The sequence below is a fragment of the Balaenoptera acutorostrata genome, chromosome 3 (genome assembly GCF_949987535.1).
Source record: "Balaenoptera acutorostrata chromosome 3, mBalAcu1.1, whole genome shotgun sequence".
In the NCBI taxonomy this organism is placed as follows: Eukaryota; Metazoa; Chordata; class Mammalia; order Artiodactyla; family Balaenopteridae; genus Balaenoptera; species Balaenoptera acutorostrata.
In genome coordinates this window covers 148,428,086-148,564,108 of record NC_080066.1, presented here as the reverse complement: position 1 = coordinate 148,564,108, position 136,023 = coordinate 148,428,086, and the positions used below count along the sequence as shown (strand labels likewise).

Genomic DNA, 136,023 nt, shown 5'->3' with positions numbered 1-136,023 from the left:
AGGACTCTACCTTCATCAAGGAAGGTGGGAAGTAAAACATTTCTTTTTACATTAAGTCAGGATCAAGAAATAACAGTTACCAAAAAAGAAAGAAAAGAAGAATCAGGGTAGAGAACTACTCTACTAGACATATTTCATGTATATTCTGTTGGGCAGAATTGTCCCTAAAGTGTCTGGTGTTACACACACACACACACACACACTCACACACACACATTCTGTTAGCCCCTCCCCCCCCCCCCCCCTGCAATCAAATGCCAGCAGGTACAGGAGTATTGTGTAGAAGGAAGCAGTGCTTAGGTGTTACACTTCAGATGATGTGAAACCAGAAAAGGAGCTGTGGCAATGCTTACTTCTTGAATGGGTGAATTTTTCCTTAAATTTTCATGTCGGTAACCAGGTTGTCAGTGAGCTATAATAATCAGCCTTGTCTGTGAGTCAGGGGCATTTAACTAAAAATGTTAATGTGATACTGGTTCTTACCTTGTGGTTCCTGATTTGATAGAGGGGCCTTTGAGACCTTAATAGAAAGTTCCACCTAAAACTACTTCCTTCCAAAGTATATGCATTCATTTGAGAAGGACACAATCTGCTTTTTTGGATAAGGCGCTGAAAGGTACGTAGGTGATCTTCCTCGGCCCTTTAGTCAGTTTGTTTTCTGACTTCTGAGTGACTTTGGGTAGATCACCTCTGTGTGCCTCAGTTTCCCCACCTGTAGAATGGGGATCATGATTTCTGCCCTCCTCACACAAACACTGTGAGGATGAATCAGAATCAAAGTGGTGCTCTCAGTTCTAAGACTTTGGAACGGCAGGTGCAATCACTGTAAACAGGAAGGATCATGTGACTGCACTATGCCTAGAGTGTAATGTACCATCGTGACCTAGTACAGAAAGGAATCTTCTGGAAAAGCACATTGTGGATCATAATGCCACATGTGATGCAAAGGCCCAGGTCTGAATGTCACCAAATTAGACGTTTGCACTTAGAGAAAAGCACAGTGTAAAGGAAAAAAACTTTGGATCCTTTAAATATATGTGTATAGCTAAGTAGAATTCAAGCAAAAACAGAAGCCAAACTTGGTAATAGTAAAGAAAGGTTCTTCCAAGTGTCAGACCATCTTCTAGAATGTAGAGCATCTCTGTATTCTAGGATAAGTGGTCATGTTGCTCTTTGAGGAGGAGCAATTTCCAGGATCCTTTTTTGTGCCCTTTATTTATAGTCTTCTCTTTTTTTTTTTTTTTTTTGGCTGTGTTGGGTCTTCGGTTCGTGCGAGGGCTTTCTCCAGTTGCGGCAAGCGGGGGCCACTCTTCATCGCGGTGCGCGGGCCTTTCTCTATCGCGGCCCCTCCCGTCGCGGGGCACAGGCTCCAGACGCGCAGGCTCAGCAATTGTGGCTCACGGGCCCAGCTGCTCCGTGGCATGTGGGATCTTCCCAGACCAGGGCTCGAACCCGTGTCCCCTGCATTAGCAGGCAGATTCTCAACCACTGCGCCACCAGGGAAGCCCTATAGTCTTCTCTTTGAAGTGATGCCAGAGAGAAGGAGTGTTTCTTATTCCGAAATGCAGCGAGAGAAAATCAGAGGGGTGGGGGCGGTGGGGATGATGGACAGAGAAAGTCTTACTTCTCCTGATGTGAACATTCTCACAAGTGCCCAGAATTTGTCTCCGCACACCACGCTGGAACTTCTTACCATCCAGGAAAGTGCAGCCTTGACATAACCCCAGGCCTTCACATTTACCCCTTGGAACATCCCCTTGCTCAGAACAGACGGAACGTGAAGTGGGATGAAGAGGAATGGAAAGGGTTGGAAAAAGCTTTAGTTTGGTTCATTACCAAGGAAACAAGCAGGACAAAACCATTTCAGATGGAATCATCGGTGAAGCTAGCCCAGTGTCCTGCTCGGGCAATGACCAGTGCCTACACCACATCTGGACAGGAAGATGGAAGTTTCCTTTCAGAAGCACACAGACTGCGTCTTCAGTGGAAGCAGTAAGCAGGATTTTCCTAAGGCAAAGAGTCTGTAGGGGAGAGAAGGCACGTGAGAATGCTGTTTGTGTTCAGGCCATTCTGTAAAGCCTACCACTTATCATCCCCCTTCCTTTAAAAAGTCCACTGAAACAGAGGAGTGATCAACTCTACATAAAGGCCTGTATCTTATTTACCATTGACTCCCCTGCAGCCCGTGGTTTAGCACCTCGTATGCGGTAAGCACATACATACTGGATGGAGAGAGGGATAGACGATGGATGGATGATGGACAAAGAATGGTAACCAGAGGACATCTCTATAGAATGGATTGAATGGAGGCCTCGATTCATTTGTCAAATTAGTATTGAGCTGTACGCCAGGCATTGCTCTTGGTGCTGGGGAGACAGAGTCTCTCTGACCCTTGACCCTGGAGAACATCCGCGCTGCAATGTCATGAGATGAGCAGATACCTCTGTTTCCCCATTGGGCTTAACTACCTTCCCATCCTTGTATCCAACCACAGGCAAACCTGATGGTCCTTCAAGCACTGATTTCAAGGCTTTTCAGTTTCCCGGGGACACGCAATCCGCCAACCAACCATCATCTAGTCACTGCTGTTCTCTTTCCCTCAGATGAGCCTTGATTAATCAGGTCAAATTCATAAGGTCATGTACTTAATCAGCTTTAAATTACAGTAAAAAGAGAGAGAGATTAATTACCTTCAAGGGCATTATCAGTGTTGCCTTTAACAGAGGCAGCGTAAATAATGATCGTCAACATAGAGAACCAAGCCTCAGGCCGTGCAGAGTCCCAGATCACCAAAACAGGGTACCACCTCCATCATTAGACTGTTCTTGCTGAGACAAGCACTTCCACACTTCAGAAGCATTTCCAGCTTTAAAGTCCCAACAGAAAGAGACTTCTGATTAGTACCAAATTGATAAGAACGTTTAGTGAACCAGAATATCCCATTTCTTAAAGCTTCCAGGTGATTGAGCTTACCCCCAGGTTGCTCCGTAGACTTGCCTTTTTCCACTGTTTGACTGCATCTCTACCCTGCATGTCCCAGGAAAACCTTAGGCAGAGGAGCATAAGGAAATCTGGCATTTCTCAACACAGCCTGGAAAGGGGCTGTCAGAGATCCAGCAGACAAGTCTCTGTTCTAGAAATGTTACTTAGGCCTTAGATGTGACACACTGGCTTTGGGTATCTGATGCAGCACCCGCAGCATTACGCCTGATCACATGCTTTGGTTACGTGACTCTACGCAAGAGCACTTCGTCTGCTCACGTACGTGCTCTGTTCCACGGAGCTCTGGTGCTCTGGACACGCACCTCCTCCCAGCCCCTCATACTCTCCCTGGTGCTGCTTTGGCTTCACATAGGTCGGGGCTGGGACAGAGGGTGCGGTTAGTAGCAGGTGTTAGGATATAGAAGTGGAGGTGGTTTCTTTCTGAGGAACACTGGTAATCACTGTTCGCAGTATTGTTACTTCCTGATTCATCAAATGCCGTCACGTCGGTATTTGAGCACAAAAACCTAGTCTGCAGTGATTTTTAAATTAGCTGCCACTTTGAAGTGTTCATGCCTTTCTTCCTCTCCACTAGTACAGTATTGATGGCATGTTTTTTGTGTCAGACACTTGAACAATTCACAGGACTGTCAGAAAGATGATCCATCTCTACTCCTGTGTTGGAGTGTACACGCGCATGCACACACACGCTCCTACCCACCCCAGCATCAGCGTTCTTGCAGAGGGAGGGGACGTGTAGCCATCTCATTCTTTCAGAGAAGGGTAAGCTCTGGGAACAATGAGCTGCCCCCTGGTGGGGGTCCAATGATTCCACCTATACCTCCAGTTCCAAGGCTGCTTCAATCTCTGGCTTGTGAGCATGGTATCCATATTTCCCAATTCCACCACTGAGCCACATGGGTGACAAAGGATTTTCATGTTGCCACTACACCTCTTCCCCCTACTTAGTGTGAGACTGACTGGGAAATGGAATTTAGATGCCAAAATGTTGACATTTGGAACATCTCAGTGTGACAGAATGATTGATATCTACAGAATTCTGAACGTCCGATCCGTGTGGCTACCATACCTTCAAGGCAAAGTTTTTGGCAAAGGAACAAGCTTTGTTGACTTATTCAAACTATTACCTACTATTCCACAGGCCCCTCCTGTCATCTGTAAAATGAGGACAATAAATCCTACTTGGTAGAGAGTTCCTAAATAGAGTTAATGCTTGGAAAGCAGCACAGTCCTTGGCAAATAGCACTCAATTTGTGGATACCATTATTCTGAACTTGGGAAGGTGGCAAAGGAAGGAATGGGGTAGGTTGAACTTTAGCCAGGTGGTACTGGTGGACCCCAGGCTCAGATAACAGCCCTTTGCAGTTGTATGTATCCCTTGCTGTGTGGCAATCCCTCAACCATTCCAAAGGAAGGGGCTCTGGAATAATGGGTCCCCAGTAATGTGTCATAGTCTGGGGCTGGGGGGGCAGGATTACCATGTTTACCAAATATTTGGCAATAAAATTGACGTATGATGATAATTTTTGAAATTTTATTTTAAGACTTGACTAAAATGGCAAAATGTTTTTAAATTTACATCTCTTTCTTGGGGAAAAGAGGGTGTGCTGCTGTCCTGGTTAGACTCAAATGCTTTGGTAGCATCTTTAGCAGAACCAAGTAGAAGAGGGTGTGGGAGAACCACTGTTCTGGGGTGCGCTGGTAATGCAGGATGTGGTACCCGGCAGGAATTCTGAGATGTGCAGCCATCTCTGCTATGGCCCCATGGGCATGAGGAAGAGGGTCTGGGACAAGCCCAACCCGGGAGAGCGCTGATGGGCTCACTGTGGGAACCGATGTTGGACCAGGAAGGAGAGAGGTGGGTGTGCCTTAGCATTGCTTCATCCTCAACAAATGACATTCTCTGATGAGGCACAGAAGATGCCCCCATCTCCTTCCCTGCCCCCCAACCCTGCACACAGTTGCGTGGAGGTTAGCTGCAGGACTGGATCTGCAGAAGTCCATTCCCCACACTGGATGTACATCAATGCACAGAGATGCTGAACAGGCCTCCTGGCCCGTGCTGGCCCGCACTGTGCATTGGGAAGTGAGGACCACAGGTGAGGTGAGCTGCTAGGAGCTCTCCTGCATTGTCACCTTTCTTCTGCCCTTGGATGCCCTAGAGGGAGGCCCCAGTGGACCTTAGAGGTCTCCTGAGCCCTCATCAAAATCATAGAGTAGGCAGAGCATGCCTCCCAAAAACATCTGCTTGTTTGAAGAGAACCCACAGGGTGAGCAAAACACATAGCCAAAGGAAAAATTTTGCTAATGTTGTGATTGCAGGGGTAATGATAGCTAACGCATGCTAAGCACTTATACTGGGCAGCCGACTGTTTTTTGGTTTTGGTTTTGGGGTTTTTTTAAGCACTTAATCCTCACAAGGGCTTTAGGAGGAAAGTACATTATTATTCCCATTTTACAAATGAGAAAATTGAGGCACCGAGTTTAAGTGACTTGCCCAAGGTCACACAGCTAGTGTTGGGCAGAACTGGGCTTGGGGAATTGAGTTTAAGTGGGCTTAACTTCAGCTGATACACATGTCACTTACTAGACCAGCCCTTCCTGCCTCTTGAGATTCACAGCAAAAGGATATTAGGAGTGGAGCAGTTTAATTGTTTGATCCAGGCTCAGCTGAAAGCTCTGGCCTTACGTTTCATAGTCTGCCTCGGTTGCCATATGTGGGTCAAGAATTCTGCCTGGGCTCCTACTTCCTGCAGCCACGAAAATAAGTGGAAACAAATGACAGGGAGGGAGGAAAGTGAGCTTCTTTGGGAAAGGAAAGGGCTGATTTATGAAGGGTCATTAAAATAAGTAAGAGCATCATTATGTCCAAGAAAGGAGAAAATGCAGTGAGAGTGGAGGAAAAAAGGAAGGGAATCAAAAAAGAGAGAGGCTGGGGCATACTAGGAGGAAGCCAGAGACAGAAAAATTCAGGTGGGATCTATATCTTGTGAGTCTGAACACAGCTAAATAAGTCAGTGCCTCAACAGAGGAGCAACAGGCCCACGACTGGAGCCGCCTTAAGGCAGCTGAAGCAAGACTCAGGGAGGAGAAAGGAGAGAGCAGGTGCCTTAGACACTGATAGTTGCTATAGGTCCCAGTTCAAAATTGTTCATAGTCTAGATGTGTCAGATCTACAAAGATAAGGCTAAGCAAGCCATCTCTAAAGGGCTTTCCAAAAGTCGCCAAACTTCTAGCAAAAGGAAAGTACAATTAACGAAAACATACATAATTTCTTGTGCTGGTGATTAAGCCAGTTAAGAAATCCTTGGAATCCATTCGAAGGTACTTTTGAGATACCCCTTCTCTATGTGGGCCCAGAACAGATATAGTTTCTACCTCAAGTAGCAGAAAAAGTAAACAAAGCTCAAGGCAAAGACAGTATGCTTTGTAACGTTGAGGACATGATGGGTAGCAGTATTTGGAAGGTGAAGAATTGAAATGTACACAGAGCACTAGAACGTAGAATGATTTAGAAGGCAATAGATCATATTTATTAGGCAAGAGAAAATCTATTATTGATTTTCTTTAATGTTCTTATCATCTAATCCCAATGAAAGATGCCAGATTGCCCTGAAGCTTTCAGTTTGGCTGAACAGTATGAAACCATTGATATTCAACTGTTTTTTGCCCTACGAAGCAACAAACAGAGGGATGACTTGTGCCCTAAATGGGCTGTCTGAAGCGCCTACCGGAACTGGAGGTGGGGGCTGTGGGTGTGGGTAGAGGCCCAGATGGCTGGGGCACCCAGGTCTCATGCAGAGAGAGATGTCCCTTAAGGAGCTGGCATAGGCAGGTCAAGGGCAGCCTGCTGGCCTGCATAGGCGAAGGGCAGCTTTTCTGCCTGCAGGAAGTGTAAATTTACATCAGCACGTCTAAATGGGAATCCATTTGGTCTCCCCGCACAGATTGGGCTGCACAGCCCTTCATTTTCTTAAAATCTGCAAACTTTTCTGCAGAGGCTGTGGCCTCCTGGCCGACTGCACGCTCCCAGGAGTCCTGCAGGGAGCAAGTTGATCAGCACACTGCTGCCTGCTCAGAATACCAAACAGCAAACAGCAGTGCAGGGCTCCCAGTCCTCTGCTGCAGCCGGCTACCCCGGCACAAGCTCCACCCTCCAGGAGCCCTTTCTCTCCCTCCATTGTCGCTTTTCTACAAGCCCACTTGTTTCCAGGTGGCAGAAATACGTCTGCAATCCAGCAATATATTTCTAAAACCTTCTCCATGACAACGCAGGGCCGTGAGCAGACTGCCAGATCCGAGCAGCCAGAGAACTGCCCTGGGAGCAACGGCATAAAGACAGCACACGGCAGCTGGGGATGCTAAAAGTCTGCCTTAGCAGTGTTGCAGTTTGGGGTTAACACTCCCCATCTTCTGGGGAAGCAGTGAGCCCGTGTCTCCAGATGCCCAACAATGATAATTCATAAACCCTGATGTTAGCACAGAAGCCAAATAGCCCAGGGAAGCTTGGACGTCTTTTCTTCTTGAAAGATCTTTTGCAGCAGAACAAGAAGAGAGAAATGCAGCAAAGAAGGACCTGGGTTTTTTAATGGGTTGCCAGTGTTTTATGATTGTACAAATTCTTTATACATCTCAAGTGCCATCCAGATGGTACGTCTCACAGATGTCACCTCCCCACACCCACCCAAATCACCCCTAGCCCCAGACAATCTCACAGTGGCCAGAGCCTAAGAACCAAAATCTCTACTTTCCCTCCCCACTATTGAATGACATTAACCTTGGGGCAGAATGCCAGGCACAGCAGAGATGGCTCCTCGAGACCCAGCATCCACAAAGAAGCTTCCTAGGAGCTTGTTGTCAGGAGTATGGAGGTCATCAAACAAGGGAGAAAGCCAGAGGAGCAAGGCAGGGACATATGTGTGAGTTGGAAACAGGGGTGAAGACAGAAGCCAAACCAGATGGCACCGATTCTCCTTCCCAACTCTGCCCTTCAATCTAGCTTCTTTATGGCTAAACCAGAGGCAGGACCTCCAGATCTCAGGGCATCCTTTAGTGAGGAGCCAGGTGCTTTCCCTGCCACGCTCACACTGCACCCTTCCCCAGCCTGCACCCCACCTGTTTAAGCAAAGCCCTCTCCAATGGTGTGGTGGTTTAATAGTTTGGCTTCAAAACAAGGGGTACCAAACCTCTGAACTCCGATCTGGGTTCAGAAGGACATACTCATGTCAGAGGCATTGAAATCAGACCATTTGCCACCAGTCAGGGCATCAAGCAAACCCAAACTCAGAGAACCTTGAGCCACCTACCCCCATTCTCCTGGGGTTTTCAAATAGGGTCAGGGCTCCCTCCACCTCCGTTCTTCTGATGGGGTCAGTGCTGAGCTCCTGCTCTGCGGTCAACACCAGCCCTCGCTGCAGGGCGGGGGAGTGGACGTCTCCTCTGGGTTGTTTCCTGTGGTCACTTACTCTCCACACAGAGAGTGAGTTGACAAGGGGGTGCCACAGGCACGTTAGCTTTGGCTCTGGGGTAGTTCACAGCTACGGCTACTCTGTGTCATTAAGTACGTTATTTTTATCTCCTAAGTTACAGGACTGGCAACAAAACTGGCAGTGCCCAGTGCAAACTGAAAATGCATGGTCTTTCATTCAAATATTATTAACAATTTCCAGACGGCTACAGCAGAACGTTCAACACAGCACAGGACCCTTCTACAAGGCCCCGTGAGCTGCACAAGATCTACCCCCATGAAGCCAGGTCTGCCAAATCCTTATCCTTGGTAGAAGAAGCTGCAGCCACACACCAGGAGATAACATTTCTGGAGTTTTATTTTATTTTATTTTATTTTTATTTTTGGCTGCGTTGGGTCTTTGCTGCTGCACGTGGGCTTTCTCTAGTTGCGGCGAGCGGGGGCTACCCTTCATTGCGGTACGCGGGCTTCTCATTGTGGTGGCTTCTCTTGTTGCGGTACGCGGGCCCTAGAGAGCGCGGGCTTCAGTAGTTGTGGCTCTAGGGCTCAGTAGTTGTGGCTTGCAGGCTCTAGGGCGCACAGGCTTCAGTAGTTGTGGTGCACGGGCTTAGTTGCTCCACAGCATGTGGGATCTTCCCGGACCAGGGGTCGAACCTGTGTCCCCTGCATTGGCAGATGGATTCATAGCCACTGTGCCACCAGGGAAGTCCATTTCAGGAGTTTTAAACTTTAAGAATGATAAGGACTTTGACAGTTGCAAAACTAGACTCAGAGAAAAGAAATTCAGACATCCTATTTTGTTGTTTTCCTTTATCTAATTCCTATTCAGATCTTTCCCTACACATGAGTACAAGGGTTAGGGAGTGTTTTTCTGGGCCCATCAGATGTGGGTGGTAGGACACAGCCTTTGCCAAGGTGGAAGAACCTGGTTTCTGCCCATTTCATTAACAATCAGCCTTTTTTACAAAATTATGCAGTGGTTAAAACTGTAGTCAGACAACATGGCCTTCAGATCACCTTGAGCAAATTATATAATTTCCCTGAGCCTCAGTTTCCTCATCTGTAAAGTAGAGACAGTAATGGTACCTACCTCACAGGTGGTTGTAAGAACTAAATGAGATAAAAAGTGAAGAGAGAAGAGCACAGTGCCTGGCACGTAATATGAGTGCAATAAATAGCTTTTATGATTAATCTCATCATTATTTTTTTTATTATTATTATTTTTTAAGATTTAATTTTATTTATTTTTGGCTGCGTTGGGTCTTTGTTGCTGCACACGGGCTTTCTCTAGTTGAGCGGTGGCTTCTCTTGTTGCGGAGGACGGGCTCCAGGCGTGCAAGCTCAGTAGTTGTGGCACACAGGCTCCAGAGCGCAGGCTCAGTAGTTGTGGCGCACGGGCTTAGTTGCTCCGCAGCATGTGGGATCTTCCCGGACCAGGGATCGAACCCATGTCCCCTGCATTGGCAGGCAGATTCTTATCCACTGTGCCACCAGGGAAGCCTCCTCATTATTTTTTTAAGTAGGTGCTTCTAAAAGATGAGCTCTGTTGAAACAGAGGTAGCCATGAGCTGAAGTATTTCTCTTAACCTCACTCTCAGGGAGAAAGTGCTAGAAGGGATACAGAGAGACTGGCTGGAGGTATCCATGTTCTACCCTAACAGCCCATTAGGGTGGGATCATGGACCCTCAACTAACTTCCTGAGGTTTCTCCCCCAAAGCTCAGTTAAGGCAGTTCTCTTGCCAATTCACAGACAAAATTAAGTCAAAGCATAAAACTGCTTTAATTTTAGATTCCCACCCCCACCGTGAGGTTTTTCTTAAGACTTTGGTGTGTGCTTCTGGATATCTAAACTAGAATGTAGACTAAAATGGCAACCGTTTAAAACCAACGTATAGTGAGTATTTTTAAATTTAAGACCACAAAGATTCATGACTTCCACATGATTTGTCACCTGAACATATTTAAGTAAGGTGAACATGAACTTTGGAACAGTGACCTTGCATCAACATTAGCTTATGTGAACTAATCCCAGGCCCTAGGGGATTCCCCTGCTTGATGACTTATTTGAGGGTGGCCCCCACTCCGACCCCTCCTCACCCTGTGCTCCACTAGGGAGGTAATCTGAGCATGGCCCATCAGGGGCTGAGCCCTAGGAAGCTCAGCCCTTCGTATCCCTCCACAAACATGTGCGATTCTGGCTCAAACACCAGGAACAATTAAACAACCATCATCTCCTTGTCATGGTCAAGGACAAGTCTGAGACAAATGTGGGGTCTGAATGCCCCGCTCTGAGGCAGTACTCCCCTTCTTCTCAAAAGCTCTTTTTTAGGCTAAAAAGAGTTTGCTCTGGGGCAAACTCAACCCCTTAAAGACTTGCTTACACCCCAGGCTGGGGCTCACTAGACCCACGGAGCCGTCAGGAAAGCTGACATTATTTCTGAGCCTCCTGGGCTGCGGGATCACAGTAGTGCATGTGTGGAAGTTTGGGAACGTGGACGATGCTGTGTGTTTGGTCCCCAAAGCCAAGGCTGATGGACAGTGAGGCAGGCCAACTGCGCTCTTCCAAACCCTCAGGTCGCAATGAAAGCCGCGGTCCACGCAAAGCACCCCAGAGAAAGTCTGGCAAAAGAGAAGGAAGCACTAATAAAAAGCAGCAGCGTCTAACTGCTGCCAAGGCCAGTGCTCTTGGGAACTGTCTTCAAGGAAATGCTGGCGGGAGGCCAGAGCCCCAGCTTTCAGAGTCAGCTTCCAAGGCCTTGGTCCACTGGATGGTTCCTAGTTCCCTCCATACAGTGACCAGAGAAATCCACCAGGGCTGCCCTGCCCCAGATTTGTAAACAGACCTCCATAGCTGTCTATAAATTGAAAACAAATTACAAAAGAGTTTGCATACCTTTTCCAATTAAATTTGATGTATGGATTTTTCCCCTTTTTACCAAGAGACTATTTTTGCCCAGGTTTTCAAGGCAAAAATAATCTTGTGAGACCTAATCAAAATACTCCCAGGTCTCATATTAGGGTGGAGCTTTCCTGATAACAGGGGTCTTATGGTAATGTACCCCATGGACTGGGGTCCAGCACTGAGCTGCACTTAGGCCATAGTTAACAAGCTCCCTGGGGAGCACTTCTTTCCGGAGCCTAGACTGGCTGACTGGAGGTGGAAGAAAGCCCTGGGTGTGTTTGGAGGAAGGGAGAGAAGAGTGGAGATTGTTTTTCAGGTTTTGCTTGCGATTAAGCAGTGGAAGTGTTTGAGATCCCTTTAGGCAAGAACCAAGGCAGTTTGCAAGTGAGTGGCACTACCATTGATCTAATCAACAGTCACTTAATTCTGACTGTATTCCAGATCCTGAGAACAGAGGGCAGGTGAGATCGTGGTCCCTGCCTTAAATCTCTGCCAGTCAGGTAAGGTTGCAAACAAGCCAATAAGTTTTTATAAGACCCTGTGATGTGTGTGCTCCAGTGAGGACACGGGTGAGAACTCACAGGAAGTCCTGGTCCTGGGAGCAGCAGAGATGGCTTCCTAGAGAAGTGACGTCTAAGCTGAGACTGGAGGGATGAGTAGAAGGCTGAGAAGAGGCTTGTTTTTCTCTTGCGTGATATTCCATAGGCAGGCAGATGGTCCAGACTGGGTAGACAGCCCACAGCACGAGGTCGTCCAGGGCCTGGCTTCCTTCTATATTACTTTGCCATCTTCTGTGGCATTTTCCTCGCTTGCAGAATCAAAACTAACTCACCAACACTGCTTCCATATTCCAGGGAAAGAGAAAACGTGGAAGACAAACAATTTCCTCTTGTGGGAGTTGCGTGCATCACTTTTGCTTCCATCTCACTGGCCAGAACTTAGTCATATGGTCACTTTTTGGCTACAAAAGAGGCTGGAGAATATAATCTCTGGCTAAGTTGCCATGTCTCAAGCTAAAACTAAGAGGGAAAAAGGGGGGAATGGACACTAGTGGACAATTAGAAGTCTTTGTCACAGTGGGAGAGAGAATGGTCTATGCATGTATGCCCTTGTCAAGGGCAAGAGGTAAAAGAGAGCACAGTGGACTTGGGGAGGAATGTGCCAGACACTATACTAAGTACATTATCTACATGATTTCACTTAAACCTCATAATCCTACAAATAAAAAGTATTACCATTTTAATTTTAAAGAAGAGGAAAGTGAAGGTCAGAGAGGTTGGGTGATTTTCGTAAGGTCACACAGTTGTAAAGGTGAAGCCAAGATTTTGATCTAGGTCCACCCGGCTCCAGACCTGCTGGTCTCTCCATGAGGCTACAGTGCCTCTCTGTGAAGCCACCTAGAAGGTAGAGGAGGCTCTGGGAGACTCCAGGAGTCACTGGGGGCCAATGGTGGGGCACTGCAAGGAATGAGTGAAGACTAGGAGGCAGGGAGGAGACTGGCAACAGTTGGCAAGTGAATCCAGGAAGGCACATCTGATAAAACCAACCATGTCTGAGTCTAAGAGAATCAGTGTCCAGATTCTGCTTTGAGATCAAATTATCCCTAGTAGTTGAATTCTAGAATCTCAAGGCACTCAGATATAAGGATCTTGTTCCTCAAACTGATCAACAGGATAGTTTTGAATGATCATCCACAGACATCTAGTCCTACCCCACTCAAAGCAAGAGCCCCTCCTGCAGCATGCCTGCTGGTTGCTCATCATTGGCAACTCAAAGACTTTCAGGGCAGGGGAGCTCACCACCTCCAGCCAGTGTCTCTGTCAGAAGACTCTGGGTACCCTGAGCCCCTTCTGAATGGTCCAGCTGAGGGGGAGATGGATTCTACACAGCTGTAGAGGTTGAGTGAGGCCCAGCTATCTGCTGGTGCATTTAATCCATCAGTCCACTGATTGAAGAGTTCAGGGAGTCCAAGGCCAAGGTTATGTGAATCTCTACACAGGACATTTCTCTTCACTATGCTTGTCCTAGGGCCTTATGAGACAGAGATCCTGGACTATCTGATTTCTGATGGCTTTTCTGACCTCCATGAATGTTAGACATGTTCATTAATCCTTTTACCCGTAGCCTCACAATCACAACCTTGAAGAAAAATCACTTTGAAATTTGCAACAGATTTGGCCTATGAATAATTCAGCATGGCTCTCGACTCAGGGGAAGTATTCAGTTTCTGAAGCTTCTTAACCTACAGGAGACAGTAGATAAGATGCTGCAGGGATGCGTCTGCTTAGATTGGAGTGAATGGATGGGAGGAAGGATGGAGGGAAGGAAGGACAAAAGGAAGGAGGACAGGGAGGGTGGGAGGGAGTGAAGGGGGAAGGGAAGTTAGATATAAAACAAATTTCCTTCTTCAAGCAGTCTTAGAAGCTCCCAAGGACTTCAGCTCATGTTGGGGAACAGGCACTGGGGGAAGAATTGTGGTCAGGCTGTGGTGCCAGGCCGACCTGCCTCGAGAGCAGCTACAGGAGAGTAACCATTGAGTGTGGAGCTTGTCCACCATGGAACCAAACTTGAACCCAGGTAGGAACCCGGCACCAGCGTGCAGAGCTCCTCCCTGGAATGCCCAAGCCTGTGGGACCATCCCCCATCCTCCTATTTTGTCTTGGCTTTGTCTCCAGACTAGAAGAGATAGAAGGAAAGAGATGGGGACTTGACTGAGTTTCAGCCCCGGTTCTACTTTTCATGGCAGTGGGACCTCAGGCGGGTCACTAATGTGTGGTGTCATCAGGGTAACTTTATCCGGCTAAGGATGACCAGGATGACCGTTATCTGGCCAGAGACCCTCCCACTTCCATCACAGGTGGGGTCTCAGCTTACTGTCTTGGAATTCTTTTGCTTTTTAAATAAATGCATTTTTTACTATTCACCTCCCACTCCAAGGAGGTGAAGTGGATAGAATTTTTTTTTTTTTTTAAATCCTATCCTATCACAGGTCAAACAAATGCAAACTCTTTACTACTGAAGCTCATTTGCCCTGGTGGACCAGGTTGCCCCATGTAAGGGACTCCCTAGTGCAGGCTGAGGGCTCACTTAAGAAGCCTATTTTTTTCTCCTGTATCCCCAAACTACTTAACGCTCCCATAGAAAGGAAAGGTGAGTCCCAGGAAAAGCATGCCAAGGAAAAGTGAGCAAGAATTTCTGTCCAAGATCCAGACAGAGCAGGTCCAATCCACACACCTCAGGCTCACTCAGGGAGGGAAGTCCCCAGGCGTGGAGAAGAGCCCAAAGAGGCACCCTTCCCCATCTTGTGGGCCTAGAGTGATGCCTCCTTCCCCAGGCCCTGGATCACCCCTGATATCATCCTGTTCCTTGGGGATGGGAGGAGAGGGTGGGCAAGGCTAGGAAGAGTGAGATTGCAAGCTTCTCTTGAAGCCAGCAGTCTCTGATCTCTGTTTCTTCATCTTTAAAATGGAAACTGTAAAAGCACCAGCCCTGTTTCTTCATGGGCTGAGGCAATGGGGGTGAAGGTATCAACAGCGAGGAGGCTCACAATACTGGCTATCATGGTGGGGCTGCCAGTTTCCATTTCAGGAAGCCCTCGCTGGACTGGAGATAGACCACGAGCATACTCTGGCTGCAGCAGGTTCCTTGGAGGGACGCACACTGTGTATGAAATATAGTCCCTGCCTGCAAGTTGCCTAAATGCTTGTCGGGAGCAGAACATACTCCTGCAATACCCTGAGGAACCGCCCTGCAATGGTAGACAACCTGGTGCAGGGTCTTTGCTGCAGATTGATGGTTGTATGCAGTTAGCATGCTTGTTCTAGCATCTGAGTCCCATGGCCTCCCTCCAATCGGGCTCCTGGCATCCTCCACACCTTGGTGGAGTCACCAGGACTCCCAGCCTGGTCCTTTACTCAGTAGTTCCAAAACCCTTTCAGAACCTAATCCACCCTGGGAAAGAGGTTCACGTCAGCCTGGTCCAGATGTCAGTGCATTGTTTACAATGGAGAAGCAGCCCCTCATTTGCACAGAGCCCACATCCTTCCAAGAAGGCATAAATCCACGTAAGGGACCCAGTGAGAGACCGGAAGTTTTCCTCATAAAAAGAGTGAAACCAGAGGGTACTGGGCAGCCTCACGAGGCATCATCTATTACTCCATCACAGTTGCATGGTGACTGCATCCTACGCCCTTCTCATCCACAGTCTCTTTCTCGCTGGGTATCTTGGGAACCCTCACTCTCCTGACAGTCCGTTGCCTCTTTTTTTTTCTGTCCTCCATGAACCGTTCTGCCAAGAAAATAAGTTAAATCACAGTTTATCTGGTGCTGTTCACACATTGGACATGGACCTCCTTAGTAAGACTCATGGTGAGCCAAACCCCCAAGAACTGCCCCACCCTCGCAGGCTGCCAGCCCCAGGGAGCAGCAGTTCCTTCCGTGATTGGCTGCACTGCGGTCACTGTCCCAAGGACCAGCTCGATTTTTCAGGAGCGACTTCATCCCCACAGCCGAGGAACTTACTAGCAAACAATCTCTTAGGCCCTGATTCTCGACATTTTTAAACTCATAATCCACAAAGCTTCAAGCAAGCTTTACTACTTTCCGTGGTTTGAAGGACAAAATGCTGGACGATGACAATGACGATGACGATGTTTAAATTCTATTAGAACATTGGGTGTATTTTCAAACTCTGCCGCCCCCAGTCCATGTGCTGACACCCTACCGCCTCCCAGAAGGAGGCTCCCTTCTACTCCTCACATTGTTGTAAATTACTGTTTGGGGGTCACCTCTTCAAATGGACCTTCTCACTTGTGCTGCAGGAATCAATTCTACAAGCGTTGGGAGCGCCAGGCTCTATGCTGGTATCGCCAGCCTGTTTGTGGGTGGACGGGGGGCGGGGGGGGAGAGGCAGAGTTTCAGATGGAATAGCACAAAATTCAATAGTGAAAGAGTGTTGTTGTTTTTTTTTTTCTGTGTTGGAGTTCTGAGAGTGGATCTGGAGGTGAGGGGTGGCATCTCACGGAATGTAGGAAGATCTTTTCAGCTGTAGAAGGAAAGATAAGGACCCTCTGCAGGGAGCCGAGGGAATACTGGAGAAGGCTGTCTGGTGCACTTGGCTGGGGTTGGGTGGGGTGACCCAAGATAAATAAAAACCCCTCTCCTCGGTTCCTTTCACACCTTTGAAAAGGTGACTCAACCTGGCCACTCCTGGGCTCCGCCTCTACAGTCTATGCAAAGAGCGGCTTTTTCCCAGTTTCCTGCGGAGGATCTAATGGTTTCTTTCCTGCGGTGCTGGGAGGGCAGGTGGAGCATCTCCGGGAGTTTTCTCATTATTAATTATCCCATGAAGCTTCCGAGGCTTTGTCTCTGCTGCGAGTGAGAAAAATGAGCCGCGAGCATCTCCAGCGCTGTGTGAGTCCTGGGGAAGAGTGAGGCTATTTTCCCGTGGGCGGTTTTCCTGGGTGGAGCCGCACTCCCGTACCCGTGTGCGCTGGGGGGAGCTGGGAAGGCTGACTGCCGCTCATCTGGCCCGGGTAGGTGAGAAGATAAGGTCCTCAGGTGCCACGGCAGTAGCCACGGGGAGGAGAGAAACCAGGGAGTGGGGATGGGTGAGGCTGCAGAAGGGGCTCACAGGGAGGGGCAGCGGCAGCAACGCCCCTCATGGAGTGGATCAAAATGGGGCACGGTGGTAGGGGACCCCCACAGGTGTTCCTTCTTCTCCTGGAGGCTGGAAATCAGCAGATGATCAAAGTAAAAACTTTCAACCCTCATCTCAGATTTTTATGCTTTTTTTTTTTTAAGGTCGGAGATTTGCAAGCTTTCAAAAAACTCTAGGCCATGGCATAATAATCTTAGAGGATAGGCTGGGGTGCAACCTTGTAAGGAGGTTAACACTGGTGAGATTGGAAACCTGTCCCTGGGAACCTACAGGAAGTGGTCTCTAGTTCTCTGTCTCCCCTTTGTCCTCTCCTGGAATGCTGGTTCTGAGCATATCAGCCTTGTTCTCAGTCTTTCTGGCAGGTTCCTCCTCTTGTTGGGGTGCCCCAGGGTCAAACCTTTGTCCTGACCTTCACTCACTCCCTTGATGGTCTCACCTAGTTTCACGGTTTTAAATACCATCAGGATGGGATGACTCCCAAATTTATGTCTCCATCCCAGCCTCTCTCCCAACACCAGGCTTAAATATCCAATTACCTTCCTGATACATCCACTTGGATATCTAGCAGACATCTCACATTCAATATATCTAACATGGGAACACCTGATCCTTTCCCCTAAACCTCCTCTACCTGCAGCCTTCCACATCTTAACTAATGGTGACTCCATCTTCCCACTGCCCAAGCCAAAATCTTGGCGTCATCTTGACTCCTTTTCCTCTCCCACTCCATATCCAATTTGTTAGGAAATCCTGTGGATTTCCCCTTCCAAATAGATACAGAATCTGACCGCTTCTCACTGCCTCCATTCTCATCATCCTGGTCCAAGCCACTGTCATTCCTTATCTGGATTTCTGTAAGCGCGTCCTAACAAGTCTTCCTGTTTCTACGTGGTCTAGTCTCAATACAGTACCAGGTGGTCATTTAAAACGTAAGTCTGATCATGCCGCCCCTCAGCTCAGCCTCCTGAGATGGCTCCCATCTCTCTCCCAGGAAAAGCCAAAGTTCTCACACGGCCCACAAGGCCCTGCATGATCTGGTCCTGTCACTCCTCTAACTTCACCTCCTACTGCTACTGTCCCCTTGCTCACCCCACTCCGGCCACACTGGCCTCCTCGCGATTCCTCTAACACCTGGGCACATTCCCACCCCAGGCTCTTTGCAGTAGCCATTCTGTTGCCTGGAACGCTTCCCCCAAGATATTCCAATTCCTTCACCACCTTCAATCCCATCTTCAAATTTCGCCTTCTCAGTAAGGCTTGTTTTGGACTGAACTGTGTCCCCCGCCCTGCCCCTGAGTTCATAGGTTGAAGCCTTAACCCCCAATGTGATGGTATTTAGAGATAAGGCCTAAAAAAGAGGTAATAAAGATTAAGTGACATGACGAGGGTGGGGCCTTAATCCAATAAGGCTGGTGTCCTTTTAAAAAGAGGCAGAGACACCAGAGCTCTCTTTCCTTGCACACACAAAGAGGTCATGTAAGCACGCAGAGAGATGGCGGCCACCTACAAGGAGAAAGAAGAGGCCTCAGAATGAAACCTAATTTGCCTGCACTTTGATCATGGACTTCCCAGGGTCCGGAGCTGTGAGAAATAAATTTCTGTGGTTTAAGCCACCTGATCTGTGGCATTTTGTTATGGCAGCCCTAGCAGACTGATCCTGTTTCTCTATTACTATTGCAATCTGCCCACCCTTCCTTCCTGGGGCTCCCAAACTCCCTTACCTTGTTCTACTTGTCCTATTTACCATAGCCCTTAGTGCCTTTTAATAAATTATATAATTTATTTTTTTCTTATATTTACTGTTTACTGTCTGTCTCCCCTGCTAGAGCATAAGCTCCATGAGGGCAGGAATTTTTGTCTGTTTTGTTTACCAGTGTATCCAAGTGTCTGGAATAGTGCCTAGTGAAACCGAAACTGTGCAACTCAGATTGGGACTTGAACCCATGGTAGGGACTCGGACCCAGCCAAAACCCAGATTGGGACTTGAACCCATGGTCTTCTAAGGAATTTTTTTTTATATATATATAAATTTATTTATTTATTTTTGGCTGTGTTAGGTCTTCGTTGCTGTGTGCGGGCTTTCTCTAGTTGCGGCGAGTGGGGGTTACTCTTGTTGTGGTGCGCGGGCTTCTCATTGCAGTGGCTTCTCTTGTTACAGAGCACAGGCTCTAGGTGCTCAGGCTTCAGCAGTTGTGGCACGCGGGCTTCAGTAGTTGTGGCTCGTGAGCTCTAGAGTGCAGGATCAGTAGTTGTGGCGCACGGGCTTAGTTGCTCCACGGCATGTGGGATCTTCCAGGACCAGGGCTCAAACCTGTGTCCCCTGCATTGGCAGGAGGATTCTTAACCATTGCGCCACTAGGGAAGCCCAACCCATGGTCTTTTAATTGAGATTATACACCTGGTCTCAGGACTTAATGAAGCTCAGGTTCTTTTTTTTTTTTTTTAATAATATTTATTTATTTATTTATTTATTTATGGCTGTGTTGGGTCTTCGTTTCTGTGCGAGGGCTTTCTCTAGTTGCGGCAAGCGGGGGCCACTCTTCTTCGCGGTGCGCGGGCCTCTCACTATCGCGGCCTCTCTTGTTGCGGAGCACAGGCTCCAGACGCGCAGGCTCAGTAATTGTGGCTCACGGGCTTAGTTGCTCCGCGGCATGTGGGATCTTCCCAGACCAGGGCTCGAAGCTGTGTCCCCTGCATTGGCAGGCAGATTCTCAACCACTGCGCCACCAGGGAAGCCCGAAGCTCAGGTTCTTGATGTCTCATCACAGAAAGAATTCAGTGGGAGACAAAGTGATAGGTAAGAAGTGGATTTATTTAGAGAGAAACACACTCCACAGACAGAGTGTGGGCCATCTCGGAAGGCGAGAGCAGGACCTGGGTGTGGGGTTGTCATTTTTTACAGGGGCGGGTAATTTCATAGGCTGAGTGGGAGGAATATCCCAGCTATTTTGGGGAAGGGGTGGGGATTTCCAAGAATTGGGCCATCGCCCACTTTTTGACCTTTAGTAGTCAGCCTTGGAACTGTCATGGCACCTGTGGGTGTGTCATTTAGCTTGCTCAAGGTCTAGTGGAAGTCGATCATCCACCATCTTGGGCCTAGTTGGTTCTAACCAGTTTATGTCATGTCCTCAGGCTAAGTCATTCTTTTAAAGGTTGTGCCCTGCCCCCTTCCCTCCTGTTTCACTAGTACATAAGGGATATTCACCAAGTCTTGGTCAAATGAAGGGATGTCACCTTTTTTGAAGGCGCAAAAGAAACCAAGGAACCAAGGAGAGGGTTTTTTATTTATCTTGGGTTTGCTTGTCTCTAAAGGGAAAGCAGCCCAACCTGGCCGGGGCGGGGCGTGGGGCGGGGGTGGGGGCAGCTTGCACAGATGTGCTGGGCAGGTGTGGCCGTGGCCTCCGGCACCCAGAGGGACAAATAAGGATCAAAAGGCTCAAGCACGGCCACTTGGCTGGTGCTCTCCTAGACTGAGAGTCATGCAGATGGGAGGCGCCGTCACCCACTTTGTTTAAAGAAGGAGCCAACATTCTCCAGTGGAAGCAGGAAGACAGTCCAAGCACACAGCATGTGCAAAGGCACCGGGGCATGAAGCCATCTGGGAATACAGATTTGCAAGGAGTGTGAGTGGAGGAGAGTGAAAGCAAAGCAGAGAGTCCAGAGAAGACGCGGTCATGAGGACAAGGAATGTCAGGTTCAGGCACTTGAGCTTTATGCTGTCAGGAATCAGGGACCGCTATAGGACTTAAGGCAGAGAAGCAGCCTGATGGGATTTACTGGCTAGAAAGATCACTTGGGCAGTAGCTGGACTGCCCTGCACTCCCTGAGTGCAGAACACGAGTCTTTGTTAACCGATAACAGGCAGAGCTACCGCCAAGCCTCCCTTGCAACCTCAGGGAGGGAAACCTAAACCCCACTCCAACCCCCTCTACTCAGAGTGAGACAACCCAAATAGCTGGGCTCTGTCTTTCTTTGGCTCTTAGCAAGAGAGGGACTTATCTATAGGCAAATACCACTCAAAACACTCCAGCCTCAGTCTTTTCCTTAAAACACTCCCATCAGGCTGTTGCCATGGCAACCATCGCTGACCCAGCCTTCAGGAAGCTATTGGAGTCCCGAGAGGATGTGGTCCTGCTGCTGTCGCTGCTCATCAACCCCTCAACAATGCTCGCCCGGTGATGTAATGGTCCCGCTGGCTACAGTTCACACACACCCCCACAACCCCCTCCCCCCTCCCACTCCTCTGCATCTGTCCTGTGCACACATTCTTCCCACTCACCTCTGTACTGGTGGATTTCCTGACCAATCACAGATCCAATTCTCCCCACCTACAACAATGATTCAGCCAAGAGGTGGGCATGTGACCTGAGCTGCAGGACCAATTCATTCCTTGGGATGAGTACAGGGGACCTCAAAAAAGGAGCTCCCCTTCCTCTAGGGTGCCAAGCTGGGGCTGGTAGCGGCCATACCCTCTCCCAGATGTTTGCAGTGGGAAAGCGAGGTCAACACACAAATAGAAGCAAAGATAAGCAGAAAAGAGAACCAACATCCCAGTGGCAGAGTCTCCAGTTCTAGGCCCTAAGCCCTGGTTCCTGTCACTCATGCTTTGATTGAGTCCTTCCCAGCCTCCAAAGCCAATATGTTCTGTCATGGGAACCAGAATTGTCCCAAATGGGCCCTCCCCCTTTCCAAGTGAATTCTTCTCAGTCACCGCCCATCCACCTCTTTGCCCCATCTGAAGAAATCCCCTCCCTCTCTGTGCCTTAATTTGCATAGCTCTACAATGGAGACAATTCATCTTGTTTCCAACCTCCCTTCATTCTAAGAACTGTTAGAGGAACAAGAGGAGACAGAAAAGGCTTGGAAGGCTCGGAAACTCAGGAATATGTCACAGGATTCAGGAAATGACAGAAATGGTTCATGCTGAAGAGAGGTGGAGGGACAGAAAGGGCCCAACCCTGCCAAGCTGGCCTGAGCGGGGTGACAAAACTGTGGGCCCGGCACTGGGCGTGTGGGCTGCTCCTGGCATCCCAGCCACTGCCAGGCTGCTGCCAGCGAAGAAGGCATCCGGTTGCCACACAGGATGAGAGGACAGCACGGCCCGCAGCTTTCCTCACCTTCCCAAGGATGTCCCGCTCACATTAGGCTTCAGTTCCTCAGCCCTGACCCAGAGGCTTTACCCTGAATACCAAAGGGAACAAGTTCCTCTGCGTGTGTGAGTGTGTATGAAGGACAGGGAGAGACTTTCAAACAAGCAGCGTAGAAATGCTGAATCCGAGGCAGAGAGCATGCGCAAGACCATCACGATTCACTCAAGGAGCGTTCACGCGGTCCCTCCTAAGTGCGGAGGTGGCCCTCTCACCTCAACACAACACCTGTTTGCAAAGGTTTACACTTCCCAAAGGTCTCCCTTACTTCAGCTCTCTGGATCCTCTGAACAACCTCTGAGGTAGTAAGCGCAGACATTACAGCTACAGTTACTAGTGAGAAATGTACACTGACAACTGAGGAATCCAGCGCCTAGAAACGTTAAGTAATTTGCCCAAGTCACACAACTTATAATTGGTGAAACCTCAGCTCTGGCACGGGACTCCATTGCTCTGTTCTACATCCTGGAGGCTGGAGCCCTGTGTCCCGAGACACTAGCATATACGTCACTGAGCAAGCGAAACTTTCCCCTCCAGCCCTCTGGGCAGGCAGAGTGGTGGTATGGGCAGTGCTAAGTGACGGGGCTTCACAGACACTCCAGAAAAACATCTGCCCCAAAATAGCTCAAGTAGAGATCCATGGTTTAGGATAAGCACCACAGCCTCCATTAACCCCATCAGCTTATAGCTGGTTACCCATGGGGCTAATATTCTGAGTCATGAACACCTTCCTATTTGATAATGGGTCTGATATTCAGGACCAGCATCCCCAGACAGAATGTGGTAGGATAAGCAGGTTGGTGTTTTGTTTTGTCTCCTTTTGGGAGGCTCTGAGCTGCTGGGACTCTCCCCGACCTCCACAGTGTCGCTCACAGTGAGGGGTACCGACCACTGGCTGCTCATCAGCGTCCACATTCACCTTTTCCCCGGTGCTCAGCCAGGCTACGTTTCCCAGACTCCCCTGCAGGGGAATGTAGCCGTGTGATAGTTTCAGCCAATTAAATGAGGACAGAGGTGCTCTGAGCCACTTCCAGGTCCAATGAAAAGGCGTTAGGGATGGCTGGAGACTATGACACCAGGGCAACTTTGGAAGCCTCGGGTTGATAGCGAAAAATTGGCCGCTATGCAGTTTCCTGAATGACATATACAGGACTCTCCACAGTCAACCTGCACAAACAACCAGGCTTTGTCTCTTGTTCCCTGTCACCTCCCCAGCACCAGAGCAGGGCTTGGCACATAGTACAGATCATCCAACATAAGACATCATTAAATATAGGGCACACCATTATTTTATGTACCACTAAGAAATAAAGGGTGGGGACTTCCCTGGTGGTGCAGTGGGTAAGAATCCACCTGCTAATGCAGGGGACACGAATTTGATCCCTGGTCCGGGAAGATCCCACGTGCTGCGGAGCAACTAAGCCCGTGCGCCACAACTACTGAGCCCACGTGCCTAGAGCCCGTGCTCCACAATGAGAGAAGCCACCACAATGAGAAGCCCGCACACCGCAACAAAGAGTAGCCCCTGCTCGTTGCTGCAACTAGAGAACGCCCGCACGCAGCAACGAAGACCCAACGCAGCCAAAAATAAATAAATAAATAAATAAAAGGTGTTGTCAAACTATGACACTATACTTGCACTTGGAATTTTTTAAATTAAATTTATTTATTTGGTTGCACGTGGTCTTAGTTGTGGCATGCAAACTCTTATTTGCGTCATGCATGTGGGATCTAGTTCCCTGACGTGGGATCTAGTTCCCTGACCAGGGATCGAACCTGGGCCCCCTGCATCAGGAGTGTGGAGTCTTAACACTGTGCCACCAGGGAAGTCCCCCCACAATTTTTATTTTACACTTATTGAAAGAGCTTTTTTAGATTTGGTTAGTCATAGGTTTTCATCACATATCACTCTTGTGCATAATAAAATGGGAAATAGAAGTGAAATAAGTGAGCTAAGGCATTTCTAGAACTTCTCATCCCGAATCTGACTCCTCTCCCTTTGACTAATAGTGACGATGACCACATTTTTCTCACACAATGCCATTTTCTGAGGCATCAAGAGTGTCAGTGATGCAGCATTTCTCAAAAGAATCTGTAAAAGAACTAAGTGTCATAGGTGCTGGGCTCTTAAGCCGGTTTTACAGTTGTGTGGATGAGCTCTATCTCAAGCACTGCCAAACAAGTCTGATTCACCACCTCTCCGGCAACCATCTGATTCTTATCTGTTAAGTGCACCTCCATGAGTATCTCGGGATTTTTTTTTTACCAAACTGTTGATGCGCATTCAGCACATTTTGATGCTGGGACTTCTGATGCCCGCAAAGGCAATGACAACCTCATCAAGACTGCTGTACGGCCAGCAGCAATCAAAAGCTGCCATCGATTTAAGATACATCCCAATTTCAGAGATTTTGAGTTGGGGTGCGTGTGTCATAGAATTTTAAAGAATATGATTGTAGACTCCAATAAATACTTGTTGAATGAATGAGTAGATGAATTCTAGTTCCCAGTCTGACTGAAAAATGTCTTGACTTTCTTAGGAAAAGGGCTTCAGACTTTGGGATCACACAGCAAGTCTGATAAAGCTAAGGTGATTATGCTCTTTTCTTGCAAATAACAGAAAACCCAAGCAAAATGACCTAAACGATAAGGAAAGATACATCAGCTCACATAACGAGGAGTCCTGAAATAGGCAGATCTAGTGTCAGTTAACTCAGTGACAACTCAGTAGGGACCAAGACTCCTTGCCATCTTTCTGCTCAGTTACCCTAGGCACGGGTAACTGGCTTGGGCCTCAGGTCAGCTACCCCCATGGTCACAAGTTGGCTGCCTTAGTTCTAGGTGTCATATCCAGACATGAAATGTCCAGTGGAGGAAAAGGGACTGTATCTTCACTATGACTCTCTTTGAAAGTGAGAAAACCTGTCCCCCAGCAGAATTCTCATCTCATTGGCCAGCCTGGCCCACACCTAAAGCAGTCTCCAGCAGAGAAGTGTGGTCACCAGAATTCAAGAAGGGTGTTTTTAAAAAATTTTTATTTTATAATGGAGTATAGTTGATTAACAATGTCGTGTTAGCAAAGTGATTCAGTTATACATATACAAGTATCTATTCCTTTTTCAAATTCTTTTCCCATTTAGGTTATTACAGAATATTGAGCAGAGTTCCCTGTGCTACGCAGTAGGTCCTTGTTGGCTACCTATTTTTTTTTTTAATAAATTTATTTATTTATTTTTGGCTGCTTTGGGTCTTTGTTGCTGCACGCCGGCTTTCTCTAGCTGCGGTGAGCAGGGGCTACTCTTCATTGTGGTGCGCGGGCTTCTCATTGCGGTGGCTTCTCTTGTTGTGGAGCACGGACTTTAGGCACGTGGGCTTCAGTAGTTGTGGCTCGCAGGCTTAGTTGCTCCACGGCATATGGGATCTTCCTGGACCAGGGCTTGAACCCGTGTCCCCTGCATTGGCAGGCGGATTCTTAACCACCGCACCACCAGGGAAGTCCCGGATATCTATTTTGAATATAGCAATGTGTACATGTCAATCCCAAACTCTAAATCTATCCCTCTCCCACAAGAAGGATTTTGAGAACATCTAATTTCACATCCTCATTTAATCAAGGGGAGGTCAGATGGCTTGCCCCTCTCTCAGGATTAATCATTGGCTTTACAGGAACACACGGGCCTCTAGATTCCCAGCCCAGGGCCTTCCCATTGGCTGCTTACTCCCACCCTGAGAGGATTCTTCTGTTCCGGAGGACACTGGGCTGGGGAGGGGGAAGGGCAAAGGAAGGTGAAGGTCAGGAGACTGCCAGCCTGGAAGTGGTTGGAGACAGCAAGAAAAGGCCTCGCAGGCTTCCCTGGTGGCGCAGTGGTTAAGAATCCGCCTGCCAATGCAGGGGACACACGGCTTCGAGCCCTGGTCTGGGAAGATCCCACATGCCACGGAGCAACTGGGCCCGTGAGCCACAACTACTGAGCCTGCGCGTCTGGAGCCTGCGCGTCTGGAGCCTGTGCTCCGCAACGGGAGAGGCCGCAACAGTGAGAGGCCCACGCACCACGATGAAGAGTGGCCCCCGCTCTCCGCAAGCGGAAAAAGCCCTCGCACAGAAACGAAGACCCAACACAGCCGTAAATAAATAAATTAATTAATTAAAAAAAAAAAAAAGAAAAGGCCTCGCTGCTTTGCAAAGCACTTAGGATGAGAAGCTCTGACCCTCAGGACCTCCTATACTGGACTAGCCAGGCTTTCAGAAAGGAAGATTTCTAGGGAGACTGTCAGTTACTAAGCCCCTGAATCAATCCCTTAAGAACCCTTGATAGAAAATATCTGTGTGGAGACTCGGGGCCTAGAGCATAGAGGAGCTCAGTATATTTGTTGAAGGAAGGAAGGGAGGGAGGAAGCTCACTGAAAATAATTTACATGTAACAATTTACATCTTTACACATAATATTTTACATACTAATATTCCACATTAATATTTACATATGCTAGAAAGAACACTGGCCATGAACTCAAATACCTGAAACTCCACTTAGAAGCTGTGTGACCTTGGGGTTCATTTTTCTGTAAATCAAGGAGAGGGATGTTGTGAGGACAAAAAAGAGAAATCAGTGTGAAAGTGTATCGTTCACAATAGACTGAGTACATGTTGGCTGTAGCAGAGACTTTTGTTTCATATCTTAAAGGGGAGAACAGCTGGGAGACTCACACCAATAATGCGGAACCTCGGCCTTCTCACAAAGCCCTCCCTTTTCTTTGAGAGCCTCAGTTCACTTTCCCACTGGAATTTGCTGGCCCAGCTCAGAGCATGCTGCCATCTGCTGGAGAGAAGGAGGAGGTGAACACCAAAGCATCCCTTAACACAAAGCCACCGCAAGGAGCAACCTGGAAAAAGGGAAGCATAGGGACCCAACTTCCGCTCAGCTGTGACTCTCTTACCCTTTAAGAAGGGCAGGGCCCTCACCCCTAGACAGCAGTTTATAAGAAAAATAAGATGTCTACCTATTTTTCTTTTTAAAAGTAAGTGATAGGATATTATTCAGCCTTAAAAGGGAAGAAAATTCCTACACATGCTACAACATGGATGAACCTTGAGGACATTATGCTAAGTGAAATAAGCCATCACAAAAAAAGACAAATATTGTACGATTTGACTTACACAAGGTAACTAAAGTCATCACATTCATAGAGACAGGAAGTAGAATGGTGGTTGCCAGAGGCTGGGGGGGAGGGGAAATGGAGAGTTGTTTAGCGGGTGTAGAGGACTTCCCTGGCAGTCCGGTGATTAAGACTCCAGGCTTCCACTGCGGGGGGCACAGGTTCGATCCCTGGTCAGGGAACTAAGATCCCACATACTGCATGGCACAGCCAAAAAAAAAGGGGTGTAGAGCTTCAGTTTTGCAAGATGGAGAGTTCTGGAGATTCGTTGTACAACAATGTGAATATACTTAACACTATTGAACTATACACTTAAAATGGTTAGAATGGTAACTTTTATATATATATACATGTTTTTTAATTAACTTATTTATTTTTGGCTGCATGTGTCTTCGTTGCTGCGTGCAGGCTTCTCATCGCAGTGGCTTCTCTTGTTGTGGAGCACAGGCTCCAGAGCACAGGTTCAGTAGTTGTGATGCACGGGCTTAGTTGCTCCGCGGCATATGGGATCTTCCCAGACCAGGGATCGAACCCGTGTTCCCTGCACTGGGAGGTGGATTCTTAACCACTGCCCCACTAGGGAAGTCCCCCAAATGGAAACTTTTATGTTATGTATATTTTACCACAATAAAAAAAAAAAAACAACAGTAAGTGATAGGGATAAAAAGCACATAGTAGGTGCTTGACTTCATGCAATAGAATCATAATAAATATTTGTTGAAGGAAGATGGGAAGAAGTGATGCTGACAGGTGATCTAGACACCAGGGTGAACATGAGAACGGACATCTTCCCTTTCCCAGGACAGCCTTCCAAGTGACCTTCTCCTTGGGGTGATAAATCAGTTATCCTTCCTGTTCTCATCTCAACCCTAAACTTTCCTCTTCTCATCCCTTCTGATAACAGCATGGCTCCAAGTTCAACCTAAGTTGGAACGTCACCCCTGAGAACTGTATCTTCCTGGTCAGTGCTGTCGGTGGCAGCCATGTCTTTGTTGATTCCATGGCTGCAAGTTCTCAGATCATAGAACTTCAAAACTGCAAGGGCTCTGAGCAGCCTCGTGAGATTTAAGAGATTTATGTCCTATCTAATAAAAATATATAAGTATAAAAAACATTTAAAACAGTGGCTTATCAAAAGCTCCAGAACAGGAAGCAGTGAGACAGCACTAACGACCCCCACCCCCTGGGTAGCAGCAGGCAGAATGTGGGACAAGTTCCTCCCCTCAGCGCCCTGTGATGGGGCCACTGCCCTGCACGAGAAAAGGCTCTCCTGTGGTCAGTGTCACTCCAAGGCCCATCGGTCCTAGTTTTTGCCAGGATAACAGGGCAGGTTGAGTCTGTTCATAGCAGGACTCTTGGACCAGAGGTAGGTGTCAGATCCTCCAGGGCAAGCAAGGCAGAGAACCTGAGCCCCAAACTCACTGAGCTGGCTCTGCAACTGCCCGGACAGCTCCTGGAGCCCCTGTGGCCGATCACTGGCCTTTTAGCAGCCCTGACTCACAACAACTTCGCTGCCTGATTGCCAAGGGTCACACAGAGGGAAAGCCAAAGGACACACAGAATGCTGGACTGCATTGAAACATTTGGTGGCAGTTGCAGGTAGAATTCATCACAAGGGGATGGAGTTTATTAAGACCCTCCCGCCCCCAGGATTTCTGGGCTTGGAGTGCTTCCTGAACTTCCCCTGAACAACTTTAACCCAGCAGGATGGAGAGGGAAGCTCATTTCTGGGCCACAGGAGCTGGTAGCAATGAGTGGAAGCCCAAGGGAAGAGAAGGGGAGATGGGATGTGCAAAGAGTCAGGAGGACCAAACCTGGGGCGCTGCACCGCACCCGTCCACACCCACATGGATGTTTGAACAACCAGTTTCTCCCAGTTGCTTTGGATGTCTGAGACCACTCTGGACCTCTATTTCTAAGCGGCAAGAACAAAAGGATACCACTGTACCCTCTCCCAAAGCCTTGCAAAGGACACCCCTTCACCTCTGCTCCCAGGTGTGGGATGAGATAAGAGAAGTCAGCATCTTTCCCCCCAAGAGTCAAAGCCATAGGGTTTCTGATCTTGGAGAGCCCTTGCTGCATCCTGGGGGTCTGAGTGGCTTCATCCTGGCTTAACGCAGAAGCACAAGGGTCCCCAGGGACTGCTGGCCTTTATCCGAGGGCTCCTTTGTTTGGTGGGTTTAATAACTACCTTCCAATTAGACCAAATCTGACCCACCCTGGGCTCGAGCAAGTTTCAGTTTCACCTTCATCATTCACTGTGGGCTCCAAATCTCACGTGGATGGTACCCAAGCACCCACAGGCTGCCCAGGTCATGCTGGGCTGGGTGAGATAGGATAGATGGGGGCAAGAATTACATCCCTCCAGGGACAAATACAGGCAGTGGATCCTTCCCAGGGGCTGGGAGCTGGGGAGTAGATCAGAACACAAGTGTTTTACACTTTACAGATCTCTTGCCTCACCCATTAACATTTCACTGGGGAAAAGCACTAAAGCTAAGATGACCATGGAAATACCATCCAAACTGGGACCCCTGTGATAGCAAAAGGGGGAGTCATTAATAATTATGCTGGGAAACAACATATAAAGGGTTACGATATAGATCATCCATTCCCCAGTGAAGGAACAGATCCAATAGGAGGAGAACCCAGTCATCCCCATTTCTCTCCCTCCCTTACATGATTACAAAACAAAAGCAAAAACCTCTCCTCCTCAGAGCAGGTAAAACTGTCAGTTTCCAATAGGGACACCAAAACTAGCAAGCCATCAAACTAGGTACCCTTTGCCTGCCTGAGGCTATTTCCATGGGCGCAGTCAGCTCTGTCCCTTTGGTCCGCGCTCAGATCAGAAGAAAATCTGGCTGGTAGTCCTTGTTACAAGGGGACAGCCAGGACCTCAGGGCGGGAACACAGATTTTTCAATTATTGAGAAGCCACTCCCTGGAGGTGCAGCAATGGGGAGTACTTCCTCATAGGGAGGGAAACGTGTGTGCAAATGAGCATAAGTAGGCAATTCCATAATTCCACATTCAGCCTGCAGGGGGCAACATCTCTCTAGCAATGACCACAGTGCAAGCGACACTGCAGGAAACACTTTTAATCGGCCAAGGAATAGGGTTTTGTTTTTGTAAAAAATCAGATCCATATATTTCCAGTAAGTAATTTTCACCCCTACATATTTTCATATAGAGATGTTACTCTTTTTCTATTTACAGTGCTAGGTACAGAGTAAGTTTTTAACAAATAAATACTTATGGATTGATCAGTTGGTTGAAGATAACACAGACTTGCCTGAGGCGTGGAAAGTACAGGGTGAACTAGGAGGAAAGAAATTAGAGATTGGTGAATGTGCATGAGAAAGCACTTTCCTCTCTGGTTAATAGCTTGCCCAGGCGGGGAAGTGCGCTTGAAAATTTCAGAAAGATCTCTCTCCAAGAACAAACCATTATTAATTTAATTCTTTAAAAACAGAAAATAAAATAGTAATCTTGGTTTCTAAAGCTTCCTCATTTTAAAGTCCATCCTACATACATGTTAGATCAATGAGTTCCAGGTTTATGCAGGTTTCTACACGTTTAAAGCTCTTACATTTAGACTCATGCCTTTCAGATGCATTGATTCTGAAGCACCTCCACCCCTATTCCCACCTAGGCTCGTAAGAGACTGGCTGAGGCCATCCAAGTCCGCCCACCGCTGAGAAGGGACTGATGAGGCTCATTTCACCAGGCAGTCCTGACCGCAGAGCAGGGCAGCCTGCCTGGCCTTGGCTGGCCCAGCCGTAGACACGCCCATGTTTTGAGTCAGTAACATTCCTTTTCCCACAGAACAGGCTGCAGGCCCCTGCCCTGCAGCCATCTGTCCAGCTCTCAGACTGGGCTCCATTGTCCAAGCAGCAGAGGATCAGCACCTTTAATACTACCCGTGCGCCTGAGCACCCTGACCCCAGGGAGACCCCTTTTCTGGAGAGACCAACAGACTCAGGCAGTTTCGGAGGGAAGGCCTGGAGGGAGAGGAGCCAGCCAGACAGTCTGTCCATGGGTGAGGGACACGCAGTCCTTAGCACCCTGGAGGGCAGTGTCTCCCACAAAAGCTGCGGACAGATGTTTCAGCTTCGCCTCTGATGACCCTGGGCCAACCAGTGGCCCCCCATCTTCCAGGGCTCGTGGTCACATTGTTTCACTGGGTAAAGCCTCTGCAGGAGAGGAGGCAGCAAGGTGACCGAAGGAGGGGCAGCTGGGAGGGAGACCTCTGGGGTCCCGCAGCCCAGCAGGGCCAGGCAGCCAGAGGGAGGCGCCTCCCTGCCCGGCCAGGAGTCGATAATGCAGCAGCCCGGCTGCCTTCTTCCACGCCCTGACTTGCTGCCTGTCTTCTGGCAGAGACCTCAGTTTCGCTGCTGGCCACAGCTCCCTCCCGCCCAGGGCCCTCGGTACACGCACAGGAGGAGGAATGTCGGGGTCCCCGGAGGGCGCGGAGGCTGCCAGTGGGGGAGTCCCCCTGAGGAGGGCAGTGAGCGGGTGGTCCCACAGCCAGGGCCCGGCCCCAGGAACGGTGTGTCTGGCCAGGGTGGTAGGCCACGGGCCCAGAAGCGGCTGTGCCAGGTCCCTTTCTTCCCTGCCCCGCGGTGTGGTCAAAGAGCGGCCTTGATCAAGGGACGCCTGTGGATCTCAGAAGCAAAGAGGGTTGGGAAGCCCTGGGAAGCAAGTGTCAAGGAGGGGAGGGCGGCAGAGTCACAGAGAAGTACAGCGGGCACGACAGAAGGTGGTGGGCCCCGCCCACCCCACTCCCCGGCCAGAAAAGTCTCTCTGTACCGCCAGGCCCCATCTTTGCTTTACCATGACAACCAGGAGGCACCCAGCTTGGGCCTGACCTGACCCAAGGGTAGGGTCTGGGGTGAGGGTGAGGGAGGTGGCGCCTTTGAGGGTGAGGCTGGCCCCCACGTGGAGCGCTGGCAGAGAGGAGCCGCATAGAGTCAGGCGTCCCCCTCCCACTCCCTCCTGCCCCCAGTGAGGAAGGACCTGGGGGGCGGGGAGGAGCGCCCATCACTTTCCCCCCGGGGGAAGCGCAGAGGGGGCTCCAGGCTGGGTCGCCATGATGTGGTAGATGGATTCGCGGAAGCGCTGGTCCCGGCTGAGCCGCTGGGCCACCTCCTTCAGCTCCTCCATGCTGTTGGCTTCCAGCTGGGAGGTCATGAAGGACTGGGACGGCTTCACTGGGGATACGGTGGCCCCACGGGCCGGCCGTGAACAGCCCTCCCTCCACTGGGGCACAACCCTGTCCCCCACCCCAGCCCCCCTCCCTCGCACCCCATCCTCCAGCCCCTCCCGGTCCATGGGCTCCCATGACCCTGGGAGAAGCCCAAGGCTGGGGGAGCCGGGCTCGGGCCACACTCAGGGCTGGGCCAGCCCCTCTCCCTCCCCGCCCTGCCCTCTTCCTGCCTTGTCACCGACAGCCCGTGAGTGACCGTCCCACCCCCCCAGGGCCTGGGGACAGCCACACCCACCGTCATTCCAGGAGGTGCTGGACCGGCGCCGGTGGAAGCGGCAGCTCTTGATGCGGCGAGTGGCCGCCTTGTGGATGTACACGGAGTTCTTCATGATGACCGGCATCTTGGCCTCCAGCTCCGCATTCCGGATGCACTCTTCAAAGAACCCTGCGGCCGCAGTTCCACTGCACCCTCCCCTCCTGCCCGCCCCTCCCCTCCCCAGGATCCTGGTGGGGTTGAGAGGGAAATACGCTGACCCCCATCCCTTTGGAGACCTGAGTCACCTGCCAAAGGGGGCAGAACTTCAGGCTTTCCCCCCAACCCCGGATCCAAGAGCCAAAGGCAGCCGCGCCCAGGATATGCCCATCAACACCTATGGGTCACGCCCCAAGTGGCGCTCCGACCCCAGGCCGGGCTCTGCAGGGCCTGGGCGCCTGGGCAGAGCTCGAGGGCTGGGCCGGCAGCGGGGGCAGGGCTTACTCTTCAGGTGGCTCACGTCAGCCCGCATCCTCTCCTCCTTCTCCTTGTTCCGCACCTTGGAGTTGAGCCCTTGTTCCAGGCTCCGCAAGGCCCCCTCTGCCTCCCGCAGACGCCTCTCCAGGTCCACGCGGACCTTCACCTCAGCCTGAGGGGAGAGGCGAGGAGAGGGAAATGGGTTCTGGCGGGGCAGCTACCATCCCTTGGAAGCCTCCCCTGATCACCCCTGGCTCAGTGGGCTTTCTCGCCTCCAGACTTGGGTGGAAGTTACCGCATCCTGCTTCTTGTCTTATGCCCTCCACCCGACGGCCGGGACTCAGCCCCTGCACGGGACAGGTGTCTCCAATGATGCCCCGCCGCAGGTCAGGCTCAGGGCTTCCCCTCGTGGTGGTTGCACTGCCTGCACCTGGCTGGTCAGGTTGGCAGGGCTCATTCAGGAAGTTGCCCGGTGAGGGCAGGGATGCGAGGGAAGTGTCTCCAGGTGAGGGAAGTAAGCCTGCAGGTGAGGGGAGGGCCCTGAGCACCACACGCTCCCAGTGGCCCAGCACCTTGAGCTCGCGCTCGGCCTGCTGCTTCTCCGCTGTCAGCTCCTGCAGCGAGTTCTGCAGCGCCTGGGACTGGCTGGAATAGAACTCCCGCTCCTCCTCCAGGGCCCGCGAGCGCTCCTCGTTCTCCTTCATCCTGCCCCGGGGAGAGGTGCTCACTCAGGGCCCACTCACCAGCGGGGCTTCCAGTGGGAAGGCGGCCCCTCGTAGGGACCTGAGACCCTGCTTCATGAGCCCCAGAACTGGCTGGGTCCTGTCTCCCAGGTGGTGATGGGGGTAATGTGGTCAGGTAGGGGAGTCCTGGGTCCACATCTCGCTAGTTCTGTGAGCTCGGGGAGGTCCTCCAACCCCTCCAAGGCTCAGTTTCCTCAACTGTAAAAATGGGCTGAGAGGACCTGCCCAGCCTGTCACAAAGCTCTGTTAGACAGGCCTAATGACTGTGTGTATGGGTCACACCATTGCAAGAGACAATTAACAAGTCAGCTTAGGATAGTGAAGGATTGCTTCCCATTTGCCTGGTGGGGAAACTGAGTCCTAGCCAAAAGGAAGTGAGTGACCCATTTGATCGAGGCCAACTAGAACCCAAGAGCCCAGGTGTCCAGTTCATGGAGAGTTACCCCTATGGACTCAGAAGCTCCCTCACCGCTTCTCCGCCAGGAGCTTCTCCTCTAAGAGCTGCTGCATCTTCTCCTCTATCTGCCTCAGGTTGCTATGGAGACCCCCACTGGGAGGGGGCTGCTCGCTCTGATTGGCCAGTGTCTGCAGCTGGTTCTCATTCTCCTCCAGCATTTCCAGGGTTTTCTTCTTCTCTATGGAGAGTTCCTGGCATGGAGGGAGGGAAAGAAGAGAAAGAGCCTAAGTCAGGTTCTCCGCCATGGCTGCCCTCACCTGGATTTCAATTCCGGGAGGTGAGGCCCTCCTCACTCAGTCCTCTGAGGGACACCTGAAATGTCTTCATTCTTCCCTGAGGTAAAAGGCCAGCGAGGATCTCCTTCCTCCCACTGAGGCAAGGCTACTCCTCCACTGAGGAAGTCAGGGAGGAGCCCAGCTCGTGGCAGTGGACGTGGACAGGGCACCTACTACAATGGGGACCCAAGGCTCAAGGGCATCATGAGCTTCTGGGGTCCTTGTTCCTCCAGGAACAAGTGAGGGAGTGTGCTGGGCTTCTGTGAAAAACACCCGACAGAAACCAGCCCAAGAGCAGACATAGACATTCTCCCCACTTATCAGACTGGGATCCTGCACTACTCAGAAATTCTGGAGTTGAAACTACCCATGAGAATGACCTCCTGTGGTAAGACACGGAAAGATAAACAAATAAAGGCACCACAAAGCCGCAATCAGTCAAGGGCAGAATAGAAACCTTGCAATCTGCAAGGCAGTTCATGAATCCGGTAACCATCACGGATCTCCCTCGACATGCCAGGCTCACTTGAGGTGCTGGGCTTGGAGAGAACTTAAGATGCAATCTAGCGAAGCTCACTGTTTGGAAAACACAACCTCATGTGTCAAGTGCATTAACAGATGTACAAAGTGCCGTGGGGACCCAGAGCTCAGAGCAAATCCCTCCTTAGAGGAGTCGGGGAAGCTTGACTACGGTGATGTTTGAGCTGAGCCTTAGAAGGATGAAAGTGTTCTCTAGGCAGAGAAGAGGTGAGAGCACATTCTGGGTAGAAGGAGCAGTTCAGGCAAAGGTGTGGAGGATGGAGGTCACGGCTTCCTCGGGGCACATGTGCTCAGTGGTTTGAAGCAGATGTGGGGATGTCATTGTGCTGGGTGTGGAGGGGCAGCAGAGGGAGAGGGGACAGGAGGGTAGCAGAGGCTGGGGCCAGAGTGTGCACCTGGACGCCATGCTAAAGAGTTGGCACTTTGTCCTTGACACATGCCACCTCCTCCTCCTCCCTCGCTGTTTCTGTGGTATCAAATGGAGGTGATCTGGCAGTGGATTTTCCCTCACGCTCAGTTTCACCGGGGAACAGCTAAGTGAATGAGCCACAAGAAGGAAGTGGTGGGTGGCCGTGCAGCCCACCCTAATCGATCCTCCATCGAGTATAAAAATATAAGCACTGAAGAAGGTGGATTTCCTAAGGCCACGGTCAGAGCCAGGGCAAACTTGAATTTGCCCTTCTGGGTCCTGCTTTGAGCCTCAAGTGTCAGCTGGAGTTCCCAATGGTCCACAGAGAAGAAACCCTTTAGATCAGCTCCCCTTCGTGCCCCGTTTCCCTTGCAGATAACTATCTGGGGCAACACTGTTGGAAAAAACTGTATCACGTGGCCCAACCAACCATGGCTCCCTCCAGACAGCCAGCCCACCAGTGGCCCCTCACCTCCAGCGTCTGCTGTAAGGACTCTGTGAAGTGCCTCAGCTCCTTTTTCTCTTGCTCCACACCCTTGAGGCATCTTGCAGTCAGTTCTAGCTCCCTGCAGGGACAGAGGGCTGGGTATGGCAGTGCCCACCCCTCCCAGGCCCCTTTGTGGCTTCTGCTTCACCTCCCTATACGGCTCAGAGGGTTCTTTTGAAGGCCAGCCCCTCACATGGCTGGGTGCTGCCAGCAGCTGTAGGAGCCCAGGGCTGAACGGAGGAGATCCCGGCCAAGTGGGGTTGAAGTCACTTGCTCCAGGTGTACATGAATCTGTCAAAATAAATCCAGGGCCACCCCAAGGGCAAAGAGGAGTACTGGAGAAACAAAGGCCTCACCCTGTCTTCCCTGGACAGCCCTTGCTACAATCTACTCACTCTGACATGGGACATGGCTGAGGCCCTTCTCTGGGGTGCAACTCCTTGCTGCTGTCTTAACAAGCCTGGGTCCCCTTGGGCCTTTACACTCGGCTTCCCTTCCTCCTGCTTGTGATGCCTTTTCCTTCTCCCACCCATTTTCCAGCTCCTACCACCCTTCAAGGCCCAGCTCAATCTAACCTCTGTTGAAGCCCACAAGGATCACACATATATCTTAATTCCTATAAAACAGGGGGTCCGTGCTATGCCCTTGAGCACTGTTTGTACATTATTGTAAACATTGTTGATGTTTCCTGGGTGTGAGTCTGGTTTTCCCAACCAGATCCTCAAGGGAGAGGGCTTATCTTCCATTCCAGGGTCTGGCACAATTCTGGAAGTGAGCAGGTGCTTGGCTATTAGTTGATGAGAGTCTCTGAGCTTCTCCCTCCCCAAAACACATGTCTAATGACTTTCTTTTATAAGGTTGTTTCAAGAACACTCTTTCTGGGCTATCACTGATAATCAGTAGGATGACGGTGCTGGTGATGATAATGATGGCGCTGATGATGGCGATGGTGACAACCAGCACCATCAACAGTAACCAGAGCAGTTGTCTCCAGATTCATGGATAGGCTACACAGAATGACCTGGAGGGACTTCCCTCGTGGCGCAGTGGTGAAGAACCCGCCTGTCAATGCAGGGGACACGGGTTTGATCCCCAGTCTGGGAAGACCCCACATGCCGTGGAGCACCTAAGCCCCTGTTCCTCAACAAGATAAGCCACCGCAATGAGAAGCCCGTGCACCGCAATGAAGAGAAGCCTCCGCTTGCCACAACTAGAGAAAGCCCACGAGCAGCAACGAATAACCAACGCAGGAAAAAAAAAAAAGGAAAAGAAAAAATGATGACCTGGAGAACTTTTTAAAGTACAGTAAGTCCCCTACACACAAACCTGCAAGTTGCAAACTTTCAAAGATGTGAACATGCATTCGCGTGTCCAATCACGTAAGTTAGTTTATGTGTCTGGTGTACATTGTCACGTGCGTGCATCCTCTGCAAATGGTTGTGCTTTTGTGTACTTTACTGTACAGTACTGTATAGAGTGCAGAGTACAGTATCTTTATCTCAAGCCCAGGAAAGAGCTACTACCCACACATCACTGGATCGTTTTTTCAAGAGGGTAGATAGAATTGAATCCAGCAAGGAACCAGAACCTGTGCCATCAACGTCAGGCATGAGTGAAACTGCAGCTTGTCCTCCGTCTCCTATTGCTGACGGTCCTTCAGCTCTACCATCTCCCACCTCCTCTCCCTCCTCCAGTCAGTAACTCTTCTTGCCTGTTCACTCGATGCCAGCCCCTGTATGCCAGCTGTTGTACTGTACTACTGTACTTTTCAAGGTACTATGCTGTAAGATAAAAAAAGTTTTCTTTATTTTTTGTTTGTTTTTTATGTATTATTTGTGTGAAAAGTATTATAAACCTATTACAGTACAGTACTATACAGCCGATTGGGTCAGTTGGGTACCTAGGCTAAATTTGTTGGACTTACAAACAAATTGGACTTAGGAACACGCTCTTGGAATGGAACTCGTTCATGTGTAGGGGACTTACTGTATAGATTTCTGGGTCCTACCTTCAGCAGATTCTAATCCTCTTAGATGATTATAATATGCAACTGGGTTTGCAAACCATACACAGACTAAAGATCCCAAGGGACAGACATCATTAGCCAGAATATGAAGAGACTGTGCAGGAAAGACAGGGAATGTTGGGGATTTTGGCCAATGGCACCTCCAGACCAGCCTGACCTGTCTGCCCCAGGTAAGGGAGGTTTGACCGAGGCAGGAGGGGGTCGTTGCTCGTGGGGATTCCTGATTGCACCTGCCCATGCCTCATGCTCCAGGGTGCAGAAGGGGCCCATTGGTGTGGGGTCTACAGCTTTTTCTGGGCACACCCCAAGGCCCGGAGCATTGGGAGGACAGATCCAAACCAAGTCATCAAGCAGTGACGATCTCCCGGGGGGAGGCCTCTCCAGCCTAACAGGAAACATGGGTCCTACGTGATCTAGCCTGGGTGCACCTTCCCCCCGCCCCCCCGCCCCCAGGCACCACCACCACCTCTTGATCTGCTCCTGCTCCATCTTCAGCTCCTGTACAACCTCCTCAAACTGCTGTTTCTCGGCCTCCAGCACCTGGTTCAGGCGCTCAAGCTCCTAAAGAGAATCAGAGAGGAAGAAAAGAGTCACAGGCAGCAAAGGGCTCCTGAGGTCAGGAAGCCCCACTCTAACCCAGGGGACCCTCTGGGGTTCAGCACAGTCTGCACCAGACTTGGAATTAAGCCCTGAGGAGCCCTGGTCCCATTCAGTGACACACAGTCTCAGCGAAACCGAGATCTGTGATGAACTGGGCTCACTTAAAACACACTTAGAATATATATACATACGTGTGTGTGTGTGTGTGTGTATAGAAATGAATCACTTTGCTGTACACCTGAAACTAACATAACATTGTAAATCAACCATACTACAATAAAAATTTCAAAAATAAATAAATAATAAAACAAAACAAAACAAGAACACACTTAGCATGCTGAGCTAGGGTTTAGAAATGATTCCAACATTATTTCCTGCGACAGGATGTGATGATAATTCTAGATGTCTGCTGCACTGGGCAACTCCAGTCACTCACACCCTAAGGCATGTTGGCTGGCCCCCAAGCCCTGGAGGGAAACGTGTGTGTGTATATTTCCATTAAAGATCCCTGGAGTGGCATCTGTTAGAAGTGGCAAAGGAAAGCTATTCCCAATCCCAGAGTCAGAGAGTAAAGCCTTTTTCCTCAAGGCATCTGGGAAACAATGAGCACAGGTGGCTGCAGCCTCCCCTGACTCACCCCCAAGGGAACAGGATAGCCAGAAAGCCCAGGGCAAGCTGGCCCAGGGAACCAGACCAGTCCCTTCAGGATTGCCGGCGAGCTCAAGTGTTTTCCCAGCAAGCAGGTGCCCCCTAGGAGTTCTGTTTTCCTGGGATTCGGTGGCAGGTTGGTATTGAGGGGTGCACTTCAAGCGAAGGGTGGTTAGAAGCATTTTGTGACAACTGTTTTGTTCTTCCACATTTTACGCTGTGGGAGGATATTATTTCTAGATCCACTTTCTCTCTCATCTTCTAGCTCCAAATTACGCCCTCATTCTTCACCCAGGGGCTTTGTTCTCAAGGATAATGGAAACCCCACCAGGGAGTGGGGCTGCCTGTAGGGCGAAGTTGCCCTTGGCTTTGAGGAGAATCAGAGAAGGAATAAAACCCGAAGGAAAGGGAAGAGTCCGATTAGTGACCCTGGGGTCACTAAAACTAATGTTTTCAAAGAATGTTCAATGACATGGAAAACTGCTGAAGGTACAGTGTTAATGAAGGTAAAATGAAAGGTATCATGAAAAAGGCCATAAAACTGAATATCTGATATGATCCTATTATGCTTAAGATATATATAAGAATATTATATACGAAAAAAGACCAAGGAAAAACACGAAAAGGTTGACAGTAGGGGCTTCCCTGGTGGCGCAGTGGTTAGGAATCCACCTGTCAATGCAGGGGACACGGGTTCGAGCCCTGGTCCAGGAAGCTTCCACGTGCTGCGGAGCAACTAAGCCCGTGCGCCACGACTACTGAGCCTGCACTCTAGAGCCCGCGAGCCACAACTACTGAGCCTGCGCTCTAGAGCCTGCGAGCCACAACTACAGAAGCCCGCGGGCCTAGAGCCCGTACTCCGCAACAAGGGAAGCCACCACAGTGAGAAGCCCGCGCACCGCAATGAAGAGCAGCCCCCGCTCGACGCAACTAGAGAAAGCCCGTGTGCAGCAACGAAGACCCAACACAGCCAAAACTAAATAAATAAAATAAATTTAAAAAAAAATGTTGACAGTAATTACCGATCAGTTGTGGGGTTAAGGATAAAATATGTTTTCTTCTTCATGTTTTCCAAGTTTTCTACAAAGAGCGTGATTTCTACCATTAGGGGTTAAAGTTCTATATTAAAGAGGAAAAAGAAAGAAAATCTCCTTCCTGGTTGCTCCCTTCCTTTCCACCTTCCATTTCATCTGGATGATTCTTAAATGAAGCTGATGTCCAGGTGGAGCCTAAGAATGCTGATTGGAGTGGAACACACAACCTGTAAAGCTGAAGCAGCCAGAACTTCCTGTTCATGCAGCCCAAGACGGCATGAGTGTTTGAGGCACCGCTGCCATGACTGAGGTCAGCTAAGACCCCCTGCAGCTGAAGACTTTCTCCACCACATCATGCTTGTGCTTCTGGCTCTTGCACCTGACTTAAGTTGCCAAAGTATGAGGTTGGAAAGAAGGCACTAGATGGCAAATTCCAGCTCCATGGAAGGAAGAGCTTCCAAATAGTGGAGCAATAATGCAAAGGATACCTCCGGAGGTAGTGAGCTGCCCATGCCAGAATCAGGATCAGCATCCATCAGGGAGGTCGGCAGAGAGCCTCACCTTGAAAGGGGCAGTCCTTTCCAGCTCCAAGAGTCTGAGTTCTGACTGGGAGCACCCCGCATGGCAGGGACCCTACCTGACTGGCCCTGGGCATTTCTGATTTCCCGTGTGCCTGCCCACATGCAAGGCTGAGCTCTCACAGTTCAACCAGAAAAGGGAAGGTAGGCAGGCTGCCCTCCTCCAGGGGATAAGAGTGACGATAAGGGAGCCAGGGACACCTGAGGGACCTGCACCCAAGGAACGGCATTGTCTTCTGACCCCAGGGCAGAAGAGCCCAGGATGGCTCCCTTTGAACTCTCAGCTCGTACCCCAAGAGTTCCCCGCCCTTTCTGCCAAGTGGGGGATGTCAGAGCTGCACCATCACACAGTACGTATCTGCACAGGCCTTACCGGTCCACAAAGCACTCCCTGCCTTCTATTTCACTGAGCCCCTCAGCAACCTGGGAGCTAGCCAGGCACAGCCATCGCTCTTACTGGAGCATCACAGAGCCGAATTTGTCCAAGGTCACACGGTCAGTGATAGACTGGTACCAGACCCTGAGTCTCCTTTTAAACCAGACTGCCTCTTAGAGACCAGAGAATCTTCAACTTCTCACTGGGCCATTGTACCAAATGCCTTTCTAAGTGGCCCAAGCAAGGTACTCCCAGACCATCTCTGTGACCTGGAGTGGAGATGGGAAAGGTGAAGGGGGCAGGTGGATCCATAATGTAGATGAACAAGTTAAGGAAGGAAAACCCTTGACAGAATGACTCAGTGAGCTCTATTCCCAATCTAGAGCACACAGCTGACACTGGAATGAGAACCTGAGCACATCCTCTCCCTCCTGCCAGCCCAGAGCAGCCTTCACCAAGGTGGACCCAAGCTGGACCCAAGTGAGTCTTGCTCACATTTTGTACCCAAAACCCAGGAAGTTCACAGCTGGCAGGTCTCCTTCCTTCAGCGTGCTATGGCTTTAAGCAATGTCTGTGAGCAGTGGGTCTCTGCTGGCCTCATTTCCTGGCTAAAGACCTAGATAGAGTGTCTAAATTTTCCTCGGGCTGACTGCTGTCCCAGATTTAGTCTCTCTGATGGATAAGTCTGTCTCTCTCTGCCAGCGGCTGTGTCTGTCACTCCATCCCATCCCCTGGCTTCCTAAATTACCTGCTTTTAAGTTGCTGACAATCCACCAGAAGTCTCACTTTTCAAAATGTACAGAACTGTAGGAAGAAAATGCCAAAATTCTAATGTGGGAAGAACCCAGATGACAGCCCGGACCCAGAGGCCCACACACTGCTGGGGGGGAGAAGGCTCAATGCCGTCATGATGCCAATTCTCAGATCCATGCAATCCTAATACAAATCCTCAATAGATTTTCTTTTTTGTTTGTTTGGGTTTGGGTTTTTTGTTTGTTTGTTTTGTAATTGACAAAATGATACTGCAGTCCAGCTGGAAGAAAAATTGGGCAAGAATATCTGATAAATTTTTGGAAGAAGAAAAATGAGGGTGGATTGTCCTACTGGCCTAAAATCAAGATGTGATGTAAAATTATAAGGATCAAAAATATTCATTCATCGAGTCGTTCCACAACATTTATCGTGCACCCATCCTGGGCCAGAGGTGCTCTGCCAGGCCCCGGGAGTGTTTGGGGTGCTACAGGGCCATGATGCTTCTTGACTGTCAGGCCCGTTTCCGAGCCCAGTGATGGGTGGTTGGAAAGGGTGAGGAATTTGCAAGAGTCAAGTCAGAGAGGCAGGCACTGAGCCCAGGCTGATGGGCCCAGCCCTGGACTTGCCTGGGAGAGACAAGGAACAGGCACCAGGCAAAGAGAAGGGGACCAAACCAGGCCCTCCCTCTGCAGGCACCTCAGGGTATGCCACTCTGGGGCTTGGGGCTCAGGCAGTTCAAGTGCAGGATGGGCTAATTAATGATAGTAACACTAACAAACGTAGATGTTCATTAAGCACGTACTATGTGCTAAGCACTTTCTATGTAACACCTCACTGAATCCTCAAAACATCCCTGATAAGATGGGTTCTATTATTATCCCCATTTTTCACATGAGACTATTAATGTTCAGAGAGGTTAGGTAACTTGCCCAAGGTCACACAGCCAGAAGCAGTGAAGGTCCATTCCAGACACAGGCAGCCTGACTCCAAGTCAGCACCGCTAACCACTACCCTACCCTGCCCTTCAGGGGTGGTCGTGATTTCTCAGAACAGGCAAGGCCCAATGCTGCATGGAGATCCCAAACGGCATGGACTTCAGCAGCCCCCGTCTTCAAATGAGGCAAGGGTCTCCTTCACGCCACAGCCTGCCCCCAGCCAATGTTTGGCCTCCTTAGAACTTGTATGTTGACATTTAGAGGATGAAGGAACCTCTGATATCATCCAACCCAATCACCTTTATGGTGCCAGAAGCCCCGCTATGGATGAGAAAGGCCACCGCGGCCTCCTGTGAATATCACCAGTGACCAGCAGCTCATTACCTCCTGACACAGCTTATAAAATTTTTGAATGGCTCTTTCTCTAGAAAGTGATCACCCACCCTTTTTATTTTCCTCCCCTGGGACTGGCAAGGAGAAATACACTTCTTGCCAAGAAGCAACAGCAAGTCCCGAGCACTGTCATCTCATTGGCCTCCCTGCCCCGCCTGTCTGACTTCCCAGCAAGTTGTCTGGGTGCCCATCTCCCCTACACCACTCCCTAATGCCAGGAACACAAGCCAGTACACTGTGGCTGTGAAAGGGCCCACAGAGCGGGAGGCGGCGGGGAACAGCCTCGACGTGCCCCTACCTCTCTCTGCTCCCTCTGAAGGCAGAGTTCTTCAGTCTCTTCCATCAGTTTGTCTGCCAAAGCAAGCACACACACTCACGAAAAGCTCACTCCAGATCCAGTCCTGAGGGGTCAGTACCTGCGATCACCTCCATCACCCCCAGCTCCCCACAAGGAAGAGGTCGGCACTGCTGTGCCCAGGCCAGACAGAGGGGGTGGGGCAGCTCCCGGGGATGGAAGCCCCGTGCTGGCCTGAGCTGCTACACTCCTGTCCCAGCACTGTCTCTGCTTTGTGCATTCATAAGACAATGGCAGCTCAGCTTTGGAAGCTCAAGTGGGTCTCTGCACTCCCGGGGTGCTGTTAACCTCTGTGCTGGTGTCTGGCTAGTGAGGCGGGGCAGGTCCTGGGGGCAGAGGGTGTCTGGAGCAGGCAGAGGGGGACCAGTGCTGGGGCCCCACTTGTCTAAGCAGGGGAGAGGGTCCCAGGTAAAGGAACGACCTCCCAGGCTCACCTTCTTCTTTCTCAAACAGAGCATGCCTACCAGCCAGTCAGGAACACAGGGGCCTAGAACCTTAAAGTGGGCTGGGGGTCAGAACTGGGACCAAGTCCAGACCTTTGGGGCCCTGGGCAGGATAACATCAATTCCACTTGTGGGACCCTTACTGCATGCCTGACACAAGTGCTTCCAGGCATTTTTTTATTTAACCTGACTCTCATACCACCTCTAAAAGCTAGGAACAAAAATGTCTCCATTTTAAGGATGAGGAAACTGAAACTTAGGCTGAGCTGCCTAAAGATACACACAGCTGATGGCTAAATGACAAAGCTGGGTCCAGAGGCCAGGCTCCTAACCACCACGCTCTCCTGCCTCCTGTCCTGCTGGCCCAGAGGACATGTATCACGCCATAGAGCGCTCCAGGCTCCGAGCCAGTCTCTGGCTCCTCATAGCCTGCTAAGCCCCACCCAAGACACGCTCTCTCAGTCCTGCATCAAGCCCTGGGCTGCAGCCCCCGGCCCTGAAATGCTACCGTCAGGGAGCCTCAGTTTCCAGCCCATCCCTCAGCCAACCTAAATACTCCTGCTTCTCCTTGGCCAGCTGCAGCCCCTGGGCCTCTAGGCTTTTGATCATGGCTTCTCCCAGCTGGGCATTCTTCCAAGTCCTGGGGCGGGAGGGCAGATGGGACAGGAGAGAAGAGGAAGAAACACAGAATCGTTAAAACAGAAGGGTGGAGGAGAAAGAGAATGTGCATGGCGTGTACGCGCCATTCTTTCTCCTCCAGAATCCCAGCTCGCATTCACCGCGGCACCTGCGGCTCTGGGCACGCCACCAGCATCGATCAGCTACAGTCCCCGGAGGCCGGCCCAGGCTGCAAAGTGGGCCACCGTGCGCTGGGCCAACAGAACTTTGGGAGCAGGGAAGAGATTGCTTCCTGGGCTGCTTTCTACACCATTGAATGCCCGCCACCTGGCACAAGGCCTGGCACGGGGCAGGCACTCAGCATTATTTGTGGAACTAAAAGCACAACCCAGCATGAATAGGCAGGTGCTGGGACAGGGGTTCGTGCGCAAATGGATAGTGCTGGGCTGGAGGTTTCTGTCATCTGGACTCTGATGTACAAAGCACCAGCTCTGGTCTGAGCTAGGGTTAATTATGGGCCTGGGGAGATGAGACGGGTGTCAGGAGGCAGCCAAATCCTCCTAGCGATACTGGATTTGCTCCTGAGAGTTGGAGACAAACGGTGTCCACGTCTGCCACCTGTGACGCTAGACAAGCAAACTCACTTTGCTCAAAGCTCACTTAGGAGACCCCCCGAAGACGCTCGAAACCTGGTCTGTCTCCTCTCCCCACAATAACCAGCTCCCACAGCCCTTGTCCTCCCCACCCTGCCCTCTCCTAGGGAGCTCAGTGCCCACCTGGATCCCAGCAGAGAGGCAGGGAGATCAGGGTCGGCACAGCCCACACCCTTTCCCCTTCTGGACCCTCAGGCTGACCCCTCCTGCCCGTGCGCACTTACACCTTCCCAGACTCCTGCAGCATCTCCAGCCACTGGGTCTGCTCAAACTCCGACTCGGCAGCCAGCAAGATGTTCCCCTGCCAGGAAGAGGAGCCATGGCTGTGCCTGAGAGGAGGCCGCCTTGAGGACCACGGAGGCCACGGCCAGGCCTCTGCAGGCCCTGTTCTGCTCTCCCACCCGACACCCCCAAGTCACTGACACTCTTCCCAGGCCAGCCCACTGGAAGGGTTGCCCCTAGGGAGCCTGGGGTCCCAGAGAAGCTGCTCTGCCCCTGCTGAGCCCAGGCCAAGGGGAGAGCCTTACTCACGTGGAAATCCTGATGGGAGATTTTCATGGCGTAGGGCATGCTGGGCTCTTCCTTAGCCTCCACCAGGCAGCCCCCCAGAGGGATGACACCCTGAGAAAGAATCAGAAGAGATGCCCACCCACCCCGCCCAGCCCAGGTCACTCAAGGCCTCTGGGAGCCCTCAGCCATAGCCAGGTGTTGCCCAGGGCCCGAGAGGAAGCCAGACCAGAACTTTCCCAGAGGGGGCACTGGAGGGCGGGGACCCAGGCCAGGAGGGGGCCAGGGTGGCTTGTGCCCCCAAAAGGACTTGTTTTCCAGACTCCCTGTTAGACCAGAGCAGGACAACAGATGGTACCCTACGCTCAGAGGATACCAGCCCCCGTTGTCCCCCCTGGGCCCTCCCCCACTGTGGCCCCGGGGAGAGGCCCCCTCACCTTAGGATGTATATTGAAGTATTTATTGGTTTCAAAGCTCTTTTTTTCACTCTCAGAGTAGTAAAGAAGAAAGCTCTCTTTGATGATGAAAAACCTATAGCAGGTGGTGGGGAAGGAGGGGCAACCAGGAGAGAAAGGGTGAGGTTTCTCGGGACGACAAGAGTGACCTTGAGGGGCCCACACTCACATGGGGAGCCCTTGGGGACACCAGCTCAGACTCATCCTCACCAACTCATGTGCCACATCCGGGCAAAGGCCTCAGCTGGTCAGTCACCCACCACCAGGCAGCCCAACCCTTGCACCAGTGGAAGTGGGCACAAGTGGCCTTCAGTGGCTTCCACAACTGGCTCCTCCAGCCCCCTGAGCCGCCACACAGGGGGTATCTGTGGTCCTTCCCCTCAGGTACCTTCAGCCCCGTGAGCCATCACCTTGGTCCCTTAGGGTCTACTCCAGGAGAGGCAGAAGGAGGGCAAGAAGACACAGGATCCCAAGGTGGGTCTTTTGACAAGTGGTCCTGAAGACTGGCAATCAGACGGGATGTGGGTACCAGGCTGGTGAGGCCAGGCCTGCCGCCTACATGTGACACCTGCGTTGCCTTTGGGCTCAGCTGCCCCACAGCCCCCTTCTGGGATTTGGGTCTAACTTAGGATCTCTGGGCCCTTGGTGCTTTCTGACTTTGATGCCCACAGGTGGAGCACTGGACCCACCCTGGGGACTCTCACAGGACTAGTGCTTGGAGCTGACTAGGATAAGACACCAGGTGCCCTCCAGGGGAAGATCCAGTTGGAACTGAGAGCCCCGAGGCTCCGGGACACTCAGAGTGGCTGTCTCCTTCCTCCCAGGGCCCCTGCTAATGTCACTGTTGGAGCCATGGGACTTGTGGGGGAGCCAGAAACAGCGCTCAGATGGGCTCATGACAGCCAACAGCGCGACTCTCCCCGGCTCTGTGTTCAGTGACACCGTATTGGTAGCTGATATCAGTCATACTGTGAGTATTTACACCATGAAAATCACCAAATGCTACAAAGCAGTGTTCCACCCCACCCCACTCCCAAGGGAGCCAGTTGTTAAATATTTATCAGCACATCACTGGTTGGACACACCCTCTTGGGAAGGGCTTGAAAAGTTGCTGGCGAATCTCTGAACGTGCCACCAGCCATGGGATCCTTCCTGAGGTCACAGCTACAGCGGGAGGGTCGCTGGGATGGCTGACAGCTGCCGCCTCACCTCCCCTAGGAAAGGAGCTCAGCTCTGTCCTCTGCTGTGCGCCTCACCCCAGCCATGTTCTTTATTTGCACCGACCCTCTCTGCCCAGCCAGATACTGAGGGGAGCTGTGGACCTCAGAGGTGACATCCTGCTAATGCCAACTCTTCCCCCAGTGGAGGAAGAACACACGAATACCACCCTCTGCAGAACTGCAGGCACCTCCTGGGCCCCCCAGCACCTGACCCCTGCCCACCTTCCTGGCTTTCCCACCACTTCTGCCCTTCAGCCTCTCTGCTCCAGGTGAGCACTGAGCTCACTGCCTTACTATGTTTTGCATGATCCTGCGAAGGAGATTGTGCAGCTCTCCCGGGAGTGCCCACCCTCTCTATCCATCTGGCTGAACTTGCCTCACCCGTGGTGACCAGCCCAGCCCACACTGCCGTTGGAGCTCCCCCTGCACTTGCTGACTGGCCATGCACTTGGCACTTGGCACTCCATAGCCACACTCCGTGTGCTCATCTTGTCTGGAGGGGACACTGGGCTCCTAGAGGGCGGGCCATGGTCCCTCAGTCCTGTGGGACGAGAGAGATGTCCCCAGACAGTTGCAAGGGAAATTCACAGAGTAGTTAAGAACACAGACCTGCCACTTCTCAGCTGCGGGGCCTTGGGCGAGTAAGCTCACCTCTCTGAGCGTCAGTGTATTCACCTGCAGGATGAGGGTGATAACGCCGACCTCGTCTGGTTATCGTGAGGATCAAGTGAGATTGTGCTCATCACTCCGCCAATTCACAGAAGACCCGGGACAGGGCTGAGTGACGCATTCCCACGGTCCCATTACCCACAGGAAAATGGGAGGCAGCCGCCTCCTGGGGACCCTTCTCCCTTTTCAATGGCTTCTGAAATACTGCTATGGACTGAACTGTGTTCCCCCAGATTCATATGTTGAAGCCCTAACCCACAATGTGACTGTATCTGGAGACAGGGTCTTTGGGCGGTAATTAAGGTTAAATGAGGTCGAGAAGTAGGGCCATAATCCAACGTGACTGTGGCCTTCCAGGAGGAAGCATTTGCTCTCCCACTCTGCCACTTGAGAACAAAGTGAGAAGGCAGCCGTCTGCAAGCCAGGAAGAGGGTCCTTACCAGAACCTGCCTATGTCAGCACCTGATCTCAGACTTCCAGCCTCCAAGAACAGCGAGAAAATAAATTTCTGTTGTTTAGCAGAAGGGTTTAACAGTTTGACTGTTCACTCGGTCTGTGGTATTTGCCTGAGCTGAGTAAGATAAATAGCTTCGTGCCTCCCCGATACTTCTGGAGCACCCTCTTCACTCAGAGCAAAGCACTGTGTCAGGGATGGGTGCGGGTGGCAGGCTGAAGGTCACTAGACACACGGGCAGGGAGAGAACGGGGCTCTGGGGGCAACCAATCTCCATCCCTCAAGCCACAGCCTCAAGCAAGCTCCCAGCCTCACTGAGTCTGTCCTTCAAAGCTCCTCTATAAAATGAGGGTGCAAATATCTGTCTCTTGGGGCTGCTATGAAGCTACATTCATTGATTCAGCAAAGAATCGCTGCACTCCCACCTATGCCAGGCAATGTTCTGGGTGTTGGGGATAGAGTTGTGGACAAGAGACATGCAAATATCTGTCCCCATAGAGATTATACTTGAGTGAGTGTGTGTAGTGGGAAGGCAGATGGTAAATAAGTAAGAAAGAAATGCCATGTACTAGACGTCGATAAATGCTATGGAGGAAAATAAAGCAGGGTAAGTCACGGGGTGAGGGGTGAGTCGAGGAGGTTTTGATATTAAACAGAATGGTCAGGAAGAGCCTGAAGGTAATATTTGCAGAGAGGTTAGTGTTCCAGGCAGAGGAACTGCAGGTGCAAAGGCCCTGGGGTTGGAAGTGTGCCTGGCTCTGGAAGGAACTGAGGCTGCAGCATGGCTGCAGCAGAGGGAGCTAGGTAGAAAGCAGACTGTGTAAGAGCCTGTTGGCTACTGTAATAACATTAATGATAAAGCTAATGTTTACTTAGCACTTATCCCAAGCCATGCCTTATTCCAAGCAGTTACCGCTGTTAATTCATTTAATACTATTATCCTATGAGGCAGGTGTCTCCATTTCTATGGGCAGAAATGAAGCAGAAAGGTGACACAACCTGCTGAAAGTCAGACTGCTAGTTGTTAGAGGCTGGTTTTTCCTCTAAGAGGGACAGCCACTGAGGGTTTTGAGAGGGGTGACATGATCTGACTCACACTGTAAAAGGTTCAGCCTGGCTATTAGGCTGAGAACAGATTGTTGGTGGGGAGTTTCGGGGAGGGGGGGAGGCACGGGGATCCATTAGTGGCCACAAGAGGGGCAAGAAAGGATCCGGTGGATAAAAGCACATAAAGTCCTCTGCACTTGTCTGCCACACAGGATGTGTCCCCAGATGTCACGGCCCTCCTCCCCTTGCCCTCTGAAGGAGGGCACAGAGAGGCAGGGGAAGACAGATGTCCAGGGTAGCCTTTGTTCCACGCCAGCCAGACTTCAGCAGGCCTCAGGGTCCCCAAGGCTGCAGGGGTTGTGAAGGGCCCTGCGCCATGCATGCCAAGACTGGCCCTGTTGCAGCTGCCTTTCGGTTTGGTTTGAGTAGGGGTGAGGGTCACAGGGAGGGGAGCCGGCACAGACCTGGAAGAGGAGAGCGACTCCCTGGCTGGCAAGGAAGAGGATGGCCCAAGAAAGGGCATATTTGGCAAGCACACTTCGAGGACCCAAAGGGCTGGCTTTGCTTATAACCCCGCCTCAGTGCCTGCCCGCTACTCCAGCTGATGACTCTCAGCTTCACCTCAGCAGGTGGGGGCCCAGGGCCTGAGTGCCCCTGCACAGAAGGACACTTCCTCTTCCTGCCCCTTTCTCCGAAGTCCCCTGACTTCCAGGCCTCTCATTCTGACTGCAAGCCAGGGACCGCCTCCTTCTGGGCCCTGCAGAGTTGGGCTGGCTGAGTAAGGGCCGGAGATAGTCACTGATTACTTAGCTGTTCTCATGTACTGGCTTCCATGCAGAACGTACATATCAGTATTTGATCCATGGAACAATCCTGGAAGGTAGGGCTTTTTGTTCCCATTTTACAGATGAGGAAACTGAGGCTTAGAGGTGAAGTAACACATGCAAGGTCACACAGCCAGGGCAGAGGTGGAGCTGGGACTAGAACCCAAAGACAACAGCCCCTGCTTCTACACCCACACCACACTGTCTTGGGAACTGCTCTGGTCTTCATGCCAGCACCTGGGCAGGAAACAGATGGGCCAAAGGCAGTAGGTGTTAAGGCTGGGGTAGCCAAGGGTCAGAGCTCTGTCACTTACCAGCAGTGTGACCAGGGCAAGTCCCCTGATCTCTCTAGGTCTCAGGTCCCCCAGAGTAACTTGAGGATAATAATAGTACGTACATCTCTTAGGGTTGTCAGGATAATGAAATGAGTTTGTTCACGTAAAGACTTTAAACATTGTGAGACACATGGTAAATATTCCTTAAGTGTTTACTTTTATTACTACTATTTTATTTATTATTATTAGGTTCAATGTCTGCCGCAGCCTCCCCTGACCTCCTTTCCCATTTGTGCTCACAAAAGCTCCTACTGGCGGGAGCTCTTGGCTCCAGCCCAGCTGGCCAGCTCGCTGTCCTCCAAACACACAGCACTTTCCAGCATTTGCCCCTCCCTCCTGTCCAAGGCCCACCCCTCTATCCAGGCCAACTTCAGTCCTGGGCGAAGCTCCGTCTCCAGCCCTAGCCTCCCTGTCCAGCCCACTGTGCTGTGAAGCCCAGAGAGTGTGCGTGAGTCTGTGTCTGGGGGGTCAGTGTCTACCCTGGAGGCCTCTTCTCTCTGGTTTTAAAGAATTTAAGTATTTTCACCTCTAGATTAAGGAGCATTTATGAGGTACCAAGACACTCATTTTTCTAAGTGTTTTATTGACATTATCTCATTTAAATCTCTCATAACAATTCTAAGAGATGGGGGTGTTTGTTTTTCCATTTCACAGGTCAGGAAACTGAGGCACAGAAAGATTCAGCAACTAGCAAAGGGCAAACTGGGAACTCAGCTCTGTCTGCCTGTTACATAACCAGGTTCGTTTGCCTGACGCGCAGAGGCCGAGGTTTGCAGCAGAGAAAGGGGCATATGTGTAGTGGCCGGTAGCTCCTGTTATGTATATATTAACACCACATTGGAAGTTAAAACCTACTGAGAGAAAATTAGACAACTTGGCTCCAACAAGGGTCATCACGAGAACCTGGATTCGATCTCTTGGGAAATATCTTCTTATGGATCCCATCAGGAATAAGGTCTATATTTGAGGGATTACTTAAACCGTCCTTTTCTGTGTGCTTGCCAGGACTTATACTCCTTCTTGCTAAAACTCTGTACTTGCTCTTTGCCACGCATCCTTAAGCCCCAAGTTCTAATCCATAGGATGATCATTCAACATAAAGACCCAGACCACCACCCCACCCCACCCCCGCCAAAAAAAAAAAAAAAGACAAGACCCAGACCCAAAGTCTTGGTCCCATATTTGCAATCAAATGCAAAACAATTCCATTCCTCAAATCCTCTGTAGGCCTTCGCCCCTTAACAGCAGAAAGTAGGCCTCTTCCCTCAAGATTGAGGAATTGGATCAAAAGATAGGGGAGGACTGAAACTGTGCCCCATAGGGTTAAAAACCCATAACAGAAACTGGTGACTAACAAACTCTTGAGCCTGTCTTACAGAACAGCAGATAAGGGAACGGCTTCTTTAAAACCCCTCTGCTTGTAACACAACGAAACCTGCTGAAACCGGAGGGACCCAACCCAGCGGATCCCAGTCTGCACAGAATAGACTTGTTTGTCCCATAGGTGACCTTTTGACGTCACAGCCCCAAATTCCCCCACAGTTCATACCAAACTCACCTGGAATTTGCACATGCGTCCCATGAAGAAGTCTGTAACTCAGATACGCCTGCGCAGAACACCAATTCCCTCACCTCCTTCCCTCCAATCACCTCTCCCCATGCCTCACACCACCCTGCTTGTTTATACCATAAATACCCCAAGCTCCTCGCCTTCGGGGAGATGAATCTGAGATTTATTCTCCCGTCTCCTCACTTGGCTGCCTTGTGAATAAAACTTTTCTCTGCTGTAAACCTGGGTGCCTCAGTGCTTGGCTTGCTGTGCGTCGGGCAAACAAACCTGGTTGGGTAACATGCTGACAGAGCTCAGGTTCTCAACTGCTGTGCTCTCTGATGCCTGGCCCCCTCATCACTGCACTTGTCTCTCCTCATCGCTTCAGACCTGGCATTGTTGTTTGTCTTCTTAGAGTTTCTCTCTGCAAAGTGACTGTAAGCTCCTGGCCAGCTCAGGTCAGCGTGAATGAATCACCTGGTACAGCCTGGGCCCTGGGGCTTGATGATTTCCTGCCCTCAGGGAGCAAATGCAGGAGCAAGAGTTGTATAAATCAATAATTTGAGAACTACTCAATGCTTATCAAGCTCCTCGTTTGTGCCAGGCACTGTTTTGGTAACATCAGAATGTTTGTTAACTACTCACTCTTCACGTGAGCTAGATGAGGTAAGTGGAGAAGAGAGAGGTTAAGTAACATGCCCCAGGTTACACAGCTGGTAAGTGGGGAGCTGGGATCATTACAAAGCACCAGGGTACCCTATGACATTGTAAGTTTGTATGAGACACCGGAAGAGTACAGACCAGTGAGGAACAAATGGTTTGGGTGTCCAGCCAAGGGAGTGGCAAGTGAGAGGAGGTGACAACTGAGCAGGGTTTGGAAGAATGAATAGGAGTATCTAGGAAACTGAGAGGAAGAGGAAAGGGGAGATGCATTCCGGACAGAAGGAACAGCAGATGCAACGAACAGTGTGTTCGAGGTTATCGGAATATGTCTGGCATTACTGGCAGGTAAGTGCCAAAGGGGTGGGCAGTGGTGTGGGGGGAGGGAGAGTACGGGGTGAGTCGAGGTCAAAGAGAGAAGTGGGGACCAGACCAGGGTGGGGTGTGTGGTCCTTGTGAGAAGGTGGAGCTGCTTCTTGCAGATGAGGGGAGCTGCCAGTGGGTTTCAAACAGGGCACTTGTGAGGTCAAATTGCAGTTGTAGACATGGAGACAGTGGCTTTGAGGGCTCCACACCCGGGCAAAGGCACAGATTAGAGTTATTCGTTATAACAGAGTTATTGGTTATTGCTGTTAAGAATCAGCAGGGCTTGCTGAATAGACAAGAGTGGGGAGAGCAGAGTCTGGGATGACATGAGAGCCAGGACACTAGCTTAGGTGACAGGGTGGACACAGGTGCAATCCAAGCTGAACTAGCGAACCTTCCTAAGCTATGCCTCCACCTTTACTCCCCTCCTCAGTGCTCTGAAGGTGACAAGGGCTCAAGCAGAGCTTGATAGCTAACATAGGCTTCACAGTCGATCCAGCTGGAAGTGAGGGAAAAAATGTTACTTAGACCCACAGGTACCTTCTAGGCTGGGTGGGCCCTGGCAAAGAAAGGCCCATCTACTCTGCCAAGCTCCTTAATGTTTGGAGATGCAAAAGCCAAGTGTGGGCGTACGGGCTTGCATCACAGAGTGAGAGAAACTTGGAGTTGGGGGAAATCCTGGAGGGCGGTGGGGAGGAGGGGTGATGGGAGAATGCAGAGGAGAGAGGATGCAGGGAAGATGCAAGAGCCTGGGTCCTACAGGGTCAAGAGATAGCAGTGAACAATCCCAGCTCTGATGGTAGTGAGATGCGGTGCCTGGAAAGCTCGAGAAACTAGGGAGCTGACACTCAACTAGGTGCTTGCACCTCTGGGATTTAAATGCCTCCTCCACCCTGCTCTTTGCCAAACCTGCCCCTCAGCACAGTCTGCTAGACCCCCAAAGACCTTGTGTGGAGGCTGGTGCAACTGTGTGGCAGGGGGGATGGGCACGAAGACGGAGGAATGAGCCGGGGTCCATATCTGCTAGTGCAAGAAGCATCTACACTGGGCAGCCAATTCATCCACAAACAAGGAAACAGGAGTTTAGAGCCCCTCAGGGATTAGCAGAAACCCTGTGCAGGCTTTACACTTCCTCAAGTCTTCCTGTGGGATGAGATCTTGCGCCAAACATCTCCCTCTCAAGAGGGCAGCCAGAGCCCAGCGGACATGCGAGCTGCCCATGGGTTACATTTCACGGGAAGGTGGGATACCCAGCCTGGCTGTCCCTTCTTCCCTGGGCACAAACGTCCAGAACAGAACCAGCACACAGGCTCCCCCATCCCTGAGCCCCTCAGGCACTGAGAACGGGGGTGTGGGGTTTGAAGCCAGGTAAACCCTAGAGCCAGGGAAGGACAGCTTATCAGAAGTGTCCCTTTCAGAAGTGGCAGAAGGAAGGTAGAAATGACACAGCCCTCAGTGCGTGTCCCTTTTCATTCTGTCCGGGTGGCCTTGTATGCTCAGGGGATGCTCCTCCTGGCCTCTGCCACTTGCCTGGCTCTAGGTCTGAGATGACAGGACAGGAGGAATCCTGCCTGTGAAGCACTGATACATGGGTGATGACAAGTTAGGGTTTATGCAGAGATCATCAAGTCCAAGGGGCTCCAAAAAATGTGAGCAGGATTCTTCAAACAACATAGCAAAGACAAGCTTACTAGGTCAAGCAGATAACAGTGCAGAGGCACTGGGTGAAGTGGGAGGGGGCCTTGGAGGCCCGCCTTCTCTCCCCACCCCCCTGTGGTGGAGTCGAGGCACTTGTAGAATCACCATGGAACAGAGGTTAAAAGCCACAATTTGATCCATTTCCATTCTGTGGATGAGACACTGCCAGCCAGTGAGATGTGACACAGCCATGCCTCGGCCTGAGTCATGCGGCTGGTCACCGGCAGAGCTGGGACTGGAAGTCAGAGGTCCTGCCTCTAAGCATGGGTTCACCTGCCACCACGGCCACAGCTGCTCTCAAAAGAAACAGCTTTATATTTCCAAGTCTTGGACATAAGGAAGTTGAATTGCCTGAAAGGGTTCTTGCTTGAGTTCTGGCCCCCATTTTCAAACAGGCCATCAACAGCCTCTAATGCCAGCTCCTTGGGAGCACGGGGAGAGGAAGAAGTGTGCCTTGTTTGCACAACCAACTCATTTAACTTTGGTGCAGGCAAATCATCACAGGACCGCAGTGAAGCCTGAAATAATGGGTGTTAATTTCATCTTACAGCTGTGCTGCTATCCGGAGAGTGTACCCATCTCCTTAAGCTAAGGACTCAGTGTAACCTCGATGCCACCACCTCAGAAGGGGCAGGGTGCGATGGACAGAGGGATCTGGGGAGATCCCTCAGCTGCCATCTAGCCACTGCCTACCACCAAATGCCGTCCTTCTAAAAGAATTTTGGAGAACACAAGTTGATTATAAAAAGAGGGGCCTGCAGGCACCCCCCAGCTGGGATAGAACAAGCAGAAATGCTGCAGCTGTGCTGCGGGGACACCTCCCAGTCAGCTGTGAGAAACGCTACGTGAGCCAGAAAGTGAGACCAAATCCCAGTGTCACTAGCGTGAGGCAGAACCTAGTGCGTGGAGATGATATGCTAGCTCTTCCCCTCAGCCCTTTGGGACAGCTCAGTATCGCAGTGTCACCTTTAGGAAGCGGTGCTCAGAGCCAAAGATGAAACTCCCGGACCCAAATGTCTGTGTGAAGAAAGTCTCCCCAACTCTTTTTGGTATGATGACCACCAACTGCACAGATCATCTTTCCACACCTGCGCAGGTTGTGGCCCGAGATTTGGGAAATTAGGCCACTGTCTCCATGGTTTCCCTGGCACTTAGTGGACACCACGAGTCTCAGCTCCCTGAGGCAGGACCCGCCAATGTTCCACAAGAGTGAGCTGCTGCTGGGCTGAGCTCAGGGCCCATTGGTCACCTTACACCTGGGGGGCCGGTGGAGGAGGGACGGGAGTGTAGACGCTCCTGCTGCAGGAAGGAATGGGCTGGGCCCCGCCTCATCAGGGGCTCCAGCCTTGGGAGGTGTTGGGGGGGATTTGGGAGAGGGACTGGAATGCCAGGGAAGGTATGAAGCCCTGAGAGAGAGCTGGCCTGTCTGCTGGACCAGCCCTACCACGGGGCTGACACCAGCCAAGGCAGAGATGCTCTACTCCCTTCCTCCTTGTCTCTCAGCACCCGCATCTCCACTGCTCACAGGCTACGGGAAGGACAGAATCATCCACCTTGCCCTCTAGACACCTCTTCCAGATCCTCTTATCTCTGCTAAGGAATGTTTTTGATCCCTTTCTCTTTTTGTTGTTCATGGGAAAAAAGCTGACCCTTCAGCTCAAAGGCACCTTGCCACCCCGGGAAGGGCAGGACTGCTGGGGCACCAGGAGCTGGAGGCACAGCCCTGAAACAGACCCTGAGCGGAAGAGGTTTTACAGAACCCAGCTGGCTACAGCCGCTTCCATCCTGCCCGTTCGTTATTTATGTGGCTCGGGAGCCTTTCCAGGGCCTCTCCTCTTAGCTGTCCCCCTCCCAGGGCATCGATCACCCTAATGGCAAGGCTCTGCAGTGGCGGGCCTGAGCTGCCCCTTCCCAGGCCTTCCTGCGGCTGCTAATTAGCTGGAGGCCAGAGACTCCACTTCACAAATGGGGAACTGGGACCCAGGGGCCCCTGCTGGGCATTGAAAGGGAGCTAAGCTTAGCATCATGCCTCCCCCATCCCAGACCCTCTCTGGCTGGCTGTTGCTGATCCAAGGCGAAATCGTGTGTGTGTGTGTGTGTGTGTGTGTGTGTGTGTGTGTGTGTGTGTGTGTGTGTGTGTGTGTATTTGGTGTGTTCCCAGAACTGTGAACATGGACAGAGGCCTAGGGTGGGCAGGGGGAATGTTAGTTCTTTCCTGAGTCCCAGGGGAAGGGGAGTCTTTTCACAGTGGCAACTCCAGAATCCCCACAAAGGAAGGGAACAGAAGTGACAGTCTCCTTGGAAGGGGGCTGGAGGGCCTGACTTTGCAGGGCATGTATGCTGTTCTGACTTGGATTGGATGGTTTCTGAGTGGCTGTAGGGGTTACTGGTGGAGATTCTTGGGGTGGGGGCACTACAGCTCTCCAAGGCCCCCTTGGCTCCATCACTGTGCTTTTAGCTGGGAGCTTTTGTCCCCAACACCTCCCAGCCCTGGAATCAACTGTAGCCGTAGGGGCCAGGTCCCCACACCTGTGGGTGAGGGGGGCTAGGGGACAGAACCTGAGGGTTGCAGACCCCTAGCATTTACTAGGGATGCAATCAGGTGAAAATGCCTGGAAAGAGACATCTTGGATGTCCGGAGGTAATACCAAGGACAGCAGCCAGACCCAGTGGAGGAGTGTGGGCTGCCTGGAGCAGCTGAGGTAGAAGTGGTGATGGGGCACTCTGCTAATGGTTCTTAAATTTATAAGCAGCCTTCCCACCACCACTCGGGTGCCCTGGTAGAGACAAGCTTGCTCCTGGCGCTCGGGAACTGCAGCTCAGACAGCACAGCCTTGGAAACCCCTCACAAGATGCTCTCCATGCTGCCCCAGGCCTCCATTCAGGGGATCAGAGATAAGTTGAACTTTGGAGGAACTCAAGGAGCCTACATCCCATTAAACCCTAGAGTGAAATCCAGCAGAACTAACAAAAGTATGCGAAACCAGGTATGTAAAATGTGAAACACCATCTACAGCTCCGTTTGTTCTGTGGTCTTGCAGACATATTAAATTATTCATCAGAACCAACCACTACCATGTCTCCGTGAACTGTGTTCCTGGGAACATATGAAGTCCCCCCCCACCCTGCTCAGGGGCAGACTCATAGTGTGGGTTGGGAAGGGGCATCTAGACACAATCCTAATTTCCTGGGCAGGATCATGCCTCCAGGGAGGGGCCGATCAGGGTCTGAGTTCACTAGGCCATTCCATAGCAAACCTCAGAACTGAGATGGCCTTGAAGGTGAAAGCTGTCCAGAAGGTGTCCCATTGCTCCTGAAACCAGCATTGGGAGCTTCCTGCAAATTCAGGGCTGTGAACTCTCCCTTCTTCCAATACCTTCCAGGTTCATTTATGAGTGGAAAGTAGCTACTGATGTCTGGGGAGTGTGGCCTCTGAGTTGGGACCAGGAAGCTGATGCTGAAAGACCCAGGCTGCTCTGACCTTGCCAACCACCCCTTCCAAGGGATCCATCCTTCTAACAGGACCAGTCCATCCTTTCCCCCACTTTCCTCAGTCTCTGCACCATCTCCCTTGAAATATATGCATTTCAAGGGACAGTTGGAGGGGTTCCCAGCATCACTCCTCCAGGGGTGGGCACAGAACCTTCTAGGCCCTTCTTCCTTCTCCTGGCCGGTGCCTTTCAGAAGCTCTCTCAGTGTATGTACCAGTTGGGGGCAGGCGGAAGTGGGGGGTGGGATGTAGGACACCTATGTCCCAGCTTAAGTGCACTTCTAGAAGCCTGGAGCAGGGGCGTTGTGAAGATGATGGAACCGCAGCGGGGCTCCCAGGAGGCTATCTTTGGCTGGAGACAGGGCTTCTTCCTCCGCAGCAGAGTATGGCCCGATCTGACCCATCTGGGCTCCTACCACGGCCACGATCTCTTCAGCCCACACCCACTCTCCCCAACCCGACTTAAATCCATTCCGCAGAGAACTCAGTGGTCCCACCCCAGCTCGACCGGCCTCGGGCAGAGATGACCCAGCCCAGGCTGGAATCCACATCTTCCAGGAGGAGCCAGCGTAGAGTGAAATGGGGCGAGGCCAAGGTCACAAAGGAAGGCAGAGGTAGGACGGTAATGAAGGGTTTGGTAGGGGGTCCTTCGGCCCTGGCTCCCTCCCCCGGCGGCCCTCACCGGGCGCGGCAGGGGCACTCACCGTCGGGACCACTTGGCCGACGGCCTCCCGAAGGGCCGCTTCCACAGCACACCATAGAGCTGCACTTTGGTGCTGATGTCCAGCGCGTCCGAGTCAGCCTGCTCCAGAGACGGCGAGGGCGACACCGAGTTGGACTTGGACGTGAACATCCTGCTTCAGCGGGGCCGCCCCAGCCGGGCCCACCCGCTCCCCGGGGCCGGCACGGGCGCGGGGCTCCGGGAGAGGGCGGGCGCGGCGGGAGGCTGCGGGGCGGCGGCGTCGGCGGGCGCCTCCGGGCGTCGTCGGGGCGCGTCGCAGCCGGCGGAGACGCGGGGCGGCCCCGACAGAGGACTGCTGCGTTAAAGCGCGCCGGGCCCGGAGCGCCGCGGCAACTGGCGAGGGGCGCGCAGCCTGCGGCTCGGGCTGCGGGCTGCGCCGTGCCAGGCGGGAACTCGGCGGGGAGGGAGGCTCAGCCTCCAGCCAGCAGCATCGCCCACCCCCCTCCCTGAGACAGCCCCAATTCTGGTGGCCCCGATTGGCTGGGAGGGGCAGGTGAGCTGGCTGGAGGCCGGCCGCGAGCGCCAATCAGTGCGGGCGCCGGCGGGAGGGCCGGGCTCCGTGCGCCCGGAAGGTCCCGGCGGGTCGCCCGGCCCCGAGACGAGGCCCCAGCACTTCCCCACCCCCACCCCGCGTGCCCTTTTCTCCCCCGGGTTCCCGCTCGGTTGCAGCGCCCACATCAAAACCGGGAACACGTCTGCTTTGTAACGGGCTTGGAGTCACTCCTGCAGATCCCTGCTCGCTCTGGGTTGGGGAGAGCAGATGATCGGGCTTGGAATCCCGCCTCAGTCCTTACATGACTCCGTGAAGCTGCGGTGAGCCTCAGTTTTCTCTCCTGTAGAGCGGAGACGCCTGTCCCTTCTCGGGCAGGGCGGGGGCCAGGTAAGACTTCAGCCAGTGCCCGAGCGCCCGCCCCGAGAGGAGGCTCCATCGGGGCTGTCAGCCCCTCCCCGCCTGCTCTGCTGGGTCTCGCTTGGTACCACCGCTGCCGCGCCCGGATCGGATTTCTTTTCCCAGAACTTGGCTGCCTGCGTCGGCATTTGGCACTCAGTGCCAATCCCGAACGGTCAGTGCAGCTAGTGTCCGTGATTTATCTGCACGCCTGGCCCGTGCTCCCTGGGGCCTGGCGCTCCATCCACTTCCGCTCCTCTCGGCGCCTCTAGGTGACCGTCTCACTTTCCGGCGGGTGCAGACGTCTGTCCTGCCCCTGGGGACCAGCCGCGGAGAGGCTCTGTTAGCATCGCTGCGTGCAGGCACCGCTCCAAAGGCAGGGAAGTGAGTCTGCTCGGAGAGGCAGCCGGCTGGACCACGCTGCAGTCATCCTACTCTTCGCCGCGGAGTTGCAGGCTATCTCTGAACAGTCAGGATTCTTCCGCGCACTTGGGAAAACCACTTACCCCCTCAGGGGCTCTGATACCTCAGCTGTAAGGTAAAGAAGTCAGATTGGAGCAGAAGTTTGCAAATAGGTAGCCTGAGTGCCAAATCACTTTATAGGCAGACGTTATTAATTTGCCCAAGTAAAAGTAAAAAATTGAGGTGTAATTAAAATATGACAAAACGCACAGATCTCAGGTATTTATTTGATGAAGTTAATTTGGTGAATGTATACACCAAGTCACCACCACCCAAAGCAAGATGCAGAACATTTCCATCGCCCCAGAAAGTTCCCTCATGCTCCTGCTAGTCAACTTCCCATCCTCACTCCGACCCAGACAAACCACCTTCAGACTCTTATCAACATTGGCACGCCTTTTTAAAAGTTAAAAATTTTAATGTCTAAAATGGCATTCTCTACAGAGCAACCATCCCCTGTAGTCCTTTGCTAAGCCTGCTTCACTCATTATTACCTGCCTGGCTTCTTCTTTCAGGCATTTGAATTTGTGATCCTCACTAGATGCTCCTCCAAGGCCTTCCCAGGCCTAACACGTTATGAGTCTAGTTAAGAAGGGGCTTAATAAAGGGCTTGCACACCCTGGCACCCTTCCCATAACCAAGTCTTGGGTTCCCAAGCCCAGGCAACATCCTCTTGTTTCTCACTGTCCAAAGGTGCCCATCTGAATTCCCTTGTGCCCCTCATGGCTCATGTTTCCCTGCAGAACATCTCAGGCACAGCTTTAACACAGGGGCCAGGGCCTGGGTCCACCAGGTGGGAAGAGACAGGACTAGGAAGATGATGAGAGCCCGTGGAGAGCCTACAAAGTGGACATTTCACACTTTGGGGGGTTATTTTTGACACATGTTTTCATGCTTGGAAAACATCCCACTTTAGGAGTTTTGTTTTTTTCCAGATGGAAGCTAGAAAACTTGGGTCACAAGCTTGTGGTGTGGAGTTCACGGGTTGGGGCACCAGGACTGGACTAAGTTGCAGGTGACAGACTTGAGGAAAGAGAATGCACAGCCACCAGTTTCTCAAGGGTAAGTACCGGAGGCATCTGACTTGCTTTGGGGGTCAGCTGTGGCGGTAAGGTTGTGTGCCCAACGCAGCGAGCAGCATTTGGCCTCACGGACAGTCACAGGCAGCTGGGCTCCTGGCAGCACACACATGGCAGCACCAACAGCCTCCCCGTCAGGCTGCTTCTGCCGCATGGTTCTGGATAGCATTCCCGGAAGCGTCACCCCAGGTCAGCCCTGGTTCTTTAGCCCTGCCAATGTCCTTTTAATAAATTAATTCCTCTTCTGCTTAATCAGGTCAGTACCAGTTTTAGCTGCTTGTGATGAAGGACTGGGGATGAGCCATAGGTGGTAGAAAGGCAGGATGCCTGTAATCATTTTTAAGGAAGTCCTTCCCAAGGAGAAGGGCTGGGTGAGCCCAGATGGTTCCTGAGAAAGAACCATCTTCATTCTGTTTCTTCCGTGGAAGAAATAGAGCACACGTTCCTTCAGCAGCAAAGAGAAAGCAATCTTTGCCCATTCCCTCTGCAGACAGGACATCTGAACAGACCTTAGCTACTGGTAGTTAAGGAGAGGTGGAAAGACTGCCCTGAGACAAACAGCATGAGTTTGATGGTCCACTAGGTACTTAAGTGGCTTCTGCTTCACTCAACTAACCAGTCCAGATCATGCTAAGTCAGCCTTGGGAGGCACCGTTTCTGCTTCCATTCTCCGCTCCAGCTGGTGGGAGTGCTGAATGCCTGGCAGATAGTTCTGCAGAAGACAAAACAAGCTGGGTGCCAATCCACTGCCCCAGCCCAAGTGTGGACCAGGGCTGCCCAGTCTTATCGGGAAGTAAGTCGGGGTGGAAACTCAGGGACCTAGTGCTCTACAGGCTCAAATACAGAGATGGTGTTCTGAATATATGATTTACATCTTATCTATTTCATTTCATTTTTGAAACAGCCCCGATGAGGTGTGTGTTACTTTTAGTTTTCCAGATGAAAAAAATGAAGTTCAAAAAAATTGTCTACCTAAGGTCACCCAGCTAGTCATTTCCTGCAACATGATAGACCCTCAGATACATGTTGAATGAGGGAAAGGCAGGATGGAGATACTTGATTTGGTCTGAATCCTAAGCCCACACCTGTCACACCACAGCACACTGCCGAGTGAGGTGCAGTCTGGGAAAGTGCTGGACCTTTTTTTCAGTCTCTCCCCTTTTTTCTAGTAATTTCTCTCAATTGCCAACTCACCTAAGGCTCCAAGTTCCCGCAGAATTGAAGAGAAAACTCCTCTTACACTGTAAAATTCCAGCCTCTCATCTGTGTTCAGGGATAGACTCCTAATAATGAACACACATTTTCTGATAGTTTCTATTTTTTCGCCAGCTTTCCTGAGATATGATTGACAAATAAAAATTGTATATATTTAGTATACAATATGATTTTTTAAAGATGTACAATATGATGGTTTAATATACACATGCATTGGGAAATGCTTACCACAATCAAGTTAGTTAATACATCCATCAGCTCACAGAATTACTGTTTTTGTGTGTGTGTGGTGAGAACACTTAAGATCTACTCTGTTGGAAACAGACTCACAGACACAGAGAACAGACTTATGGTTGCCAAGGCGGGGGGGATGAGAGAGGGGTGGATTGAGAGTTTGGGATTAGCAGATGCAAACTATTATATGTAGGATGTGTAAACAACAAGGTCCTACTGTATAGCGCAGGGAACTATATTCAATATCTTGTGATAAACCATAATGGAGAAGAATATGAAAAAGAATGTACATATATGTATAACTGAATCACTTTGCTGTACAGCAGAAATTAACACAACATTGTAAATCAACTATACGTCAATAAAATAAATATATATATATTTTTTTTATAAAGCTGTTTTGGGTTTTTTTTTTTTTTTAATTTTATAGCTACTTTATTTATTTATTTATTTTTATTTTTGGCTGTGTTGGGTCTTCGGTTCGTGCGAGGGCTTTCTCTGGTTACGGCAAGTGGGGGCCACTCTTCATCGCGGTGCGCGGGCCTTTCACTATCGCGGCCCCTCCCGTTGCAGGGCACAGGCTCCAGACGCGCAGGCTCAGTAGCTGTGGCTCACGGGCCCAGCTGCTCCGTGGCATGTGGGATCTTCCCAGACCAGGGCTCGAACCCGTGTCCCCTGCATTAGCAGGCAGATTCTCAACCACTGCGCCACCAGGGAAGCCCCTAAAATAAATATTTTTAAAAAGATCTACTCTGTTGGCAAATTTCAAGTATACAATACAGTATTATTAAGTGTACAGTAGATCTCCAGGACTTATTCATCTTATAACTGAAAGTTTCTACCCTTTGACCAACATCTCCCCATTTCTCCCACCTTCCAGCCCTTGGCAACCACTGTTCTACTGTCTGGTTCTATGAATTTGACTTTTTTAGATTCCACAGATAAGTGAAATCATACAGTATTTGTCTTTCTGTGTCTGACTTATTTCACTTAGCATAATGTCCTCCAGGTTCATCCACGTTGCTGCAAATGGCAGAATTTCCTTCTTTTTTATGGTAAAATAATATTCCAGTGTGTGTGTGTGTGTGTATGTGTGTATGAAATGTTCTTTTTCCATTCAGCCATCAACAGACACTTTCAGTTGTTTCCATATCTTGGCTATTGTAAATAATGCTGCAATGAACATGGGAATGCAGATAGCTCTTTAATACACTGATTTCATTTCCTTTGGATATATATTCCAGAAGTGGAATTGCTGGATCATATGGTAGTTCTATTTTTAATTTTTTGAGGAACCTTCCATAGTGACTGTACCAATTTACATTCCCACCAACAGTGTACAAGGGTTCCCTTTTCTCTACATCCTCACAAATACTCATCTCTTGTCTTAATGAGAATAGCCATCCTAACAGGTGTGAAGTGCTATCTCATTGTGGTTTTTTTGTTTGTTTGTTTGTTTGTTTATTTATTTATTTATTTATTTATTATTTATGGCTGTGTTGGGTCTTCGTTTCTGTGCAAGGGCTTTCTCTAGTTGTGGCAAGCGGGGGCCACTCTTCATCGCGGTGCGCGGGCCTCTCACTATCGTGGCCTCTCTTGTTGCGGAGCACAGGATCCAGACGCGCAGGCTCAGTAATCGTGGCCCACGGGCCCAGTCGCTCCGCGGCACATGGGATCTTCCCAGACCAGGGCTCGAACCCGTGTCCCCTGCATTGGCAGGCAGATTCTCAACCACCGCGCCACCAGGGAAGCCCTCTCATTGTGGTTTTGATTTGCATTTCCCTGATGATTAGTGATGCTGAACACCTTTTCATGTACCTGTTGGCCATCTGTATTTCTTCTTTAGAAATATGTCTATTCAGGTCCCTTGCCCATTTTTTAGTCAGGTTGCTTTTTTGCTATTGAGTTGTATGAGTTCCTTACATATTTTGGATGTTAACCCTTTATCAGATAAATGGTTTGTAAATCATTTCTCCCATTCCATAGTTTTTTTTTATTTTTCCATTTTGTTGATTGTTTCCTTTACTGTGAAAAAGAAGATACATTTTCATGATGTTGCTTTTATCCATAATCTTCAGGCTCATGTGATGGTCACCACTGTTCCATGAAACAGGTATTAGCATGGCTGTTGTATTGACCAGCCCCTGGTAGTTAAATGTGTGAGTACCGACAGGAATCCAGCTCTCTGATCTTACACTTCAGCCAGAGCGAGCCAGACACAGAGTCTTACTTAACCCACTCCAGCCAGGGATGGGCAGGAAGACATCCTCAGACAGGAAACAGTGACAAGGGTCTCCCTGGAGTCACATACTGATTGGGCCTCAAAAGCTCCCAGCAACCTGGACAAAAGTAGCTCTTCCCATAGTGCCATCTCCTCAGCCCCCAGCTCTCTCTGTCCCTGACCCCACCCTCAGGCAAGCAGGCCAGGCTGATGCCAAGTGAAGGACCCAGGAACACTTCTACTCCAGGTCCCCTGAGCTGTCCCGGTGCCCGTGTCAGTCTGATGGTTGGGCCCAGCACAAGTATGCCTATAGGGCCAAGAAGCAGAAGAAACAGAAAAGATCTGGGCTCCAGGCCAGGCCTTGCTATAGTATCAGATCTCTTCCATAGAAGCTCTTTTCCTCCTCCAACCCTAATTCCATCATTCAGGCTCCTGCCCTGGATTCCACAGGGTATGGAACCAATTCAGCTGAAACTACACTCTCCTCTTGGTTCCTGTGGACCTTTGCCCATCCTTCCATCCTAGCACGTGTCTGTCTGCCTTGTTTGGAGTTTTCTCTCTGTGTATGTCCCTTCCAGACTGTGAGCTCCTTGAAGAGAGGGTCCAGGGCGTGTAGTGGGCGCTCAGTAAATGCTTACTGAACTGATTTGTCTTCACTTGGCCCCTGTTCAGATGCCGCAGTTTCTTGTTTCAATTTGCCAACTGAGTGGAGACTGACTTCTCAGGCCCTCAGCTGACCCTCATCTACAAAACAGAATCTGCGGAGTGGCTGAGAATGGCCATGAAACAATCTTTAGATGGCAGGCTTGTCGCCCGCTTTTAGCGTTAAAGTGGGTTTCATTCCAGGTCCTGCCATTAGCTGCGTGAACTGAGGACAATCAGTGGACTTCTCTGGGCTTCCCAGCTTGCTTCATGTAGTCAGTCCTCTTCCACTTGTACCACTGAAAAGCCTTTTCAAATGACTCCCCACCTGCAGCAGGATCCCCGAAGGAATCTCAGCTTGTCACCCTCACTCACATGATCTTCTCAAGACTCAAAGGTGACCATGTGAGCCTCTTGTTTAAAACCCTTGAATGGGTCTCCATTCCTTCAACTTCAGCTGCCAGCTCCTGACCTTTGACTAATACCCTCCACAATCTGGTCCCAACTTATTGTCAGGGTCACCCCCTGTCACCTTATCCCACATTCTCCGCTCCAGCCACACCAGTTCTAATATTCTGAGGAGCTACCATGCTCTTTCACATCTTCTTTTCACTTGTTCTCTCAGTCTAGAATGTTTTTCTTAACTTCCCCAAATCCTACTTCAAGATTCAGCTCAAATGACTCTTCTTTTGTGAAGCCCTCTCTGATGCCATCCCTTCTGAGGACTGAAACACTTACCTCTTTTTATCGAATTGTATTCCACTTGGACTGCATTTCCGATGACCAGGGGTAGGTCTCAGACGCCTATACTAAGGGGCAGGGCTTGGCTGCCTGCAGGGGAACCCGAGAGGGAAGGGGGGGGGGGGTAAATGGCACCACGGGTAAGGTCAAAGCCAGCAGCCGAAGGACGAAGGGGATGGGGGAGCCAAAGGAGAGCATGTGTGGGCGCAGACCGACTGCCCTGTCCCCGGGCAAATCCCCATTCTAAACGTCTTGAGACCGAGAGGCCATTGCACTAAACTAGACAGTTCTGTTCTCGTCAGCAGGGTCAGCCTCTTGCTAGGCTTCTACCCTCTCTGCCAAACAACTGCTCACACTCAAGGTTGCCAATGTGATGTATTTCTGGGGGTGGCCAAGGATCTCCTGCCCTGCCAGCCTTTTCACTGCGCTGACGCGGGCTCTTGGTACCCAACGGCATTGCTGAGGACAGCACGCTGCTCAGAAACACCGAAGGTACAAAGGGCTCCCCCTCGTGGGTGATGTGTGGATTCAAATGTAAACATTAATTGGCTTCTAAGAACAAGTATTGAATATAATATTTTATTAGGGGGCGGGGGGCGGTGTTCAATCTGACCAAAAAGCCCATAGCCATTTGTTGTCACAATCTCACACACTCCCAGAACGTCTGAGGGAGAGCCAGGATGCTGGTTCCTCCTCTAGAACAGAGCCAGCAGTTCATGGGACCAGGTGCCAGAGGCTTGGGTACCAGTGGTAGCTCCATCTTGACTCAATGAAGACCTTGGGCAAGTTACTTTGAAACGTTTGTGACTTCATATATATCATATATGATTATTTGATACATGAAGGGCCCCTTCATATATCAAAAGGGGCCCTTCCAACTCTCAGCATCACGTTATCCTTGGACTCTTTCTTCTAGGTCCAGTAGCATGTTCTTTTCTGATTTCTCAAAGTACTGAGCAGGGGAAAGGCAGAGACAGAAGAGGAGAAGGTAACACAGTTCTACTCACATTCCCAGTCCCACCCCACCGTCAGCGCAGGGGAAGACCCATTTCACACGTGCTGGAGGGGTGGAGGAAACAAGAGGTGGAGGGTGGAGGCTCTGCTGAGACAGTGGTAACAAAGGAAGATGGTAGGCAGGACACTTCCTGATCCAGGGCAAGTCCCCTTAAGTAAACCAGAGAGTTGGGGAGGGAGAAGCGAAGAGAGAAGAAGATGGGGCACCCCTCCCAGGCCGGGTCAGGTCCTCTGAATACAACCAACACCGATGTTCAGAAGTGGAAGGAGGGAGTCCTTGGGCCCCAGGCAGGAAGTGGGGAAGACAAGCAGGGATGAGGGAGGGAAAGTCACCAAGCCCCACCTTGAGGTGCCAGCAGAGCCACCAGAGTGCAGACTTCTACCTCCACAAGGCATCGTGTTGTGACAGGAGCTGAGGCCAGCCGGACTGCACCCGGGAGTGGCAGTTGAGGCAGGAAGTACAAAGACCCTGGTTGGGCCCAATTACCTGTAGAATTTCAAATCTGGAAGCTTCGAAGTCATCTAGGGAGCCAGCATGTCTTGCACACCAGCTCTCACCTCCCCTGTCCTCCAGCCGTGGCCCCTCCTAGGCAGAGTCCAGCTTCTTGTGCCACCAGGTCTCTGCCCTCGTGGGTCCTCTCTTCCCCACCTTCACTAGCTCATTCTGCTCCGCCTTTGAGTTCAGCACAGGTGCTGTCTCCCTCTGATGTTCTCCCTGAAGCCCACCCTGGGCTCCTTGCCCCCAGGTGTTCTCTGAGGGCCCAGCATTGCCTTGGCAACTGTTTCCTTGTTTGAATGCCTCACTGAAGCACGAGGTCTTTAAGGACTGGAACTGACCCTTATTGCCTTCTGTACACTCAGCTCTGAGGAGTGCCTGGTCCATAGGCAGGGCTGTTAACCCTGCTGAAGGAAGAGGTGGGTTAGTGGAGAAGAGGTGGGGGGCTCAGTCTACTTCCTGTTCCACCCACTGGAGAATATGGTATCTATACCATCCTGCACCTGACAGCCCTTGAAGTATCTGGTGATGGTTATCAAATTCTGTCCCCAAGAGCATTCCAGACATAAGTAAACAATCCAGTCCCTTCTACACCGCCTCCAAGGCCCTGGCTTCCCATCCCCTCTCCACTGGGCTCCCTCCTCTGATGGCTCTAGAATTTGTCAGGATCCCTTTATGAATGAGGCAACCAGACTGGGACACATGCTTTCACTCACGTCCTTATCCAAAATTTACAGAAATGGGCAATGGCTATCATTGCAAAAGAAATCAGTAGCTAAGCCAGAAAGGAGATCCAGGTTTTCTGATCCCTAAATCAGTCACATAGTACCTTACTAACATTAGTTAGTACTGGATTAGTAACCCGAACCCAGTTAATTGCCCACTTATATGCTCAGTCTCCTGCCCTGACTCCCCGCCCCTTTGCTAACTCCCAAGCAGCCCTGGCTTCAGTGTGAGACAAAGGCGGAGCTACACATAAGGCCAGCAGCTGATTCTGCCACAAATCAGGGCAGAAGCTGGTGGGGGAAAAGGAGGGGAGAGAACAGATCAGAAAAAAAGTGCCCCCTCAGAGCAGACCAATTCATTTAACAACATATTTTTTGAGAACCTAGCTCCCTGGAGCTTATATTTCAGCAGGGAAGAGGGACAAAGCAAAGACATATATTATAAAGCAGATTAAAAGGTGATCAGTGCTACAGAAAAAGAAATAGCAGGGTAAAGAACACTGGGGCGGGGGCGAGCAGATTACAGTTTTAAATACAGTGGTCACAGGAGGCCTAATTGAAGGAGACTCTGGACCAAGACCTGGAGGAGGTGAGGGAGCTGGAGGAGGGGGCATTCTCAACATGGGGCAACCAGAGTGGGACACAAAGCAGGCTCATTTCCTACATCACAAAAACTACACTGCAGGATGCAGCTCTAGCTTGTAAGAATTAGAAATTAAACAGAATAAGGATTGTTGGCTATTTTGGCTAAAACTGTATATAGACATATGTATAAATATGTGTATATATATATATATATATATACACATATATCTATATACATTTTGATCTCAGGGCAGTAGGATGAAAGGGCTGTTACTTAACAATGCTGGCTTCCTAAGATTTCACAACCAGTGCTTAAGGCAAAAGAGGGATGAGGCACTTCACCTGAAAGCTTCCATAAGAGATAGCAGGAATCATAAATACCATGTCCTTTTGGCCTATTTTCTTATTTATGAGGAAAGGTTTTCAGGCAACATGTAACACTCTGGGCACAATCTTTGTAACTAGCTGTAGCACACATGATACGTATAGAAAGTCAACACAAAGTAGACCAGTAATAATGAAATCTAATGAACAAACATAAGCTATACAGTTAAATGATACATTGCTATATAGAGCGTTTATCAGTATATCAGTTAAAAAATGAGATCTAGTACTAAAGTCTACAGAGGGAGAAAACACCTATAAAATTCACAAATTGCACTTCTATTGAAATCTCTATTTCCAGAGTCAGTTGTTCATAGCGTCTACACACTCATATTAGTAACTGTGCCCTTTGAAATGCACCCACTGTGACGGATCTATTGACCTGCTTCTCTTTTCTGGGATTAGATGGCTACCTTCATAAATAATATTTGCTAACAACAATGGCCATGGAAAAAAACTGTCAATAAATTGCTATCTTTTGGGGCAGATGGTGTATTGAGTGCTTAATCTCCCCTCCTCCTTTCCTTCCCTCCTTCCCTAAAGGATGTACATATAGACACATCTTTCCACTGCCCCTCAAAACTTTTCATTACCTTTTCTGATGTTCGAATGTGGGTCCAGTCTGGTCATCAAACAGAAAAAGAAAACTGCCGAGAGAATAAGTAATGAACCACTCACATAAGGTATGCACTAATAAAAATTTAATATCATAAAATAAATCAGAAAACAGCAAAAACATTTTTTTAAACCATTCACAATTAAAGTGGAAAGAGACAAAATTATAAGGCAGCCATCCATGGAATGATTTCATGTTTACAACGGATCCAGAAAAGGGGACATTTAAAATCACTGTTCAGGCTACTGAACCAGGGGAACTGCAATGTTGTCCCACGAGACTTCCAACTTGGTAGCAGATGCTATGAGAAAACAGATCAAAGCCAATCTCCTTGTGTTAGGCTGGGCATATCTAGAAAATTCCTAATGGTTGTCTAGCCCTTTCATGCAAGTCATACATTTCCCTCAGGTCTCCTCAGGTGAATCTAGATGTCTCAGGTACAAAGGAGCTACATCACTGCTTTTAATCTCATAGCATCTCCAACAGTGCTCTTTGGGTTATGTGGACCATTCTGTATTGAGCAGAAGTTTTGTAATGTAAGGAAGGTACCCCTGTGGAACACCTATAGGGAGTTCTTGCCTTGCCCTACAGCAGTTTTGGATGAATCCGGTCATTATTCTCAGTCTCCCAAGGAGCTCGGGGGCCCCATAGACAGGAACGTTCTTTAGGGGCTTGTGCTGTTGACATACATACAGTTCCCATGTTCAGTACCTAGCTACCGTGTGTCTGAGAGGCTGGCATGTCCTCCGAGTTCTAATCCTTGAAAAAGAGAAAAACCAGGCAGTAACACTTAGAAATAGGCCGGTAAAAAACACAATTACATTTTCTCCTTTCTACACAGAACTGACAACTCAAAACAGCCGCCTCTCTCATTTTTCTAATGATTCAAAATACAGGAACAGACTTGGCTGTTTTGAATAGGGAAATAAAAAGGTGACGAGGGGAAGAGAGAACACATAGCCTCTGTAGGTGGTACTGTTTCCAACTCTCTACACTCCAGTGCAGAACCTTTGCCTAAAAAATGAAATCTGGCAATAGCATGCACAGGAAAGCCATCAGACCTGGAACCTTGTTACTTTGGGGATATGGGAACTGACAAGCAATTTGCTGGCGAACAAGTGATGGGAATGCATCAGTAGTGTTTTTCAACTTAATTTGCCATTTAAGAGAGCACTTGAGATCTGAAGAAAGTCTATCCCTACCGAGGAAAGGGAGTCAAATTGCAATTCAGATTAACTTTGGTTATGAGGAAGGAAGGACCATGCTTTTCATCATCAATTGCATCTCTTTGGTAGCCAATAATTCCATCTGTAATCACGGCAGCAACTTAAGTATTGCCAAGGTTTCCAAATGTGTGAGAGCATTAAGGCATCCACATCGAAGGAGGCAGTTTTAAACAAGAGGAAAATGGAACTGAAATGTGCCAATAGTGACCATCAGTGTGACCTCTCCTGGGACACTGCCCACCATGAGCAAGTTCTTCCCCCGTGAAGGAGGCTTCTGCCACGCTGCTCGGTTCCTTGCTGCCTGGAGATGCATTTGAGCCCTGTAAGATTAGTATGGCTATTTCTGCCTGCTGACCAGGAGGGAATTAAGTGGTTCCGAGGCAGCAGCTTTAAAATCTGGGAAAGCCCATAGCTCTTGAGAGCTGATAGGCTGTGAAAGGTTTGCTTGTTAATGTGAGGTCCAGAGGGGAAGGCAAATTTGGAAGTTAGATGGTCTGATCCTTGCCAGAGTTCAAGGCCCTACCCAGCAAGATATTCTAGCCAAACTTTTCAGTGTGATGGCAAGGCACTGCTGAAAGAGGCTTTGGCCAGCAGAACAAATTTCTGATCATTGCACACAACAATATGATAGAAAGTGCCGCTATCCAAAACGAACCAGACACTAAAATGAGCTATTTACTTAACAAAGTAAATTTCCAGGGAGAATCAAGGCAACCATGTCATTTTGAAGGACCAGATGAAACCGTATGGCTCTCCTAAGTCAGAGTTGTTATCAGGAAAGTCACTTAGACTTTCATACTGTACCTTCTGTTGGTTTTAATGTTGTACACAATGGCTGCCAGCCACTATCCAGAACCAGATCCTGTTTATGCTACTTTGGTCTACAGCCAGCAGAGGGCTCTCAAGTTCTTTTCCCCCAGCTGCTGACCCAGTAACAAATCTAGGAAGGAAATAAAGATATCCTGGGCATGCTGGCTTACGTGTCATATAAAATGTTTTACAAACTCCTAAATCCAATGCCCTGACGAAAATAGTCTTGGTTCCCCCTTTCTGTAACGTGTTTTGAAATGGTACAGAAAATCAAAATAAATTAACAATATATTATATACTTATTTGATAACACAAGGTTTACAGGGATTTTGGCAAATACGGAAAAATTATCCTAGTTTGCTTAACACTTTTACTATCTCAATTGTTTAAATTACCAGAATATTAGTGATTGTGTCATCTCACATATGAGGAAGTGATATTTTAAGGGCTTAATAAAGCTGCATTTGACACAAAGGTAACTTCACTGAAAGGAATAAAGAACAGAAACGATACTGTCTTCATCATCACAGTTCAAGAAGTGGTTGTCCTGATGAGAGAACTCAACTCACAAATATTAACATCACCACCAGCAGTAAGCAGCAAATTGTAGGGAGGAAGGGCTGGAGGGAAAAGTTAGGAGAAAAGCATGGAAAAGATGAAGAGACAAAAGACATGATTTTAATAAGCTTTAAATCAACAGGCAAACACTTCCCATTTATGATACATCTTGACTTTCTTCACTGCTACAGGTGCTTATGTGGACACTGACCTAGCAGTCCCCAAGGGGCACCAAGTATTTTGCCAGAGGGACTGCTGGTCTGCTAAGATAAATACTTAAAGAGACAAAATAAGGACAACATAGGTTTTGGTAATCTTACTTTTAAAAAGGTTACTACAAAGATGTCAGTAACTATCCGAATTCACTTAAAATTTAACACCCCTTAATTTCCAAAGATACTTTGGGATCTGACTGTTCCTGAAGGAAAGCCTATGCCTAAGGAAAGCCTACCTACTAGAACCTGGCTCCTCTATAAAGAATGTGCTGTACAGGCAGCTACTCTACACAAAGGGGAACTTGAAAAGAAATGTTTTATAAAACACTAGTTGCCTCTTTAAAAGCTAGTCCACCTCTGTTCCTCCATTTGATGGAATGGCAGGCTCTCTTTAAAGAGACAAGTGCAGAAGGAGGTGTTTAAAAGACTCTCCAGACATACCCTCTTCAGTGGATCTCTCTCTCAAGTATAAAGTCAGCTTTCCATGTGTCTTGCCGTCCTTTTCCTGACTCTAGCCCCAAATGAACTACTTATCTTTAGCATCTAAGACAGTGGGCATTATGACCTTCATTCAAGGCATAGATGTGGCATAGATGCTAAAGCACCAGTCGTACACGGTGAGAACCAAGTTAAAAATCAATGGATTAAAGTGGCAGAGCCTCTAAACTAGGAAAGAGATTTAGCTTAATTACAGAACACTGTACTTTCAAAATTATTTCATTATGAGTATGAAGTTCTCCACTTTTCCTTAAAACTAAATTCCATCTTCCCTGAGAATAGGGTTAAGGGAAACAACAAAACGCAAAATGCCAAGGGCCCTTGAAAAGACAACACAACGGAATGTCTGTATCCTTCGCAGTGTGTTGTTTCTACTCGAAAAGCTTTCCATTACTCCAGGTTTTCATCTCACCTCCCTCCAGAGTCTTTAGGGTTACGGGTGGAGATGGGCAAGGCGAGACAAGAGACTGAGGAAGTGAGCAGCTGTCACGTGCCGGCTGTTCTCACTGGATGGAAAACGGCCATGGCCTGAGGCTGGACCCTCAACAGTTAATGCTGGTGTCCTACTGACAGAACGAGCGGGATGAGGCAACCCAGAACCAGGGCTGCCACCTCCAGGCGGCTGAGGCCTCTCCCTCCAGCGGGGTCGGGTTTGTGGCTGTGCCCCGTTCCGCCCACCTCAGGGAGGACATGCACTGTGGCAACGTAAAGAAATGTCCCAGCAGAGAAAAGCATGGCCACTCCAGTGGCATTGACCTCTGAAAGGGCTTCTTTACTGCTCTGTGAAGTAAGATAAAGAGAGAAGAAAAATTAAGTCAAGTCAAATTCAGAGGCAGGAAGAAGTCCCAATAAAAAAATACCCAATATTCATAACTCGTGTTATCTGGGGCACTGGGGACGTCCTGAGATCAGAACGATCTTGTTATTTATGGGAAGCTTCCAAATAAGGGTTTAAGACTATTGGTGATGTATACAATTACTTTTTCAAACAAACTTCAAGTCTGGTTGAACAGGTTTGGCCTATATTATTAAGATGGAATCAACAGCATTAATGCAGATATCAAAGTTCATACACTCATTCATTTATTCTACTAATATTAACAAATATGCCATACGCACCAGGCTCTAGGCCAGTGCCTGAGATACAGTGGTAATCGAGACACAGTACCTGCCTTCACAGAGCCTAGAAATATCTCATAAGCTAATCTTTATATAATTCATTTCAATTTTTTTAATGAAAAACGTGGACCTACTAAGACAATTAATTGAAAATTTAAGAACATGCCCTAAATGTAATATGTAACTCCATGCCTCCAAAATTATCATACCTTCCTCTCAAAAGTTCTAAAAACTTATATTGATCAATGCAGTAATAAATAGGGTAATATTTATTTGTTTAGGCTGCACTGGGTCTTAGTTGCAGCATGCGGGATCTTTTAGTTGCGGCATGCATGCAGGATCTAGTCCCCCGACCAGGGATCGACCCCGGGCCCCCTGCATTGCCAGCGTGGAGTCTTACTCACTGGACCACCAGGGAAGTCCCAATAGGGTAATATTTAAAAGGGAACTATGTATTGCTCATTGACTAAAAGAAGATAAAGCTCACAATCAGGTGTTAGCAATCCAGATCAACTAACCCTTGATTAACAGGAACTTAACCATTCTTTAACCATCTCATTTCTCATATGTTCCTTTCAATACAAATTTTACTATATCAAATACGAATTGAATGATGCTCAGAAGAATCAGTGACCTTCAGAGACAGTGGGGGGAAGTGGTTTCCAGGAAGTAGCCCTGAGTTGGTTTGGTTCTAAGATTTTCCTCCTGTTGCCTGCCAATTGATATTCAAGTAAAATGGGTAAGGCTGCTGCTAAGAACTGCAGCCCTAGTGGACAAAATTATAAAGCATGGAAAGGTCCAACTGGAGCAACAGAGCAGAATGCCCGGGCTCTGAGGTGACAAGCGACACATGCCACTTCGGGTCTGGAGCTACGTTCAGTGCAATGACGAAGACCTGGGTACGTAACATGCAGTGATATGAGAGCTGGCAGTAGAAGAATCTGAGTCTTAGCTGAATACAGAGATCTCTGCTCCTCCCTTACTGCTCTCAAAGCTGCTGCAAGCTTGTCCCTCATACTTCCTGTGCCTACTGAAACAGTAAATACATTCTGTTGTGACTTATTATGTATCTGTCAAATAAAATTAGCATGTCTGATAAGGTTTAAGTTGTATTATTTTAAAGATCATATATTTGTGCAAGTATTTTTGGAACTGATGGGGAAGAAGTTTTCGAATTAAATGAATAAGGAAATGCTCTAAATTTATGAAGAGGATTGACTTGGAATTAAGATGTACACTTTGTACAGGTTTTTAATTCGAATTTTATCTTTAGTTTGAGGGGGTAATTTAACTGAAAAATTCAATATAAGACACTATACCTTCTAGTAGATCGCAAAGAATTAGATACTTGGCGAGATAGGCTAGGAATGAGTCAGACTTACCTTACTTAGTCCTAAGTATGTCACCATGGCCATAACTGGTGCTGCCAGTGCAAAGACCAGTAAGTGCTTTCTGATTCGATTCCGCTCGAGGCCTGCATGCATTAAGAAGGAAACCAGCCCAAAAGCAGCTGGTGCCTGGAAAAGAAAAACTATCCCTTATTACTCTGGAAGTTTGAATTGCTTCTACATTAGGAAGTACATATAATTTGACTGAATTCTCATACAAGAAAACTAGGCATAATAGTAAGTCTGGGCTTTGCCTTTTAGGAATTAATGTTCTAAGCTAGAAAATATCCCATTTCTGTGTGTGTGTGTGTGTGTGTGTGTGTCTGTGTAATAGTTAAGAAAAGAGTATAAAGAAAGGAAGAATATTTATGAACAAAAATTACTATGAAATGTAGAAATCTGTAGAGGACTTAACAGTTTGTGTATATGACCATAAAAAAATAAAACCCCTTCAAGTATAAGGTTAAGAAAATGGTAGCAAAAGACCCAGCTATGAACAGATTTATTCAATTCTCTAAAATGAACAGCAATTACGAAAATAACTAAAAATACTTTCCATTCCAGAAAAACAGAATGACCAAAGAGAAATTTTAATTATAAATGTAGTCAATACCAAATCTTACACCAAAATTTTGCTTACCTTATGTAGCATTATTGCCACAAACACAATTAACTGGACACTAGTTTGTGAAGTAGAAGCTGCTGCTCCCAAAGCAACACCGTCAGCTGAATTTGGAAAAAGTGAAACATAAAACACTATAACTATAAATAACAACTATAATAGTGTGGTGAGTGGCTGTGTGGGCTTTAGAGTCAGAGCTGGACTGGACTCTGGGACGGTTACTTAACCTTTCTGAACCTTAGCCTTCTCATTTCTACAATGGGTTGAATAAAGTATGTATTCCTAGGGTTTTCATGAGGTTAACATATGTGAAGAGCTTAGCATAGGTGCTATTCAATATTCAATTTGTCAGTTATTGTTGCTGTTGTTGGAAAAGTATGATGCTCAAAAATCTACTGATTAATCAATCAAACTGTAATAACAGAAATATCAAAGAATTTCAAAGGAAGCGTCTCTGCATCTTGCAGATGAAGAAACAAAATAAAGACACCGCGACTTGGCATAGATGATTTATACGTAATGAGTAAATAGTGGTTGAAATGGATGAATTTTTTGTTAGAAAAGTATGTTTTACTAGAAAGTCCAGATAAGAGTGTGTCACCTTTCACATGCTTTTGTCATTTACAGAGCCCTACCACTGGGACTAGTTTTGGTTATGATTCGAAGGCATGCCCTGTCAGCAATGCTGAGACTTCAACACTCTACAGCCTACCTCTGCCTCACCTGGCACTTGGGTAGATACCCAGCACCAGGGCTACTGAGTACAGAAGTGAGTAGGCTCCTATGCAGATGAGATCCTACGGCAGAGGTCAGCAAATTTTTTGTTAAAGGGATAGATAGGAAGTATTTTAGCCTTCGTGAGCCATTTGGTCTCTTGCAACTACTCAACTCTACCATTGTGTGAAGGCAGCCACAGATAACACGTAAACAAGTGGCCATGGCTGTGTTCCAATACAACTTTACTATGGACACTGAAATTTGAATTTCATGTATTTTTCATGTGCCACAAATTATTTTCATCCATTAAGAAATACAGAACCATTCTTATTGCAACCCCAACACTGAGTATGCCAGGGTTCATGCTTCTGTTGGAGGACTTCATTAAGCAACCCTTTCCCCAAAAGGCCAGCCTTAGAGTATTTCATGTGGATGGTCCCTGTGTGACAGAAAAGAAAGGGGTTCCACTGCAATCTGACCCTACCTGCAGCATGGACGACCAGACCCAGCGTGGTGGTGATTTTGGAATTGCTAGGCCTTGCTGCTTCTGGATCTGAAGTAAAAATAAGCAAGTCAGCCATGAAGCAACGTGCAACAGAAACTATTAGAACATTCACCTGCGGGTGCAAGAAGTCTTTGAAAGCTCTTAAAGTAGAAGATTATTATTTTCCTCACTACTGTCTTTTTTCTTCTGCTTCAAACACTTGGAAGCTTCCCCTGTCCTGAAGAGGTGGGCGGGTGGAAACTCTTCATTTGACCCAGCCTTCCCTGAATGGACAAGATGTCACCCCAAACCGCCTCACACCTCTTAACGCTTCACCTCTCCAAGGAAAGTGCTCTGTGGCATCTGACCGCTTCTCTCTAGACCAATCTCATTGTCATTGCCTACCCCCTCCCCTTCCCCAGCCCCCTGCAACTTTATCTGTATTCTAACATCAAAACGTCGTTCACATGTGCCTTTCTCCATTTTATTGCCACCATCCTAACCTAAATTTTCATCAACTCAAACCTAAATTAGCAGTAGGCTCCCATCTGGTTGTCTCCCCTTACTCTCATTTCTCCCTAACCTAATTCATCTTACACATCCTTGTCGGATTCATCTTTCTGAATCACCACCCTTGTGATGGGTCAGTTAAGAATCTGCTGCTTTTCAAATTCAGTCCAAACTGCTCTATTAAGTAGGTCTTGAGCCCTCTATCAACTGGTATCATCTTTTTTTTTTTAATATATTTATTTATTTATTTATTTATTTATTTTTGGCTGCATTGGGTCTTTGTTGCTGCTCACGGGCTTTCTCTAGTTGCGAGAGTGGGGACTACTCTTCATTGCTGTGCACGGGCTTCTCACTGTGGTGGCTTCTCTTTGTTGCAAAGCACAGGCTCTAGGCACGCGGGTTTCAGTAGTTGTGGCTCGCAGGCTCAGTAGTTGTAGCTCGTGGGCTCTAGAGCGCAGGCTCAGTAGCTGTGGCGCACGGGCTTAGTTGCTCTGTGGCATGTGGGATCTTCCCAGACCAGGGCTCGAATCTGTGTCCCCTGCATTGGCAGGCAGATTCTTAACCACTGCGCCACCAGGGAAGTCCTCAACTGGTATCATCTTATTTCTTACTGTCCAGTCCAGTTAAACCAGTTTCTTTAACACCTTCTAACAAAACTGTCTCATTCTCCTTTCCCCAAATCTCCTCACCCCTAATTCTTGGCATGTACTAAATTGCCCAGCTCATCAATCCAAAACCAAGACGTTGTTCAAAGTCTTAATTCTAGGACCGCTTACTATGAGAAAGAATCAAAGATTAATTCCAGCTTAGAACAACTGTCCCCTTGTCTAGAAATGTACAGCTCTATGCACAGTCTCTACATGCTACTTCAAGGTTTCTTCTGTATTCCACCTTAGATATACAAAACCGTTTTCACTTAAATATGTCCCTCCCAATTGACTGTGAACTATACAGAATTAAATTTTATACTTCTTTCCATTTTTTAATTTGTCTTATAGAATGTAGCATAGCACTGGTCACCCAACAGTTGCTTAATAAATCCTTGTTGGAGATTAAAAAAAGTATTTATCTGTATTACAGGTATTATAAGAAATATTTAAACAAGTAAATAATGTCCAAACAACGTAAAGTTCAAAGACATGGATATCAAAATGCCAGGTGAAATGACAGATGGACATTAGTCAAGTAAATTGCAAGGAATTTAATCTTTTGAGGGGTCTAGCCCACTGAAGGAATGGTTTACAATGGAAAAAGCATGCACAAGTAAAGTATCTTTATCTTTTTACTAACAAAATTTATCTTCTAATTAAAACACTTTAAGAAGGGAAGCTAAAGCCCCTGATCACTCTGAGACAACACATATTTCAGTATCACCCCAAACTGGGAAGAACGATCATATTACACTGTGTGACAAGCTTGTTTTGGTTTTTCTTTACACAGTCTTGTGGTCTAATTATAAGTAGCATCTTAAAAAAAATTAGAGGTTTTAAAATTAAAACACAATTTCTATAAATCTATAGGAAAAGACTCTGCTTCAGAATAAATTTAATAAACGAATTAACTTTTACTGATAATAATACATAAAACCCTGCAGGTAATAGGTAAAGCGAGGTCATCAGATACATGAAAACCAGCAAAAACAGTGACCTCTAAGACAAAACAGGAGGAAAAATAAACACATACTACATTTAATTCTTTGTATGGGGCTACAGGACATTAATGCGCCTATAAATGCATTTTAAATTTAAACTGACAAGAATCGCAAGAAAAATGTCATAAAGGCCACTGTGGACAACTATGTAATGTAGCTGGAGTCAGATTCCATCCAACAGAGGGTGCTTCTCATTTGCTGTTTGGAATAAAGCACATAAGTAAAACCTTTTACTCCAAAATCTATTTCCTAAAGTAAGACTTGGTTAGTTAAAAAAAAAGTTGCAAGAATAGTTCAAAAAGCAACCATATACCCTTTTCCCAGAATGACTAATTGTCTAACGTTTTGCCCCACTTGCTTTATCATTTGGGCTTATGCTCTCTTGTTCTCTATCTACACTACACAAATACACATATTTGTGTATATCTTTTTTTCTGTACCATTTAAGAGTAAATTGCATACATCGTAACTCTTTATACTTAGATGCTTCAGTGTGTATTTCTGATGATAAAGGATATTTTCTTACATAATCACAGCAACGTTATCAACTTCAGTAAATTTAACACTGATATTTTTTTCTACTCTCTCTTGCATATTCTAATTTGTGAATTGCCCAAGAATGTATTTCAGGGCATTTTTCCTTTTCCGGGAAGGATCCAGCCTAAGATCATATGTTGCACCTAGTTGTATCTCTTTAGTCTCCTTTAATCTGAGACATTTTCTCTGCCTTTGACTTTCGTGACATTGATATCTCTGAAGAATACATTTCCTTCCCTGCGCCTTTCTTGTTTTTTAACAGAGTGGTCCTTCCTTTTGGATTTGTCTGATGTGTCCTTAGATGATGCATTCTTGGATGGAATGCTACATAGGTGATCCTCCTCAGGCTATCACATCTAGAGGCACAGGATGTTCATCTGCTGCTCACTGGTGGTGTGAATTCTGGATTATATATTGGATATTGTAAATGTTATCTTGTGGATACTATGGATTCTATTATATTCCTCCAAAGAGTGTTGATTTTTTGCTTTGCTTTACATAACTTGATTTGGCTCAAACTGCAAACTCTGTCTTCTGGGCAGCTGCCTAAATCTCAGTTTAGTTCTTTTACGTTTAGCTGAGCTGTCTAGAGTCTGCCCAAGAAAACATGGTTCAGGGCTTAGCCAGAGACTTGGGCAGTTTATACATAGAATTTGGGGCTGAGTTTCTCTGTCTCTCTCCTTCCTAAGATTCTCCCCTCACTTTCCAGGGGCTGGGTACCTTGAACTCTGTCCTCCAGTTCCTTAGGCCAGAAAGACTGTGTCTTCTATCAGTTAGTTACCCCACAGGCACTGACCGCTAAAAGCAGTAAAAATAGGAACTAAAAGTAGTAAAAATAGGTTCCAAGTGTAGACTCCCTTCCAGAATTTGCCTCCTTTAGGTCACTCACTCTCCAATGTCTTCAGATAGTGGTTTTCAAAATTCTGTCCAAAGTTTACAGTTATCTGTACAGAGGCTGGTCTGGTAGGAACTTTCTGCCCACACTGAAAGCAGAATACCAGTGACATTAATTTTGATCATCTGATCAAGGTATTGTCCGATTTCTTCATTTAGTTACTTTTTTTTCCCTTGCAACTAATAAGCAAATCAAAATATACCCCCTAGATTTAACATTCATTGATGATTCTGGCCTGAGCCAATTTTTACTATGAAGGTTGCAAAGATGATTGGCCAACTCCAACTGCTTCCACATTTACCAACTGGCATTTAGCATTCTGCTGGAAGCAAATGCCCTCCCTTCTCCTTTTATCTTTCTCCCATGTGGATGTGCCCATTGATTCCCATTTTTTCAATGATTTACGCTTTATTGCTGTTCTTAATTATCTTGGTGCACAAACTGTCTGAGATCTGGCCAAGGGAAGCCCCTTCAAGCTGGTTCCTATATCCTGTAACATGTTTCCATCTTCTTTGAGCACTACATGTTCCAAGCTCATTTTATCCTTACCCTGTCCTGTCCTAGAATCAGCCATTTCTCTGAAGAGTCCTGATATGCACATTGCTAGTGGGGTGTCTTTACTTCTAGGCCCTCTCTGCACACAGAACTAAGACATACATACATGTATACATAGACACACATGTATATATGCACACATACACATACAAGTTTTAGAAATCATGATTCCAATAGCTCCGATTCCAACCCATCCCTGTAGCGGTTCTTTCTTGCTTTCCCTCATTCCCTATTTGCATGTCCCTTCTTCCTCAGTGAGGACTCTGGTTCCACCAACAGCAACACATTTACTCATTTGCTCAATCTTGTAACATATCTAAACTAGTTTCAGAACTGTTTTGCCCACACCATTACAAAAAGCAAAGCCTACTAAAAAGAGTTCAGTACTGTTTATGCTTCTTCCCCAACTCTACTCACCACTAAAGGTGTATAGTCAAATACTACATTCATAAGTTACTTGAATTAGTTTTTTCTACATCCCCTTCAGTGTAACTGTGTTATTCATTTGAAGTACAGTTCATCTGTTTCAGTTAGCTCCCCCATCCTTTGCTGATTTCATTTTATTTTTTGAATATGGAAAATATTAACATATTTCCCAAAGTCAAAACTATATCAAAAAGGCATGCCCGGGGAAGTGTCATGCCCTCCCAAACCGTTCTACCTTATCCCACCCATGCCCTCACTCCTACAAGTAATCAACTTTGTTTTCTAGCTGATCCTTCTTATGTTTCTTTTTTGTAAAGATAAGCAAATATATACACGTATACTTGTTTCCCCTTCTTTTTTACACAAAACATAATATATGATGTATAATAATTTATTTTTGCTTTTTTTTTTTCCACTTAACAGTATTTCCTGGAAATCTCTCCTTATTGGTTCACAGAGATCTGATTCCTTATTCTATTTCATGGCTACATAGAACTCCATTACATGGACACACCACACTACACTCAACCAATCTGCATGACTGGACATTGAAGTGTTTTTACAATGATAAACAATGCTGCACTGATTAGTCTTGTGCATACGTATTTTCATATTGGAGCCGATTCATCAGAACAGATTCCTAGAAGTGGGATTTTGGGGTTGAAGGGTAAATTCTCCACTACAGGGGCTGTACCACTAGGCACACCCACAGCAACAGATGAGAGTGTCTGTTTCATCACAGCTTTGCCAACAGAGTATACTGTCAAGGTTTTGAATTTTTGCCTATCTGACAGGTGAGAAATGGCTTCTCAGTGGAATTCTGATTTGCAGTCTTCTTATTTTAAGTGCAAGGAGCATCTTTTCATATGTTTAAAGACCATTTTTATATCTTTTTACGAACTATCTGTTCATGTCTTTTGCCTGCTTTTCTACAGATTTTTTTGGTAGACCAGGGATTGTTAACCTGGGGTCTAATAGGAGAACACAGGGAGAATGCAGGGGGTGTCTGTGACCTTAACTTTAAAAAAAATGTATTTTTACTTGTACTAACCTCTAACTGAACTTTAGCATTTCCTTTAATTATAAATATAGACAATAAACCACAAGTAATAGTAGCACTACCTTTACCAATAGAAATCAGATAATTTCATATTATTTTATAGTTATAAGATATCATATTATCACTTTCACTCATCACTACTTTATTTATTTATTTATTTATTTTTTATAGATACAGATTTCACTATATTTAAAACTCAGTACTTGGTAAGGCCCTTACAATGTCCTTTACGCTGCAAACTATATAAAGGAAAATTTTAACTGCATAAGTGAGTTTAACGTTTTGACACTGTAGAACAAAATGAAGTAAACTTAAACATTTATCACTCTCTTTCATCACTACTTTAAATTAAGGGCTTACAGAAGTGCTGCCACGTTGCATGATTGCAGTCTTCCTGTTTGTAGATGCTCATGTGACGGAGCTGGGCAACGAACAGGCAACTCTACACCTAACAGTCATCAGCCACAAAACAGCAGAAGTCGTGGGATCTCCTGCTGGTGACCAAGATATCTATGCTGCTTTCTAGCAGTTCCTATCTGCAAAATTCTCTGTCAATGTATTTGAAAAGAAATATCTGTAAACCCTTATGTCCATTATAACCCTTTCAAATGTATTTATATCAAAAAAGTTTATATCACGATGGCATCAAAGTTGTATCATGGATCAGAATCCTTTTTTATTTAATATAAACCATATCAAAGATATTGATCTAACCAAAGATGAATTCATTGATCTCAAGACAAAAAAGTTACTATGACTGGAATTAACTTTAAAAGTCTTGGAGAATTCTAGTTGTCCTTGAAGGAAGCTTATCTTTCCCTGGAAAGCAAGCTACAAATGTGTTCAAGTATATTTGTAATAAAATATCTTTGTGAATCAGGCTCTTCTACACTAGTAACCATCAAAACAAAAACCCAAATCAACTGGATGTTCAACTTGACACTCTGTTGCCTTGTTAAAGCCCATCTCAGAATTTAATGTTCTTAGTCAAGCTACTCAACAATAGCTGTTACACTGATGTCCTAAACAATTAAATTTAACTCTAACTTGCTTATGATTTAAATATATTATCTCATTATTTAATGCGCTGATAAAGAAGACATACATTACTATATCACAAATTTGTTTTAATGTTTTAGTAACTGTATTAAATTGATTTTCTCTGTAATCCTATACTGTGCTTTATGCATTTTAAAACATTATTCCAATAAAAGGTCCACAGGCTTTAGACTGCTGAAAGGCTCCATGGCACTAAAAGGGTTAAGAACTTCTGCCCTAGACCTCCATCAAATGAGCTTTAAAATAACCAGGGTAATAATCCAATAAACACTCCCTTGTGCCAAATGGCACAACCCACTAGCTTTCTCAAATGAATGAAATGTTCACCAGAACCTGAGAAAGTTTTAGCACTAAATAAGACCACTGATACATATTGAATTATTCAATCATTTGTGATCACCTAAAATGCAAATGTTTTGCACTGCCCAGAAAACCCTGGAGCTACTTACCATCAGTAGAATGCACATGGGAGCTGCCAATCTGGTCCACCAGCAACATGAAAACAAAGCCCAGTACGAGGGAAACACCGATGTAGGCATGCAGCTGTGTGTGGTCATGGCTGTGCTCATGTTCATGGGCAACCGGTATTTCTGCTTTGTCTGATGCAATCACATTCTGTGTTTGACTCGCTTGGTGGTGTTTCCCTAGAGCAGAATGAACCGTAAAGAGAAAATGTGTTTTCCCCCTCAAAACATCTTCATGTAGAAGCTTCCATTCTTTTGTATTTCAAGCTCTACAGATTTTACTGCGAAGACATTCACTTCCTATATTATAATCTAGCCAATCATAAACTCCCTTAACTTAAAGTTCATGATGAAAAAATTCCCAAGGGTCCTCTGCTTTTGGCATGCAGAGCTTTTAACTGCCTATTATTCCCAAAACCTAGGAAGTGGAAGCAAATCACCAAGCAAGAAAGCAGTCATTCCCAAGGGATATCATCCCCAAATCTTCCTTTCAGGCTAGAGAAATTCACACCAATCTCACCAGAAACCACAGTAAGGTTTATTTTGATGAAAACAGGCAAATGAAGAACAGTAACAGTGAAAATAATTACAATCAAATTTACCTAGTTTTACACTTAGGTTGATATAAAAATTGCAAATAAAGGGCAAACTGAGTATAAAACACTTTTAGCTTTAAAAATCTCAGGGGACAATCACTAATTAGAAACCAAAAGGGCAGAGCAGTTTAAAAGAGACATTTCCTTCTAGAAAGACGATTGTTCTAGAAATATGATTGCTGGGATACTCTGAATTACAGTAAATGACACCTGGCTAAGTAATACTGCTAGTTTATTATACTCACGTATTTGACACTCAAAACATAAACACTTCAAGGCCAGAATCCTGATCTTTGCTGTGTTTCACAAATACAGGCTAACATACTAAACACATTTATTGTTTATAATTAGATTAAGCATTTTAATCTTTGACCAAAGAAATTACATAAGTCTGTTGCAATATTTTAGAGCCTGCCTTAATTCTTTAAAAGTCATTTTTGAGAAGCACAAAGCACATACCATCTTAAGATAATAAAAACTCATGTATTTTTCTAATTCTTGAAAGATTTTTTGTTTGTTTACACAGCTTTTTCTTTTTTTTTTAACCTTTTTAAAAAATGTGGTAAAATACACATTACATAAAATTTACTTACCATTTTAACCACTTTTAAGCATACAATTCTGTGGCTTTAAGTACACTCACATCATTGTGCAACCATCATCCATCTCTAAAACTTTTTCATCTTCCCAAAGTAATTTTTTAATCTTAAGATTTTTTGCCCTAATAGTGATTTCATTTACTTGTTTTAAAATGTCTAAATCTCTCTCTCTCTTTTTTTTTTAAATCAACTTTATTGAGGTATAACTCACAAATGTAAAAACTCTAGCAACTACCACCAAGGTCAAGATATGGAACAGTACTTTAAAATATCAGAAAAGTTCTCTTGTGCGTCCCTGGAGTCAATATGTCACTCTTGGTCCCAAGCAGGCACTGAAGAGCTTTTTGTCTCCAGAGTTTTCCCTGATCTAGGATTTCATATAAATGGAATTATGCAATATATACTCTTTTGCATAAGGATTCTTTTGTTCAGCATAACATTTTGAGATTTATCTAAGCTTTGCATGTATCAGTAGTTTGGTCCTCTTTTTTGTTGCGTAGTGTTCCATTGTATGGACATATCATAACTTGTTTATCCATTCAGCTGTTGATAGACATTTAGGTAATTTCCAATTTTGGTCCATTATAAATAAAGCTGCTATGAGCATTCAGGTACAAGTCTTTCTGTGGATACACATTTTCTTTTCCCTTGGGTAAATACCTAGGATCAGAACTGATGGGTGTATGTATGTTTAACGTTATAAAAAAAACCTGTCAAACTGTTCTCCGAAGTGGTTGTACCATTTTACATATCCAACAGCAATGTCTGAGAGTACTAGTTGCTCCATTCCATTGTCAACATTTGATATTGTGAGGCTTTAAATTTTTAACCATTTTTACATAGGTGATCATGTCATCTGCAAACAGATAGTTTTACTTCTTGCCAATCTTTATGCCTTTTCTTTCTTTTTCTGGCCTTACTGCAGACTAGCATCTGGCCAAGATCCCAAGTACAATGAATGTTAAGTACAAGTGCTTGAGAGGAGACAGCCATGTTTTGTTCCCAGTGTTAGGCATCTTATCTGTAGGTTTTTCAAATACACCCTTTGTCAGTAAGGAAGTTCTTTCCTAGTTTGCTGAGAATTTTTTTTTTATATATAAATAGGAGTTTAATTTTGTCAAATGTTTATGCTTTTCTGTACCTGTTAAGGATGATCAAATGGTTTTTCTACTTTATTCGATTAAGATAATAAATTAAAATGGTTTTTGGATATTAATCCAACCCCTGATTTGCATTCCTAGGATAGACTCCAATTGGTCAAAATGTATTATCCTGTCTACATATTGCTGGATTCAATTTGCTAATATTTGGTAAAGCACTGTGCCATCTACATTCATGAGGGATATCTGTCTGCAACATTTTTTCTTGTAACGTCTCTGTTTGAGTTACACTGGCATCTTAAAATGAGACGGAGTGCTCCTCCAAGAGACAGGCAGAAAAAAACTTCCTCTAGCCCCAAAATTTCCATTTTATTAATTTAAACAAGTTCTACGAGTATCAGCAGTTAATGTTAATGGTGCTAATGTTAAGCAGTTTTTGAAATTGCTGACATGAGACTTATGACAATGTTTTTTAAACTTTTAAGGACATGATCCCTAGTAAAAAATAAATTTTACATCATGATCTAGTAAACATACACATAGATGAAAAACTAGATAAAAAGTTGCAAAAAATAATACTTAGCCTTACAATGGTTACAATGCACTATTCTATTTCTTCATCTGTCTTGTCCCTCCTTTGTGCTCTTCTTAAATGCCAGTCACAAGTCCAACTTACTAAATTTATTTCAAGATCCAGAGTTGCTACCTTCAGTTTGGAAGCACTGCTGGAGGTAAAGAGAGACTTTCAGAGGAAGAAATGGATGATTTTGGAATAAAAGGTATTTCCTGGAAATCAGAAGCCTACGCTGCAGTGATCAATTAAAGAGGACTGAATGCTAGACACGTCTAGGAGGAAAAGGTGGGCAGACAGAATGAGCCTACCCTGTCCTTCATGCAAGCAAAATTATTGTTAGCAGTAAGGATTTTAAGCCAGAGAACTTACTGAAAGCTCAGAGATGAAAAATAATTAAGTTTATGAGAGAAGCAGTCTAAGAATTTTGATCAGTAGTGTTGGACAATTAAAATGTAGCCTCATGGTAAAAGGAGGATGTTCAGTTTGTGAAAAATCATTGAGCTATATACTGCCAATATGTGTACTTTCTTGTGTGTATGACATATACTTTTTTGTATGCAATATTTCAATAAAAAATTAATAAACTCAAAATGCAGTACCCTGATGACCAATACTGAGATGGCAGAACTCGTTACTTTTCAAGTAGGTCTCTGTGCGCTGGGAGAATAGCTTAGCATGGCCTCAAGAATGTAAAATAAATAAACGAAGTAAAACACTTGACTTTCTCTAAAGACAAGGCAATTTTTGGGATGCTTCTGTTTTAATATACAAACCAATTCTTCATATTTATAGATGTAAAGAAACTACACATGTGAAGCCAGTCATAGAATTTTGGTAACTACAATTTTCAACACTATTTAGAAAGATGCTATTGGAAAGGATGTGAATGATTATCTTTTCATAAGGTACCCACTAAATATTTAACAAAATGGGCTCCTGTCTCTGCCTTTGCTTAGACTCTGCAGGAGTTAATGAATCCATGGGCCTTCCATGCTGCTTCTCCTGGATAACACCTTGTCTTTCAAGACTCAGCTCATAAGTCCCTTCCTCCCTGAGATTTTCTGTGTCCTCCTCTAGTCATGTATACACAGCATAGTAGTACGTGTCTACCATAGGTTTTATATCACTATACCATAATTCAGACAGCAGCAAACTGCAGGACAAAGGTTCATGCCTAGCTTTGTAAATAAAATTTGCACTGGAACACAGCCATGCTCATTTGTTCATGGATTGTCTGTGGTTGCTTTCATGCTATGACAGCAGAGTTGAGTAACTGCAACAGAAACCATATGGCCCACAAAGCCTAAAATCTTTACTATCTGGCCCTTTACAGAAAAAGTTTGCCAGCCCCTGCTGTCACTGACTGTTAATTTATTCATTTTCCATCGGCTATGAATTCTTGAAGGCAGGGGCTATATTGTATATCTTTGAACGGATAACAATCAATATAAGGCCATAAATTGAGTAGATACTCAACAAATTGATGTTGAAGGCAAAAAAATGGCCTTCACTTCTGTATTTTTTTAATGTGGCATTTCATCTCAAAAGTTATGCAATTAATTGCTTCCTAAGCAAAAAGATTTTTTTAAATGGAAATAAAATACAATCTTTTAGTTGTATGTTTTAAGATAATTATGCACATGCTTCTTTATAACTCCAGACTTAATAGGTAACAGATGGACATGCTAAATTAGGTGAAAGGTTATGCTAAAGCGAGCTTAGGTACAAAGGTGGGTTAACACCTTATTAAAGGGTGTTAGTCATACTATTATTTGTGAACAGTTGCATAATAATTTTTAAAGATAATTACCTTTGGGGTGTCCATAGTTCTGAAACTAAATGTCAAGCCTAATCACAACTTTCAAAGGGTGGCCAAAATTATTTCCCTTCATAAGGTATAACTATATAAGAATTTTTAAATTTAGATGAGTATAAGATCCTTCTATATCTTATCCTAACAATACTTTCTCTCTCTAAATAATTTTGGAACTCTTGGTACAGCATTCAGAGTCAAGTTTATGAATCACAATAAAACTGTCATACTTTCTAGTATCACCAGCTTTTGATCTAAAATAATATTGAATAAACAGGTCACCTATCTTATCAAACAGATTGGCATTGAATAAGTTGTATATTTCTCCAAACCTAAACTACTTTCAAGGAAAATTCTGCTGCCACTGATGATTCTCATCTAAGTGTGCTGCATACTCTGGAGGTAAATTAAAGAAAGAGTTCCAACATTTTTTGAGCATTCACTGATACAAGTACATAATTTCCTGACGTTCCCATTTTGAAGGCGTTAACACCTAATTTTGTGTAAAATTGTGGCAAATAAGTAAAATGTCAGCAACATTATTTTATATATATATATATTCACATACATATATATATATGGCTTGAAATAAGTGTGCTGTTGATTGAAGCTTTCCATAAAAGATCTGAATACTTATACTTAAGTGGAATTTAACTTTATATAAAAACATGAAATATTTACTGGATTATATACAATGAATGGTAGGCATTATTGGTTTTATTTGCAAGCATTAGCCAAAACAAAACAAAAAAAACTTTTTAAAGTGAGTGATAATCCCATGATCTTATTAGTACATAAACAGATTAGTAATGGGATCCAGATATTCAGTATTAACACATCCGTCCTTCCTTCTACTCTAGGACATGAAACTCAACCTAGCAAAAACTGAGATCTCAAAACCCAGCTATTTACTATTTACAATAGCCAAGACATGGAAACAACCTACATGTCCATCAACAGATGAATGGATAAAGAAGATGTAGTGTATATATACAATGGAATACTACTCAGCCATAAAAAAGAATGAAATAATGCCATTTGTAGCAACATGGATGACCTAGAGAGTATCATACTAAGTGAAGTGAGTCAGAAAGAGAAAGACAAATATCAATACCATATATCACTTACATGTGGAATCTAAAATATGACACAAATGAACTTATCTACGAAACAGAAACAGACTCACAGACATAGAGAACAGACTTGTGGTTGCCAAGGGGGAGGGGGGTGGGCAAGGGATGGATTGGGAGTTTGGGATTAGCAGATGCAAACTATTATATATAGAATGGATAAACAACAAGGTCCTACTGTATAGCACAGGGAATTATATTCAATATTCCTGTAATAAACCATAATGGAAAAGAATATGAAAAAGAATGTATATATATGTATAACTGAATCACTTTGCCATACAGCAGAAATTAACATCACATTGTAAATCAACTATACTTCAAAAAAATAAAAGTTTTTTAAAAACCAAGCTATTTAATTAAAATACATTATGTGGTGGACATGTGTTACTCATTCTCGAAAGAACTTTCAGGTTGTTATCGTTGTGTCTGTTTTACTCAGGGCACTGGTTGGTAATTCATTAGCTGAGTCATGTTCCACGTCACATTCCCCACTGCAAAGTATATAAACCCAGTATTATCATTGGCTATTGCTCATCAGACATATATTTCTCGTGCCACTAACAGAGTGTTCAGCAAATCATTATGGGCTTAATTCTTTCCCTAGATATTCATATAGGAATCCTTCCAGTAAGTTCCATCAGTATAGTATGTAGCCTTTCTATGACACAGACACATACGTTAAATTTAATATAATAGAATCAATTTACCCTTTGAACAGATTTGTTGGAACTCCTTCAGATTAACATGTACAAAGGACAAAGCATTCTAAGAACCAAACCTTCAGGTAATTTGGTTTTTTTGTTGTTGTTTTTTTGAGGTGATCCCCAGTTTTGATTTTTATATTTTTGGCCTTTACTGGTTGTTTTAAATTTCTTAATTTCTACTCACACCTTATAACCTTCACAGATTTTTACTATATACTTTTCTTTTTCTGGCAGAGACAGACAGTTCTTTACACTTGACGTGTTTTCAGTAATAGGGTCGTGTAGCTTTTAATAATGATGCATTCTGTTTCTCATGTAAAACAGAAAACTGACCATAGTCAAATGTATAAAGCTGATGTTTTAAAGGGATGTTAGTGAATCTCTTATCAAAATACTACCGTGTTCCTGAAAGACAAGAATCTCATTACAAGGTAGGAAACTTAGATTTCTTTAGCAGATAAACAGTGTTTTGGTAATGTGAAATTCCTTACAAAGTCCACCATGTAGCAGAGTGTCATTAAAAGTGTAGGCTTCACAGAAACTAACACACCATTGTAAAGCAATTATACGCCAATAAAGATGTTAAAAAAAAAAAAAAAAAGTGTAGTCTTCCCAGTAAGACAGCCTGTGTTCAAATCCTGGTCCTGACGCTTACTGGCTGAGTTCCTTGGGCAAATTATTTAACCTCTTTGTGGCTCAAAAGCCTCATCTACAAAATAGTATCCACCTCAGAGGGTTGCTGTGATGATCAGGCAATATATTCACACAAAACCTTGTATGTGGTTAAGTGCTCACTGAATATTTAGGAACACAGTTGCACATTTAATGGAATTAATTTGGGAGATTTATTTTTAAACATCTTATATGAAATAGTTGGCCTGATTATCTGGTCAGATACAATACTGAACAATAAAACAATGCTGGGGGGGAAGGGAGAGGAAGGGGCAGGGAAAAAGCAGAGACTAGACATTTTAGCAGACAGAATAAGAGGTAGATGAGATAGGTTGTATTAGTCCAGGATCATCCATGTTTCAGAATCCTGAAAGTAAAGTATAACAAGAGCCTTAAAGAGCTCCATTTTTATTAATGAATGATAGGATAAAAGTTAATTAAATATAATAGCAGATTTAACCCTCTACTTTAAATGTAGAGCAAAATGACAGAGAAGCCATAAAATGATAACTGTATCTCTCTAAAGAATCTGACACACGGCATTCTTGGAGAAATAAGTGGGATAATCTATACTGAACCATTTCTGACCACAACAGTTTCAATGATCATCCAGTTATGAGCACATCACATTTATATTTAGGTCTTTGACCAACAGTCTGCCTTCCTAAACATATCAATTCTCATGTTCCAAAGAATTATGGTGGTTTCAAACATTAGCTCCACAGTAAACAAGCACTGCAGTACTCAATAAACTATGTTCTCAAAACTTCTGTTTCTATAGAAGATGGTTTTCTCACATGAACGCTGATAATCATCTAAGGCCAGTGATTTTAGAGCTATAAATACAGAAGAGTATGTAAGAGGCTCCTTTTTACATTAATTCGTATTTAATAATGCTTATTAAAGTGTCAGAGCACTTAGTTAACGTGGTACACTGAGCTCTGAAAAAATATGTTAATTATCATAATTATAAGGTTCACAGAAGAACTAAACCATAGGCTGCAGTTACATGTAAATAAACTCCTTTTTCAAAGTTTGGAGAAAAGTTGGTTTGATGTACAATAAAGAAAGAGTGGAAAAGGGTGGAGCGAGAAAAAGATAAAGTAGCAGAAACTAAAGTGATGTGACTTATCAGTATAGAGAGAGATGAGGAAAATTTGGAGATAGCTTAGTTTAAAACTAACATCATGGTCGAGCTACCTCAAAACTTAATAACGTGGAATATTAACATTTTACTTTTTAAAAAGAATGATGGGGACTTCTGGTGCTGGCCAAGGTGGAGTAAACCCACTATAGTCTCAACCACACACTGATTACGCAAAAACTCTGGACAAAACACACAAAATACAACTACCTGAAGACTATAAAGAGTAAACAATAGCAAGAGGAGAGAGGGCAGCAAAAACTTCAAAAGAAACCCTGTCCTTCTAGCAGAGGACCAGGAAGAGGGACTGCTGAGAGGTGTTGGTGTGGAGGGAAGCCCTCCCCTTTTTTTCCTTTTACCCTCCCTCTCTTTTCTTTCCCAGCCCTGCCTTGAAGGCAGCCCCAGCTGCAGAACTTCATGGCAGTAGCAACAGCAGTTAAAACCCCAAGAAATACACCATCTTTCTGGCCACAGTATCTAGGAAAAGGGCCCCAGTGGTCTGAAGAGTATGGGGGGAAAATAGGTTATTCTGTTCTCTCTTTTCTCCTGCCACTTTGCCCTGACAGCAGCTCAAGTTACATGGAGCTTATCAAATTTCTAAATACTAGAGTATCAGAAATTGACATTTTTAAAGTGACATTTACAACTGCACAAAAATATGAAATATTTAGGTATAAATCTAACAAAATATTTGCAGATCTGTATGCTAAAAACTACAATACTGATGAAAGAAATCAAAGAAGACCTAAATAAATGGAGAGGTATATTGTGTTCATGGATTGGAAGGCACAATATTCTTAAGATGTCAATTCTCCCCAAATTAATCTATAGATTCAATTCGATATCAATCAGGATCCCAGCATGATTTTTTTTGTAGATACTGACAAGCTGACTCTAAATTTTTATAGAAAGGCAAAGGAACTAGTTTAACCACAACAATTTTGAAAAATAAGAACAGTTAGAAGGACTTCACAATCTAATTTCAAAATCTGCTATAAAGATATAGTCATCAAGACAAATGTAGTATTGGCAAAGGATAGACAAATAGATTAATGGAACAGAACAGAGAATCCAGAAATAGACCAACACAAACATGGTCAATTGATTTTTGACAAAGGTGCAAAGACAATTCAATAGAGATAGTCTTTTCAACAAACGGTGCAGGAACTATTGGACATCCATCCATATGCAAAAAATGAAGGACTTCCCTGGTGGTGCAGTAGTTAAGAATCCGCCTGCCAATGCAGGGGACACGGGTTCGAGCCCTGGCCCAGGAAGATCCCACATGCAGCAGAGCAACTAAGCCTGTGCGCCACAACTACTGAGCCTGTGCGCTCTAGAGCTCACGAGCCACAACTTCTGAAGCCCGTGCACCTAGAGCCCATGCTCCTCAACAAGAGAAGCCACCGCAATGAGAAGCCCACGCACTGCAACAGAGTAGACCCCGCTCACGCAACTAGAGAAAGCCCGCGTGCAGCAACAAAGACCCAATGCAGCCAAAAATAAAAAATATAAATAAATAAATTTATTTTTTTAAATGAACCTTTACATTGTGTTCAAAATTAACTCAAAATGGATCACAGACCTAAGTATAAAACCTAAAATTATAAAACTTCTAGAGGAAAACAAAAGAGAAAATCTTTGTGAACTTGGGTTTAGCAAAAGGTTTTCAAACATGGCACCAAAAGCACAATTCATGAAAGAAAGAACTGATAAATTCACTTCATCAAAATTAAAAACTACGCTGTGAAAGATACTGTTAAGAGAATGAAGCCACAGACTAGGAGAAAATATCTGCAAATCACATATCTCAGTAAAGGACTTGTATCCAGAATACACGAAGAACTCTCCAAACTCAATAATAAGAAAACTCAATTTAAAATATGGACAAATGATTGGATACCATCAAAGAAGACACAGCAATGGCAATCAAGCACATGAAAAGATGTTCAACGTCATTTGCCATTAGGAAATTGCAAATTAAAACCACATTGAGATACCACTATCCACCTAATAGAGTGACTAATGGAAAGATGTTCAACGTCATTTGCCATTAGGAAATTGCAAATCAAAACCACATTGAGATACCACTACCCACCTATCAGAGTGACTAAAATAAAAAACTAAAACAAAATAGACAACATCAAGTGTTGGGAAGGGAATCAACTGGAACTCTGACACATTACTGAGGGGAATACAAAATGGTACCAGCACTTTGGAAACAAGTTTGGCAATTTCTTATGAAGGTAAACACACACTTACCATATAACCCAGCAATTCCACCTGTCAAAAGAAATAAAAATTCATGTTCGCACAAAGAGCTGTACACAAATGTTTATAGTTACTTTACTGATAATCACCAACACTGGAAACAACCCATATGTCTTTCAACTGGTGAAGGAATAAACAAACTATGGTTCATCCAAACAATGGTTCATCCAAACAATGGCACACTACTCAGAAATAAAAAGGTACAAACCATTGATAGACAGAACAACATAATGACTCTCAACCTCATTATGCTAACTGAAAGAAGTCAGATCCAAAGGCTACAAGATTACGTGTATATGACATTCAGAAAAGGCAAAACTATAGAGACAGAGAAGAGATCAGAGGTTGCCCCAGGTTGGGGGAAAGGTTTGACTACAAAAGGGGATGAGGGTGACGGGACTGTTCTGCATTTTGACTTTATGCATTTGGCAAAATGCAGTCATTCACGCCAAAAAGAGTGAATGTAAAATATATAAATGAAAATAATTTTTAAAGTTTTTTTTTTTTCTGTTTTTTGGCAAGGCTGGGCGGCTTGTGGGATCTTAGTTCCCCGACCAGGGATCGAACCCACACCCCCTGCAGTGAAAGCACGGAGTCTTAACCACTGGACCACCAGGGAAGTCCCTTAAAAGATTTTTTTAATGATGGCTTAGGGCAGGAGAATAATCTATGGTGAAAAGGTTAAAGAGACCAGAATGCTTATTTTTGAAAAAACAGGTTTATACAGCACATTCATTTTCAAATGAATCCACAAAATTATTTTAGGACAAAACCAGGAAAACTATTAAAATAAAGGAAAGCAACCCAACACATAGTAGCTACATTTAACTTTAAAACTATACCTGAAATATGGTATGTAAATTATCTCATAAACTGTTATTAAAAAACAAACAAACAAACAAAAACTAAACCTGAAGCAGTCCTTTCCTCTACCCCAGTGTTTCCCAAACTTGTCTAATAAGAATCATTTGACAACTTGTTAAAATTAGACATTCCCAGGTCCCTTCCCTGGAAATTCTGATTCAGTAGTCTAGGTTGGGGGCCAGGAAACTACATTTTTAAAATGCACCCCTCCCTCAAGGAACTTTTATTATCAGACAAGTTTAGGAAATAACTGCCACCCATAATTCTTAGCACAAAGACAAGCAAAACAAATTTTAATTGTCTATTTAATCATAGTCTGAATGTTTCCTAGGATATCAGGATAGTAATGATCACATCCAGAAAAATTCAAGATGATCCACTAGAATATGAAAGGACTTTAAATCTCATATTCCAAAATTTTCTATTTAAGGAGCATGTTTTATAATGTACAGAGTAAATCGGTACAATAGCACATGTATATCTTTTTTCCCAATAGAATATACGATCAAAAAAGGGTGAAAACCACTGCTCTAAGGCTCCTGATTTATTATTTTTTTCCCCTAAGGCTGACCAATCCTCAGCTTCTGTCCTGTTTTGCAATGAAACCTCCACAATCCTCACTCTTTACCATTATGCCCATATTCATACCCTGGGCATAAGAGCATCATCAATCTGGATAAAAGACACAGTTCTTTTCCTCTACTGAGACCTGAAAGACTATTTATTATACCATAACTAGTAAGAAATTTGGAAGGTGTTTACCTCTTTATACTATTCTTAAAGTCCAACAGACTCTCGGCATTTGAAGATTCAGTTCACCAATTTAACATTTGTGGTTTCAGTCCTTCACAGGTATCTGTGAAGTTTCATGACAAGTAGGAATCTGATTTTGCTGAATCACAAATTTGCATCAAGTATGCCTTCCAGATGGTGTGAGGGACCAAATCATTTAGCAGATGAGTGAACCAAGCTGACACTGCTCAGCATTTTCTCTTATACAGCTGTACTGTTCTCTGCTTGTCAGGAAAGGTCTCTTTAATTTTTTAGTTATCCTTTACTACAGAGGTCCTCACTACAAAGTTTACTATAAAGCGTCCTTGAATCCAAATGTGTTTATCTATATATTTTTTTCCATTAAAAAACACTAAAAATATAATCATTATCATGTAGGATCTTGGAAGTTTTTGCATGGACATTAAAAAATGACTGTCATACTTATAAAGCCCAGAATTCATGCATTATTGCAAATAAATCTTAAGTGGTATTCATGGATTGAGGCATTCAATCACAAACTGCTATTGATGTGTTTATTGTCAAAGACGTCAAAAGATATGTTTTGGCATATATTCTATGGCAAACATGAACCGTGTTCAGAAAAAAATAACACTAAGCTTCTCCTTTCAGCCCTCCACATCAATAACATATCTCAAAGGCCTGTCTCTCTTTCTCACCCTCAAGAAAATCTTCATAAAGTGCATGTACTCCTTCAGGCACGATGACAGCAAGGGCAGTTCCACAGAGAAGGCCAGCACCCAAAACAGTCACCAGCTTTAGTCGCTCCTGGAAAGAAAACATAAGCTGTTGAAAAGATTGATGAATGAACAGGGTAAAGTTTCTTAAATATCTGCAATGAAGGCTGTGAGCTGCTTATCTGTGAAGCCAAAATCTACAATGGCCACTGAACATGAAAAAGCGTCAGCTTCACGAATAATAATGCCAATTAAAACAAGGAGATGCCATTTTTAAGTTTACCAGATTGGCAATGATGTGGGAACACTTGTCTACTACCCACAATAGGGAGAAATGAGCATACTTGTCTAACACTGGAAGAAATGTGAATTGCTGCAACCTACCTGGACCCCAATTTGGCAATTTAGATTTAAAGCCTCAAAAATGTGAATTCTTTGATCCAGCGATTTCACTTCTAGAAATTTATCCTAAGAAAGAAAGAACTATGCAAAGATGACCACTGCACATATTAAGAATGCAAACCTGAAAATAACCTAAATGTCCAAGAAAGGAGACTAGCTAATAAACTTTAATACTTCATCACAGCAGCACAAGACTCAGCAATTAAAAATTATGATACAGGTCTATTCATGGATATAGAAAGTCATGATGTACTGTTATGAGGAAAAAGCTGGTGGCCAACAATATGCATTGATAATCTCATAATTCTTTTGAAAAGGTATACATACAAGTAGAACAAGTATAAATTACCCATTAACAAATTTTTTACTTTATAGATTATAAACATAATGTGTAATATATAATTTACAACACATTTTTAAAATTTATTTATTATTATTATTTTTTTGCTGTGTTGGGTCTTGGTTGCTGCATGCAGGCTTTCTCTAGTTGCAGCAAGTGGGGGCTACTCTTTGTTGCAGTGCGCGGGTTCTCACTGCGGTGGCTTCTCTTGTTGCTGAGCATGGGCTCTAGGCGTGTGGGCTTCAGTAGTTGCAGCACGCGGGCTCAGTAGTTGTGGCTCGTGGGCTCTAGAGCGCAGGCTCAGTAGTTGTGGCACACGGGCTTAGTTGCTCCGTGGCATGTGGGATCTTCCCGGACCAGGGCTCGAACCCATGTCCCCTGCATTGGCAGGCGGATTCTTAACCACTGTGCCACCAGGGAAGTCCCTACAACACATTTTAAATTTATCTGCAATGAACACGTATTACTCATACAATGAAAAACGTATTCAGTTTAAATTTATTTTATTTATTTATTTATTTTATTTTTGGCTGCGTTGGGTCTTCCTTGCTGCACATGGGCTTTCTCTATCTGCAGTGACTGAGGGCTACTCTTCGTTGCGGTGCGCATGCTTCTCATTGCAGTGGCGTCTCTTGTTGCAGAGCATGGGCTCTAGGCGCACAGGCTTCAGTAGTTGTGGCACACAGGCTTCAGTAGTTGTGGCACACAGGCTCAGTAGTTGTGGCTCGCGGGCTCTAGAGCACAGGCTCAGTAGTTGTGGTGCACGGGCTTAGTTGCTCCGCGGCATGTGGGATCTTCCCAGACCAGGGATCGAACCCGTGTCCCCTGCATTGGCAGGCGGATTGTTAACCACTGCACCACCAGTGAAGTCCCCATATTCAGTTTGATGCTAAAATGTCCTATAGCTTTTTAAAAAACGCTTGACTAAGGTTGACATACTAGCGCTATAGATATTTAATGCATACAACTTTATGTGTTTGGAAATAAGTATACATCTGTGAAACCATCATCACAATCAATGCCATAAATGATCTATGGTTTTAATCCACTTAATCCCAGTTTTTTCTTTTCACTCAGATTTCTTTAAGAGACAGTATCCTGACATACAAGATACAAAAGATTAAGTTTCAAAATTTCTTGAAGCGGTGATGTATCCTATATGGCTTCCTGAAGTCTTAGTATGAAAAATGATCTTTAAAACTACAGGAGGGTGGACTTCCCTGGTGGCGCAGTGGTTGGGAATCTGCCTGCCAATGCAGGGGACACAGGTTCTAGCCCTGGTCCGGGAAGATCTCACATGCCATGGAGCAACTAAGCCCGTGAGCCACAACTACTGAGGCCCGCGCACCTAGAGCCCCTGCTCCACAGCAAGAGAAGACACCGCAATGAGAAGTCCGCACACCACAACAAAGAGTACCCCCTGCTCGCCACAACTAGAGAAAGCTTGTGCGCAGCAACAAAGACCCAACACAGCCAAAAATAAAATTTAAAAAAAACAAAAAAAAACCTACAAGAGGGCATTTATGTTGCTTAGGAAAAAGTTTTAATAATTTAATAGTATATCATGTACTTAACTTTTCTGTTTTAGTTTCTTTTATGAGGTTAGCAAAAATAACAATGGTTGTATTAGTTGACATACTACTGAACTTGCAACTGTGAAGCTGTGGGAATATATATGTACAAGTACTGCCTCTATAGGAAAATGGGTTTTTAGCTGAAAGGCTGGTTGAAACATTACCCCCTCCTTGTTTGGGAACAAAGAAGGGATCTATACCTATTGTGTATCTATTGAAAATGGGGGAACTACAGTTGCAATGTCAGCACCAGCTAATACTTGCCCTATAGCAAGAGGGAAATCCCCTTAGCACCTAGGCCAGGTCACCCCTTCATACATTCAGGATAGCCAATAACTACTTATAAACTGAGAGTGTTCTGAATGCATCCAGTGGTTGGGGCACTGGCTTGGGAGGCAGAACTGACTCCATGTTCAAATTAGTTAACAAGTTAGCACCTCAACTCTTCTTATTTTTTAATTAATTAATAAATCAATTAATTTTTCGGCTGCGTTGGGTCTTCGTTGCTGTACGCAGGCTTTCTCTAGTTGCAGTGAGCAGGGACTACTCTTTGTTGCAGTGCCCGGGCTTCTCATTGCGGTGGCTTCTCCTGTTGGGGAGCACGGGCTCTAGGCGTGCAGGCTTCAGTAGTTGTGGCACGTGGGCTCAGTAGTTGTGGCTCGCTGGCTCTAGAGCGCAGGCTTAGTAGTTGTGGCACACAGGCTTAGTTGCTCTGTGGCATGTGGGATCTCCCTGGACCAGGGCTTGAACCTGTGTCCTCTGCATTGACAGGTGGATTCTTAACCACTGCACCACCAGGGAAGTCCCTCAACTTTGCTTCTGTAAAATAATATTTCTACATGTCTTGTGAAGATAGAGGAGTCAATAGGAGAAAGTGGCCAAAGCATTTTGGAAAAATGACACCAGACAACTGGTGTTACTATTTTAATGCTCAATACTGAGCTATTCTAAGAGTCTTTGTCTTTTCCAAGTTACTAAACTCACCAAAGTACTGCTAATCACAGCATTCATTTGAGACAAACTGTCAGAGCATGGAGAACACAATATGGAAAAACAGCTCTATTCTGTGTAGAAGGTGACATGGTAATTAGTCTTTTCATCATTCTCTCTAAACAATTCATAAAAGTCACCTTTGTTTAAAAAAAATCATGAATGTCAAGTTTTACTGCTAAGGAAGGACAAAAATGAGGGTAAAACTGAACTGGACTGAGCATACCGTTTCATTTGAAGGCCTTGGTTTCAGAACTCCACAATTCAAACTAATGAATAAATTACTAGGAAAGAAGATTGTCCCGTCAGCATTTTGACTATGCTCTACTCTGGGAAATGGAAATGAGAGATACCCCAGATTTGCAAATTAAGGGAAGATGAGAAGAGAGGAAAGGGATGTATGTACCGAAAAGAGAAAGAGCTAATTGCTCTCAAGAATTACTTGGGTTACCAGTAACCCAAGTTACACCTGTAACCCAGTTACAGGTGTTACTCCCAAGAGCACTCCCCAATAAACTTCCTGCATGCAAATCTTCTCAGAGTCTGTTTTCTGGGGAACCCAACCTAAGACACTGACAAAGCGCTTGTATTTGAAATATAAAGAATGAATACAACTCAGTAAGAGACAAAATTAAAATTAAAAAATAAAAACGGGTAAAACACTGAACAGATACTTCACAAAAGATATATGAATGGCCAGGAAGCCCATGAAAAGGTGCTCAACATCATTTAAGCATCATGAAAGTGCAAATTTAAACCACAGTGAGATACCTCTTCACACCCACTTAGAATGGCTAAAATTAAAAAGACTGACAACACTAAATGATGGCAAGGATATAGAGCAACTGGAACTCTCACACATTGTTGGTGAGAGCATAAAATGGTACAACCACTTTGGAAAACTGGTCATCTCCTATAAGGTTAAACCAGCAATTCCACTTTTGGGTATTTACCAAGAGAAATGAAAGCATACGTCCCCACCAAAATTTGTATAAGAATGCTCATAGAAGCTTTATCCATAATAGCCATAATCTGAATCAGATGTACAGCAATAGCAGAATGGATAAACAAACTGTGGTATACTTACACAATGGAATACTAATCAGTAACAAAAAGGACAAAATGACTGCTTCATACAGCAACATGAATCTCAAAAACATCAGCCCGATGTTTGAAAGGCCTTATACAAAGAGAGCATGTACTGCGTCCATTTATATAAAGCTTAAAAGCAGGCCAAGCTATCCATGGCAACAGAAATCAGAACAGCGGCTGCTTCTGGCAGGAGGGTTACACGGTGGCAAAAAAGACTAACTGGAAAGTGGCACCAGGTTATTGCTTTGGGATGATGGACGTGTTCTAAATCTTGATTGGGATGTGAGTTACACTTATATACATGTGTCACATTTCAGCAAACTGTATTCAGATCTGTACCTTTTACTCTATAAAATTATCTGGAGAGTAATTTACTCAGCCAGGACCTCTGAAAGGATTCATTTCAGAACTATTCAATTTTAACAAGGCATCTTCATGGCAGTTTTTCGAAATCAAGGTCAGAGGTCTATGAAGAATACCAAAAACCACTTTCAAAATGTTTTCTTGGGGAATTCCCTGGTGGCCTAGTGGTTAGGATTCTGGGCTTTCACTGCCATGGCCTGGGTTCAATCCCTGGTTGGGGAACTAAGATCCTGCAAGCTACGTGCTGCGGCTGAAAAAGAAATTCTTTTTTTCTTTATCTAATTTGTCATTCAGATAGTCCTTAAAAATCATTCACCAGAATTTTATGTAAAAAACTGCATGCAGAAACCGGTGGTGTTTACAATTGTGGATCAATCCACAAATTCACAAGGCACTTACCAGGTGCTTCATTATATTCTACACTGGAGTCACATGAAGCACTAGATTGAGACAAGTTTTAAAAGCAGGAGCAGAAGAGTTTTTGAGGCTTGCATACCACAAAATTAAGGTGCTGAAATAGTACCATTTAAGAGAACTGAGGGATACATACCATCCAGAATAACTATGGACACCACAAAAAAAACAAAAACAAAAACTTCAAATCTATAAAGAAAGTAAAAATAATTCTCCTAAAATGCTGCCTTTTAAATTTTAAGTAATTTAAAATAATCTAATATTTTTAGATATTCTTGTTTCCAAGATGAAATTACTTATAATTCCATTCACTTATTTACATGGACCAGATTTCTGAACATTATCTATCACAACAGATTTTATAAGAATTTCCCAAAGGCCCAAGCTAGAAAACAGTCAAATCTCCATGTGTAGCTAATATCATTACAAAAAAATTATGGTAAATCTTTAAAGTACATAGTCATGAAATTACACTTCTTTGTTAATCATGTATGAACAATTAAATGCTCTCAGCTGAAGGAATGTGAACGGGAGCCTGGTCCAAATTTTTAGAAAGACAGTAAAAATTTTTATTAATCTTTAGACACATACTTTTGAAAGTGTGATACTAGCTACCAAAGTTATCAACATGGAATCCAAGTTTAAGAACTGCGAGAAATTTAAGAAATGATCCTCGCTCTATGAAGATGGAGAATCAAAAGCCAAAAATGAGGGATGATTTGACCGAGATCACACAGCTAAGCTAGTTAGTGTAGAGGCATGATTAGATTTGACATCGTACTCTGCTGCCCTGTGCATTCCAAGACAATGTCCCTCATATGGCACAAGACATAAATCCATTATATAAAATTTACCTCTAAAAAAAAGATAAAATCCAATCACACAACCTGTTTAAATAGTGTGTCAGAAAAATCCCTTAGCAACATCAAGAGGAAAACCAAAATTACAATTAGTTATAATTGTTCTCTGTTGACATTTTCTAAAGGTCTGTGGCAAAATGAGAAATAAGGACAATGTAATGAGCTTTTCATAACATTTTATTTCTTCAATGTAGAGGACTATTCTGTACTCTAAGATTATGTCCTACATACTCTTTTATGTTAAAATGTCCTTTCTTTTAAGAAATGATGGTGACAATAGTTTTTGTTTTTTAGTGTCCTTACTTGGCAAAATTAAAGCAGGCAATCCTTTATCAATTCTCCTGAATTTCAAATATATTACTGACCTGTGAAATCCAAAAGCCTGGAAAACCCTGATCTACAACAGTGTAAGCATGAGATCTGTATTACAATATCATTAAAAAAGTCAGAAAAAAAAGAATTTGAGAATTTGTAAAAAAGAGATCATTGAGGTAAACTTGAGTAAATCATCTAGCTTTGTAATATTTCCTCTGAGGAAAGGCAGTGTGAGCTAAAATTACTGTATTATGTTTTCAGTCTATTTTGAAATTAAAGCACATTTATTTACCAAATGAAGTTAAACTAAGTTAACTAAATTAAGCAAACCTATACTTGTTCCTGGAACTCCTTACCCCAAAACTTTAAGTTCTATGAAGGCAGAAACTTTTTTTTTTTTTTTTTAATGAAACTCTCTAGGAGTTAAACCAGCATTTTATTTATTTATTTCTTTTTCGCTGTGTTGGGTCTTCGTTTCTGTGCGAGGGCTTTCTCTAGTTGCAGAGAGCGGGGGCTACTCTTCATCGCGGTGCGCGGGCCTCTCACTATCGCGGCCTCTCTTGTTGTGGAGCACAGGCTCCAGACGCGCAGGCTCAGTAGTTGTGGCTCACGGACCTAGTTGCTCCGCGGCATATGGGATCCTCCCAGACCAGGGCGCGAACCTGCGTCCCCTGCATTGGCAGGCAGACTCTCAACCACTGCACCACCAGGGAAGCCCAGAAACTTTTGTTTTTAATTTCCTGCTGAATACTCAGTTTATAGAACAGTATCTGGCACATAACAGATTCTCCCCTAAACATATACTAAGAGAATGAATTAAATGCCCAGCATCATGCAAGGCACTGGGGACTTGGTACCTGCCACTCCACTGGCCTTTAATATCAACAAATATACGAATGCACTGGAACCTCTTTAGAACACTTGTGCTGGGAAATAGGCCTAACAAGTCCCTTAAAAGCATAACCATATCTAGAATTTTCAGTGGTTATTTGATTCAGAATTTATCCTTTGGCTCAAGGGGTATTAAAGTACATATAATGAAGAACCATAATAGGATTCCATCATAGTAAATGTGAGGCAATGCTGTCATCTGTCTCATTCATGCAAATACCTTAAATGACAACTGTTTTATTTCCAAGGAGCTCAAAACCTTGTTTTAATCTTCAGCACTGTTTCAATCACTGTTCAGTCACTGTTTCAATCTTCAGCAAAGCGATATAAAGATTATTTATTCTACATAACTTTCATCAGCTTGATAAATGTGTACTAACTTTCTTACAGCAACCTAATTATAGAGGCAACACTTGTGATTGAAAAAAAAATCAATAGTCAAAAAAATAAGCATAATTGTCATGGGTTATAGTTTCAATTTTTCTTAAAAAAATTTTTTTTAACTACCTAAATCATTTTAGACTCGATCTTATTTATTTCAAGCACTTGAGATGTAGCTCCATGTTATTTGTACAGCTGTATTCTTTCACACAACTTCACAATTTGTTATTTAATCTCAAAACTATGTACATGTCAAAGTTAAAATGCTGACATTTTGCTTATGGCTCCCTCCTTTGCTTATGGTAAATCACTAAAAGGGTGTATTTAAATGAAGAACTACAAATTCCAAGTGTTGGTCCAAGATGAAAAGAGTTCCCAAAGCAATAGTTTCTGGTGGAGAAATGAAATATTTGCTCAAGAGAGGCATGAACTGTGCAATGCCATTCATTTTATGATATCTCATTTTACAATTTCACATCTGTAGCCTGACTAAGCCAAAGGATTGACCAGAAGTATTAACTAAAACAACAGTTTGTATTCAATGCCATTAGCTATCAGTGCAGTGCAAAGCTTTGAAGTCAGTTTAGTTTTCTTGGCAGACACCAAGGTAGTTAAATGGTTTCTCTTTCCTTGCTCATAGAAACAGTCAATAAATTGTTTGGTTCAACTAAACACATGCTGATAATTTTAAAAGCTTTTAATACTGAAGATTGTTTATTTCAATCTCCCTTATACCATGTTCATGTTAGTTCTGAAAGCATCAACTATAGTTTCCTAAAAAATCAAAGATGCATCTCATGTTATGAGACTGATCCCTTCAAAGCTCCAGGCACTGAAGAGATGAAATATCATAGGGCACAAAGTAACTCTTGTTCAAGCAACAAAGGCTTTCTCCATATTCTTACAAATAAGCCTGCTTCAAGGAGATACTTCCTAATGTCAATTTAACTACTACATTATCTGCTGCTAAGTGTCAGTAACAGATAACGAAGAAAACTCAAATATGAACTCGATTCTTCAAGTCCTTACAACTGAGGCAAGATGCCAAAAAGCTTCCTGCCTCTAAGTAGTGGCTCTGTGATACTGAGCAAGTTCAATATCCTTCAGGGCTGCCACTACTACTCCGATCATGTAGGAGTATGATGTTAGCACATTTAGCACAGAGTAGCTGTCATTATTACTTATCTTCAGCCTCATCAGTAGCATGTAATAAATGCTTCTAAGCCCCTCCTCCACAAGAATCACAAAACAAAACCCAGATACTTGGACAGAAGTTCAAGTGAACAATGCTACCACAGTTGCCATTATGCCAGTGGCATATAGGCTTCCCCTTTCCTAATTCATTTGACATAGAGGTAAGAACAAGCAATACTTTATTGATGCCACTTCCTTCAATCTTGGAAAACAAGACTAACTTGTCTTTTTGTATAAGAGTCCTTTCTAAAAATAAAAGGAAATCCCATAAGATTGTTCGATGTGACTACAAAAACAAACAAAAACCCGTTGATGCATGGGAAAGACCTGGGAAAACACTGGCAATGAAATATTATATTATTAATACATAAGAAGTTTGATTGAACTGAGAAAATTAAAATAATAAACTACATTTTCTCTATCAAATTAGCAAAGTTTTAAAAATTAAAAATGATAGTACTCAGTGTTTGTGAGAACACAGTGTCATTTGTATTTGTTGAAAAAAAATGCGTTTAAAAAAACTGGTAATATAGATTGAGAACCTTCTTTAAGGTGTTTACGCTCTTTAATCCTGTCATTCTACCCCTGAGGAAATAATCTGAAATATGGTCATAGCATTAGACACAAAAATATTCATTCAACACTATTATCATAGCAAAAACTTGAAAACAAATTAAATGCATAGTAAGAATTTCTGTATATAAAATAACTGAACGTAATGAAGACATTAAAAAGTGCCTATAGAGGACTTCCCTGGTGGCGCAGTGGTTAAGAATCTGCCTGCCAAGGCAGGGGACACGGGTTCGAGCCCTGGTCCGGGAAGATCCCACATGCCGCGGAGCAACGAAGCCTGTGCGCCACAACTACGGAGCCTGCACTCTACAGCCCGCGAGCCACAACTACTGAGCCCACGTGCCACAACTACTGAAGCCCGCCGCGCCTAGATCCTGTGCTCCACAACAGAGAAGCCACTGCAATGAGAAGCCTGCGCACCGCGACTAAGAGTAGCCCCCACTTGCGGCAACTAGAGAAAGCCTGCACGCAGCAACGAAGACCCAATACAGCCAAAAAAAAAAAAAAACGTGCCTATAGGGAATTCCCTGGTGGTCCAGTGGTTAGGACTTGGCACTTTCATTGCCAAGGGCCCAGGTTCAATCCCTGGATCCCACAAGCCACGCAGCATGCCCCCCGCCCCAAAAAAGTGCTTAGAACATGTTTTTAATAATAAAGGAAAATGTTTATAATTACCAGGTAAAAGAACGGGAAATGTAAATTTATACATATACCACATAATCCACCATTTAAAAATGCAAACAAATAGAAAAAAAAAGAATGAAAAGAAACAAAAATGTTACTAGTGATTCTCACTGGACAGTGGATGATTTTATTTTCCTTTTACACATTATTATATTTTTTAAATTTGCCACAAAGAATCCCTATTATATAGCCAGGCTTAAAACATTTTTTTTGTTCATTTAATTAGAGGCTATATAAACAGTGGCTTTGAACTTAGTAAACCTTGAGGCTCAGTTTCCTCATCTATAAACAGGATAAGAATTCTTCCCTTTCAATGTTACTGTTAAAATCAGTGCAGAACTTGACACATGAGTTGATACTGTAGCTACTGTTATTATTAATTATTATACTGTGGTGGGAGTAGAGAGCACAGTGCCCTTAATACGCACGTAGAGATGTTTTCCCCTTTACCAAGCGGTTCTAAACACGTAGTAACACTTCAAATTACTACAGAACACTTAGGTTTTGTAGTAATTTGAAATGTTTTTCAGTCTCCCCCCTTGTTGTCATACTGTGACTTATTTCCTCTACTTGTTGCCCCACCCCGTCTAGTTTGCTCTTTCTACTTTACAGAGAGCTTAGAAATCAGACAGTCCAGCCCAGAGGATTGAGACTGGCATTTCAAAACATAGGGGTTTTTTTGGTTTTGTTGTGTTTCGTTTTTGGCTGTGTTGGGTTTTTGTTACTGCACGTGGGCTTTCTCTAGTTGCAGCGAGCGGGGGCTACTCTTCATTGCAGTGCACAGGCTTCTCATTGCGGTGGCTTCTCTTGTTGTGGAGCACGGGCTCTAGGCACACGGGCTTCAGTAGTTGCAGCACATGGGCTCAGTAGTTGCGGCACGTGCGCCGTAGAGCACGGGCTCAGTAGTTGTGGCGCACGGGCTTAGTTGCTCCGTGGCATGTGGGATCTTCCCGGACCAGGGATCGAACCCATGTCCCCGGCATTGGCAGGCGGATTCTTAACCACTGCGCCACCAGGGAAGTCCAAAACACAGGTTTTTTGACCCACACAGCGACGCAATAGTATTTGAATTAGTAGCCAAAGTATAAAATTTAGAAGATTCATATAAAAATCCAGATCTCCAACTTCTGAAAAGTAGGAAGATTTGGCAACAGCAGGGCTGGTGTCATCAAATGGCACATGCTCTTCTGTGCCACAGTTGACCACGGTCCTCACGACTCCCTTAGACGCCCAGGCACTGACACTGGAGGTTAGCTGCCACACATCATGACACTTGGACCGTTTTATCTTCCTCCAGGCCTGATTCACTGCTCAGCCTCAATACTTATATGATTTTATGACCCATTACCTAGCTGTATTAGTCAGGGTTCAGTCAAGAAATGGAAATCATAAAGTAATTTGAACCAGAAAAATTTAATACAAAGAGTAACTATAAAAGGGGACTGGAATAATGAGAAATTAGCCAGTAAGAAAAAACTCTAAAGAACATAAGAACTGCAGCTAAAAGGAGCAGTGACTACCTAGGACCAAAATAAGATCTGCTCAAAGAAGAGGTCTCATAAGGGCTGACATCCAAACCCTGCTGGAGAGGGCATGGCTGGGGTTCAATGAACAGCAGTAAAAGGTCTGGGACCAATTCCGAGGTATATGTATGGTGGTGGGCTTTCCCTAGACCAAGCAATGCTTGGACACCAGTAGGGTGTCCCACAATTCAGTTCAATCCTAACACTACCCGGAAATAGCATCAGGTCCTACAAGACTGGCCCCCTGCCATTTCAGATGCCAATTCCAAGTCCAGGTTGTTACCAGTGCTTCTGACCAACTAGCTATAGATCGGAGGTTCCTTGGGTTCAATTAATTGGCTAGAGTAGCTCACAGAACTCAGAAAAACATTTAACCTACTAGATTACCTGTTTATTATAAAAGAATATAACTCAAGAACAGCCAGATATAAGAGATTCATAGGCAAGGTATGGGGAAAGGTCACGGAGCTTCCATGCTCTCTGAGCATGCAACTCTCCCAGCACCTCCATGTGTTCACCAAACCAGATCTCCAAACCCTATCCTTTGGGGCTTTATGGAGGCTTCATTACATAGGCATGATTGATTAAATCACTGGCCACTGACGATTCATTCAACCTCCATCCCCTTTCCCCTCCCTGGTGGGACTGTTAAGTTCCAACCCTTGGAATCATGTGGTTGGTTCTCCAGGTGACAAGCCCCCATCCTTAGGTTACCCAGTGGCTTTCCAAAAGTCACCTCATTCACATAATAAGACACCTTTATGGCTCTTATCATTTAGGAAATTCCAAGGGTTTTAGGAACTCTGTGCCAGGAAAAGGAGGAAAAGCAAATACATACTTCTTATTATAAATCACAATATCACAAGCAGAGAAGTTTCTGTGGTGTCAGACTGGTGTTAACTCACTGGAAATCTGCACTCTAGGGTGTTGGGCAAACTGTTCATGGGAAAGGGTCTCACCAGAGACACTCTCCTATAAAACCACCCAAGACGGGGTTGCCAGTGGGAACTACTGACTGCTGGGTGCTGGAGAAGCTGTGTGTTCAGCAGGAGTCTGGGGCTTTGAAAGCCACCTGCAGTGCAGAAGCTGGACACTGGTGAGGCTGGCTGGGCTACAGGAATCAAGTCGCCTAGGAGGCCTGCTGAGCAAGCCTGCCAGAACCAAGAGGGAAAACCCCTTCTTCTTACAACTTCTCTCCAGTATCCTCTACTGACAAAGCTTAACATTGTGCCAGCTGGCAAAGGAAAAATATTTAAAGGGCCCACATCCATTTTTGCAGCGTAGCTAATGAAGAGTGAATTTGGAGCTGAGAGGCAATAAATTGATAACTGGCACACCAGCTTACCAAAATTACATAAAAAGATACACAGGAGCCAAGTGAGAGCCAAGAACGGTAGAGAGCAAGTAAAATGCTTGCTCTTAAGGCTATCTATTTAGTTAATCAGAGACTTTTCTGGTCCTTTAGATTGCTGAGGCTTCTGGATGGACAAGTTCTACATAACAGAGGTGCTATCAATATTCTTTTCCTTCACCTCTATTAATAATAACATTCACTAAGTACTTACTAAGCCAGGCACGTTCAATTATAATCACCTTACATATATTAACTCATTTAATCCTCACAATAATCCTATAAGGTAGATACTTCTATTATCCCCACTTTGTACAACAGAGGCAGCGAAAGTTCAAGTAATTTGTCCAGGCTCACAAAGCCAGCAAATGGCAGAGCCATGATCTGAACCTACACAGTCTAGCTCCAGAATCTATACTCTTAAGCACCATGCTAAACTGCTTCTCTATAAAACCTATTTCATTGTTTCATCTTTTGCTTTTAGCACCTGTCTTCTTTCCCCAACTTGCCTTTGTCAAATGTATAAAGAATTAAAGAAAGGAACATATACAACAAGGTGCAGAAGCTAGGGCATAATTTTTTGGTTAATAGAAAATTGATCTCCACATAAATACAGGGTTCACAATCGATTGTTTAATGTAATTATCTAGTAGTTAACCCCAAGACCCTGTCCCTTAAAAATCCATATAATCAGGGCAGAGGAATTTGCAAACCAACTAATACCTGCTTCTATTGCAATGAAGTTAGACATTGAATATTAGTATTAAAGGAGAATTGAGATTTTTATAATTCCATCGTAAGTTTTAAGAAATACCTGTACTCATGGTTAGCATTACTACTTATTACTTGGAATTCCGAACTGAGCTACAGAGGCTCTTAAACTTCACTGTCATTCAACAAAGTCTCACATCTAAAATCTTCAATGAGAGGAGAGGTTAAGACTGTCATACAGAAGCATTCTGAATCCATTTCAGGTCTTCTTCCCTCAAAAAGGATGTCAATTCTTGAAGAGCACAATTTAGAATTGACTAAACTATGAAGATATTGAGATATAGAGTGTGAAGTTAATCTTGAATAGTTTAAAATGAGAACTGCTTCAGATTCCAACTTGGCAGGTGCTAATTTAAAGGGCATCTAAGACATATTCAGTCTTTCTTATAGGTTTCAATGGTATTCAGAGATTGTTTACCTCAGTAGTTTTAATTCTGCTACACTGAGTAAGCACAAGGCATGAGATGTACTCTGGAAGGTAAAATGTTAGTGATGCAAAAGATATTCCTAGTTGGGGGAGCTAAAGGTGCCGATTTAGATCCATAATATTTTCATTCCTTCTTTACAGTGTTCATTAGGAAAGAAAATATCATCTAATGGTCAAGTGCTTTGGACTGGTAATCAAACTGACTTAGTTCAAATCCCACCTCTACCAGGTATGTGATGTCTTCAAGCCTGAGTATCTATCTCATAGTCTCATCCTGAGGATTAAATAAGATAATGCACATCATTGCCTGGTACATAGAAGGAGCTCAATACGCATTAACTATTATTAATATTATTATGCAGATAAATTTCAATGATGTTTATCCATATAACTTTTTCAGGAAAATAATATTGAATCAGATTGCATCTAGACTTTGATTCAAACTTAGCTTTATCAAGCAAAGATACTTATGAGACAATAACATTATAAGACAATAATCGGAGGGAAGACAAAGTTACTGATTGCTTTCCAGATACGGATAAACTACAGAGAACTCAAAGTTTCAAAGTCTAACATTTAGAAATGAAATTCCAAACAACTGTAAAATCTATTGTATTACCATAAAAGAATAAAAGGTTAATACACCAGAAAATGCAAAAGTCCTTAAAAATGCAACTTTGTCAAATCTATTTTAAAAATAATCAATTGTCAGAGAAAAAACATACTGAACAAATTCGTTCTTTAGACACAAACCTTTGATTTGGTGGTAACTCAAAGCGCCAAAGAGATTTATTATGAATGAGTCAGTTATTATCATTAGACACAAAATAAAAACTTTAACACATGAAAAACAAAACAAAGCTTAAAATGAGAATAAGTATAATGAAGAAGAGAAAGTTAACTACTAAGAAATATACTATAAAGCAGGGAGACCAAAGGAAAAGCCCTGGCCTCTCCAAATGAAACATTCATGGTGAACAGGAATGCCAACCCCTAAACAAGACTTTTTGGATTCCAAATTGCTGAGAAGTTTCATGATTGGGGGAGGCGGGGAGTTTACCCCTTAATAGAGGTCTGTTCCAAAATAAAAGGTTTAAAAATTATAATTTAGAACAAAGTTATAAAAATGAAAATCTTAAAAAAAGTTTTCACAATCAGTACTGAGAATAATCCTCAGTGTTTTTTAAAGTTCTTATTATGTTCTAGATACAGTGTTAAGCCCTGTGCTTATGTTATTTCCTTACATCCTCACAACAATCCTATAAAGTCATTTAAGACAAGAAGAGTTGGATGTTAAACAGCTTGCTCAAGCAGTGACACTGATTTTGACCTACACTACCCATCTCAGACAGTTCCTTTTGAAATTAGTGCATTACTAATTGCCTTAAAAATTTTATAGGGACTTCCCTGGTGGCCCAGTGGTTAAGAATCCGCCTGCCAATGCAGGGGACACGGGTTCCATCCCTCGTCCAGGAAGATCCCACATGCCGCGGAGCAACTAAGCCCGTGTGCCACAACTACTGAGGCTGCACTCTAGAGCCCATGAGCCACAACTATTGAGCCCACGGTCTGCAACTACTGAAGCCCATGTGCCTAGAGCCCGTGCTCCGCAACAAGAGAAGCCACCGCAATGAGAAGCCCGCGCACCGCAACGAAGAGTAGCCCCCACTCACCACAACTAGAGAAAGCCCACACGCAGGAATGCAGCCAAAGCCCAATGCAGCCAAAAATAAATAAACTTCTAAAAAAAAAAACAAACTTTATTGAAGTAAGAATAGCACTACTTTCATCTGCATATCTATGGATCTATACTGTTTCAACACATGAAAAATGTGGCATTATAATCCAAACTGGTCTGTAATAAGAAAAGTACAAAATGAGAGAAAGCCTTCAAAAAGTTTTATAGCAATATGATATTTACAATTATAGGAGTAATTGTATGTCTGTTAAATCTCACAATACTGCATTTGGGCTTGTATTTTGTATGCTTTTTTTTTAAAATTATTTGTTTTATTTTTGGCTGTGTTGGGTCTTCGTTGCTGTGCGCGGGCTTTCTCTAGTTGAGGCGAGCGGAGGTCACTCTTCGTTGTGGTGCACGGGCTTCTCATTGCGGTGGCTTCTCTTGTTGCGGAGCACGGGCTCTAGGCATGTGGGCTTCAGTAGTTGTGGCACGCAGGCTCAGTAGTTGTAGCTCACGGGCTTAGCTGCTCTGGGCGTGTGGGATCTTCCCAGACCAGGGCTCGAACCCGTGTCCCCTGCATTGGCAGGCAGATTCTTAACCACTGCGCCACCAGGGAAGCTCTGTATGCCTTTTTTCCACTTCATTCTCTTAGTATTTCATTTCCACATGTATATTGCTCTGCAATGGAATGGAAGTTAAACAAAAACTGGCATGCACCAGAGAATCTGAGGAGTGCTGCCCTAGAGCTCTGGTGCAAACACTACTTTCCCAGCTCTGTGACAAAGAGGAGACGTGCTCAGGTAAATGACAATCCTCAGACCATCAATATAAAATCTCACACTGGCCATCATTTATATCTGAACTTCATTCCTCAGTCAGAGCACCTGATAAGCTGGGTTTATCCTAGGTAATGTTAAGTTGCAGGCTCTCAACCTACTTATGTAGCATTTTCATTTAGAGTCAAAGAAAACTGCTCATTAACAAATGAATCTTAAAAACACAATATAGTGCTAAACTAGTGTGTCCAACTCTTTTATCTGACAAAACCTCATTTGTGTAAAGCATGTTTTGGCTGCCTTTACAAGTTTAATTTTTCTCCTGCCCGTATGCTGAAGAAGAAAGCATCTTGATTATCAGTCACTTATAAATGCATTTGAGAATCAGAGATTTTGTTCCTTTGTTTTAGAAGTCATTTAGGCATAAGGAAGTTACAGAAGCATCAAGAAAGTTGGTTGGGGGGCAAGGCAGTGGAGAAAGTGACAAAAAAATCAATGCCACACAAACCTCTTGATGGTCAGATATGGCAGCTAGACACCACTGCTACAGCAATTTCAGACTACTTGATTTTAACTCATTTCCAAATACTAATCCTGCCATAATTAATGGCTTTATTGATCTTTTATTCCTGCTCTGAGAAATTCTGAAGAAAAAAGTTTTGCATGACAAAGCAGCAGACAGATTAAGAACATGAATAAAAAGCATTATCTTTTCATATAAATGAAAGTGAACTGCAAAATAAATTAGGTTTATTGGTCCTTTTATTTATAATAACTCCAGTCCCCAAGAAAAGCTAGACTTCCTTAAAAAGAAAAGTTGTTTAGCCAATGTAGGAGTTTGGGGAGCTATTCTCTAAGGGTAGAAACTGTGCTTCCTAGTCTCCATGAATGAAGTTTATTTTTTACACATTTATCATCTCACTAGTTTCACAGTACATTGATCTATAATAATAGTATAATTTGTCTAGAAAAAAATGCTAATTCCTTGGAGATAAAAATCACCAGTTGAATTCTAAAATGTCTTTAACTAAGTTATACATAACTTTTATTTTTGTCCTAACAGCTCAAAATGCAGTTACTGCTGTAATAATGAACAGATATTATGAATGATGATTTATAGCATTTCAAGACCTGCATCTGGAAAAAGAGCATTCGATCATCCATTTAGAAAGCCATAAGTGACATATCATACTAATTATCTTTATTAATAGCCTAGTTAATTACACCACTCACGTACACATTTCCTTCAGTAAGAAAAGAAGATAGCATATACCTGCATATTGCAAAAATCACTCAAGACAGTTTGAGAAAATACTGAAAATGGAAAAGGTCTAAGAATTTTATAGAAATAAAAAGTTCTACCAGTTCTTCATTTGAATTAATTATAATTCTTGATAAATGTTATCTCAATAAGTTTTAAAATATACAAACCAACTTAAACTTCACAAATGTCAGCCCTAATAATATCAACTCAATTCTACTGTAGTTATAAGAAAATATGATTTATGCCAGAGGAGAGATAGCAGGCTCACAAAGGACTGGGCAGGCAGGTAGCCCAAATGAGTGAAGTAGGCTTCACAGCCAAGAAGGACCATGACAATCTACCACTACTCAGCTCTAGCCAACTGTTACCTTGAGGAATAAAGACAAAAACCAATAACAATAAAATTAACATTCTGCTAACCTAATAAAGTAAGTCTGTGGGCTAGATTTGGTACATGGGCTACCAGTTTGCTACCTCTGCCACAAGGGACAGAGTGGCTAAGAACTGCTCTGAGTCAGAAAAACTGAGATTGAAAAAACAGCTCTGACTCTAACACACTTCATGAACTCGTCCAAGTTACATGATCTAAGTGTTAGTCTCCTCATCTGTACCTCACTGGGTTTTTAAAATGAAATTAGGTAATGTATATGCTCAATCATTAGATGCTGAAAGGAACGGATAAAAAAAGGAAACAGAAAAGGAGCAGCAGCAATTCAAGTCCCCCTATCTGGCTGTGGGCTTTATTTCTCAAACTCATAATGCCTAGTTCCACCTTCTTTCTCACCCACAGGTTATTTTCTTTACCAGCAATAAATGCCTCCTCTTTCTTCAGGTTTCCTCAAGGCCTACCTCACACCTCACCTATACCTTCCCTTTATATCAATACTTCAGGCCATTCTCCACTCCCCTTTTCTTTGAAAGCACTTTCAGGACTGGCAGTGAAACTATCTTACTGCTGAACCCCAAGGTATACTCAAGAAATCCTGAATGTAGTAGTTTTTCTCCCTCAATCTTTGAGCGCTATGCATGTTGTGAACTCCTTATGACAATCTGAAGAACCTATCTGCACTTTCATTGAACAATGCTTTCATCATTCTTCCCTGTTAATGTTTGTCCAAGTAATGATAAAGAATCAAAGAAATTAAACAAAATGTCAAACCATATTAACAAAAAAATTCATTTCTAAACAAACATTTGAAAACAACTTCAAAAACCCATTCAATGTTCGCCTTCTTTAAAAGGAAATGTGACTTAAGAACAATCTAATTTAGTGTTTTTCTTACTTCATTCTTATTACAGGTATCCAAAAAAATACCTTTTCCCAAAAAGCTATGCTTGATTTTCTCAAAAAGAGAAGTTATATTGATTTCAACTCATATGGACAAACAACATACTCCATTTATATTTTGATTGCAATCTAGAATCTTGAGTCTTTGGAACTTCTGGGTATCAAAAGAACATTATGGTGCCTCTCTCCCGTAAAATGCACAGAGTCTCAAATTTTGGTATGCAATTTCAGCGAGTTCAGAGTATTCCAGAATCTTCAGTGGATCCACCCACCCCCGTTAAGAACTCTAGTGATGAAGAGGAGGTTTGTTTCTATTATTACATATTATGCATCTTTCGAAAAGATAGTCTTCCTTAATAAGACCTTTAGCTCTGATATTAACTGGGGAAGCAGCTTCCCTTTACAACTGTCACTACTTCCCAGCTGCCATCCTGACAGCTAACAGAAAATTGAGAACTTCTTACCTCCGAGAAATTAACAGCCAAAGGAATGATTCCAGCCACGTAACATCCCACCAACATAGCCAGAGACAGCAGACTAATGGAGATGAAATCATCCATTCTGCCCTCCTTTATTCACCCACCACCAGACTACAAATTCTCGAGGCTTCGAGGGGTGCTTAGGTTCTTAAACGCGTGTGGTTGTTCAAAGATAACAAGTGGACTTTCAGTTCTTTGGTCCTCCCCACCGGCAGATGTGTTCACGAGGCACTTTTCTCTTGAACGTAACTGGAAACAGCCCCTTTTTGCTGATACTAGCACCAGAGAGAACTTTCAACAATTTTAGGTCCCTGCCCGTAAATTTTCCGATACCAGTCACTGGATTCCCGTGGGTTAACAGATGAGAAAAGTCAATGGGAAAATATGCGAGTGAGCGATTTCTTCAGTCGTCGGAATAAGGGTGGCACAATGGGCCTACTTCCTCCACGAACAGCGTTCCAGACGGCAGCAGAAAAGGATGAAAACCCAAGCGAACTTGTTCGTTCTTCCAGCGGCCCTATCTCCCTGGAGCCGCCCCGCCTGTGATCCTCCCAGGTCTGGGACCAGCCCACCAATCCCGGCAAACTCTCTTCCGAGTCTAGAATGAGGAAAGGAGTCCTGCAGATTTCTAACGATGGGCCTTAGGGGTTCAGCAGCGAAGCTGATACAAAGCTGTCTCTGCCCTATACCCAGTGCTGCCCATGTTACTCCACTCCGCTGGGCCTTGACCCGGAGCCACCGATACTACAGCTGCCATGGCCGCCAAGTGGCACCTCTTCATTACTCCACTTCCGGATTGCCTTACCACCCCCTCCTTTAGAAGGGTACTTCCGGGTTACAACTGACCTATGCTCCGGGAATTCTTATACTGCCGCCATTTTTGAGTGGGGCCATTGAAAGATGACTTGTATCACTCTCTATACCAGTGATCACTTTAGCCGCATGCATAATAACGAGAGTACGGAAGACAGTGTCTTGAAAAAGAAAATGATTCTTTTTCAAGTTCCAATACATTCTCCGTGGGTCTCATCGCCCTTTTCCAAGATGGCTGAAACAGAGTCAGTATCTGCTCTAGCTGCCGGAAATATGTTAGTCTCTATGGTCCGAAAGGTTCTTTCGCGGTGTCTTTCTGACGACTTCCGGCGGCTCATCTCGCGGGCATTGGCTGTTGGCTGCGTTGCGGCAGAACTCGTGGGCTGCGGCGGAGTCGGCGGCGGAGTCGGCAGAGGAGTCGGCAACGGCTGCAGCGACAGTTTGGCGCGATGGTAAGAAAGGCCTAACCGGCTCCCCGAGCCCCCAGCCTCCAGGGTGACCCCAGCCCATACATCTTCTCCCCAACCAGTCCGGCGCGAGCATGCTGCTGCTCGGCCCTCCGGCATGTGGGTCGACCCTTCCCCTTCCCGCCGCGGAGACGCTGGGCCTGGCGGTAGGCCCCGGAGCCAGGGTCCGCCCTGCGGTTGCGCGCCCGCCGGCTGGCTCGGGCAAAGCGTGCGGTGCGGAGGATGCTCTTTCTCCCGATTGCTGCTTGGTAGAGGCAGGCGTGGGGAGGCTGCCCTTTCCCTCCAAACTCTCTAGCTTCCTGTGTGAACAATGGCCGAGAGATGTATGACAATCCTGTCCCGAAGCTGACAGATTGAGTCTACTGCACCCAGCGTGTGGGCCAGGAGGGGTCGTCTTTGCTTTGTAGCGTGCTCTCTCAGCTATTCGCTTTTGTTTTTCTGTGCTCTGCCTTTTTGGAAAAATATGTAATATTTTTCCTTTTCTCTAAGACCTCCAGAGGCCTGGTTTGGTGTGGGTTTTTTTGGGTTTTTTTTGTTTTTTCAGCCCTTAATCCTGTGCTTATCGTTATTTATATTCTCTTGGGGCTGGAGGCTGAAAAGATAGGTTCAGCTGAAGGTCCAGGTTCCTTAGAATCTGACCGGGTTGGTAGTGGAGTGGGTGGGAAGGGTTGTTGGTGGTTTTTTGTTTTTTGCTTGTGTGTGTGTATTTTGTAATCCGCAAAAAGGAGACGCTCACAGGGATTCTGAGGAGTCGTGGATACTTCCACACTTCAATTTTCGTTTTCTGGTTGCTGCAGTTATTAACAGATTATGCAGCTATTGTTAACAAGGAACTTTTTTCAGGTTGTCCTTTTCTGAATTTCAATGTTTGACCCAACATAATCTCCCAAAGAGGACTAGGAATTAGAAGACTGGGTTTCCAGTTTCCGTTTTGTTATAACTAGCAATGTGACCTTGGGCAAGTCGTTTCATCTCTGAGTTTCCTTCTTTCTCTGCCTTTTATGTCACTATTTGGTATTGTATTAAAATGCTTAGATCAAAATCTGGGAAAATGACAGCAGTTAATATCAACAACCCATTCTCGTTGAACAAATATCAGTGATAATTCCTTATCATTTCAAATAGAATTAAAAATTGGAATTTGTATTTAAAGTAAACAATTGTTGGTTCAAAAGTCTTAAGTACTTTTGCTTTACAGAAGATACCAGCTTCACTTTCTTTTTTTTTTTCTTTTTGGTAGTTGGGGAGAAGCATTTGAAGCTAAAGAGCCAATGTTATGCACTGTAGTATTTCTGCAGCAGTAGAATGAGTATTCTTAGGGTTCATGTTTGTGAGACTTTAAAAAAGTTAACAAAGCCAGATTAACTATTCATTAGAGTGAGTCAAAGCCACTTGGTAATCAGAATAAGGATTTTATTAAGGTAATTCTGCATAAATTTTATTTTTCTGATTTAGGTTTCACAATGTTATCTTCCTATTGTGGCAAATATAAATATATATGTTTAACTGTATGTACTTATGTTGTGTGTGTGTGTCTGTGTGTGTGTATATACATATATATATATATATATATATATATATATATATGGAACTGGTCATTCCCCTGAGAAAGAGTACCCTAAGGAAAGCCAGGACCAAATCTGTCCAGAAGAAGGAAAAAATTGATAGGGCAAATATATTTGGATTTTTAGTAAAACGAAAGGGTTCCAAAAATGGCTCCAATAAGAAGAAAGTGACCAAAATTGGTTTGAGAGGTATTATGATCTTAAACTGGTGACAGAAAGGCACTGCCACTTAAGAATAATAACCATTTTGACTACAGTTCTGTAAATTTAGTCATTTCTTGTTCTTAATTTTTAAGCCTTGTCTTTGGGCAGTAAGTACTGAAAACAGTAAACTTCGCTCAGGTTCACTTTAAGGGTAGATATAAAAAGCATACTGTATAGGCATTTCCATATCTTTACTCTCTTAAGTGACTTAATCCTTTATTTTGCATTAGAATAAGAACAAAATTAATATAGTAGCAACTGGTATGGCTAGTGTATGGGGCAGGCCCTTTTGCAGGAATGCTAATGTAGTTTATAAATTAATTTTCTTCTCAACATATGACCTATTGAAACTACTGGTGACTTATAAAAACTTATAAATAACAAGTAATCTAATATACTGCTTTCTTTAGCTTTTACTCACTATTTAAGAAAGGCCTTGATTGTGTTCAGGTCGTTATAGGTGAGAATTACTTTTCATCTCTTGTCATCAAGTTCTGTTTTATTTCAAATCCTCAAACTTTTAATCAGAATGACTCAGCTCTTGATGGGGAGGGAGGAGTACGATAAATTCCTTTGTTTTTCATATTTTGTTCAAAGTACTATTTTGGGGGTGATTTGTTCAGAAAGTCTAGGCCTCAGCTTATTTCAGTTGCAGATTGTTGGTGGTTAAAAATTCTGATCATTTCAAAACAGTTTGCTTCCTGTAATTAGGAGGTTTTGTTTGTTTTTTACCCAAAAATAATAGTACAGCAGAAGAGAAAAATATGAATAGTTTGATTTAGGATTGGGTTTACAGTGAGGTTACATCATACTTGAATTTAATTAATAAGCCTTAACACACTTGGCAAAAAATTGGAAGGGGTTGTACCCTCAACAGACCAGTGTTCTGGAGGCATTTTTGGTTGTCACACCTTGGCCAGGAGAGGGGAGTGCAGGTACTACTGGTATTTAGTGGGAATAGACCAGGGATACTGCCGAACATCCTGCAATGCACAGGACAGCCTCTGCAACAAGGAATCTTCCAGCCCCAAATGTAATAGTGCCAAGGTTGAGAAACCCTGAAATAGACCCACTAACAAAAACGTGCTCCCCAGTGAGGGTGAGATGGAAGATAAAAGTATATCTGCTGTTCTTTAGGCCTGTTCACATCTCCTACAATGTGATCCTCTAGCTATTTTGTGTGATTCTAGAGTTTAAAAATACATTATTTTGGTACAACATAGCCCCTTAAGGTGAGTCATCTACTAGGTGAATAATTTAATGGATTTTCTAGGGTAATGTTAACTATATATACTAATTTTATATTGCCAATTTATCTTACGCCTTAATACTTGAATCTAATCCCTGGATAAGATGTGACTTCACTGTTGTGCTAAAGTTAGAAAAAGAACATAGATTGATGCAGTGCTTGCAGTCATTATAGTGTCTTCCTTTTTCTCTCCTTTCATCAGCCCATTATCTGTTTTTACTAGGGACTTAGTAGGGCTAGAGCTAGAAAGTGACCAATGGAGATAGAACACCTAAGCAGGTTTATAATCTGACTAGGAAGATAGGTGCAAAAGAGAAAAAACAGTACAGGGTAGCTTATGCTGAGTACTTGCCGTCAGTAAGTGCAATAAAAGTTTGAGAAAGCACTCATTAAGGACTGGGAGGCTAAGAGAGACCTTACAGAAGGTAATCCAGCTTCTGGTGCTACACTTGGGCAAAGGCATAAGTATTGTAGAAGGAGCACCCTGATTAATAGTGTTTTAATAACCAATGATCATTTGTCATGAATGGAGATTCTATCTCATACTACGAATTTCTCAAATATGAGTTGGAAACTTATATTGAAATCACTTTTCCCTCCACAGTCTCACACCATTTTGCTGGTACAGCCTACCAAGAGACCAGAAGGCAGAACTTATGCTGACTATGAATCTGTGAATGAATGCATGGAAGGTAAGTTTAAACACTAGTTGAGGGGTAGAAATCTTTGAGTTTGTTTCGGGGGTGGGGAGGTGTTGGGGGGTGGGGGGGGCCGGGCTGTAGAAACTCCCCATTCCCACGCTGGCCCGGGGTGAGAGTGGTAGGTGCTGCAACTCTCAGGTGTCTTGGGTTTGGTTTTTTCTCCAGATTCCTTGCATTGTTAATTTGAGCAAGGAAAGTAGATATTTAGGACCGTATTTGTTGAATATTTGAAATATAAATTATATATACTGTCTTTTTCTGTTGCAAATATTACTTTACTTTTTTTTAATCAAGCTCATTATATAATGACTTTCCCAAGCCTCTGATTGTTATGTAAATGTTCTGTTATTTGTTATGTTATTTTGTTACTGTGTTATGTAAATATTTTACAGGTATTCCTTATATATTGTGGTTAAACTCAAGCACTATAGAGTTGTTAAGGCAGGCCCGAGGAACCTAATAGTGCCTACAGAACCTGATGGTCTGCTTATTAAACAAATAAATGTTAAAAGCTAGTCCATCAGAATGTTAAAAAGTAAAAAATTACCTCAGTGAATAAAGGCAGGTGGAACCAAATCAGTGTACTTTCCTGTACGTTTGATAAGCTGGCGCCCCCGTGAAGGGAAGCGTTAGCCCTCAGTGAACCGTTAGATGAGAGCACATAGATTGGATCATCGCAAATTGGATTCATCTTTACATGTAATCATTACATCAAGTAAACCACCCTGCACCCTGTCTAGCAAATTGCACAGTCTTCACTTCTTCCTATAAAGATTTTATAGTCGGTGTTTTTGCTGCGGGCATGTCCCTGAATTTGTTGATTATCTGAAACTAACAGGGTTAGACTTAAAATCTCTTCATTTAAAACCAACAATGGGTAGACCTGTGGGGGGAAAAAAGCTACTTGTAGTAATTAGAGACAGCTTCTAAGCTTTCCTGATCCTGCCATCAGATTCTGCTCTAGAAGAGCAAGGCTCTTGTTCTTTTCTCGGGTCCCTTCCTGTGCTGATATCCTTACTTGCCATAAAGGTAGACTTTGTACATACACTGTCTTTTTAATGAATACACTTTATTTCTAGAGCAGTTTTAGGTTTAAAGAAAAATTGAACAGGAAGTACAGAGAGTTCCCATATACTTCTCCCTAACCCCAGTTTCCCCTATTAATAAATCTTGCATTGGTATGGTACATTGGTTACAGTTGATGAACCAGTATTGATACATTATTATTAAAGTCCATAGTTTACATTAGGGTTCATTCTTTGTGTTGTGCAGTTCTGTGGCTTTTGCCAAATGCATAATGTCATGTATCTACCATTACAGTATCATATAAAATAGGCTCACTGTCCTAAAAAATCCCCTGTGCTCCACCTGTTCATCCCTCTTCACCGCATCCCTGCTGCCTGGCAACCACTGGTCTCCTTGCTGCCTCCATTGTTTTTGCCTTGTCATAGAATTGGAATCATTGCCATATGTAGCCCTTTCACACTGGCTTTTTTCACTTAGCAGTATGTATTTAAGGTTCTTCCATGTCTTTTTGTGGCTTGATAGCTCTTTTTTTTTTTCTTTCTTTTAAAATTAGTAATGGTGGTTTATTTTCCATTTTAAAAGTTAAAATGGAAATACTGGAATCAGTTCTCACATGGTGGTTGCCAAATGGTAATTTTCTTCATTATAGTAGTTAATATTCCTCTGGAATACAGAGCTTTCCCTCCCCGCATCCCTTTTTTAAAATTAATAGATTTGGGCTTTCCTGGTGGCACAGTCGTTGGGAGTCCGCCTGCCAATGCAGGGGACACGGGTTCGAGCCCTGGTCCGGGAAGATCCCACATGCCGTGGAGCAACTAAGCTCGTGCGCCACAACTACTGAGCCTGCGCACCTAGAGCCCGTGCTCCGCAACAAGAGAGGCCACCAGTGAGAGGCCCGCGCACCGCAACGAGGAGTGGCCCCTGCTCACCGCAACTAGAGAAAGCCCGCGTGCGGCAACGAAGACCCACCGCAGCCAAAAACAAAAACAAAAAAAACAAACAAAGCCTTCTAATAATAATAAAAAAAAAAACAAAACAAACAAAATTAATAGATTTAGTTTTTTTAGAGTAGTTTCAGGTTTACAGGAAAATTGTTTAGAAAGTACAGTTCTGTCATACCCGTGCTTCCTTCCCACGCCCTCCCAGTTTTCCCTATTATTTACATCCTGTATTAGTTTGACACGTTTATTACAATTGTAGAATTAATACTGATACATTATTAACTAAAGTCTGTAGTTTACATTAATGTTTGCGTTGAACATTCTGTGGATTTTGACATGTGTAATGACCATTTACTACCCAGAAAATCCCCTGTGCTCCACCTACTCATCCATCTCTCCCCCCAAACCTCTGACAACCACTGATCTTTATAATATCTCCATAGTTTCACCTTTTCCAGAATGTTGTATGGTTGGAATTATAATATGTAGCTTTTTCAGATCGACTCTTTCACCTAGCAATATGTTTTTAAGGTTTCTCCATGCTTTTCGTGGCCTGATAGCTCGTTTCCTTTTATTGCTGAATAATAGTCCATTGTATGGATGTACCACAGTTTGGTTATCCATCACCTATTGAAGGATATCTTGGTTGTTTCCAAGCTTTGGCAATGAATAAAGCTGCTATAAACATTACTGTGTAGGTTTTTGTGTGGACCTGAGCTTTCAACTCCTTTGGGTAAATACTAAGGAGTATGATTGTTGGATCCTATAGTAAGGCTGTATTTAGCTTTGTAAGAAACTGACAATCTCTCTTCAGATGTGGCTATATCATTTTGCATTCTCACCAGCAGTGAATGAGAGCTCCTGTGGCAGCATTTGGCATTGGCAGTGTTTGGGATTTTTTTGCCATTCTAATAGATGTATAGTGATACCTCATTATTTTAATTTGCAATCTCCTCATGTCGTGATGTTGGGCATCTTTTCATAACACTTATTTTCCTTCTGTATATCTTCTCTGGTGAGGTGTCTATTCAGATCTTTTGCCCATTTTTTTAATTGAGTTGTTTGTTTTCCTATTGTTGAATTTTAGGAGTTCTTTGTATATTTTTGATAACAGTCCTTTATCAGATATATGTTTTGCAAAGATTTTCTCCTAGTCTGTGGTATGTCTTTTCACTTTCTTGATAGTGTCCTTTGACGTACAAAAGGTTTAAATTTTTTTTTTAAATTTATTTATTTATTTTTATTTATGGCTGTGTTGGGTCTTCGTTTCTGTGCGAGGGCTTTCTCTAGTTGTGGGAAGCGGGGGCCACTCTTCATCACGGTGCACGGGCCTCTCACTATCGCGGCCTCTCTTGTTGCGGAGCAGAAGCTCCAGACGCGCAGGCTCAGCAATTGTGGCTCATGGGCCTAGTCGCTCCGCGACATGTGAGATCTTCCCAGACCAGGGCTCGAGCCCGTGTCCCCTGCATTGGCAGGCAGATTCTCACAAAAGGTTTAAATTTTGATGAAGTCCAACTTATCTAAGAAGCCATTGCCTTATCCAAAGTCAAAAAGATTTGTGTCTGTATTTTCTTCCAAGGGTTTTATAGTTTTGACTCTTACATTTAAGTCTCGGGGCCATTTTGAGTGAATATTTATACATGGCGTGAGATGGATCCAAGTTCTTCTTTTGCATGTGAATGTACAGTTGTCCTAGCACCGTTTGTTAATAAAACTACTCTTTGTCCATTGGATTGTCTTGGTCTCTGTCAAAAAGCAGTTGACGATAGATGTGAGGGTTTATTTGTGGACTCTTGCTTCTATTCCATTAATCTGTGTGCCTGTCTTTATGCATAAGCAGTACCACACTGTCTTGATTACTGTAGTTTTGGAATAAGTTTTGGAATCAGGAAGTGTGAGTCTTCCAACTTTGTTCTTTTTCAATATTGTTTTGACTATCCTAGACCCTTGTATTTCTGTATCAAATTTAGGATCAACTTCTCAGTTTCTGCAAAAGTACTTCAGATTTTGATATGGATTGCATTAAATTTATAGATCATTTGGGGGAGTATGACCATCTTGATATTGAGTCACCCATTCCATGAACATGAGATAGCATTCCACTTATTTAAATCTTTACTTTCAGTGACATTTTATAGTTTTCAGTGTGTGTCTTGCATCTTTTTTATTAAATTTATTCATGAGAATTCTTTTTTGATGCTATTTATTTCATTTTCAGATTATTGTTGGGATATAGAAATATTGATTTTTGTATATTGATCTTATATCATGCAATCTTGCTGCACTCATTTATTAGTTCTAATAGTTTGTGTTTTGTAGTTTCCTTAAGATATTCTGTATATAAGATCATGTCATTTGTGAATAGAGATAGGTACACTTCTTCCTTTCCAATCTGAATGCTTGTTATTTCTTTTCCTTGCCAAATCAACCTGACTAGATCCTCCAATACAATGTTGAATAAGGGAGGCAAGAGCGGATATTCTAGTGTTCTTCTAATCTGAGTGGGAAAGCATTCAGTCTTTCACCGCTAAGTATGATGGTAACTGTGGGTCAGTGCTACAATGAAATTTCCGTCATTGTAAAAGGTTTTTACTTCCTTTCCATTTCACCCTTTCTATGAAGGAACTTATGAGTGATGTTTCTGATCACAGTGTGTGCACCAGTGCCAATCAAAAACCCTTACTAAGATGGCTTTTGACAACTCTGTGGTTGAATATTACTTTTTCTTAGGAAATTTATGAAGTCAATTTAGAGGTACATGAAGACCTGTATGTACAGGATAGAACATATTTATTTATTGAAAAACCTGCTAAGACACACACTGTCGGAATTCCCCCGCGATCCAGTGGTTAGGACACTGCGCTTCCACGGCAGGGGACCCAGGTTCAATCCCTGGTCAGGGAACTAAGTGCCACAAGCTGTGCACGGTGCAGCCAAAAAAAAAAAGTTTTATTATTAAGGCACAAGATACCAACATTCTGGTGAATTTATAAAATTTTTAAAAATTTGCTAGTGGCAACAGTGAAAACAGTAGTGATCAACTTACTGTTCTTTTCCCAGCCCAATTTTGTAAAAATAAATATTATGATATTAGCATATAACACTACTCATATCTAAAGTTCATACAATTGTAAGATCTTGGTTTTCCCCTCTCTCTTAGGTGTTTGTAAAATGTATGAAGAACATCTGAAGAGAATGAATCCCAACAGCCCCTCTATCACATATGATATCAGTCAGTTATTTGACTTCATTGATGACCTGGCAGACCTCAGCTGCCTTGTGTAAGTATTAGCCGCCATATCTTTTAAATTGTATTTTTCTGTTTGTTTGTTTGAGGCGATTTATGGTATTGGGAACTCACTCTGCCTGACACTGATCGTTGTGTTTTGCTTACTATGTATTAATTAATATTTTTTCTGCATGTGGCTCATAAATTAAGTTGTCAACATAAAGCTAAAGGCACAGGAAAATCTTAACAACTTTGCTAATTGATGCAGTTAGTATGCATCAACTTTGAACTGAGAACTTTGTTCCTTAAACTTAATAATCTTTTTCTTAGTTTTTTTTTTCCCCCGTTATAGTCTTTATCCTAAAGCGGTTGACTTTGGATTAAAACTAAGATTATTCTGTTTTCATGACATTATTTTTAGAATGTAAATATATATAGGACTGAAATGGAATTTAATTTTAATTCCACCCAGTGTTAATCAAGTATATTTTGGCATGTTAGAATGAGATTTTTTTTTATATAGACCCTTATGTTTTCTATTCTCAGAGGTTTGTCAAATTAAAATTTTTTTCCTAACATATTATGCTTGTTATAATTTATTTCAATAATTACTTATCACCACTATTACTAAGGAGCAAGTGAGTCTGTAATGCTTAACTCAGTCTCAGCATTTTTGGACAGGAGCCTGAGGATAAGTACAGCTAATTTTAAAGAGGAAAATGGAAGTACCTTACAATGAGATCTTTAGTCACCAGATGCCTTAATGTTTATTACATGCCAGACACTGTGCTAGAAGAAAAAAATATTTTTCAATGGTGAAAAACATACAGGTCCTACTCTGAGGCACTTCCTGGATCACCACTGGAGCCAAGCCTGGACTTGCTGTCTCACCAAAGATTGCTGGTGAAAATAAGCATCTCCTTGCAATTTTTGAGTTTTGTTTTCTGCATCTCTTCATTGTGTTTCAGTTATAGCCATTTCATTTTGTTCACTCAGAACATTCAAGTGATCCAGTTCTGGTCTTTAATGAAATGTGTTTATAATTTTATTATTTTAATATAAAAACTCAGAAAACTGTTGAGGCCAATAGAGCTATATACATTACGCTATGTTGGTTTGTAATGACTATAGTTGATCTGTTTATTGCCTGACGCACACAGAAAGAGACACATACATATTCATTTAACAAATATTTATTAAGTGCCAACTATGTACCATGTGTGTTCTAGGCACTGGGGATTGAGCAGTGAATAAATTAGGTTAAAAGGAACCCTGTGAAGCTGCAGAAGAATAAGTGAGGGGGAGAGTAGAGGGAGATGAATTTGGTGGGGCAGAGAGGGTGATATCCTAGAAGCCAATTCAAAAGTACTTCATATTATTGGTAGATCAAATTAATGAGGACTGAGAACTGACTCTTGGTTTAGCCGTGTGGAAGTCTTTGGTGACTTCCAGAGCAGTTTTGGTCGTGTGACAGGAGTAAAATCTTTATATATCCCAGTGAGTTTAAGTTAATGAGAAGAGAGAAATTGTAGGCAGCCAACACAGACAACTTTTTTGAAGAATTTAGCTCAGAAGGAGAGCAGAGAAATGGGGTTATAGCTAGAGAAAGGAATACTTTTTTTTTCGCTTTAACTTTGTTTTTAAGCTGAGAGAAATAATGGTAAGTTTGCAGGCTGTTGGGATGATGTAGTAGAGGGAAAAATTGATGACTTTAGGTAGGATCTTGGACAGTACGTTAATAGTAAAGTAGGAAGGATGGACAGATATGGTGGAAGCTTGGGGAAGTTGTTCTCTAATTGCTTTAGTTACCTCAGGAAAATAGGAAGAAGGACACCATTTGAAATTAAGGGTGAGGGAGGAGGTGTCGGAGGCTTGTGAAAAGAGGTAAGAAATTATCTACGAGGGTGAAGGGGTTAGGGAATGTGTGGTTTAAGAGGTACTTGATAATGAATTTAAAGTTAAATTAATCATGTGATAATAGTTTTTTCCTAGTCACTCTTAACCTGAATGGTTACAGGTGAGTCTCTATCAGCAGAGATTTTGCGAACAGTTGAGGATGTATGCAAGGGACTGAATGACCATGTAGGGGTTGGGATGGGGTGGGGACAGGTAGGATCAATTAATTACAGGTCACAGTGGGGTCAAAGGATTGTTGAAGGTGGATTATTAGGAAGTAGTGATCAGAGAACAAGGTGCTTGAAATTGGGAGATTGAAGTTGCTGGTAATGAGAAGGTATAGGGATCTGGCCAAGGAAGGGCAGGAGATGAGATCATTGGAGGAGAGGAGTTCAAGGAACTGAGAGGCCCAGATGTTGGCAGGATCATCTAGTGGATATGAAATCACCAATAATGTGTTTATTTACTTTATAGAATTTGAGAACAGGGAGCTTTGTTTTTGTTCACTGCTGTATCCCCAGTGCCTAGAATAGTATTTGGCACATAGTTGATATTGAGTAAATATTGGTTGTTAAAATACATGTCACCAATATAATATGATTTGAGGCATAGCTTTTTTTTTTTTTTTTTTTTTTTTTTTTTTTTTTTTTTAAAGGATTTTCTTATTTATTTATTTATTTATTTATTTATTTTTGGCTGTGTTGGGTCTTCGGTTCGTGCGAGGGCTTTCTCCAGTTGCGGCAAGCGGGGGCCACTCTTCATCGCGGTGCGGGGACCGCTCTTCATCGCGGTGCGCGGGCCTTTCTCTATCGCGGCCCCTCCCGTCGCGGGGCACAGGCTCCAGACGCGCAGGCTCAGCAATTGTGGCTCACGGGCCCAGCTGCTCCGTGGCATGTGGGATCTTCCCAGACCAGGGCTCGAACCCGTGTCCCCTGCATTAGCAGGCAGACTCTCAACCACTGCGCCACCAGGGAAGCCCCCGAGGCATAGCTTTTTAAAATTATTGGTAATCTTCCTTTTCTCTCATCTGCATTACAGAGCTATAGTCGGAAATGATAGGATGGTCTAAATAAAAGTGAAAGAATCTAATATGATGTCTTTCATGCTAAATTTTGCAGTGTCTTATATTCTCAGAAATCTTGGAAGTTATTTATCTGATTAAGCTGTGGGTATTTTATTTTATTTTATTTTTACACTGTGATGAAGGGTTTTGTTTGTTTGTTTTGTTTTTTAATATATCTTTGTTCTAGGTGTATTTGGGGAAATATTCACATTTGAACTTAAACATTGGATGTTTCAGTTGGAACTTAAAATTTTAACAGAGCTAGTGTGCATATTCTCATTTCATTCTTTAAATGAATTGTTGATTTTATTTTAAAAATTAATGGCTGTCTTTCTGATTCTATAAAAATCACTTATTGAGACATTGGGTATCTAATCCTGATGGTTTGGGATGTGGCACTTATTCGCAACAGATGGGGAATTACTTACAACCTTGGGAGGTTATGGTTAAGATCTAACTGGAGTTTTAGGATTAGACATAGCTGAGTTTGAATCCTGGCTCTGTCATTTGCTAGCTCCCTTGGGCAAGTTAGCTTAATACTGCTAAACCTCAGGTTGCTTATTTGGAAAATTTACAATTGTAAATTGTAAAATTTAGATACATCTGCCTCACAGGACTACTGGTGAGGATGCAGTGCTTCCTTAGCACAACAGTATCAGGTGTATGGCAGGAACTCCCTTTTTAACTAGGTTGACATCAGGCAGGGTTTTATTTTTAATTATAGTGAGTAGGTTGGTTCTTTAAAATTTGCCACAAGTAGAATGATAGTTTCAAATTTCACAAGTGAGTTAAATTGTACTGTTAACGAATAAAGAGGTATTATGTTGGTTTTTTGACAGTGAAAGTTACACAGAGTAAAATAGTAGCTTTTATAGGGACATACTACAGGTATGTCATTAGTGATAGAACATAACATTTCTAACTTTGTGGCGTTAAGTGTAAACCAGAAACTACGTCTAGCATGCTAAAATGATTTCTAATACTTGCATTATTAAAGCAAAACAGAGAAAAGACATCTTTAATTATATATATTATATACAATTACATATATTACAATAATTATTTAATTATTATAGGTAATTCTTTCTATGTTGTAGTAGTTCAGATAGTATAAAAGAGAGATTAATGGTAATCTATAGTTTTTACTTGTCTGAAAAACTGTAAACTGTAGCTATTTATGTTCCTATCTCTAATGTTGAACTTTTGGCCTTTGAAAACTTTCAGAATCAAATTTGGATTTAGAACCATTTTGCCCATATGACTTTGTTATTTGAATGTTCCAGAGAAATAAGATTTCCAAAATTGCTTCCGAAGAGGCCACCTATTGCCATGGCATTTACTGTGACAGCACATCCTGCCCCTCTCCTTAATCAGGGATTGTGACTTGGCCTGTTATTCCTCAGACCAAGAATTGAGTTCATTTTTGGTTTGTAATTGTTGTGTACTCGTTGCTTGTATTAAGTTTAAATGGCAAGACATTTTTTATTATTTATCCTTAAACCGGTAGAGGAAGAATGGAATAAGTAAGATACTTTGTTGACATAATTAAACCCAAAACAAACTGACCATGCATTAATAGTAAAATTTATTCATGAAGGATTTGTATTTCATATATTTGAAATCAGAGTACAAATTTCTTCACAGTTCTGTGATCTGTTAGGTGGGTTTTTTTGTTTTTTGTTGTTTCTTTTTTAAATAGGCTTTTTTTAAGATTAAGATAACAGCCTTTTGGCCTTTCGAAGATGAGGACTTTTCTTGTTTGCTTAGAGACAGAGGGACATTTTTATCCTTAGTTATTGTAATAAGGAAGGTACTCCTTCCTAATCAGGAAGACAGCTTGATATCAGTGAAGACCCCAGCTGATTTCCCTGCTCAGATCCACAGCTTCTGTTCTTGCATAAACCTGCACTTATTTTTATTCTTTTTTGGCCATGCTGTAGGGCATGTGGGATCTTAGTTCCCTGACCAGGGATCAGACTCGCACCCCCTGCATTGGGAGCGTGGAGTCTTAACCACTGGACCGCCAGGGAAGTCCCTAAACCTGCACTTACTGACCATAACAGTAGGCTAAAAAGATTTATCTGTGCCAACAGCTAGGGATTTTATTAATGTACTTAACATTTAATTGTCTCATTTTCAAGTGTCAGTTAACAGCCATCAACATACAGCTTTCCATAAAGAAGGCATTATTAACTATTTCTTAAGTTGGAAAATAGCATGCAAGTTGATGGATTCTAAAGTGATCTTGGTGGGGGGAATGATCTAAATAAGGCTGTCCCACCCAGATATTATAGTTCTGAAAAATTCTTTTCCTTTTTTATTTCTGTTCCAGTGTTAATATAAATATTGTAGTCTATTCTGCCCTACCTTGGAGTAGACTAGATTAGCACTTATTTAATCAGGACGTGTGAACAGAGGATAGTCAAAGAAAATTGGTTTACTTTTTAGAGTATTTCTCATTGTAACAAAAGGACATTAGTAAAAAGCCAAATGTTTTGTAAAAGTAGCAAGCTTATGCATTTTTAATAAACCAGATTCTGACCTTACCATTCAGGGGAAGAATATGATAATGGTGTAAAGCATTCCTACTTTGGAGTTTGTTTCTCTTCAAAAATTGGGCCGTAGGTTTCTACCTTAGTGGTTCACAGTAAGGACTCTGGTCAGGAGTGTTTAAGCTTTCACTCCTTGCCTGAAGTCACTTAGCTAATAAGTTACTGAACTTTTTTGAGCCTTGGTTTCCTCCTTTATAAAACAAGGATAATAATTTTATCTACTCACAGGGTTGTAATGTAAACAGGATTAAGTGAGTTGATTCAGATGAGTGCCTAAAGCAATACCTAGCAGTTGGCAACTTCTTAATAGGTATTTACTATCATTTGTATTTATATGTATATAATTTTTTGCTGAGAAGCTAAAAAATGAGACTTCTGGGTAAAATGAAACAATAATTGATAAATTAGATATTTCATTTTTCTAGGGCATCCCTAAGGGTTTTTTGTTGTTGTTGTTTTTTAAGGCAAGTTGCATCCTTTGCCATGCAATGTTTCCACCAGATGGTGCCCGTGGCTTTGAAACACTGTGATGTGCCTTGTATGTGTGCAATCTCTGCTTACTTGTTGTCTGCTTTTTTTATACTATAGCTTTAGTTTTTTTTAACTCCAAAAAAATGAATTTATTGCTTAACCAGCGAGATTTCAGTTGTAGGTCAGCTGGAATGTTTCTGTTTTTTGAGTCCTCTAAAGATACCTTGAGTGATTTGGCTATTAAGTTGATGCCTTGTACTCCCAAAACCCTGGAATCCTATTGGAGCTTCATTGCTAATGCTACTCCTTGTACTCCAGACCCTTCCCAGCCTCTAGCATTGTTTATATTAAAAAGCAAATCCTAAAATATTGGATGTATATAAAAGTATTTCCTTCTGTTAATACTTTTCAGGGAAGAAATCTTTGTGGCAGTAACATATTAAAGGTTTTTTTTTAGGTTGATTCAAAGTAAATTTAGCAAATTTGAATTAGTGTTCAATTTTTGTTTTTTAATCACTAAAAGAACCATAAAAATAGTAACTATGTAGGAGAAAGAACACATGGTTTCTGGTCATACTTTGTCAAGAAGTAGATGTGTAACATTACACATTTAACTTAAGATCTCTAGGCCTTGGTTTCTTTTTCTGCTGTAAGATGGTACTAGGTGATCTAAACTTCATATCGCTTAAAATTCAACAGTTATGTAATCAGCTCTTTTATGTTTTCATTAAGTTCATGTATGAACATGTGCACATCTGTGCCGTCATTGGGCAGTTATGATTTCAGGTTTTAAAAACGTGACAGTAATTGACCATTGTAACTTTGCTTATCACCTTTCTGTTCCTCAGTTACCGAGCTGATACCCAGACATACCAGCCTTATAACAAAGACTGGATTAAAGAGAAGATCTACGTGCTCCTTCGTCGACAGGCCCAACAGGCCGGGAAATAGTTGAGTTTGGAAGCGTTAGGGGGATGGGGGTGGGCTTGGAACACAGGTGTGTACAGTGTGCTGTAGTAGAAGTTTTGTATTATAGTAATCCTGTTTCCATTTTGGTACACTCTAGCCAGGATTGAATGTATTAGATAAATATGAGGATCTTGTTCAACCTGAAACCCCCTTTGCCCCCTTCTCTCCACTCCTTTTTTTTTTACTTAAACATTTTTATGATGATTTAGATGGAAGTTGGTTTTTGTCAGTTCCTGTTGGTTCCAGTCCTTCAGACTGTTCATATCTGCTTTACAACATTCACTGTACTAACCCTTCTTCAAATCAGGGTGGGGGTGGTGACGCGCTTTACTTATGTCATCAAGACGAAGTGGTAGTGAAAAACAAATAAATGTCCTTTAGTTATATTTTCCCCCTGAGTGATTTTTTTTTTTTTTTTTTTTTTTTTTTTGGTCTCTGAACTGAGTTGGATTTTCTTGCCAAAGCATTATCAGTTTCTAAACCAGTAGCCTGCTACATACACAGTGAATTTGAAGAAGACCTATATATGTGCTGAATATGTTTTGCTGTGGCTTATATGAAGCTAAAGAGCTGTAAGTGAATCTCAGTTGTATCTCCAAGG

General features: G+C 44.7%; 3 protein-coding genes across 4 annotated transcripts; 1 reads left to right on the top strand and 2 right to left on the bottom strand.

Annotated features, from left to right (window-relative positions):
- Nucleotides 1-30,415: 30,415 nt before the first annotated feature.
- Nucleotides 30,416-60,124, bottom strand: PLEKHD1 (pleckstrin homology and coiled-coil domain containing D1). Its single transcript, XM_007184362.2, has 13 exons — nt 59,570-60,124; nt 46,536-46,629; nt 46,123-46,212; nt 45,816-45,892; nt 44,869-44,960; nt 43,821-43,873; nt 38,672-38,766; nt 36,165-36,258; nt 34,481-34,659; nt 33,841-33,973; nt 33,296-33,440; nt 32,834-32,983; nt 30,416-32,542 (listed from the first exon to the last, which is right to left on the bottom strand). The coding sequence occupies exons 1-13, from the start codon at nt 59,716-59,718 to the stop codon at nt 32,373-32,375; spliced, it is 1,521 nt and encodes a 506-aa protein (XP_007184424.1). The 5' UTR covers nt 59,719-60,124; the 3' UTR covers nt 30,416-32,372.
- Nucleotides 60,125-70,978: 10,854 nt separating this feature from the next.
- On the bottom strand, nt 70,979-119,065 carry SLC39A9 (solute carrier family 39 member 9). 2 transcript variants are annotated; one of them, XM_057542437.1, is made up of 8 exons: nt 118,262-119,065; nt 98,626-98,734; nt 96,302-96,322; nt 85,690-85,884; nt 78,548-78,616; nt 77,365-77,450; nt 76,719-76,853; nt 70,979-74,997 (listed from the first exon to the last, which is right to left on the bottom strand). In XM_057542437.1, the coding sequence occupies exons 1-8, from the start codon at nt 118,355-118,357 to the stop codon at nt 74,767-74,769; spliced, it is 942 nt and encodes a 313-aa protein (XP_057398420.1). In that variant the 5' UTR covers nt 118,358-119,065; the 3' UTR covers nt 70,979-74,766. The 2 variants fall into 2 exon arrangements, with proteins under 2 accessions (XP_057398420.1, XP_007184423.1); XM_007184361.2 differs by lacking the exon at nt 96,302-96,322.
- A 353-nt stretch (nt 119,066-119,418) lies between these two features.
- Nucleotides 119,419-135,808, top strand: ERH (ERH mRNA splicing and mitosis factor). Its single transcript, XM_007184360.2, has 4 exons — nt 119,419-119,541; nt 123,179-123,266; nt 128,403-128,523; nt 135,302-135,808. The coding sequence occupies exons 1-4, from the start codon at nt 119,539-119,541 to the stop codon at nt 135,402-135,404; spliced, it is 315 nt and encodes a 104-aa protein (XP_007184422.1). The 5' UTR covers nt 119,419-119,538; the 3' UTR covers nt 135,405-135,808.
- Nucleotides 135,809-136,023: the final 215 nt, after the last annotated feature.

Bases quoted from the DNA above. Each gene is read 5' to 3' on its own strand.
- ERH (XM_007184360.2), top strand. The intron at 123,267-128,402 runs GTAAGTTTAAAC...CCTCTCTCTTAG, and splicing joins TGTGAATGAATGCATGGAAG to GTGTTTGTAAAATGTATGAA. The intron at 128,524-135,301 runs GTAAGTATTAGC...TCTGTTCCTCAG, and splicing joins GCAGACCTCAGCTGCCTTGT to TTACCGAGCTGATACCCAGA.
- PLEKHD1 (XM_007184362.2), bottom strand. From the start codon at position 59,718: ATGTTCACGTCCAAGTCCAACTCGGTGTCGCCCTCGCCGTCTCTGGAG. The intron at 33,441-33,840 runs GTGCTGGGCCAC...CTCTCCCCTCAG, and splicing joins AGGCCGAGCGCGAGCTCAAG to GCTGAGGTGAAGGTCCGCGT. The intron at 32,984-33,295 runs GTAAGCCCTGCC...CTGCGGCCGCAG, and splicing joins TGACGTGAGCCACCTGAAGA to GGTTCTTTGAAGAGTGCATC.
- SLC39A9 (XM_057542437.1), bottom strand. From the start codon at position 118,357: ATGGATGATTTCATCTCCATTAGTCTGCTGTCTCTGGCTATGTTGGTG. The intron at 96,323-98,625 runs GTGAGAAAGAGA...TTCTTTTGACAG, and splicing joins TTATGAAGATTTTCTTGAGG to GTGGAATTGCTGGGTTATAT. The intron at 85,885-96,301 runs GTAAGTGTGTGT...ATTCTGCTCTAG, and splicing joins TGGAATTGCTGGGTTATATG to GGAAACACCACCAAGCGAGT.